This window comes from Topomyia yanbarensis, chromosome 2 (genome assembly GCF_030247195.1).
Source record: "Topomyia yanbarensis strain Yona2022 chromosome 2, ASM3024719v1, whole genome shotgun sequence".
NCBI classification, from domain to species: domain Eukaryota; kingdom Metazoa; phylum Arthropoda; class Insecta; order Diptera; family Culicidae; genus Topomyia; species Topomyia yanbarensis.
The window spans coordinates 324,997,840-325,103,915 of record NC_080671.1 but is presented as its reverse complement, the minus strand read 5'-3'; the positions used below and the strand labels follow the sequence as shown (position 1 = coordinate 325,103,915).

Genomic DNA, 106,076 nt, shown 5'->3' with positions numbered 1-106,076 from the left:
AAGTCAGCCTCGCATGGTATGTCAGAAGTGGGGCCTAAGAAAAATGTCCCACATGGGATGCCAGAGGGAGTGACAAAGGTACAATAGAGTGGCACGATTGAGAGTGAATCAGGTGATAGGGTGAGCACCCAAGTCAGCCTCACATGGATGGGTAGGGCGAGCACAAAAGTAAGCCTAGCAAGGAATGAGTAAGGTGAGCACACAAGTCAGCCTCGCATGGAACGTAAAAGGTGAGCACAAAAGTCAGCCTCATGTGGGAGTGTTTGAGAGTGAATCAAAGTGTGATTGAGAGAGCACCCAAGTAAGCCTCATACAGGATGTATGATCGCGTGAGTGAGAGTGAATGAGTACATTCAGTACAGCCATCCCCCCAGAAGTAATACCGAGAGGTAGTTCCTGGGAGGAATGATGGCGGAGCCCAATGGAGTTTAGTCGGTATTAATGGCTGGTCACCATTCGAGTCCGACACGCCCCCATTGCACCCAGTGTGGTAGATTGGACCCTACCGTTAGCACGTGTACTGGGCTAGGACATAAAGGTCTTCTCCACTGTAAAAAAAAAAAAAAAAAAAAAAAAGAACCAGAGCTACAGGTCCAAAGCTCTGGTAAAGAAGGATGGTTGTGGTGATCTGGGCCGCGGTCACCACGTAAAGCAAAAAAGGTCATAACCCCAAGTCCAAGGCGTGAAGCGATCCGTGCCGAGGGATGAGTGATCGAGGGGGTGAAAACGATGCTCGATCGTTAACGGAGCCTGTGGGGTACCTGGGCAACCCCCACAGTAAGTTTCCCTTACCACGTTACTGCGGAGCTCTGGCGTGGCGGACGTTTCTTTCTAGCGCGACTCGTGGGATCAATGAGCGACATGAAAAACAATAAAAACAAACAATCGGAGGTGCCGAACCCCTTTGCTAAAGGTGGTTTGATGAGGTCTCCCCCCAGTGGGGAGAGTAGTGGAGCGACGAGGGTTGTATCCGACAGCACCAGTGACCCTCCAGCAGTGGTAGAAAATACGCGATGCGTAAAGTGGTGGAGCAGCTCGATTCAATAATCGAATTCACTAACGCGAAGCAAAATATCAGCAAGGAGCTGAAACAGAGCCTGCTGGTGCTCCGGAAGGCTGTTCGTGTCGCTAGACAAGAACAACAGGCTTACGCCAAGAGGGTGGAATGTCGGGAGAAAAGTCCTACAGAGAAACCCAGACAGTGACCTCCAAGAGGAAGGGAAGAGAGAAGGCCGACATAAGTACCCAGACAGGGGCCTTCCCCTTCTATGGAGGAGCCAAGTCGCTCGAAGCGGCGACTGAGTTCCTCTCGAAGAGCAAGGCCAAACGCCGTTCGGTCGAGGTAAACCGGGGCGAAAATGACACCGCCGGGCAGAGAGAAGGTACCAGCAATTCGGCGCAACCGGGACAGGGGGTGCGTAAACCCCTGGACGCTGGTCACTAAGAAGAAGCCGACACCGATACCGGATGCACCGCGGCCCGCCAAGAAGGCCAAGGACAGAGGCGAGGCCTTGTGGTTAAAGACCGACAAGGACGAATATGCCGACGTCCTAAAGTCGATGAGGGCGGCCGAAAGCCTCTCGGCCCTCTGGCAAGACGTGCGCAGCGTGAGTCGCACCAATACAGGCGAAATGCTTTTAGTGTTGAAGCGAGGGGCACAATCCAGTGCAGTGTATAAGGCCTTGGGCCCAAGAAGTCCTGGGTGAAGGCACCCAGGTGAGGTCGTTAGGGGCAGAAATGACTCTCCAGTGTAAACAACTGGACGAGTTCACGACCGCAGACGATGTCGTCGCAGCCGTCAAGGAACAATGTGACGTAACAATAGAGCGTGCGCTTGAGAGGGGGACCCTCCGGCACGCAAGTAGCCTATCTCAGACTACTGAAGGCAGATGCAAATAAGGTTACCGTGATAGGTAAACTGAAGATCGGCTGGTCTGTATGCCCAGTTAGCATACCCCAGCCGCCTTCAGTGAATATGTGCTATCGGTGTCTTGAGTCCGGCCATAAGTCGTACGAATGTAAGGGTACAGACAGGAGCAAACTATGTCGTCGCTGCGGCGAGGAGGGGCATAAGGAGCGGGGCTGCACCACAGAGAACAGACGTCCATCTTCAGCATTCAACTTGTGTAAAATCTCTAACGGTTTCGAAGGTAGTTTGGATATATAAACCAGGTGCGCTACTGTCGTCATGTTTTTTTGTGGCCGAGTGCGACAAAATTTAAAGCGGTTATTCCTCTACCCAAACTAGTCCGGAACCGATTCGGACTTCCAGCATGAATTTCAGCTCAAATGCGTCAACCGATATAGTCGGAATCGGTTGTTTTCTTTGAGCTAGATTCCATGCTGAATCCAGCACTAAGGCACATAAATGCCTTATCTGCACCGCTAAGAAGCAAGCCCGTAATCATGCTATGGGCGGACCTTCGTGTCCCTTCGGTGAGGCAAATAAGAAAAAGCCGTGAACGTCACACAGCTAAATCTTAACCATTGTGCAGCAGCCCAACTGCTGTTGTGGCAGTCGGTCTCGGAGTCGAGGACAAATGTCGCCGAGTATGAGTCGTTGAAACGTCAGCGAACAGGACGTCACGCTCCATCCGGAATCGCCAGGCCACCCACGGCACCCCACCGGTTGTTTCGATAGGAAAATAGCGAAAACCAAAGAAGAATCGGTATTGGGAGAACTTTTTTTGCCAGGGAACTCTCCGTCAGCGCAAGTTAGATTCACCGCTGGGGACTAGACTGAGCAGACCGCGACGAGTCGCGGGTCATTAGAGCACTAGTGAACTGGACGCCCTGCTTTACCGGAATCGCCGAACTGACCTCGGCACCTAGCGGATTGGCTCGGTTTCGGGAGAACTCCTCTCGCCGGGGAACTCTGTCGGAGTAGGTCAGGTGCATCGCCGGGGACTAGACCGAGTAGTTAGTGAACAAGTCGAGGTGCTGAATGGCTCATCAAGGAAGTAGTGCTTAATGGCCCAAGACGAGAACTAAAGGAGTTGCGGTGCTAAATGGCACCGGTGACGGAGCCAAAGGGCTCAAGAAGTTGTGGTATTGAAACCAAATAAGAATCGGTATCTTTCGGCGGGGAACTCTCCGTTAGCGTAGTCAGATTCACCGCCGGGAACTAAACTGCGTAGACCGCGACGAGAAACCACCAGTCGCGCCGGGGCACCAGCAAACCGGACGCCCTACTCTACCGGAATCGCCGAACTGACCTCGGCACCTAGCGGATTGGCTCAGTTTCGGGAGAACTCCTCTCGCCGGGGAACTCTGTCGGAGTAGGTCAGGTGCATCGCCGGGGACTAGACCGAGTAGTTAGCGAACAAGTCGAGGAGCTGAATGGCTCATCAAGGAAGTAGTGCTTAATGGCCCAAGACGAGAACTAAAGGACTTAAAGGAGTTGCGGTGCTAAATGGCACCGGTCACGGAGCCAAAGGGCTCAAGAAGTTGTGGTATTGAAACCAAATAAGAATCGGTATCTTTCGGCGGGGAACTCTCCGTTAGCGTAGTCAGATTCACCGCCGGGAACTAAACTGCGTAGACCGCGACGAGAAACCACCAGTCGCGCCGGGGCACCAGCAAACCGGACGCCCTACTCTACCGGAATCGCCGAACTGACCTCGGCACCAAGCTAGTTTGCTCGCTTTCGAACTTCTCTCACCGGGGAACTTCGTAGAAGTAGGCTAGATCCATCGTCGGGGACTAGACCGCCTACTTCACGATCCAGTCGGAAGCTCAACGAGGAAGTGGTACTAAATGGCACAAGGGAACTGAAGGGCTCAGTAAATTAGACAGTCTGAAGTTTGCCTGCCGCCCAGATTGTCCTCGTAGGGGAAGAGCACTAATACTAGACCCACAGCTAGCTTTCCTACTACCATACAGAAATTGCCACGTTTTTTTCCTACACATACTTAATGTATGAAATCGTCCAACATTTGTACAAGCTGGCAGAGAAGAAGTGTTAGATGAATTGTCAAACTGGCTCGCATCGTATATAAAACATACTCACTCATACCAAGCAGCATACTAAGAGGCTTGTCCGCTTCGAGTTATGCGTGCTTCTAGAGAGAACACCTTGGTGAAATACCGATCTTGTTCGACTCTAAAATCTATGTAGAAGAGCTTGCAATCGCAGACGCAGGGATGGGTCGGAAGCATTTAAGTTGGTTCGCAAAGCATACAGAAATGCCCTTCGATCCTCTGAGCGAAGTGGTTGGAAAATCCTCTGCACAAATATCTCATATCTCGACGAGTATAGTAGATTAATGGTAAATACTCGTTTGATGAAGATGTAGTGCTCAATTGTCTTTTTGACACATACATACCAGGCTGTACGGAGCCATTACTGACGACTGCTCCTGAGTTTTTTTTGCAAGTATTTCTGATTCTTGGGCATTTGATCGTAGAACGGTGACAACCGAATCGATCAAATGGGCGATTGAAAGGTTTGCTCCGTATTAGTCTTCGGGAAAAGATGGAATCATTCCAGTGCTACTGCAAAGAGGATATGATCATTTCATGCATAGTCTTACATCAAGATGCATTCCATTAGTGTGGCGGGAAATATCTGTAAAATTCATTCCCAAAGGTTGCCGCGTCACTTATGAGAAGGCAAAAAGTTTGAGATCGATCAGTCTGACCTTCCTTCTCAAATCGGATGTCAGCTTTGGCGAGCCCTCGCTACATGCAACGCTACATGCATATCAGCGGGGGAACTTTGCTATCATCCTGTTGCACAATGCTGTCTACAACATTGAAAACCCTTTTCGCAAAAGCAATTAAGTTTAGGAGTTTTTCTTGATATTGAAGGTGCTTTTGACAACGGCTCTTTCGAATCCATTTTGGAAGCAGCACGATGCCATGGAGTAGCTTCATATATCACGAACTGAATACACGCAACGCTTAGCAACCGAAAGCTGTGCTCATCGTTTTTTCTTCCGCAACTCGCTTTTGGATAGACCTTAATATGAAGAACATTTCCATCCCTGTTAGCATACGACTATGGATCTCTGCAGGGTGGGTTATTCGATCTTCATATGACGCCACGGATATGTGAGAGATGGGAGATCTGGTATCAGAGGTGAATGACTAGTGAGCCGTCATAAGGGAATTCTAGTAAAAATGCCAACAGGGGGTTTGAGCTTGATATATGTTAGTATATAAAATCAATAGGTAGCTTTTACATGACCATCTTAAACACGGGAGAAATGACGCGGATTCCTACACTACCAGCACGCGCAAGCGCGTTGGATTTATCGCTTTGGTCGACATCGCTACAGTTAGATTGCATGTGGAAGGTGATCCCTGATCCCCACGGTAGCGATCATTTGCCTATCGTGATTTCAATTGCTAACGGTTCAAGACCATCGAAAACAATCAATGCCTCGTATGACCTCACACGGAACATTGATTGGAAGAGTTACGCGACCGCGATATCCGTTAAAATCGAATCCACTCAAGAGCTTCCTCCGGAGGAAGAGTACAGGTTTTTGGCTGGCTTGATTCTCGACAGTGCGAATCAAGCTCAGACTAAACCAGTACCCAGCGCGAATACCCATGGACGGTCTCCCACCCTGTGGTGGGATAAAGAGTGCTCAGAGCTGTACGCGGAGAAGTTTACTGCATATAAGGCCTTCCGGGAAGACGGGTTACCCGCTAGCTATCAACAGTACGCGTCGTTAGAAAAGCGAATGAAGAGTCTAATGAAAGCCAAAAAACGCAGTTATTGGCGCCGGTTCGTCGACGGGTTAACGAGAGAAACAGCGACGAGCACTCTTTGGGGTACGGCTCGACGTATGCGTAACCGTAATAGTACCAACGAGAACGTGGAATATTCAAACCGTTGGATATTCGCTTTCGCCAAGAAGATCTGTCCGGACTCTGTCCCGGTACAGAAAACGTACCGCGCCGCGTCTCCTCCCGATACCGCGAACGAAACACCGTTTTCGATGGTGGAGTTTTCACTTGCTCTCTTATCATGCAACAATAACGCCCCAGGGTTAGACAGAATCAAATTCAACTTGCTGAAGAATCTGCCTGACACTGCAAAAAGGCGCTTGCTGAACTTATTTAACAAGTTTCTTGAGGGTAACATTGTCCATCATGACTGGAGGCAAGTGAAGGTCATCGCCATCCAAAAACCAGGAAAACCAGCCTCCGACCACAACTCGTATCGGCCGATTGCAATGCTGTCCTGTATTCGGAAGTTGTTCGAGAAAATGATCTTGTTTTGCCTCGACAATTGGGTTGAAGCAAATGGCTTACTGTCAGATACACAATTTGGCTTCCGCAAAGGCAAAGGGACGAACGATTGCCTTGCGTTGCTTTCTACAGAAATCCAAATGGCCTATGCTAACAAAGAGCAGATGGCATCAGTCTTCTTGGATATTAAGGGGGCTTTTGACTCAGTTTCTATCAACATTCTGTCAGAGAAGCTGCACCAGCATGGTCTTTCACCAATTTTAAATAACTTTTTGCTAAACCTGTTGTCTGAAAAGCACATGCACTTTTCGCATGGCGATTTAACAACATCGCGATTTAGCTACATGGGTCTTCCCCAGGGCTCATGTCTAAGTCCCCTGCTCTACAATTTTTACGTGAATGACATTGACGATTGTCTTGCCAATTCATGCACGCTAAGGCAACTTGCAGACGACGGAGTCGTCTCTGTTACAGGGCCCAAAGCTGCCGACTTGCAAGGACCATTACAAAATACCTTGGACAATATGTCTGCTTGGGCTCTTCAACTGGGTATTGAGTTCTCCACGGAGAAAACTGAGTTGGTTGTTTTTTCTAGGAAGCGTGAGCCGGCGCAACTCCAGCTTCTATTAATGGGTGCAACGATCAACCAGATTTTCACATTTAAATATCTCGGGGTCTGGTTCGACTCTAAAGGTACCTGGGGATGTCACATTAGGTATCTGAAACAGAAATGCCAACAAAGGATCAATTTTCTCCGAACAATAACTGGAGCATGGTGGGGTGCTCACCCAGGAGACCTGATCAGGTTGTACAAAACAACGATATTGTCGGTGATGGAGTACGGGTGTTTCTGTTTCCGCTCCGCTGCGAACATACACTTCAACAAACTGGAGAGAATCCAGTATCGTTGCTTGCGCATTGCCTTGGGTTACATGCATTCGACCCATACGATGAGTCTCGAAGTGCTGGCGGGCGTTCTTCCGCTAAAAAATCGATTTTGGGAACTCTCATATCGATTGCTCATCCGATGCGACATTCTGAACCCGTTAGTGATTGAAAACTTCGAGAGGCTCGTCGAGCTTAATTCTCAAACCCGATTTATGTCCTTGTACTTCGACTACATGGCACAGAGCATTAATCCTTCTACGTATACTCCCAACCGTGTTCGTTTCCTAGATACTTCTGATTCTACTGTATTCTTCGACACATCCATGAAGGAAGAGATTCGTGGAATCCCGGACTATATACGCCCTCAAGTGATCCCCAATATATTTTATAATAAATTCCGAGAAGTCGACTGTGACAAAATGTTCTACACTGACGGATCAAATCTCGATGGGTCCACTGGCTTCGGTATCTTCAACAATACTATCACCGCTTCATTCAAGCTCAATGATCCCGCTTCAGTTTACGTCGCAGAGTTAGCTGCAATTCAGTACACCCTTGGGATCATCGACACTCTGCCCACAGATCACTACTTCATCATTTCGGACAGCCTCAGCTCTATCGGGGCTCTTCGTGCGGTGAAGCCTAAAAAGCAATTCCCGTATTTTCTGGGGAAGATACAGGAGTCCTTGTGTACGTTATCTGAAAAATCTTATCAGATTACCTTTGTTTGGGTCCCCTCTCATTGTTCTATCCCGGGCAATGAAAAGGCCGACTCATTAGCAAAGGTGGGCGCATTAAATGGTGACATATACGAAAAACCAATCTGCTTCAACGAATTTTTTAGTATTTGTCGTCAGAGGACACTCAACAGTTGGCAAACCTCGTGGAGCAATGGTGAACTTGGACGATGGCTACATTCGATTATCCCAAAGGTATCAACGAAGCCTTGGTTCAGGGGGATGGATGTGGGTCGGGATTTTATTCGTGTAATGTCCCGATTTATGTCCAACCACTACACCTTAGATGCACATTTGCGGCGTATTGGGCTTGCGGAGAGTAGTCTGTGCGCTTGTGACGAGGGCTATCATGACATCGAGCACGTTGTCTGAGTAAGCGCCGGGTATTTGGACGCCAGGTCTCAGTTAAAGGATTCCCTTCGCCCCGAGGTAGACCACCCAATGTCCCAGTCCGAGATATGCTGGCAAATCGTGATTTCCCCTATATGTCCCTTATTTATACCTTGATATAAACGATAAATATCCCAATTTAGCCCCTCTCTTTTATTTCTCGTTTTTAGAAGTTTCCTCTTGCCGTGTGGAACCGATACGCTGCAGACTGCCACTATGTAACCGCCGTCGCCCTTATCACTACGGAATCTGAAGCGAGATCGACTCGAGGTCCGAAGGATTCCCTTTGAAGGATTCCCCGCGGGTCCGAAGAATACCATCCGCCAATCCGACCTACTAGACTGAGGCGCAAATTTGTTTCGCTGATCTCCCGTTTGCCTGAAAGTTGCAAGTTTTGCTCTTCTCTACCGGTCACCATCTACGCCTTCTCTCCCCTGTCCTTGATACAACTACTTCTACACCGATTTTGGAAATGACCAAGCATAAGTATCCGATAAAAAAATCAAATTTGTATTCCGTATTCCTAGTTTTAAGATAGTTGTAATTTCTACTCTTTGTTAAAACTATTGTCCCCCGTCTTGTAGATAGAATTGTATCCCTAGTTTTAAAACATCTGTGAAATTTTTCATAAATATTTGTTCCCCCTTTTGTGTACCAAACTATATTGTTAGTTTTAAGATAACTGTAAATATTTCCTAAAAAACTATTACTATTGAATTCCTTGTTTAAAATTTTTCATAAAAAAAAATCTTTTGCCCCCTCTCTTATATATAGAATTTTTTTTCTAGTCTTAAGATAGCTGTAATTTTTTTCTCTTTTATAAAAAAATATTTCAACATTGTAACCTCCTAGTTTTAAGATATTCAAAATGTAAAAACAAAAGAATTCGGCACCGCCAAGCTAACGCATTTGTGCCTATCAAATAAACGAAATGAATAAAAAAAAAATAGGTAGCTTTACACTTCTTCGGCAGCAGAACGGCTTAGATAAACAGCAATTGCATCACGTCTATTTCGTCCACGAATTTTTACATCGCCAATTTCATTTGTATCAGTAACACTCGCTTCATTGTTGTTGTCTTCATCGCTATAGAAATCTTCATCTTTGAGGTGTTTTGCAACATTATGCAGCACAAAGCATGCAAGAATCATTGATGGCACTCGATACGTAGCCATGCGCACTGCGTTTTGCAAAAATGGGAAACGTCTTTTAACCTGTCCGAAAACCCTTTCGATAACAACGCGTTCTCGGCAAAAAATTTTATTATAGTGCATTCTAACTTGAGTATCAGGATTTCTATACGGTGTCATGATCCACGGAGCAATAGCGTAACCTTCATCGCCCAGAAGAAGAGCTCCTGCAGTATTCTCAAACATAATTCTATGAATATCCGAATTCTTCCAGATCCTAGAATCGTGAACGGAACCAGGCCAAGAACAATCGATACTGGTGAAAATATCATTAGCGTCGCAGGTTGCTTGGACATTAAATGATGCGAATCCTTTTCTGTTGATGAATTCATCGGGATGATTATGCGGTCGTACGATGTGCACGTGGGTACAATCGATGGCTCCAATTGCATTTGGAATTTTTCCCCTGCGGCTCCAGGCATTTTTGGCCTTACGAAACTGTTCTTCGGTCGACGGAAATTGAATCCAGTAGTTTGATTTATCAATTATTTGTTGACAAACGTGCCAGATAATTTTGCAAACTGTCGTTTGATGGATCCCGATATCCTCTCCAACACCAACCTGATAGAAATATTAATTAAACGTGTCATTAGAATACGCAATCATGGTTGCTCACCTGAAATCCTGGATCACCCACATATCGCAAAAAAGTTTTCATTTTTTGAAAATTACTGAGACCTCCTCCTCTAGTGTCCTCTTGATCACAAAGAAAATGATCTGTCAACCAATGTACGTTTTCGTTTGTGAATCGGTAAAGCGCTTTAAAATTTTCACAATCTGCTCGACGAGCGCAAAATGTTTTCTCTTTTCTAGTATTAACATTCATCAACAAAGCTGCATTAAGATTCATTTCGGATATTTAAACTTAATCAAATTTAACCTCACATATTTGTTTCAAGTTACCGGTGAGCTCACTACGTAGCTACCTACCAGAAAACTGTAGGTAAAAACTAGTTTTATTCATGCGAAATTAGCTGTTTGTAGGATGTTCGAAACATGTAGTGTAGTAAAGTAACGTTTATTCATACGAGAATATCCCACATATAGTATTTACTACCAAAAATGTAGCAAACTTAAAGTTACTACTTTTTATTCATACGGCCCATAGTCTCTTTTCGCCTGACGCAGCACAAAAGGTTGAACAGAGAAAGCGCAAAAATCGAAAACGAAAAAAGCAGTTTTTTCCACACCGTGTGTTAGATCTTCATAAAAATCAATCAGCAGTACTGTAATAACATTCTACATAAGCTGATTGATTTTTATGAAGATTTAAGACACGATGTGGAAGAAAACTGCTTTTTTCGTTTTCGATCTTGGCCCATTCTCTGTTCAACTATAATTGAGAGTGTGGTTCTCTCGCACCAAACCACCCTCTCGCAAGCGCTCACTTGAAATCCGTTTATTTAGCTCCGAAAGAAAGAGCTTAAAAAATTCGTTAATGTTAAGATACTTTTTTACTGTAAAAGTCTATTTTACATTGAAATTTACTGTAGAAACGTTAAAGCTTATTATTTTTGTATAGTAGCAAAACACTAGAATTTACGGCAAATTATTGTAAAATTACTGTTCTGTCACAGTGATAATCATGGTTTTATTAATTTACATTTCTATCCACACTGACTCCATTCGGGAGTCGATCGGGACTAGCTGAAGTTGCACAGGGAATAAATAGATAATAGGCCCGAACGTAGATCGCGGAAGGAAAGGGAAGGAATGGTTAGTCCGATACTTGCTTTTGCTAGAGGCCGTATATACTACTGCGCACTCCACAAGTATCACGGAAGGAGGATATTTTTGTTAGTAAGAATATAGAAGTTGGGTCACTTCTTCTTTACCGACGTCAGAGAGGTGACTCCAACTACCTGTACTAAATATCGATCCACCAATTTCATGGACTGGGGACCAACAGCTTTACTTCCCTTTCGAAGGAAGACGTGACCACAGATTTTTTCAGAAAAATCTCAACGGCCTCGGCTGTAAATTGAACCCAGACCAACTAAAATGAGTTGCGGTCATGCTTACCACTCAACCACCGGCGCCGTCAATCATTGCGCAGATAATTATTGCTTTCACAAAATTCATTATTTCCGTTATTGAATATTCTCTACGGAATTAGTTACAAAATTGCTGTACACATTTCCAATCAGATAGCGCAAAAATCTTTTTTTAACCTGTGCAAAGGCAGATATGCACGTTGAAAAATGGGGTAAAATTCCGGCCGAAAATTTTGAAGCGATATTTTTTTTTCGCGGAGGCTTGCGGTGAACGCTCTTCTTCTATATTGAAATTATACTGAATACTGACTTCATTGCTTACAGGAGTGTCTGCTCCAAATATAAACCAAATCGAACAAGTTTACACGGAGAAAACACACTTACTCACATTTTCGCCGCTAGATGACACTGTATACACTAGATTGCAATCAAAATTTAAAGAAGATAATTCTTTTATCTACAACTTTGTCGAAGATTGCACAGCGATCCGACTCGGACAGGAAAAGTTATTAAACTTTTAACAAAGTGATTAATGATGGTGGTGGTTTCAAAAGTCGATATTAACGAACTTATTTGATTTGCGAAAAAAATGGAACATACCATTCAGCTAATCCCAACAATTTCTTCGCAGAACAATAAGTTCGTTAAGGTTCAACTGAGAAAGCTTGGAAAACAAAAAAAGCAGTTTTCTCTCACACCATTGGAAAAATTTTCATAAAAGTCAATCAATAGTACTCAACCAAGGCATTACATTGACTCATTTTCATGAAGATTTTTCTAACGACGTGAGAAAAAAAACTGCTTTTTTCGTTTTCCAAGATGGTTGCTTATTGCGGCGTTCTCAGTTGAAGCTTAATATCGACTTTTGAACCACCTCCATCATGTTCATCAAGTACTGTTAGGCCCCGTGTAAAACTAACTGAGCCATCGCTTCGTTAAAAGTTTAATAACTTTTCCCCTTGAAGTCGGATCGCTTTGCGGTCTTCGACAAAGTTGTAAATAATATAATTATTGTCTTAAGTTTCACTTTTGGTGATAATCTGATGTATACCGTACCAGCTAGCGGCGAAATGTGAGCAAGTGGGTTTTCCCCATATAAATTTTCGATAAATCCCATACAAACCTCAAGCACGTTAGTCCGGTAGCCAAACTTGTTCGATGCAAAGGCGTTGTTCATGTTAAAGGCTCGCACAGAGTGAAGCCAAATCTACCTATCAAACAGTCAGATGGCTACCTATCGTGCAAAGTAAACAAACATTCTTCTTTCGGAGAACATGTAAGAAAAGTATTAGAGTTGATAAACTTAATATCATGGCGAAATATTTCAATCGACTAAACAAGATTACATGAAAAATAAATTACATGGAAGAGTAGTATGAACACCGACAAACTGACATGACACTGTATTTTCAAATTTGGCAAGATATTATTAGAGAGTCAACGCAAAATTTTGTAACTCGTACTGTCAAACGGACGTTCGTTTGACAGTACAAGTTACGAAATTTTCATTCAACCCTCTAATAATCATCGAAGCTACTCTATGTAACTAGAGTTCCTCCAGTAGAAGTTTGGACAAGAGAAAGTAGACAACCATAGTTTCAAGGCACTTGGCTCAAAGAAGTTGGGCTATACTTGAAATAGTTAAAGAAAACTATAACCTTAGAAATATATGTTCTAGTTTTGTTGAACATTTGATAAACAGCTGAAAAAATTTTGTAAACATATATATAAACAATATTTGACAAAATATGAGGTAAATCAGGGCAAATGGCATACACTGCATTTTCGGCGAAAAATCTACGGTCCGATCGTAAATCGTTTCATTCTCGGAAATGTAATAGTTTATTAATCAATGTGATAATAAATCACGAAGTTGTTGTAACGGCATTTAATTAGCAAGGCACTGAAAGGTGAAGTATATTTTTCAATATTATGAGCCATACTACTCAAGGGAGAGCAACGAGTTGAAGGAAGAAAGTTTAGAAAAGCGTGGAATAGGGTCATTTGAGCAAGCTTAGAGTTTCCCGGCGACTTAACCTTTTGCATGCTACCGCACGAGTTAGGATCTTTTGGCATTAGAATGCAAATCACCTGAGTCTGCGGCATGTCCGGACGAGCGTAAAGTAACTTGTTACTTCATGCTGTCGGAACCGACTTGAAGTTGATTCAATTTTTTCGATTCACTTTTAATGGAGTCAACCAGAGAACAAAGCCAGTCAATACCGCAATATTGTCCGTGCTTTTCCAAAGGAGACACGATGATTATTATTCGTCGCAGCAAGATTCGCAGCGCTATTCGGCGCACGATTCGGCGCAATGTATTTCTTATGGAATGACACTTTAATAAAAGGTGGTGCAATTTTGTGTAAAAACCTTATTGTAAACAAAACATACGAAAACCTGAAACTTTAGAAGCACAGTTTTAGTCAGTTTTATTGAGAAATTCAGTTAAAGTAAATAATTAGCGCACATTAAACTTGGGTAATACATATTTTTTGACGTTCTTCAGCATTTATTATCAAATGCGCCAATTCAATTCGTTGCTAAAATGATTAAACGATTCGTTTCCAATGAAACGTACAATACTTTCTACTTAAAACGTTAATATATGATGCTCCGCTCATTCGAATTCATAAAACTTCTGCTCGTTTGAATATGTCTTGTCCAGACTTTTACTAGAGGACATTAGTGTTCTTTTACAAAAGACATGTTAAGTAATGATGTGTAACTCATTATAAAGATGGAGCTACTGTTCCGAGTTTAAATTAGGTTTGTTCCAGTACACGGAAGTCACTCCGGAGTAAACAGGAGCAAAAAATCTTTGCTCCTTTTTACTCCGGTTTGCTACCTGAAGAAGAAAAAGGAGAAGAAGAGAGTGCAGGAACGAATTTCTCCGGAGTACTTCCAGTTTCTTCTGGTACTGGAACAGACCTATTATTTGCCAAAAATTTTCACTGAAATCGTTCTAGTTGTCATGTCAGTTTGTCGGTGCTGAAACTGCACCGTTTTTGCACTTTCTAGCAGAAGTACAGAAAATTATTATTATATAATACCACAGACTCTAGTTCGATGTAGCTCAAATTTGGAGCAGACATTCCTGGTAGGCCTAGGAATCGACTCAGGGGTGGGCCGATTGGGGTCATTTTTTCTGTCACTCTACTACGGCACAGTTACTCTGACTGTCGGTAACGTAGACAAAAAGTATAAGGGAACCCAGGGCTATTTGGACCTACTTAAGCAAATCGCCCTTTTAGGTGGATAGATGTTAAAAAAAATTACCGGTCAAAGGTCCTAATTGTTAGTTTGAAACCTCAGCTACATTTTGGTGCCATAAAAGGGTTATTTGCACTACTCAATGGCAGCGCTAGGTGACGATTTGGAAGCCTCTACGTTTTTCCATACTTTTACGATGTAGGGGCAATTCGGACCTCCCTCCGGAGCAATTCAGACCGTCATTTTTCTTTAATTTTTTTTACAATGGAATTATCTTTACTAATGAAATATTTATAAGAGACATTTCTTAAGAAGCAACAAAAATTAAATTTCTTTACAAAAACTTAATCTGGTAAGTCACAGCTGTCGATTGGCGGCCCATGTATTTTCTTTGCTGTGGCGTGCGCAATGCTGTGCGTAGCCGCAAGCCGCTGAACGTTGGTTGACGAAATATGGGATCCGAATAGTCCCGTACGCTCATTTCGCACAGAAGTGGAGAGCATCTCGAAAATATCTGTGTTTTCACCGAAACAAAAATTATTCCATTAAATAGAAGCCTCAACCTTTCCAAAACACATTATTTTTTTCACTTTTAATTACTGCTTTAATCACGGTTTTACTATCATAATGATTTTTGTTTTGAGGATGGCAAAAAAATGAAACGCGTTGTACCTCCTTTCTACAAAGAACAAAGAATCAAATTTAGCTCTCAAAATTAATGTTTCAGAATGGCGGTTCCATGAATATGTGCGATAGTCAGAAAGTCTTGCTATTTTCTGAGAAATCGAGGGGGTCCGAATTACCCCACTGTCTTAATAGAACCGGGTTCCCCTACATATTGTTCAACATATATACCGCATAATGAGCGGTCATCTTTTGATGATTTCAAAAGCGTTGTATCATATTGTAGCAGAAATGGTCTTCCGCTCATTAACGGCAGTCTAAACTAGAGGAGTACAAAAGTAGTAGAAATCTCCATATTCTGAATTTAGGAAACCGACCAAATTTTGCGAGGTCTGGGAAAGAGAAGGTGTTAGACATAATGCTTTGCTGTGAAAGAGTTTTGCATGAGCTGGGAAATAGACAGGTTTCAAATGAAACTGAACCGTCTCTATCCGATCATAAATATATATTCTTCGATCATATTGATATCACCCTTATATGTGGTAACATATTGTAATCCTATATCAACAAACTGAGGCTGGGACTTCATTTTGGAAAACTTAGCGACTAAATTTCATGGATATTTAACAACAATTAGTCAACTAGTCGACTTGGATGACATCGTGGATACTACAAACTATAGGTCAAAACTATAAAAAATGAGAACTTGAAACCGGTGTTAGCGTGATGACTTTCAGGTCAGCTCGTAGTGCACATAAGAAATGTTTTAGATCTCCAGAGTGGGCTGGCTGGCAAAACCTATGCACTAATGTCTCTTGTCTGAACGAGGCTGGTAAATTAAATAGAATTCTCTGAAAATCGAAAGATTTCAGATGAAAACCAGTTGATGGTGTTTATGTGACGGACGAAAAATATGTTCTTAATTGTCTCTTCGACACACACTTTCCAAGTTGTATCGATCCGGAGCTGAACAATGTTCACAGATCTCATTATGGTGATTCGGACATGTGGACGTTAGCACACAGATTGGTTTCCATTGAATCGGTCAAGTGGTCAGTTGACAGTTTTACTCTATACAAATAGCATAGCATAGCTTAGCACTCATCATGGGTGGCTGATACAGTGAAATCTTTTTATACGACAGTATAGTTCACTGCACACCTGACCATGTCCTTACGATCGTCAAAGGGAAGGGAATGTTAGTTGAATACCTACTTAAGAAGATACTGGGAACCCACGCAATCTCCATAGGTATTGCGGATGTTAGATTTTGTTAGTAGGGAAGGAAATGGGATGTGGGTTTGGAGTGATTTTATATATTCAACAAAATGGATAATGAAAATTATTATAAATCGGATTGATCTCACCAGATTTATTTGGGTGATGACACCACCAACAGACTTTCTCCGAGCATTCCACTTAACTGGGTTACCACAGGAATGAAGAACTTGAGATGTAGTTGACGAAGAAGGCATCGATACCGATACTGATGTTTTCACTAAACTGAGCTTTGCAGTTTTGAACGGTTCATCTCTTCAGTATAAAAAGTCTAAACTTTCATTATCAAGAACTATTTTTCAATCGGTGACACATTAAAAATTTGCGCCCAACTTTGCTCAAAGCCTACCTCGATCTCTCGACAGTTTTGCTCTATACAAATCGCCCGAAAAAGATGGAATATTTTCCGTGCTACTGCAAAAGGGATTTGATATTCTCAAACATGCCTTGAGAAAGATTATGCTTTCCAGTCTTGCTACCGGCTATATCCCGAAAGTATGGTGAGAAATAACTGTTTGATTTATTCTCAAAGGGGGAGGGGGCGCTAAAGCTATGAAAAAGCCAAAAGTTTTGGGCCTATCAGCTTAAGTTCTTTTATTCTAGAAGCGGATAATCGATCATCACTTCAGGAACGTTAGTTTAGTTGAATATCTACTGCACCAAATGCATAATAGTGTGGGAAATGCATATCAGTACGGGAAATCCACGATCACTGCTTCAACATTGAAAAGACCTTCTCAGCAATCTAGTTTGTGTATTCCTAGATATTGAGGGTGCCTTTGACAATGGGTCCTTCCAGTCTAGAAGCGACGCGCGGTCATAGAGTATCTGCATGTGTCTAGGGTTGGATACACGCAATGCTTAGTAACAGAATACTTTGCTAGTCACTGAGACAGGCAGAGATAAGGAAATTGAGGATTTGCGGTTATCCTCAGGGTGGCATTCTGTCACCATTACTATGGAATCTGGTTGCCGATGGCTTGTTGAGGAAACTCAATGAACTTGGATTTCCAACCTTCGGGTTTGTTGACGATTATCAAATACTAACTACTGGAGTTTGCATCGGAACAATCTTTAACTTAATGCAATAAGAGTTGTCGAATAGTGGTGTCGGCAAGTTAAATTATCAGTTAATCCAAACAAAACTTCAATGATTCTTTTCACGAAGAAGCGAATAACAACCGGGATTTGTCCCTTGTAGTTCTTTGATTCTGAGTTACTGTGTGCAGATCAAGTCAAATGAGTTGGAATTATATTGGATTCCAAACTGAATTGGTCTGTTCCCAGTGATTTAGAAAAATATCCGCCATTTTGAGAAACTCCACTGCGGAATGCCGACCAGCGCATCAATCGGCCACTGCAAACTCAACTATCACATGGCAACTATTCAGTGCGCTGAGCATTTTTACGTGAACTTTTTGAATCCGACTACGGAGCCTCATAACATCTGATATGCAACTGCATAGCAGTAACGCAATTGCCATTTCGAGTTTTCGGCCATCCTTACATAGACGACACCGTGTCTGGACGACTGATACTCAGAGACATACTATAGTTTATTATCCAATGTGGTAAAGAGCTTTATGATTACTCGCAGGCGATTGGAAATACTTGTGAGTTTAACTTACCTGATGTTTGTTTTTGCGCTGTTTTTTCCAACCCTTCTACTTCCTCCCTCCTTCTCCTTCTCTTCCGCTCAGAAAATGATTATAAGACCCGTGTCGTGGCCTACAATCCCGACTACATACGAGGGACGTCCCACCAAAGCCTTATCCAGGTCGTGCAGCTTGATTACGTTTGAATCTCGAGAAAGCGCCATGACATTTTGGAACATGGCTTTGAGCTTCGGCCATGCTGTATAGTCCCCGTCGAGTGTTTGAATAGTAGTAGTTGGTGCACTACTGCTTGTGGTGTCGGTTAGCTTGATCGTGCAGCATAATGCGAGTTTCCTTTTCTGCTGATGTCGCGTTGTGCAGCTACTCGAATTGTACGTAACACATTTTCGTGTAGGGGCATTGAGTTATCTGGGATAATAGCCACAATTTGATTGTGGAAACTGGAGAACTCGGTATAAACTGCACGAAGATTGTTCAAAAGCACTTTCAAATGCGGGATTATTGCCATACCCATTCTGTTGTTAGTTGTCGTAGCCAGGAAACTCATCGTCGGATAGTGGCAGGAAATGGTCGGTCGACATTTCACTTACATTTCACTCACCTCTTGACTTCTTTTACGGAATAACTTTGCTACCTTTCGCTAGTTGGTTACGTTCCTTCCTGTCGTTTGTCTTTATAACACTAGGGAACCGTTAAATGAAATGAATAGAGACCCGTCTACCCTTTTGCGCTCTTGTACGAGGCGATGTTTTCCAGGTAACTTTTTAAGCCTTAACCCTCTGGCAGGCGACTGCTTGCATCTCTAAGGGCCAATTTCTTCACCCTCGCTTAACTTTTAAACCAGGTTCACCAAACTGGCGTAAGCGCTATGCGAAGGTCAAGAAATCGACCCTAAGGCGATTTTGGCCAAATTTCATAAAGATGTGGACTACACGTAATCGCAGAGGGTTACACCTTTCACCTATTTTTACACTATAAAAATAATTAATGAAACTAAAATTCTAGCAAATTCATAAATAACTCATAATCATATTATAAAGAAATATCGCAGAAATGCTGTTATAACAGAAAAATCGCACCTACACAATGTGGACTTTTTTCGTATTTTCTATCGCTGTTGCTTATGATTTTATGGGAAATATACTGCTCCAACCGAATTTAGGTTATACATTTTGACAGTGGTTGGGGTTGGGGCCTGACTCAGTTTTGCTTCTAGTGGACCTTGGTGAATATCGGGTTATATATGTAGTCGTATCCTGGTAGGGAAGGGGAACAAATGACGCCCGCGTTTAATTGCTAGTGTATCCCTCCCACAAAGTGAAACTTTTGGTACAGTTAATGCTTATTATAGGCCGCTCAAAATTATTTCATATCATCTTTACTATCGCTTTTAGTGTTTCATCTGTAGCTTCAGTTTTTTATTACCCTTGATTAATTTTTCGAGATTATACTGACTATAATTACAAATCATCATCAGGATTATCTACATGTGACTGACTATCGATTATAGTCAGTGGGCCCTATTCTCACAGTCACGTCACCTAGTGACTAGAAGGAAATTTTGTTCTAGTCACCAAGTGACGTGACTGTGAGAATAGGCCCCAGTATATCGTTCTTTTTTGTTAGTTTTCCTTATGCAAAAAATATTTGAAAAATTCATTAAATTTAGTTTTTATAATTGTTTTACTATTTATCGTGACGATATTCCTAAAACGTAAACGGCCTCCTGGTAACCGGACGCCTAGAGTTAGAAGTCTCTCTTGTATTATTTTTTAATCAAATGCCTACCCCTACTATCAATCGAATGTCTATCCCTACTCACACTTTCCCTCCTCCCGTGACACTTACTGAGTGCGCTGTAGTATATACGGCCTGTAGCAATAACAAGAGTCGGGCTAACAATTCTTCCCTTTCCCGCTGCGATTCAAATTTGAACCTGGCCAGTGCCGGTATTAATAAATAAACAACTTGGGATTACCAGGAGTTGTAAATTGAAGAATGATTTATTACACCCAGACATTGTCATTTGTTGATTATCTTCGTATTTTCAACTAGTCCAAAATTCTAATTAAAACTACATAGTCTAGTACCTTCAACACTATTATTGTCATGATATGATTATATTTATTACATTTTTATATACATTATATTCGGAAACTTATTATATAACAATGAAATACTATTGGGCTGGGAGGGAGCACCAGGGTATCATTCAAATTACAACTTGGACTAGATGTCATGGGTCGCCAGCTTTTAGTTACAAGGTAGGAATACTCTCACTGATCACATAATTCTTCGGGATTATGCTGTTGTTGATAACGTTCCTATCTGGCAAGCGGTAATATGATTGACGCACCTTTCTTACACAAACCATCAGGCAGTGCCTTAACAGATATTGGAAAATGCGTTATTAAAATGGCTAGATCACACTGTTGGAAGGCGATTCTCTGCCCCTTCGGATTGCGCATAGATGTCTCTGTTTACGGATCCGCTTGGCCCTTCATACAGCGATAATGTGAACGTCATTTGATAACATATTTTTACCTTTATTGTTAAAAGCATCTGCAGCCACCGAAGTATTCCATGCACTGATGGTGGGTTCTTATATCATCATCATCATCATCTTCGTAATTTAAGAATGAATTAAGGGTCTTTATAACGACGCTTTTTGTAACCATAAGATAAGGTAGAAATCGGACTTAGTGTTTATCGAAACTCTTCTGTTTTATATAAAAGAGTGAATATATCATCAGAGTGTTGCATTTTATTTGCGAAACATTATTACATATATGCTATAAAATATACATTATTCTAGTGTGAAGGTTACACACGGATTCAATAAATTAATCGTACCGCTGTGTGAGAGGTCATCCATCTACTACAGTTGAATCTTCCTTTATTAGCAGTTATTTCATGCATCCTCATCGTCCAGTGATGTAGAAATCGAATCTCTTCTCATTCTTGGCGGTCCGAAACACGCAAAGATTCTGACTGTTTCCCCTACATTGACGAAACTACTTAAATACTATAACACCGATATATATCCTACCAACATATGGATATTGTTTTTCATCATATCTAATCAAAACCAATAGAATTTAAGGGTTATTGTTTATTTCAAATCATTTCATGTAATGTTTTTTTATTTAGCTTTTAAAGTACAATTTTTTATATTAATATGGTTAAGCTGCGTTGCTGTTCGCAAAGCATTCGTCCAAATGCTGCATTTCCAACCTCCAATAGTGGCTTCCAGGTGCAAGATCGCGTCTCCAGGTGTAGGCGTCGACCGGTAGTCCTGTTGGCTTCGGCGTTTTCAATCATATCTAGGATCGGCAGGATAAAATTAAAACCAAACAAATAAAGTTTCTATGAATAATCTTTATTTAACCATGTATAACTAAAATTGCAGAATGCAACTATTCTATATAGGTCAATAATAATGAAAAACGCTTACAGCTAATTCATTCTGTTGATATGGGCAAATCCTCTCGTCTTCAACATTCCTCCACGACCACGTTGCTTAAAATTACTGCGACCTGGTTCCATGAATCTTCCATCACCTGAACCGAAGGGTTGATCACTAATTGCACTACCGGTGTTCATCAGATTATTGTCGAAGTCAAAAGATCTTCGAGCTTGCATTCTTCGCTCGAACACTGGACCCAAATCATCTTGGATGTCATCATAAATTTCTCGCGTGAAGTTATCTTGGTTTTGTTCTTCAAACATGTCAGTATCCTGATCGCCTCCGCAAAAATTTCGGTGATACTCTTCATACTCGTCAATTGGACCATGATTATCGTCATAATGAACGACATCTTCAAAATCGTCTGTTTCATGATCGATCACTGGATCCAGCTCTTCTAGAATTTCTTGTGGTTGTTCAATTGGATTTTTATGTTCGACCATGGCATTAAAAAATGTATAAGCTGTACGAAGGTCGCCATTAAGATTGTACACCTGATCATTTTGCATACTATCTCGCATTTCTATCAATGATCCACTAGTAGCAGTCAACTTAATGTATTTAATTAGCTCACTGACGGCACGCACTTGATTCGGTGTGAGTTCCGTTATTGAACCAAACTCACTCTGTGTTTGTGCAGGCATGGGGTTTGTCTGCGCAACAGAGTCAACGGTGGGTACTGTGGCAGTTTGAGTTTGACCATTTACTTTAACTTTGACCATTCGCAGCAGACATTCAGTGCATACGGTTGGATCGGTCTGGGTGTTCTTCTGTAGTGTTACCTTTGGGAGCAGACGCTGTTGTCGTTCTTCAAATTCCAATTTCTCTCGATGACGGTTTGTAGCTTGCAAAAGTTTCTGCTGGCGTTGGAATATTTTATTTGAAATTCTTCCCTCATCTAGACGAAGAAGCTCAATGATTGGTTTAAGTTTACGAGGAATATTCCCGAATGGATCACTGGTTTCGCCCGTATGACTGCTGAACGCAAACCGTGGATTCGTCGGGGTTTGTACCACCGGTGATCGGTTTTCGTTCACATTGTTCTCGTAAAAAGTGGGCGTACGATACATGAACTTTGTGGTGCTACTGATTTCAGAACCTAAATTGTCCAATAACTCTACCGCTTGAATCACGCACCTTTTTACTAGAAAACAAAATCGAAAAACATTGCTGTAATTTTCATGTGTCACTGGCATTCGGTATTGGATTACCTTTAGCTCTAGTATACTTTTCTGGCGGTTGAGATCCTGCCAATATGAAGAAAAATCGTTATACGTTGTTTGTAGTATTAAGGGAATAATGATTAAAAACATCGATCTGAAGGTATTAGTGTTCGTATGATTACTTCATCTTATTATTATTTTAAATCGACAACAAATTCCGTATATACGCGTTCTGCTGAATGTAAGGGTCGACGAAAATGTAGGGTAGACACTCCTCATACATCTTGTTAGTAGCATTTGGGGGAAAAGTGTAAATATTCTGCTATATACTTAACAACTAATGAAAGTGTTCAGCAAGCATAGCTGGCTACGCATAGACAATCGATCTACCAAACTTAAAAATTAAAACTTCTGTATTAAATATGCTAAAGACTTTATAAGTTAGGACTCGTGCCCTTGAGGTGACATTTGGCATATCGAAGCGAAAGGTTTTTTGGAGGGGAACCCGGGGCTATTCGGACCTACCTAAGCAAATCGCACTTTTAGGTGGATAGATGTGAAAAAATTAACGGTCAAGAGTCCTGTTAGTTTGAAACCTCAGCTACATTTTGGTAGCATAAAGGTTCATTTGCGCCACTCTATGGCAGCGCTAGGCCACAATTTGCAAAACTTTGTTTTTCCATCCTTTTACAATGTAGGGGAAATTCAGATCTCCCTGCGGGGCAATTCAGACCATTATTTTCTTGATTTTTTTTTGCAATGGAATTATGTTTACCTATGAAATATTCATTAGAGAAACTCCTTAACAAGCAAAAAAATTGCGTTGCAAAAACTTAATCTGGTTAGTCACAGCTGTCGATTGACGCATCATGTATTTTATTTGATGCGGCGTGTGCAATCGTGGGCGTTGCCGCAAACCGCGGAACAGTGGTTCATGGAATAGAGGGTCCGAATAACCCCGTACGCTCATTTCGCACAAAAGTGGTGCGCGTCTTGAAAATATCTGGCTTTTCACTCAAACAAAAATCATTCCATAGAATAAGAGCCTCAAACCTTTCAAAACACTTATCTGCTATTTTTTCACTTTTATTTGTTGCTTAAATCACATTATAATGATTTTTGTTCTGAGGATGGCAAAAAAATGAAACACATTATATCACCTTTCTAAAAAAACCAAAGAATTAAGTTCAGCTGTTAAAATTATTGTTTTAGAATAGCGGTTCCACGAATATGTAGGACAGTCAAAAAGTTTTACGATTTTCTGAGAAATCAGGGGGGTCCGAATTACCACCACTGTCTTAATAGCCCCGGTCCCCCTATATAACTGTGTATGAAAAAGGCGTTTCGAAGTGGTTGCATAATGTGGCCTTAGACGATATTTTTGCAGTTCTCATATTCGGCCTAGTAAAGATAAAAAAATGGGTAGGTAATGTCAGAGACATAACTGAAGTGAAGTAGAATACACTTAGGCTGTTAATTCGAATGTGCAATTTTTGCTATCTTCTGCATTAAAAGCCAGCTATCTCGATATTTGTTATGATGTATTGTGCCCCGCTGTTGTAGTGCATTTTACCCCTGTACAGGTGCGTTTTGCCCTGCCCATTTTTCAAAGAGCAGTTTATAATGATTTTGAAAAATTGAATATTTTTCATGTCCCTGAATATTTTACACAGCGATTGTGATTTCAGAGTAAAATGTTGGCTAAATGATATCATTAATTAAATTCTCCCAATTGATGGTCTATAGCTAAGTTATGATTATATTTTCTCAGGGGTGTATTTTACCCCATCTACCTCTACATACGCTTGCATTATGTAGCGGGGTCTTTCGCACTCAACCACCCCTTCGCACGCGCACACTTGCAATCCGCGTATTGAACTCCAAAAAAAGAGCATTCTGCTTTTTCTGCGATGTGTACTGATCATTGTATGCACGTCACGATTGTGCATCATTGGATGGAATGATGGCTGGTGACAGTCATTGAATATATTCCAACCGGAGTTTGAGCTGACACAAAACGTAGCAGCTGCTACGAGGTCAGAAAGCAAACTGATGAATTTTCGCATATGTGCCGTTTTTATACCTGACGAAGTTCATTGGATAAAAAAGAGGCAGTCCTAGCAACGCTCGCTGCTTGGTTGAATTGTACGGACCAATCAGCGCAGATAATTACCACCATTACAAAATACATTATTTTCGCTATCTATAATGAACGTACATTTTACGGGATCAAATACAATATACATGCACATATTTCCGATCAGATAGTGCAAAAATATAGCGATTTCGATCAGTACAACGGAAGTTAGTCGCGTTTGAACACTGGGAAAATATCTCAGCAGAAATTTTTGAAAAGGGACCCCCATATTGAAACGTTAGAAGTATTCTACTTCAAAATAATAAAAGTCCCAGTCAAATAAACAACAAAAAATACCCGTAATATGCATCCGGAATTTGATCTGTAACTTTAAATTTCGATAAAATTCTGGCTCAAATGAAACAACCGATTCCAGGTCGGGATCGGTAGTATCGTTTGAGCCGGTTTTTGAAAGAAATCAGCCAATGACATTCCGGCTAATTTAAATGGGGCAGTCACATCTCAGAATATTGTCAGATTGAGTAAATTTTTTCTAGTTGGGCTTCCGCTAATTGGATCAGCGCAACTAAAAACAATTCGAACGCCAAAATCTCATATCAAATTTATTTTTACTTGCGATCTGACAATAATTTAAGATGTAAACAGATGCATCTTCATTATACGTCTCCTTTGGAGAGTTTTTGACATTTGTCAGTCGGTCGAGCCACAGTTTATAGAGAACAGTTACACAACGAGAGAAGACAAAAAAAAGTCTACCGCGATTGGAATCCGTTTTGATACCTCTGTACAAGGATGTAATGCACCTCAGAGCAAATAAAGAGAATAAAAAACGCTCTTTGCACTCTTCAAGCGAACCACCGTTCTTCTCTTTCACAATAAACCTCTTCACTCCGATGTGTGGTGCTTCCATACGTGAATTTCACTCCATGGCTGCACACCTCAAAGAGTAGAAATAAAGAGGCTCTTTAGTGTGAATCTTGGTCCCACGCTAACGGATGCAGAGAAGCCAACCAAAAAAACATTTTGAAAATTTTCTTTCGATCAATCTTTATCTGAATTGTAATTTGATTCGCCTTCTCTCCTGCTTGCCAGTGGGGGGAGGCATAAAAAGTGGCTCTTCAAGGTGACGCTTTGCGCGAAATTGTGCAGCTCTTGGTGCATAGATCTTTCTCTTCTTCGTTTTCAAGTTTCTCTTTGTGCGGTCATTCTGCACATCGCAGTGTTTTTGTGCTGCTCTATTTTCCATCGGTGCATTTCGCTCTTTGTGCACATTGTGTGAGCAAATAACAAGCCTGCCTCTGTAGCATAGCTGGATTCTAATTTAGCTCGATAGGTGGACTTTTTGGCTTCACTCTCTGCACACTCTTTGCGTACCTTTATAGTAAGACCTTTGGGTCCAACTAGCGAAGCGAGTCAAATTCGTTTACTGGACAGAGGCTGCGGTCCAACCAGCGAATCACGACTGTAGTTAAAACTAATCGGGTTATTCTTGTGTAGGAATGGAAAATACTGAGCAATTGAGCAGCCCTTACACGTACAATATTTTTGTCAATACTAGCGAGTATTGACGATATTATTGAACGTGTAATGGAAAAAAGTTGTGTATTGACAAAAGTATTGAACGTGTAAGGACCGATTTATGATTTACACATGCGGTTCTTTCTCTACCAATCAACAAAAATTGGATACTAATGTTTATAAACTTCAATTCAACGAATCAGTTGAAATATCTTGCGACCATCCGCGAAAGACAGTCGTGAAGTCTTTAGCACTCCATGTACATCATTGAAGTACAGCAGCAACATCAACGGTACCAGGTGCCATCTTTGGGGTATTTGTTAACTTTGAAATAAATGTAGGTAAGGTGGATGTACCAATAGTCGCATACTTAAGGAAAACTTTTGATAAAAAAATCGATGAATAGACCTATGGGCAATGCTAATACATTAAACGAAAGCTTTCAGTCCCTACTTCATAGGAAACATATAAACATGGTTTAATAACCAATTTATGTATTCAAAACCGCTTGTACCACTATAGGAACACATGTACCAATAGTGGTGCAATCGCTAATTTCGGTTCCTATTGTTGCAAATCCCATTGCTTTCTTATGAGACTTGCAACTATACACACTAAAAAAATCTGAATATTAAAGATGACTCAATTGAGAAATCTGACGCAACTTTAAACGTGATCTATTTTTATGTCATAATCGACGCACTCATAATACTCCTTTTAATAAACTCAATATTCCGTCATTATAAACACACACACACTATTTTTAAGCGCAAGAAATAAAATTTGGACTCAATGACTATGTTTTCAGTGTAAGATGCCAGAAAATTACACGTCCCGCATCATAAACGCATCAAACGAAGCGAAGCGCGTATTTATCTCAAAAGTTCTTCAAGGTCCATCGGCTGTGCAAGATGATTTTTCGTACGATGATAAAAATGCAATTATATTGCTAGTTCTGCGAATTATCCGCTGAAAACGTCGAGTTTTTTTATCAAACATGTTCGGTTACATAAAAGGGAAAAGAAGTTCGATTGCCCTTTCCACCACTGTCAGGTCATTTTTAAATCATTCAACTCGTTTGTGCAGCATATTCGGCAACGGCATATTAGCAGAAATAATGAAAAATAAATGATCTTTAAATTAGAATACATGTATACGCCTATACGTATATAATTTTCGAAAGAAAGGTAAATCTGCTTGACTCATAATTTCACAAAGTTTCGACCCAGTAAATGGTGGAACTATTCTGAATTTTGGTGAAAATTTGATTGATTTAATTTCATTTGTATCTTCCTTTTTCACGAAAATAGATAATGGGTCGATTATTTGTTGGTAAGAAGCTGCGTGACGAACTGCAGTAAGGATATTTTAATTTTCGGATTGAAGATGCGTCTTACTTGAATTTTACTAGACAAATGTAATTTCTCAGCGTTCTTGTAAATTTACATGTCCCACGTAATTTTACCGTTGGCATAATGTAAAATTACGTTTTTGAAAAAATGGCGTCTTGTAAAAATAAGAATGAGCATAATAATCGGTCATTTTGTTCGCTGGCATATGTCGGCGTAAGATGACGTAAAATTACAAGAGTTTTTCGAAGTGTGTAGGCACACTATATCAACTATAGGTGCAAGGGAGCTCAAAACTCTAAGAAAAATCATTTTTTTCAATAGTTATTTCAGCAAATTTCAAGGATAACAGTTTTATTGTCGCATAATTTTAGTGCGATGAATCGATAAAAAAATATTTGTTGATGGTTGGTACCTTAGTTAGGCGTATAACCCACTACTGCAACTATTGGTACACCTCAACTATAGGAGCACCCACCCTACCTGGCAATCTCTATCTCTCGATCAATGAGGAAGGATCGAAGCAACCACAGCAATTATTATTGATTCTTATGCTGTTTTCAGTTTTAGAATCGAGTCACCCTAGGTTCGCTCTAATGTTTACAGTTTCCATACAAAAGTGACAGCTCCGAGCGAACCTAGAACAACTCTGATCTAAAAACGAAATCAGCATTAATACTTGTATTTTTATATCGTAATTTAATTTATCAAAAGCGGTAGATTGGTTGGTATAAATAAAACCAAAATAATCGCGACATTCCATACTCTCTATTGTGTAGGATATTATAGGATGGTAGACACAGAAGCCGTGTTGATCATCACCAAAGTATTGCTGGCAGTGAGCCTGAAGATGTTTAATAAAGACCAGCTCGAAAAATTTCGCATCTGCGCTCAATGAAGTTATTTAACAATAATGATTGACGTCATACTTATTTCCTTTTATGCGACCAGAATGAATCAACCAAATACTCAACGAAAAAAATATTTTTTGGGTTGGAGGAGAAAAACCAGGACAAATTAAGCACTTTGCACGAAGTCACAGGACACAAGGAAGCCTAGTTAGTTGAAAACCAGTACATGTCCTGGGAAACCAGGATGTGTAACCACCCTATATTAAGAAAAGCGTACATCATTTTAATGACTGTCATGTAGCTCTGTTATATCACTGAAAACTGATATACAGGTAAAGTTTTCAAAGTGTATAAGAAATAAAAATGCCGTTTGGAAATGTCATCAACAAGTAGCAACTTGCCGCTAGTCGACACACAGTGGCACCTGTTCATACAAAGTTGTGACAAAATTATAAAAATTGGTCTATGTGGCTAAAACTTAGGGTTTTAACTAATTTTGGGTCGCTGAATCCATTTCTGCTATCAGTTTTGATATTCCATATTTCATTTTTTCAACTACTTTTATTTAAACCCATTTGAATGCGTTGGTTGTTAAAGGGTTAATATAAACATTAATCATAGTAGCCAATCTCATCGGATAGCAGAAATGGTTGACAAAACTAGTAAAAATCACTAATTTCTCAGTAATATGATGTTGTTTAGGCAATTAATTTGTAAGGAGATTTATGGGCTACAGGGCGTCTACATATGGATATTTTCAAAAATATAGATATACCAACTTCGGCGCAAAAATGCGCAAGATGAGCCATATATATTGTCATTGTCATTTCTCAGCCCACACCCTGGCAGACGTTCATCCGCCCATCTAGACTCTGTCAAGATGAGGACCTACAAAGCCTAACTGTTCGTATGTGCTAGTCCGTATAGCACACCAGTTTCTTCCACAAGCAGGCGCCGGCTGTTAACCAGTCCCACAAGTTTCAGATACATTACATAGAGGATAGTTGGAGACAGAAAATGAAGAGATAGTAAAGAGATTTTGGTTTGCTGAAACGAGACAAGAAAAGCAAAATAATTGATTAGTTTTTTTTTTATCGGGCAGATGGGACTGCAGCTTAACGTAACGTCAAGTTCTCTATTTTGTCTGGTCCAATGTATCCTGCTCCTAACAACGCGTGCTAAGTCGTCAGTGATGCAATTAAAACTTCGCATTGATTCCGCTTCTATTTTCTTCCTGATCTCCTCATTGGTCCCCTAGGTCAGAAGCGGATCAATCGACTGTTAAGTAAATTAGAGATCGCAGTCAGCCGTGATGTCCGCGAATTTCATACATACATACAAACTATTTGGCGCAAGTTCAGAGCGTGTAACGTCGTGTCATCTAGTCTGTCATCCTATGGAAAATCATCCTACCATCGCCTTGGGGTCAACGTCATATTGGCAAATTTCGCATTGAATCCGCTTCTGTCTCTTCCTAATCTCCTTTTTGTCTGCTAGGTCCGAAGCAGAGCAATCGACTATTAATTGAAACGGTAAACGCGAATACTTTTCCTTCGACTGTGCTGTTTCTTCTCTATCTTATAACATAACTCGATTATCCCTGTTCTAGTCAATATACATATTCATTACATTATGGACCAGGCAAACCCTTAATTTTTCTATTATTATTATCCTGAGTAGCTATACCAGTGAAGGTATTTTAGGATTTCGCAAAAGAATCTCTGCCAATAAAGGCGTAAGCAATATTTATCCACATAAAGTTTGCTCAAACCTAATGTCCGCCTAGTTCGACTCGAATAGACCACACCGACCCGAAAGGGTTGCTCATCATTTGTGAGAGCCGGTGTGCTTGGTCGAGTTTAATAATCATAAGAACAAATACTGAATAATTAACTATCTCTTAGGTGCCAGTCCTGCACTCCTTTCCTGAACTAGCCTCATACTCACGATCAAAAGAGTCGACAACTAGTAGGATCCACATGTCCCCTACCCAAGCGAATTGATCAACTTGTAAGTAGGAGCACATATCTACCAACCAGCCAAGAAGACTTCCGAATCAATGAGAATGGACCATGCCAGTCGAAGGCCACAGGCCCAGCGCCACCTCGTACAGTGTCATTGTCATTTCTCAAGATGAGAACCTACAAAGCCTAACTGTTCGTATGTGCTATTCCGTATAGATTTTGGTTTGCTGAAACGAAACAAGAAAAGCAAAACAATTGTGATTAGTATCGTAGCTATAATAAATAAATAAACGATTTCTCCTCTGTTGTCGGTTTCCCTGTTCGCAGTCCTCCCTCCTGTTCCTGATCTGTTTGGGCCACTGGCTTTCCGTTTCCTTGGCCGTCCCGCTCTCCCGCACACATCGTAGCAGGAGAAACAAATGAAAAGACAAAACAAAACATAATGAAAATAAATGGAAGTCTGCTATCTGTGCCTAAATTGATGTTGCTTCTCAGTTTTGCACGACCCAGGGGGGACTTGGCCTTGATCCCAATGCTCTGTCACCGATGTTACGTGATATTCGTTATGGAATATTCTTTGTTTGGGGGCCATTCATAAACAATGTTGTACGTTTTTTTATCCCTGATCCGCTGATACGTCTAAAATTCATTTTTAGTTTTTTTATCTCGTTACGTGACGCTCTTCCCTATTGTCAATATCCAACATCATTTATGAATGATCCCCTGGTGATATATTTAGAGCAGACAATCCAATGAGAAATAGGATTGACAGGATTTTAGTGCGCTCTTGGCACCTTGTGTCACATCTTCATGTTTGTTATACATACTAAGTATACCAAAGCATGCGATGTGATGACCGGAAGATTAGAGAAGCAACTCCTCCCCTTCCCCCCCCAAGATGAGCCATATATATCTTGAAACTATACTAAATTTTGAGTCAGATTCATGATAAGTGACCCATGGGAGACCACCTCAAAAGTTGGAAGGCGTATAAAGATAAATTACTGATATGATATGAAACTTTTTAATTGGATTTTTTGATTCAGAACAAACGTAAATCAGTTTTGCACAAAAATCTCCAATCTATAGTTTAGCATATTCATTCTTCTTTTCAATGAACTTAAAATTGCTCCAAAATTGCTCCAATCGGCTGTGTAGTTCTTGAAATATCGCCATTTAAAACTCTAAGGTACTAAAAATTCTAATTAACCCACTAGTTCCCAACACCGCCTCTAGGCGGTCTCTATAAAAATCTAAATAAAACTACTAAAACATGATTGAATGTTGTCATCCGCACTAGCATTTCTTCCCAACGCTCACACCCTTCATACACACACATTATTTTAATATTCGTAGTTTTCTGTCAAAGGCATTTGAAGCTTAAAGTTGAAAATTCGAGGAAAACGTGGAAAAAAACTATTTTGTGTTTAGTGGTAATCTTCATTAAACAAATTTTAACTGTTTTTGGAAATTTCAGTAACTAAAAAAAATATTTTTGAGTAGCCTGTTACTAGCATTTCACTGTAGATGTGAATTGGTTTAGCGGAATAATTCGGAAGTTTAGGTTTTTTGGTAAAATACTTTGCCCGCCTAGAGGCGGTGTTGGGCACCTGAGCGAAATTTTTTTTTAGTCTTTAGTGATTACTTATCGTACCGAAACTAGTATTATGTGCAATTTTACCTGAAAAAACTTATGTTTTAAAACTTTGGGTGAATGTTGCAGTTAGACTATGGATATTCTTATCATTTAATAATATTTAGGGGAGTCTGGGGCTAGTTGGCTGAATCTTTTTTTCTCCTTTAGTATTAGACATATGGCGCTGTCTCTAGTTCTGCACTTCAAGTACTGTTTAATCCATTCTCCAATGTGTTTATGTTGCATTAAATTCTGTTTCGTACACGTTGTAAGTGATATTGAGTTTTCGAGCGTATTAGAGTGAAGAGCCTACTTTAGTCGTATTATGAAGGGTGCCTCACAATTTCATTAATTACTCGGAATACAATTGATGCAATGCGTATGAATTGGCATCAATATCTTTGCTTTCTTCTTATGAACCATTATGATATCAAAAATCGCCATTTGAACCAATACGTTGAACAAAGATGGCTAACGCTGCTCTAACCAACGGTTTTACGTGGTTATGACGAAAATAGGCTCATTACCCTAGGTAACGTTTTTAAATTTCAGCATTTTTGTTATTTAGGGCGAGTTCAAAGCTATTCCACGAATGACTAGATTTTTCGATAGCGCGCGAAAAGAACTTTCCTTGGCCGTATATGTAATATACGTAACCTCAAGTAAAATTTGTTTTTTTTGTTTGTTTACTTCGGAATTTCTTAAAATTAAAAAAAATTGAAAATTTAGCTTTTAAATACAAATCGTGCGCCGAAATTAAAATTCAGGAGCATTGAGGCTGAAAAATAATAACAAGTATCATTGATTTGCAGTTCACGCGATCCATACTTTATCATCAAAAGTAGCCAGGTGGCATCATTGTGCGTATAGTCGTAAATTGGCGAGATTTTCGCGTCACATATTTAAAATTCTGTAATGCAGACAATAGTCCGCTCTTTTATGCAACGCATTCACTTTTACACGATCTTCTTAAATTAAAAACATAAAACATGATAAGTGAAACCATCGCCAGCAGACCCTGGTCTCCCCTACTATAAATTAGAAGTCAATAATTAAACAACCAAAGCACTAGAGAAATACTCCTTACAGCTTAGGTATTTTGCGTTCTGATGGAGTCCAAAATATAAGAAACCATCTGTATTCGCTTATGTTGAAGTAACTAGAAGAAAGAAAAGTTTTTGTTTTTTATTCGCCCAGGTGCCCAACACCGCCTCTAGGCGGCTTACTTATTTTAAGGCCTTAATGAAAAATTCATTACTTCCAAGAATTTTCAACATTATTTTAGTTTTTCTCATCACGAGGCCCACCTCCAAAAGTTTTTTCAAGCCAAAAAAAATTTGGGCACTGGAGGGTTAATTGAATTGAACAGAAATCCTCGACATCACTTGCTTCAACGACATGTTAAAAATTCATTTTTCATTCGATTATAGCAAAATTTTGAGATACCTTTATTCAAACTGAGAGAAAAATAAAATAAATATCTACAAAAGTACAACAAGACATTGATTTTTGGGGTTTTGTCACTCGTCGTGCCACTGTGCGACGCTACGATCGATTAGCAATCAGTATACGGGTCTTGCGTGTAAACTTGAATGCAATGGTGGTTCACGCTTGCAAACCTGTGTGCGATAGTGATTTTCACCGTATTTATATTGAAATGTTTACACAAGCTTTTCGAGAAAGTTTGTTCTAGCCTGCAGTTAACGAAGTTTGTTCTAGTTGAATTAATGCAGATTTTTGAATAAACGTGGGTTTTACGCAGTTTTCGAAAACCGCGTAAAACCGCTGTAATTAAAAAATCCGCGTAAAAAATCATGTAATTGGTATTACTGTGTATAGAAATAATTATAGGATAATGAATTAATGATATTAAATTGTTTATATCGTAATGGATTACGTAAAATGCAGTTTATGTTTAAAGGGTAGATCGACAATTATATCGTCACTTTTGAGTGATTGGTGAATCGGCTATAGTTAACGGAATGAAACCAAAGGTTTACAGTAGTTCAGTATATATATATATATATATATATATATATATATATATATATATATATATATATATATATATATATATATATATATATATATATATATATATATATATATATATATATATATATATATATATATATATATATATATATATATATATATATATATATATATATATATATATATATAATATATATATATATATATATATATATATATATATATATATATATATATATATATATATATATATATATATATATATATATATATATATATATATATATATATATATATATATATATATATATATATATATATATATATATATATATATATATATATATATATAATATATATATATATATATATATATATATATTATATTATATATATATATATATATATATATATATATATATATATATATAATATATATATATATATATATATATATATATATATATATATATATATATATATATATATATATATATATATATATATATATATATATATATTATATATATATATATATATATATATATATATATATATATATATATATATATATATATATATATATATATATATATATATATATATATATATATATAATATATATATATATATATATATATATATATATATATATATATATATATATATATATATATATATATATATTTCAGCTACATCTATAGGTTAAATTTCAGGATGGGTTTGAGTAAATTGTTCGACATTTGTGATTGGCGTCCTCCATTAGAGCTTGTACAATCGTTTGCGGTACGTTTTTTTGGTTTTTTCCAACTCCTAATCCTTTCATTTTCGTGCTTTGGTCTTCCCAAGATTGCGCTTCATAACGGTCCAATAGGTTTTGATCGGGCGGAGTTGAAAACAGTTTTGTGTGGTTTATGTCTTTCGGCACAAAATCCACTAAATTAGCCGCAGTCTCACGAATGGTTCACTATGTTTGCCACATGTGCATATGGCCTGCCAAATCAGGTACTTCGAAGCGAATTACGCGGTAGCTTCTTCCGTTGGAAACGGTCATAAACAATAATTGTCCTTTACACGAGATGCTAGTAAAGTCATTACTGAGCAGTAATGTCACTTTTAATGATCGTATATAAAGTGAGTATAGACGGAATTTCCATACAATTCCAGACATGTCATTTGTTAATGGCACTTTTATTGCGCGTGTAAGAGCCCCTATAAACGTGTTTGTATCCGTGAATTATTCCTGTCCCGGCAACTGTTTAAAATCTGCTTTGCTGTAGGTCTCATCAATGACACAGCTTTGGTATTTCGTTATCAGCGTCGTGTAGTTTCCGGGTGCGCATTTTGGCAACACTTTGCTGTTTAATTTAGATTTGTTCCAGTACCAGGACAAACTGGAAGTACTCTGGAGAAAATCGTTCCTGTACTCTCTTCTTTTTTTCTTCTTCGGGTAGCAAAGTAAAGTAAAAAGTAGCAAGCATGTTTTGCTCCTGTTTACTCCGGAGTGACAACCGTATACTGGAACAAACATTGTATTCGATTTTTTCCTTCTCATCGGAGAAGGTGACAATATTTTATTTTCGTGGTAATCAATAAAAGTGGCTAAATATACACTTCATTTCCAAGAAAAGCGACAAAGAAATACGATTGACTTTCCGTGTTCTACGCCAGCAGGGCAGCGAGCACAAAAAGAATACCGTGATAAGCTCATCTTCTCATTCTCCGGTGGATTTATTTATCCGGATAAATAATGCGTTCTATTTATCCGGAGAACTACCAATAGCTTTTCCTGTGAAAATGTGATTTTTTTTATTCTTGAAGCGGTAAATCCGGTCTCATTTACTCATATGAGTGATAAATGCAATGCCTGCTCTGCTGGCATTCGTCCCGACTTGAGAATTTCAACACCTTGTACGTTTTCAATCCGCACCGTTTCTTGGTCCTCTGGATGAAACTTTGCGAAACAGCCTAGTCCCGCGTTGAATTTTTTGGATTCCTCTTGAAACAAGCAATCAGTTGTCTCCCGGTTTGTTTATGCATTATTGCCCGCAGTTTTTATTCAGCTGTGGTGTGTGGTTGTAAGTTCATTGTAATTCATGATGTATATTCATTAGTTTTCCCAAGGTTCGAGGGATGATCCATAAATGACGTAGCATTTTTTGAGTGATTTTTAACACCCCCCTCCCCCATCGTAGCATTTCGTCGCAAAATTCCATATACCCCCCTGATAATTACGTAGCTTGACGGTAACCCTCACCCCCCTCGTTGTCCCCGTAAAAGATTTAAAAAAAATCAAAAACGACGTTAGTTAGATGAAACGGGTAAGATTGTCGTGACATCAGGTCAACCCCTATTCCCCTTTAAAAAAGCTACGTAGCATGACATGACCCCCTACTCCCCCTGTCGTCACACATCATCACAAAATACAAAACTCCCCCCTCCCCCATATAATGCTACGTCATTTATGGATGGTCCCCGATGAAACAAACAATCCAGGATTTTGCATGTGGGTGTTCATTCTCTTCCATCTCAACCTGAATCTCACAACTTCTTCTTCTTCATATCCTAGTTATTTTTCGTTGGCTGATTTTCGCTATGAGGCGTAACATCGACAATAGAGAGGTTGCTCCTCTATCTTGATTAGACATGGACCCTTTCAAAGAAAGGCATGCCCACAGTTTTTTTCTCACCTCAGAAAAATCTCAAGCACCTCGGCTGGGATTGAACCCAGATAAACTAGGGTGGGTGGCGGTCACGCTTACTACTCAACCACCGGCGCACAACCCAAACTCAAAAAAAGGACGGTTAAAAGAATTTTTACTGACCTTAAATGGCATTTTTATGCTTATGTATCTTCAGCAGTTTTATGAAATGTAATAACGCTACTAGGTATACTAGCGCCACTATCGAATCAGTGGTGCATATCTCAAACGAGTACTATCTGTCAAATTGTTCCCTGGGTTTGTTGTGGCTACACCAGGAGGGTGTCACTCCTGTCATCCGCTATGGAGATTTACGGACTTTGACAGTAGTCAACATATGATGGGCCTAGCTGCATCTAGGCCCACGTCGCCCGTGCAATAGCATTGGGTTGTTTTGATTTTAACAAAGGCAGATGTTGGCTAGGACAAAATGGCTGCCTAGGAGGCTGGGCTACACACACTTTATTCACAGACTTGCGGAAACACAAACAGTAAAACTAGCAACCATGAACATTTTCAGGCATCACGGAAGATCCCATACGCTTTGCATGGGCTTCGCCCCTTTACTTCTCCTCTCAATACCATCATGCTCGTTTGGCTGCACTTTTTAACACCTTGCTAGTATGTGTATAAAGTGTCTGTAGTTGGGACATGCTTCGTCACCCTTTGCCCGGAGTGCATGAACGGGCAAGAGACACCGAAATATGGGGTCTTCGAATGCCCTCCCGAATAGAAATGTACAGTAACAAAACCATGATTTTCACTGTGACAGTACAGTAATTTTACAATAATTTACAGTAAGTTTTAGTGTTATACTACAATACAAAAACAATAAACTAACGTTTTTACAGTAAATTTCAATGTAAAATAGACTTTTACAGTGATTATGTATCTTAACATTAAAAAAATTATGGTTATTGGTTATGTATCTTAACATTAAAAAATCAATTTTTCTTCATGCATTTTTTTTCTCGAAAACAGTAAAATTTAATGTGAATGCACTGTATCAGTTTTTTGCTGAACAGTGAAATTTATTGTTACATAAAATTTTATTGTAAATCTACTGTGAGAACTTGGCATCGAACAATGTTGAAACAGTAATAACTATAATATTTATTGTTTTATGATTGTTTGCAGGGTAAATGCTATTGTAAAATTCTATCCGGGCTAGGTTCGAAGACGTTAACTGAGATGCTGTCAACAGTTATTATGGAACATTCACACATTACGTATTATTTTTAGGGGGAGGGAGGGAGATACGACAAGTTGTGACATATGGAGGTGGGGGAGTAAGGTAGAGCGTTACGTATCATGTTTCGATTTCAATGCACGAAAAATGTAATAAGGGAGGAGGATAAAGAAATTTGTCATAATTTGTTACGTAATAAGGGAGGAGGATAGAGACATTTGTGACATTTTGTTACATGTGGAGAGGGGGAGTCAATTTTGAGCAATTTTTGCGTTACGTAATTTTGTGAATGTCTTTTTTTTATTTTTTATTTCTTGTTGATTTGACACGGCTCTATGCGCTAGGCTTAGCTGAACCGTGGGTCTTTTTAAGATTTTTACATCGTATAAACATTAAAATTAACTTTTAACTGTCCATCGGGTTTTGTTGACGCAGCTTACTGCTGCGTGTTGAGATCCTCTTCCTTGGTGGTGAAAAATTAGATGCGTTGCCTTCCGCACCTTGGGAGTCATTCGGTCTGTCTTCTCTCGTGTTTTCGTTCACGTACATGATGTCATCGGTACTGCATTCATGACTCTCAGGGTCAGATTGTTTGTTTTTTGTACTTACGGGTCGCTGTTGAAAATGCTTCTTCATCCGTATTTAATTCCTTATTGGTGCTGTTGGTTTGGAGCCATTTGGTGTATTCGTTGTTGCTTCGATGTTGGTAATGGCAGTTGGTTTAGCAGTACTTGGGTCCGATCGTTGTTGAGTGTTTGTTGCTGTCCGGCTCGCAGTCGTTGGTTCACTAACCGGTTGTGGGTTAGCGTAAGACGACTGCATACCGGCTTTGTTCGTAACAGATGGAATTTCGCGGTGTAGCGGCTGATGGCAGTTTTGCATTTAGATAACTGCCCTGGGTACGTGAACAGTGTTCGTTGAGAATATATAACACCTTGAGGTGACTTTTTGTTCAACTTGAATTTTTATTTATTCAGTTTTAGGTTTACATTTTTGTATAATATCACAGATTAAGTGATTTAGTATGTGCTTTTCATCTTTGATGAGCTTCGTTGGTGGATGGTTTCATTTCTGTTTGTGGCTGATAGTGGATGAACTTTTTTAATAGTTCTTACCTTGAGGTGATCTGCTTGGGAATGTCAAGTAAGAGAAAATAGGTTTTGTCGAACGCATTCTCACCACACGAACGCCGTTGCGAAGTCCTTGGAAGTTCATTCATCTTCTTTAACACTACCCACCTCTCTCCGTATTTTGACATGAGTTGTTTGATAGCGGCGGTACTAGTACGTGGTGCCAAGTCATGTAGTTTTATTTCAATACTGTTATTATTTATATATGTTCGGATGCTGTTTTAATTTGTTCTACGACGTAAATGATTCTGCTTGACAAATGTTTTTGAACATAATCAGCACCGACGTAAATGGTGGAATTGCACAGCATTAGCTTCTGCTACGTTGAGCTTCATTCATGCTCACCTTCAACATTAGCTCCACCTTACGAATCAATTGACGTTTAAAATACGCACACTAAGATCTCGCATTGTTATACTACCGCCCTCCTCTTAAGCCAAGAAGCGGCTTGTTTTCCTCCCAATTCTCCGCATAAAAGATATGTTTTCCTCCCAATTCAAACGTCAAAATACCAACGCAGCTGGATAAGTCAATAGGGCCCCTTACACGAGGCGCTAGTAATGTCATTACTGAGCAGTAATGTCACTTTTAATGATCGTGTAAGGTGAGTAATGACGGAATTCCCATACAATTCTAGTAATGACACTACTTAGTAATGACACTTTTATTGCGCGTGTAAGGGCCCCTAATGGTCTTACCGGACATTTCGAGATGTCCACTGCAACACAGTTTACCTGCAACGGGTTTTACTGTTGCTTTGCATTGTCACTCATTGTTTGTTCACGTTTCACACATTAGTTAGAAGAAATCAATTTTTGCAAAGCGGCGCTCGGGTAAGTTTGGATACATGCCATGCTATAGCGGTAGAGCGAGTCTTTGAACCTAGCAAGATCAGAAAACGAACTGATTTTGTGAATGGTTTCTTACGAGTATACTCTCTAAACTGCAGAGAAAGTGGCGAAGGAACCAACAAAGTAGCGCCGTGGGCTAGAAAGCCACCATTTACGTTGGGTTTCAGGGTCAATTTCACCGCCGGGGAACTCTTCGCCGGCGTAGACTAGGTCCACCACCGCGGAGCAGTTGAGTAGTACGCGACGTAGTAAAGGATTCGGGTCGTCGGGGCACCAGTGAACCGGACATCATGTTTCACCGGAATCGCCGAACCGACTTCGACACTCCACCGGGTAGCCCATAGACTTTTCTACGGCTCATGTACGTACACGTCACATGACACAAACACTACGTCACTAGCTGGTGGAAAACAATAAACAAAGACGGCAAAATATAGTGGGATTGTTTTCAACCAAGAAGCTGCAGAAGTGTTCGTGAGACCGAGCGACAAGAACTCAATGAGTAGACTAAATCTACCGCCGAGTATTGGAGCGAGTAGATCGCATCAAGTTGTTAGCAGTGGAGCTACATGGCTCACGAAAACGAACATCGGTATCAGAAGAAATCCACCGTCGGAGAATTCGCTGTAGGGTAGATTCTCCGCCGTGGACAATCCGACTATATCGTGAGGAATTCGAAACGCTAAAAAACTTACAACAAATTGGCAGATCTAAAAAAATGTTTGCATGGTGCCAGGCATTTGGATCTTAAAGCAAATCAGCTTCGGGTTCCATTTTCTCATCAACAAACCAGAACTTCGGTGCTAGCCTATTATGGAAAATGATCCTTGTAGCTACCAAATACAGTAAATACAATCGTATAAAAAATCTACGATGCGGTTAAGTCACTGAACCGTGTTAAATAAACCAAATTATGAAAAAAAAAAACAAAAAACGCAACTCCTGACATAAACTTTCAGCAATAAAGTCGTAATGTCGACAAACTTATAAATACCGCGTAAAAGCCTAAGGCGTTCGGTCAATAACGGTTTATCCAGAGGTTTATACTTGTAATCATATGTTTGTCGAGAAATGCTCAAATTGTAGAGTCGCACAACAGAACATTTTCTTGGACTTATTCTACTGCTTATAATCGCAAGTCAGTCCCATGTATATAGGGAATCCCATAGAACATGGGACTGACCTGCGATTATGGGCAGTCTAAACATTATTCAAAATAGCTTCTCTCTGCCTACAGGCAAAACACCAAACATAGTTCAGAGCCGGTATGCCAATTGAATACCAATAGGATAGGCAACACAGTCACGACAATTGAATCTGTTAGTAGATGATTATAGTAATTTTATTCATTTTATATATGAAAATTACTGTCGTTATACGCATAATTGCCCCATGTGTATAGGAAATCCCTTCGAACATGGGACAAATTAGAGTGTACCGGCAGAATAGCTTTCCATATTCAAAGAGACCCATTTCCATAAGATTTTTCTTTTTCGTACTTGGGCAGAACGTAATATTTTCGTGTAAATCAAATAAATCATACTATATAACAAAATGAACTTACCTAGGAATTGGGAGAAGGACGAGTCGTCGACAAGCACTTTGTTTTTTGAAGAATCCTTTGTCTGCTATAATGTTTATTAGGAAACAAATTTTAAATTCGTCATTTCCGTCTTTGTATATCCGTAATAAAATCGGCGGTATCAGTTCTATTAGAATAATACTTACGGAATTTATTATTTCCTGTGGATTGCCACCAACTTCAGAAAAGCTAGGTGAATCCAGCAAAGATGGCATTCCAGAGATTGGGTAAGAAATAAGTGGAGGAACCTCAATGACTGGACGAAGGTCCATGAGAGCAGGAATGCCCATATTCGCGACAGGCGGTACGTCAATAATCGGCTCAGGAAATGCATCGGATGAGTAATCGTATGGATTAGGATTGAATGGATTTGCGTACATCATAGGAGATTCACCCATCTGTGCTCCTACATTCGTAGGGTACATGGGCCTTCCGAAGGTTCTAGAACCATGTTCTTGGGCAATTTGAGAATAACTCTCAATTGGATACGATACAAATTGACTGTTAGTTGCACACCGGTACTGCTCTAGCTCGGGGAATTCTTTCCCTTCCAGCGCAAACCTAACCGCAAGATCATCGAGAAAACTTTTTTTTGCCATTAGTGCTTTATCCGGAGATCGGCTTCTATTATAACGTGATCGGCTTCGAGATCTTCGGGTAGGGCTGCGAGAATGTCGTCGTGGACTCCATCGCCGTGAGTCGCGGTATCCTAACGGTGAACGAGATCGTCCTCGTGATGGCGATCTTCTTCGTGGTGGTGATCTACCACTTCGTGCGGATGGTCGGTGCCTCGAATATCTGCTGGCAGAGGATCCATATCTTTCTATATTACTGCGATTTCTTGGGCTCTTGGATCTATCGCGTTTTGTTTTGCTCGTTGAGCGCGAGCGATTTTTAGCTTGGTCCTTATGTCCAGCCTCTTCTGTATCGGTAATCTTTGTTGATTTTTCGGGACATTTTTTATCATTTGTCACATCTTTACTATTATTTTTCGATTCATCATTAGCTAAATTCTTTTTTAATGACTTTTTAGCTTCATCCGATTTTGAATCCTTACAAGAGGACGTCTTACCAGAATCTTTACTGTTGCTGGTTTTTGATGAAGTCTTATTCGCAGAAGAGTTTGCGTTAGTTTTGCTATTTGCGTTTTTGTTACTATTATCTTTATTGGTTGGAACCTTACTAGATACGTTGTTTTTATTGCTCGTGCCGGACGAAGTTTTCTGATTTTTGTTAGCTTCGTTATTTTTACTTAAGGGTGCTTTTTTGTCGTTTGTATTTGTAGTTGAACTTTTATTCGCAGAATTGCTAGATGAATTACTGGCATGTTTTGTAGTACTATTTGAATCATTTTTAGTTGAAGTAGAATTCTTATTACTTGCTGGTTTTCCCGATGAGTTTTTGTTAGCATCCGTTGAGCTTTGTGAAGGCTTACTTACACTCGATGTTTTGTCATTGGACTTCACAGAATCTTGCGCTGAAGATCTCCCTTTATCGGAAGTGTTTCCCGAGTTCTTACATGAATCAGATTGAGCTTTCTCAGTCGAAGAATTCTTTTTCTTGTCAGTACCATTCGAATTCGTATTACTGATTTGGTTATCTTTCGAGCTGTTTCCTGGTTTCCTACTTGAATCAGACAGCTTTTTCTCGTTTGTAGTGTCCTTTTTTTTGTCTGTACCATTTGAGTCCTTAGTACTGGTTTGGTTATCTTTCGAGTTTTTAGAATCCTTTCGTTCAACTTCCGAAGTATTCTTTGAATCAACTTTTTCACCGATTTTTTTGCTTTCACTGCATTTGCGAGCCTCCGCTAATTTCTGTTCAACAATTTTCTCTAATTCACTCATTTTGAAAATTGCGGATAGCTTTAATTCCTCTTCACTACCAATGCGCACTTATTATCTCATTCGATCAATAGTTGTGCGAAGGTTGAACTATTATAATTACTACAGCAATAAACATCAGCCGATAGTATGTTTGATGAAATAACTTGCTTATTAACTGAAATTTTTGTGTAAATTTAATATTTACATTTGTAACAATGGCGGAGGCGTGATGAAATGAAAAGGAAAACTGATTTTATGGGAAATCTTTATAGCACTCAACTTCGCTATAAGAAAATTTGACATTTTAAGCAGCGTTGCCAGATGCTGGCCACACCGAGAAATAAGCAGGTATCTGCTACGCCAAAATAGATTAAAACTACTAGAGGGAGCAAAGCGCTACTGTCTCCATGTATTCACGGACTGAAACATACTGTCTCGCTCTAGCATATTGTATCCCATTACTTTGACATGTATGTACCCGGGGCAATACCCGGATAGAATTTTACAATAGCATTTACGCTACAAACAATCATAAAATAATAAATATTATACACGCAAAAGAATTATCCATGTTTGATTCTACAAATTATTTCTTCACTTTTAATCAAGAAAAAAATTTCATTTTAAATCAAGGAATTTATAAAACTAAAATGGATTTTTGGGTTGGATCAACCAAAATATCTATTACATTAATCTTACAGGTTTTGTTATCTGTGTTTTTCGAAGATCAACCAAATTATTATTTCAAATAAATCAGTGATTGAAGCATAAACATGCGTCTGATTGATTCCAAAAGTCTTCCTGTATTAGTTCGACAATCCTTGCTGGATTGAAACAAAGAGATAAAAGTTTATTCTAACTAATAAGAACGTTGTTTACACGTGCGACAAACTATCGAATTCTGAAGCGAAAGTAATTTGTTTTTGATGCGCTACATCGAAAACAAAATCCCAAAGAAAATATACTCTCCAGCGATTTGTTGGATTCAATAGCAACAAAGGTCAAGTTGGCATTACTGCCGGATTCGTTGAGTCGTTCGAAGTCGATATCAAGCGAGCATTTGACCGAGGAACTAACTGAGCAAAAGCGTCACGCGGAAGTAATGGTCTTACGCGAGTAGGCCGTCGCTATAGACTTTTCTACGGCTCATGTACGTACACGTCACAAGACACAAATACTACATCACTAGCTGGTGGAAAATAATAAACAAAGCCGGCAAAAGCAAAGGGGATTGTTTTCAACCAGGAAGCTGCAGAAGTGTTAGTGAGACCGGGCGACAAGAACTCAATGCCGAAGGTTCTAAACATAACAAAATTCTTCAGTCACTTATCATTTAGTCTTGCGCAATAAGTTGAGAACAATTTATTCATTTGAAGGTACAACGAATGCTACAAAAAATCGGCTGTTGGACTTTTCGACGCGTCAAAGAATAGAACAGAGACGATCGCATCCATAGAGTCTTGCTTGCTTTCAACTTCATTTTATAGAATAACTGCAGAAGACACAGTTCTAGTAGTACGAGATATTCGTCAGGCTACAGCGACAGTAGCGATGTTTTTTCACGCTTAAATAGTCCTTGTTTATAAATCTTACCAGGACCGTTGGCGAATTGATGTGTAATTAAAGTTTTATAACTAAAAAGTTCAACAACACTATGTCACAGTTGAGCACCCGTGGCTAACTGTACAGACCGGGATTGTTCGGTTTATCTATTCACGCATGACACATTCAATTATCCGGAGAAAACTACACTTTATTTGATTTAGCAAAGTTAATTATAATTGCTGCTCTACTGTTTATTCGAAATAGATACGTATGATGCACAGCGTGGTTTATTAGGTACTGAAACTGCCCTCGTATTCATTGCGATACGATGGGTCAGTGGTGAATATCGATCACGATCAATCCCGAGCGATGGGTGATCGTGCCTAATGGTATTTTATATATACTACCTACTAGTGATAAGAGTAATGAAAGGCATATATAATATAATTGTGGATCATGTTTAGTGTTGCCAGACGGAGCCATTTTTCTTGGCTTTAACATGCCGCCGGCCTTGAAATCACTAGGATTTCAAACCTATCTAAAGCAAGTAATACTGTATACTAGCTAACTACCTTCTATACATTTCATTTCTGTTTGCACACTATTGTAAGAACTTTCATTTGCCATTGGGCTACTGGATCCAAATGTTGTGCTGTTATGGTGTCGCATTGATCGACATTCGGTCATCTCGACAAACTGCAGTCTGCGCTGCATCTGAACGTTGATGATTGTTGACGACGTGGGTGTTACTGCGACAAACTGGAACTGGAACGCTTCTTCAAGCAAATGGAGATTGCCTTCGCTGCGGCCTTGCACGATCGTTTCGGATTTCCGTCGGGTATACTGCTACTTTCGGATTGACGGATGAACGTTGCTTGATGAAAGTTGGACGATTGGGTTGCTGATACTGCACTTCGGTGTGCCTCTACTTCGACGGATGTTCTTCCACGGATGCCGTTGATGGTGAGTCTTTGCTGTAAAACATAGGGGGCTTTTTAAATGGAAATGATGAACATTTACAGGACTTGCCAGGAACGGAGGCCTCCAGGCCTCCGCTGGTGCTCTGGGCACCGATGTCGCCGACTGGTATGCCGGGCGGATGGGGATGACGATGTTCACATGCTGCTTGAGATTGCTACTATGCTGCGTCTGCGTAGACGTTGGCCTTCAAGAACGGGTGATCAATCCATCTGACGACCTGTCGTTGCGTTGACAGCGAACCGAGAAACGGGCCCATTGCTCGGAGTACGAAATTTGATGAACTTGCAGCGTTGCTGTGACGATAATGAAGCTGTGTAACTAAAAGATAAGCAAGACCATGCACCGAAACCGTAGATAGAACATGCTTGACATCACAAAGGCAACTCTTCCAGGGTGATTGACGGTGTGGACTGGTGTGAACCGACGAACCAAAAATGATGACGACTGCCCCGGAAACCGGGACAGAGATGCAGGGGTGGCTATGGGGGATGAACATTCCTTAAGTTTTTTGCAATAAATTGATGAAAAAATACTTAACTGGGATGCGGAGGACCTCCCTTGAGAGACCTCCGCGGTGCCGCAGCACCATCGTTGGGAGGGATTCAGTTCGCCTCCGTGGGGACTTCTCGTCGTTGTCCCGTATTGGAAGGACGCAAATTTTTGAGATGCTCCTTCTGAAGGTACCATCCCTAGTCCGGACAGCTACAACTCGAATGTTTCCATCTTCGCCCGTAAACAGTTCTGCAACTCGGCCTAACCGCCACTTCTGAGGAGGCAAGTTTTCCTCCTTTACTAGGACCATCGTTCCAACTGTGATGTTGTTGCGTTGTCGAGTCCACTTTGTCCTGTTATGCAAATCTGACAGATATTGCGTCTTCCATTTCCGCCATAGTTGTTGTACGAATCCTTGCGTACGTTGCCACTGAGAGAGTCGATTTTCGGGGATCTCTTGCAAATCTGGTTCAGGAATCGCCGTGAGTGGTCGTCCCACCAGAAAATGTCCTGGGGTCAGTACAGTGTAATCATTAGGATCGTTACTCAAGGGTGTCAATGGACGAGAGTTTAGAATCGCTGCGACTTGTTGAACAATGGTGTGTAGTTCATCGTATGTCAACGGTCTGCTTCCTATGGTCTTGCGAAAATGTCCTTTGAAGGACTTAACCGCCGCTTCCCACAATCCGCCGAAATTCGGAGAGCGCGGTGGGATGAATTTGAAATATATTCCTTCTTCTTCCGATACCTTGATCATTTCGTACTGAAACTGCTGGTTATACAGTTGCAGCCGTAGTTCCTCGAGCTCCCGATTTGCCCCAACGAAATTGGTCGCATTGTCACACATGACTAGTTGCGGTTTGCCACGGACTGCTACGAAGCGTTTGAATGCCGCCAGAAATGCTTGCGTTGACAGATCTGCTACGACTTCCATGTGGACTGCCTTGGTCGCTAGGCAAACGAAAATGCATACGAAGGACTTCACCGGCGTACTCCGACGAACTGGATAGCGAATGTAGAACGGTCCGCAAAAATCGATTCCAACTTTCAAGAATGCCGCTGCAGGAGTGACACGAACGGATGGTAAATCAGCCATTAGCTGCTCGTGGACTTTGGGTTTGTTGCGAAAACATTGAACACATCGATGGATGGTCCAACGTGCTAAATCGCGAATGCGAGTTGGCCAGAACCTTTCTCTGACCGAAGCTATGAGAAGTTGCTGACCGGCGTGAAACAGTTTACGATGATAATGCTCCATGACCAGCTTTGCCAGTGGGTGTTGATGGTGAAGAATCATTGGATGCTTACGATATTCTGACACTGGTTCATGAGCTAATCGACCGCCGACGCGGAGAATACCATCAACTAAACGAGGATTTGACGAGAGCAATTTAGATGATGACTTTATTGGTTCACCTTTCGATAAAGCTGCTATTTCTTCAGGAAAGCTCTCGTGTTGAGCAACTCGAACCAAAATCGTTACAGCATCATTATATTCCGTCGATGACAAGTGTTCTAGACGCCTGCTACTGCGGTTGCGAGGCAATGCATTGTAAGCGAAGCGACGAATCCATGCTACTATCCGAACGAGATCCGGGAACGAGGATCTCAGCAAAAATATGTCACTTTGAGGCTTTGTTTGAACCGGAAGTGACGCAGATGGTTTTTCTTCTAAAAGAGAACTATCCAGCTCTGACTGGATGACTGCTGACTCTGGCCATGTAGAATGTGCTCGACATACCCACAGAGGGCCTTCAAACCACAGAGGTTGATACTGTAGTTGTGTGGGTGTCATTCCCCGCGAAATGATATCTGCCGGATTGTCTGCACCGGCGATGTGGTTCCACACTCCCTTCTTAGTGATATGCTGTATCTCTGATACACGATTGGCAACGAATGCTTGCCACCGGGAAGGTAACGATGATAGCCAGCACTTCACTATCATGGAATCTGTCCAAAAATATACCTTGCCGGGTGGTTCGAAACTACTGCATAGCTTTTCATAGAGATGACTAAGCAGTAATGCTGAGGAAAGCTCCAATCTGGGGATGGATTGTTTCTTTTTCTTCCGAGTGAGATCTTCTAGTGGCGCAACTCGAGATTTGGATGTAATCAACCGAACAGTGACTGACCCGTCGACTGACTTACACCTAAGGTACAAACATGCGCCGTATGCTACCTCTGAAGCGTCACAAAATCCGTGGATTTCCGTTGAAGCTAGGTTACTTCTGAAGCCCGTCCATCTCGGAACTGAGAGTGTGTCGAGAGCGGATAGATTCAATCGATACTCAATCCAGTAATTCTGCAGCTCTTTTGGCAACGGATCGTCCCAATCCGATTTAAGCTTCCAAAGCTCCTGGAGGAAAATTTTTGCCTGTACGATGACTGGACCGATGAGACCGAGAGGGTCGAAGATACGAGCTGTGTCGGCCAGTACTATACGTTTGGTGATGATTGGCTCAGTGCTCCAGTGCGGTACAGCAAATCTAAAACAGTCTTTGCCTGGCTCCCATATTAACCCTAGCGTTTTGACTGTGGATTTGGACGAATCGAGTTCCAGTATGGTACGATCGTCTCGGAGATGAGGTGGAATAGACGAAAGAAGTTCAAAGCTATTGGAACTCCACTTGCGCAACTCAAACCCTGCCGAACTCGTAAGATCAATGAGTTCTGATGTGAGAACGGTTCCTTCTTCCAAGCTGTCCGTGCCCGTCAACAGGTCGTCGACGTAAAAATCCTTCTCAATGACCTTCGCTGCTGCTTTATGCGAGGTTGCACCATCACTTGCAAGACGTTGAAGGCACTTGGTTGCGAGATAAGGCGCGGAAGCGGTGCCATATGTGACTGTGGTCAATTGGAAAATTCTCACTGACTCGTTCGGTGAATTTCTCCACAAGATCCGCTGAAGTGATTGATCTGCATCTGCTACTCTTACCATACGGTACATTTTAGCTATGTCCGCTACTAACACAAATCTCCAAAAACGAAAACGCAATATGATGGACAGCAAGTCCTCCTGTACGACGGGTCCTACCATCAGTCCATCATTCAAGGATACTCCCGTCGACGAACGGCAAGAGCCGTCGAATACCACCCTTAGCTTTGTGGTTGTGCTATCGGGCTTCAATACCGCATGGTGAGGCATGTAATAGGACTGTGCATCGCAATATTCTTGGTCAATTTCTCGCATATGACCCATGGACAGGTATTCCTGAATGAACTCGCCATACAATCTTTTCAACGTGTCGTTTGCTTCCAATCGCCTTTCCAATCCGTGGAATCGTTTCAATGCTATGGCCTTTGAATCTCCCAGTTGCTCGATGATGTACTCCTTCTTGGGAAGCGTGACGACGAATCTTCCATCTGCATCGCGAACGGTCGTTCGTTCGAAAATCTCTTCACACGTCGTCTCTTCCACAGAATAGGTACTTCTACTGCTACAGGACTCTAGTTCCCAAAACTTCGCGAGGAGATCACGAAGATCGACAGAGGAACACGTGTGGGAAATAGTTTTGGGGATTCCAAGAATGCTACCGGGTATGCGTCCTGACACAACAAATCCGAAGACAGTTTTTTGCAATGTGGGTCCGTCTTCTGATAACTTCATCTTTTCCTTCAGCAGCAGATCGTAGTAGTACTCAGCACCAATGATGAGGTCAATTGGTCCGGGGTCACAGAAATTTGGATCTGCCAACGTAACACCTTCCGGAATGGCGAGAGTCCTAATATTGACCGCCTGCATAGGCAGTTTGGAGGTGAGCTTCGGCAAGACGTGCAGCTGCACCTTCTCGGAATAGGAAGAAATGTGCAATGACCGAGGCGATACTGTAGCCTCTACGCTCTTTGTAGATTTGACTACAGAACCACCGTTCCCTGCTACGGACAAATAGCTGGCAGTCTCAGCCAACTTTAACTTTTGAAAAAGAGTCGTGGTGATGAAACAGTACTCTGAGCAAGAGTCCAAGAGCGCTCTAGCTAATTGAGCGTTTCCATAAATGTCCGACACGCGCACTAACGCGGTGGATAATAAAACTTGACGTTTTGGTGTGTAGATGTTGGCGGGTAAAGAGTTTGTAATGGGAGTACGATCTGTGGTGGGTGGTGGGTGTGATTGCGAATGCGAATTTGTATTTGCAGTAGGAAATGAGCTTGTGGATGGTCCAGTGTACTGAGTGAGTGTGGCTTGGTTCTGGGCTTGTGGCTGTGTTTGTTGAGTGTTCGTTGTCTGTGGTCGATTCTGTACTCGTGGGACGGAGGAGTCATTCTGCGGGATTGACGCTGATAATCTTCCGCCGTTGGTTACTCCAGAATGTAGAAGAGTATGATGTTTCTGATGACAATGCTGACAACACCCCTTCGTACAGGATCGAACTAGATGCGCAGGAGATAGGCAGTTCAAACACAACCGAGAGCGTTTCACCATATCATACCGCTCAGACACCTTCATTTTGATGAACTTCTGACACTTGAATGCTGAATGTTGACCTTCGCCGCAGAATGGGCACCGATTAGAAGATTGCACGGATGTGTGAGTGACAGTAAACTTGGGCTTCTTCATCTCACAATGCACAGGCTTTGCTGGTGCTATAGATTGAAGAACGGAACACTGATTCCGAAGAAACGTCATCAAAGCATCGTATGTGGGGACTTCCTTCGAACTATAATGTGCCTCCCAATGGCGCAAGGTTGATTGATCTAATCTGGAGCACATCATGTGAACTAAAATTGTGCTCCACTGGGACGGATCTTCTCCAACTTTCTCCAACATCTGAAGGTTACGATCAAATTCACTAATAAGTTGACTCAATGCATCGTAATGCTCACGCTTTATTGGTTCAATGGCAAACAAGGCATCGAGATGGGCTTTAACTATCAACTTACGGTTTTCATAACGCTTCTTGAGCAAATCCCATGCGATCGAGTAGTTGGCTACAGATATATCTATCGTGCCAATCTCTTGCAATGCTTCACCAACCAGCGACGATCGCAGGTACGAAAATTTATCGATTGCACTCAATTGATCGTTGCGATGAATAAGGCTCAGAAACATGTCACGGAAGGTGACCCAGTCGCTAGTTTTGCCTCCGAAACTAGGTAAGCGAATTTCGGGCAACTTTACTCGCGACAACGAACAAGAAGGAGCCTGTGCTGGAGCTGGCAAAACGTCAGCTGGGACCGGTATTGATGTTCCTGGTCTCAGGGACTGCAGCTATGACTTCAGCTCACAGTAAAGGTCTTCAGCGCTCTGAAGGATCTGAAAATTGTCGGCCTCGCGCCTTTCAGCAAGAGCTTCAACACGAGCAGCACGATCTCCTGGTGTTTCCTTGGTATCGAATGCTTCCTTATCATCGTCTTCGTCAGCTAACAACTCGATTTTTCTCCGCACCGAGTAAAATTTCTTAATCGCGGCTTCCAGCAGCTCTAATCGACTATCAACGTGACCGGCATGCCTTTCCGGTTTGAATTTTAGCAAAAACTGCTTTGCGCCGTTGAATGTGCTTTGTAACTGTCGCTCCTGCCGTTTCAAATCTTTTAGTTCACTGGACATTTTTATTTCATTCACTCTCGTACTATTTTCAATTAATATCACTTCTACACTGCACTCCAAAGTTTATTAATGTCATTCACTTCTTACACTTCACCTTTTCACTCGAACACCGCGAACCGCGACTCTACTCGACGTCCCCGAGGTGACAGAAGACTGAACAACCCAATAAAATTGACTGCAGCGAGGGGAACTAACCAGATGAGTAACAAGCCAAAAATAATGCCAGCAGAACCAAGACCAACCGTCAATCTCAAACTCAGGGATCACAAAATTCGCATGCAAAGGAAAAATCAATTTATCTCCACCATTTTATTTTTTCGAACCACCCTACTCATCGGTGCACGTCTCATGCATGACGCCACCACAGATCACATGCAACAGTACTTCCCTTTTTCTTGGTTCAGATGTTGATCCTGGTTCCTCCGTGTGTCGAAGTGAGCCTTCCAAGCGCTCCGAAGCCCTGTGCACTTAGCTCTCCGTTGCTCTCCGCCGTCCCGTTCCGTTTGGTACAATGGCGGTTTTCAGCCAAGTGCGTTGAAACCACAATTGCGATGGCGGATTAACTGACGCCACTATTGTTCCAGACCGGCACTATTGTCTCACTTCCACGCGGTCACAATGTCTATTGTACCACTAAAAACTGTCGCCCAACGGTCCTCTGGATCAAAGGATCCGGTTCGAAGGACCAAAAAATGTTTATAAATCTTACCAGGACCGTTGGCGAATTGATGTGTAATTAAAGTTCTATAACTAAAAAGTTCTACAACACTATGTCACAGTTGAGCACCCGTGGCTAACTGTACAGACCGGGATTGTTCGGTTTATCTATTCACGCATGACACATTCAATTATCCGGAGAAAACTACACTTTATTTGATTTAGCAAAGTTAATTATAATTGCTGCTCTACTGTTTATTCGAAATAGATACGTATGATGCACAGCGTGGTTTATTAGGTACTGAAACTGCCCTCGTATTCATTGCGATACGATGGGTCAGTGGTGAATATCGATCACGATCAATCCCGAGCGATGGGTGATCGTGCCTAATGGTATTTTATATATACTACCTACTAGTGATAAGAGTAATGAAAGGCATATATAATATAATTGTGATGAAACGAGATCAAGTGATCCTCGTCTTGTGGATCATGTTTAGTGTTGCCAGACGGAGCCATTTTTCTTGGCTTTAACAGTCCTTATAGATGATACTGAAATTGGCCCTGAATTATGCAGATGAACAGGAAACGCTCGATAATGTCACGGAAAATATACCGATTATTACTACTGAAGTCGATGCGAATGTGCCACCCAGTGAGCAAATTTTCTGGCAGAGACCGCTCTGCTAGATTTCTGTAAGTCTTGGTTTAGCAGCCCTATTAGATTTCTGCGCGTATCCTCTCGGATGAGTTGAGCTAGGGCGAACTCGATTTCGCTCGTGTTTTCTGGCAAATTTTGACAGGAACCGAGCTAAACCCTGGCATAACTCAGACATAAACTGTGCAAAGATCCTGGCAATTCCTACCTGGTAGAATTTAGCACAAATCGAGCAAAACATCTGACAAAGATGTGGCAGGAAGCGTGCAGAGATCTTAGCCGTACATTTCTGGCTCGATTCTGGATAAAAGTGAGCAGCATCGGTTGGTTTAACCGCTTCTGTCAGAAACGGTTGTTGCATTTGAGCGAATTCGTTGCTCGGTTCCTCGGTTGCTCGGTTCCTGTCAAAATTTGTCAGAAAACGCGAGCGAAACCGAGTTCGCCCTAGCTCAACTAACCCGACAGGATACGCGCAGAAATCTGACAGGGCTGCCAAACCAAGCCTTACAGAAATCTAGCAGAGCGGTCTCCGCCAGAAAATTTGCTCACTGGGAAGGAGCGATGATTGAAATTATATGCCCTGCAAAAATGTAATTACATTTTGCAACAAAATTGGTGTTGACTCAACATTTCAAAACCATTATTTTGAACGTTTCTTATATTTAAAACAACGAAATGTATAAGTTGAATTGAAAAAATAATTTTTTTTCATTGCAATGTTTGATATGTATTGATTCAAATATTCACGCAGAAAAAAGATTTTCAGGTTCAATAAAATTATGGATTAAATTCAATAAATAAAATGCGGGAGACAATAAATTTATTTATTGAATTCAATAAAATTTATTTATTGTTTCAATAAAAAAAATTATTGTTCCATTTTTTAATAAAAATTTTATTGAAATTAAGACAAAATTATTGAAATTAAAACAAAAAAAATATTGTTACTCCAATAAAAAAAAAGGTTTTGAGACCAATAAGTTTGTTGTTTGAAGTAATAAACAATTAATGATTGGATTCAATAACACATATTTTTGGTTTAAATATGCTTAATTCTTCTGCGTGTTTGTATTGTTTAAAGCAACCAAACGGACTTATTAAAACAACAAATTTGTATTTTTGTTTCGATTGTTGTTATGATGAGATCAACAAAACATTTTTTTGATTCAACTTTTTTCATGTTTGACCCAATAAATTATTCAGAGTTATTTCAACAATTGTTTTATTTATATTAAAAAACATTTTTTATTGAACACAGAACATTGATAAATTTGTTGTTTTAGCCCTCATTTTATTTGACTTTAATATTTATTTTTCTGCGTGTAGTTATTACTGTTTCAACATTGTTCGATGCCAAGTTCTCACAGTAGATTTACAATAAAATTTCATGTAACAATAAATTTCACTGTTCAACAAAAAACTGATACAGTGCATTCACATTAAATTTTACTGTTTTCGAGAAAAAAATGTATGGAGAAAAACTGATTTTTTTTAATGTTAAGATACATAACCACCCCCCTTTTTCACTGTAAAAGTCTATTTTACATTGAAATTTACTATAAAAACGTTAAAGTTTATTGTTTTTGTATTGTAGCATAACACTAAAACTTACTGTAAATTATTGTAAAAATACTATACTGTCACAGTGAAAATCAAGGTTTTGTTACTGTACATTTCTATTTGGTTATGTATCAAAAAAATGGGCCTAGCTAGAAAAACTCTAGAAAGAGAACTGCGGAGACTCCATTTTGGGTCGATTGGATTCGCGTTTAGCTGTCAAAAAACGAATCCAATCGAACATTGCCTATCCTTATAACATTGGACGTGTTGCCATACAATGCCGGGGCATACGTTGCCAAAAATGCTGTTTTTTTCTCCGCAGTTCTCTTACTATGAGTTTTTCTAGGCCTAGCATATGTAAGAGCGATAATAAATTATCAGTGTTAGCAGCGACATCCGACATAGTAGTTATAATCTCTTTTGCTACACACAGAAAAAAATGTTGGTGAAAATAAAAGTTTTTCACTCTTAGCAAAAAACAATCAACACATACTCTTAGTTTGAAAATAAAACTTTTATTTTGATTACTATTCTTCATCAGTTTAAAAGAAAAACTTTTATTTTGTTTGGTATTCTTGATTAATTTAAAAGTTTTACTTTCAACCTAATAGTAGGCGTTGGTTGGTTTTTGCTAAGAGCGGAACACTCTTACTTTTACCAATCGACACAGAGCTTTCATTAGGGCTTAAGTCGCAATGTACTCAAATGGAGAAAAATCAGTTTCAATATTCGGCGATGCTTTTCTAAATGTAGTTTTTATTGTAGGTATAAATTACTTTATGACCATGTTTTTCCGGAAGCATCTTTGGTTAAACCTTATGACAATATAATAAAGAATTTAATTCCTATGTGCTTTTAGTGGGTAGAAACTAAAAAAATGCTTACGCCCAATTTGCATCCCAGTCGTGATTTCGCCCTTCAGCAACCACCATTTGCGGAAGGGCTAAACCGTGTACATAATTTTCAGAAGGGCGCGGTAAATGGGCTAAACTGACTCTGTCTTGCTGGGTAGGACTGGGTAAATGGGCGAGCTTGACAGTATACTTTTTAATAGGGCTCAGCAAATGGGCGCATAGAAACCCAATTGTTACCCGACTCTACTCGGCTAGCGCACCTTGATATTCCAACACATTGGTCCTCGCACACTAACTCAGTCAACGACGGAGCTCACCTGGAGGTGACAGGTAACATCTTGGGTACGACTGTCAAACTGTCATCGCGGTGAGTAAGCAAAAAGATTCTATTCGTCCCAGTGTAGGAAGCCAATTGCTAAAAGTATATTCATCTAAGTTAATTATATTAAATTAATTGAATTTAAAATTAATCTAAACTAGTGCCTAAAAGTGCCTTAAAATCTACCTTATTTCTACATATAAAAACGGTAAGAATTTAATCTGAAGTTACTTTAAAATTACTACTTACATTACTCTTAAAATTAGGTTAACATAATAGCCAGCTCACTAGCAGAATTCTCCATTCGCTCCTTGCTACGATTCGGTAAGAAATATGAACAGAACTAAGGCAGGATATTATAAATTGAATTTATTCGAACAGCTTATCGACCAAAAACCTGTCAGAATTCCCTGATCGTATTCGAATAGACGAGAGGCAGAAAAGGACTAAACGTGAGTAATTTAAATATGAAATTATAATGCGCATACCATACAATATTTATACTTACACATATGAGTTATATATGTATATTTAGTTACGGTCTACTTATCTAAACTTATAACTATGCGAAAATGCGAGATAAAATTACAGTAGAACTTATTGTTTTCTCGATAGGAAAATTATAATCTCCCGTTACAAAACCCGAGCGTTTTATTGGGGATTACGATTCCGGAAACTACCTTCTGTCAAACGGTTGACCAAAGTCAACAAATTATAATTTTCGTTTACGCGAATATCTACGTTTAATTCTCGGGTATGTCGAACCGAAATAGAGCCAAACAGAGTGGAAAAAGCACTTCAGAGGGTGCCAAAGATAATGCTACTGGGGCGTGGCTAAAACCTGTAGGAAGGGGTGTGTCGGACAGTGGAAAAGTGTGTGGTAGTGGTAAAATTGGACAGGTGGCCTTGAAAGTTCCAAGGGATAAGCAGTTCGATGATACTGTACCCGGCTGGGCGTGTAAAATCTGCCAGGGAGCGGATACCGAAGATATGGTACAATGCGATGTTTGCGATAAGTGGCATCATTATGAGTGTGTTGGAGTAGCAGATGATATTGCGAACGTGAGCTGGAGGTGTCCCAACTGCGTAGCTGAAAGGGAGTACCAGCGTAAGCTGCAGCCGATCCCAAAATATGCAGGTGGTCTAGAGAAATCGTCTAAACAAAATCAAACCGGTGGTGATTCGGTTATGCCTGCGGTCCCGAAGATTAATGCGCCGATTGGATTACCCATCGCAGTAGGTGTGGCGGGCCTCTCGATTTCGTCTGGACGAAATCCAATAGTTTCCAAAATGGTTGCGGCATTGGAGGTCAAGCAGTTTAAACACAGTCAATCTGTTACGTTGCCGGTGCATCCCAATTCGGACACGAAGGCGACTATATTGGCGAATAGAGCACGGTCAGCAACTTCACAATCGTGCTCGATAAAGTCGCTCTTGAAGCTAGAACTTCAAAAATTAGAAGAGGAGCGGGCTTTCGAACAACAGGAGGCGGAGAGGCGTAGAATGCTGGAGCAGGAGGAAGCAAAAAGACGACGAGATTTTGAGCTGCGTGAAGCGGAGAAGTATCGTGAATACATCAAGAAGAAGTATGCTCTACTTGAAGAAATGTCGAACCGGTCTGATTCAAGTCGCAGCGAGGCGGCGAGCAGAGTTGATGATTGGGTAAACAGCGTAAATATTCTGCAACAAAGAGGGAGGAAAGTTACTCAGACCGCTGGCGGCTTCAATCCACAGCGACACTCTACTCAGCATCAATTCACGTTTCCGGACCATGATGATATTCCCCGAAGTAATGCACCAGCCGTAGGTTCCATTATTGGAAGCGCATGTAACGTTCGAAATGATTCAATGGTGCCGGCCGACCGAACCCGTTCCCGTTCCGATTCTACAATACACGGTAGCGAACATCCGCTCACGCGATCCGTACAAATGACGCAACAAGTTAGTCGGTTGCCAGTAGACGAAGAAGACGACACGGACTTTTGCCAGCTCAGCAAGAAACAGTTGGCCGCACGTCAAGCGATTTCAAAGGACCTGCCTGTCTTTTCGGGTAAACCAGAAGAGTGGCCCATTTTTATTTCAGTCTACAATAGTACTACGGCTATGTGTGGATTCTCAGACGAAGAGAACATCATCCGGCTTCAAAGGTGCCTGAAGGGGAAAGCTTACGAGGCGGTACAAAGTCGACTGTTGTATCCATCCAACGCTTCCGGTGTGATTGCAACATTGCGAATGCTTTATGGACAACCAGAGGCTATCGTCAACTCGTTGATAGGGAAAATCAACGCACTTCCCCCACTGCGGGAAGATAAGCTGGAAACAATCGTAGACTTTGCTGTGAACGTGCAGAATTTCTGTGCAACAGTTGACGCCTGCGGTATTGCAGACTATATGTATAACATTTCTCTGCTACACCAACTTGTTAGCAAGCTTCCGCCGACCATCAAGTTGGATTGGGCGCGATACCGGCTGACTCTGTCTACTGTCAATCTAGCGACGTTTGGAGATTGGGTGTACTCATTGGCGGAGGCAGCCAGTGCAATAACTATCCCATCGGTTATGATGGAGTCCAAGCCAGCACGTTTCGAGGCTAGAGCGACTAAAAGGGAAAGTGCCTACCTTAATGCCCATGCCGAAACGTCACGCCAAGCTTCTGCATCCCTGCACACACTTCAGTCCAGTGCAAATGTGAAACGATCGTTCGATAATAGTTGCCCCATCTGCAAAGGTAGCTGTAACGCAGTCGCCAAATGTAAGCGCTTTCAGGAGCTGTCCCGGGATTCACGATGGGCCGCAGTGCGAGAATTCGATTTATGTCGCAGATGTCTCCGCAAACACGTTAGGGACGGCTGCACTGCTAAACTATGCGGAAAAAACGGTTGTACGCGGATGCATCATGAACTACTGCACAACGATCAAAAGGACGATTCGCCTGCCACGATTACATCGCCGGAGTTGCCTACGGAGAAGCAGAGTGGTGAACCATCCCATGGATGTAACATACATCATTCCAACTCTAGTGCCGTGTTGTTCCGATACCTTCCGGTTGTGTTACACGGCAAACACCGGTCGATTCGTACGCATGCTTTCTTCGACGAGGGGTCAGAGTTAACACTACTCGACCAGGAACTTTCAGAAGAGTTGATGCTGGAAGGAAATGTGCAACCGTTGTGTCTGAGATGGACCGGAGGCTCCCAACGAAATGAGACGAACTCCCGAGTCGTCAGCCTGGAAGTATCAGGAATACAAAATTCTGCCAAAAAATTCAAGCTCAACAGCGTGCGCACTGTTGAAAGCCTACTTTTACCGCACCAAACGCTCGACACGGAGGAATTGGCGCAACTCTACCCGCATATCCGCGGACTGCCCATTGAATCATATAGCGACGCAAGACCACGTATACTGATCGGAATGAAGCACCTAGGAGTCAGTGTAGTGCTTAAGACCAAAGAGGGTGGATACGATGAACCAATTGCAGTAAAAACACGGCTAGGATGGACCGTTTGTGGCGGATGGAAGCTGCATGAAACCCTTGCTGCTGGACAATGTGCGTTTCATGTGTGTGTAGATGCAGAACACTCCGACGAGAACTTGCATCAAGCCGTGAAGGCTTATTTCGCAATGGATAGCCTAGGCATCACAAAATCCGACAAGGTTATTCTATCTTCCGAAGATCAACGTGCTGAGAATATCTTGAAGTCTCGTACCCAACTTGTTGGCAATCGCTATGAAACTGGTCTACTTTGGCGCTACGAAGATATCCGTCTACCTGATAGCCGTGAAATGGCTCTTCGTCGACACCAAAGCCTTATTACACGAATGGACAAAGACCCGTTCTTAGCGGAGGCACTCCAACAGATGATTTCCGACTACGTTGCGAAAGGGTATGCAAGGAAACTTAGCGACGACGAACTCAAACAAACGTTTCCGCGCGTCTGGTATCTTCCAGTGTTCCCGGTAACAAACCCGAATAAGCCCGGAAAAGTGCGATTGGTTTGGGACGCAGCGGCCAAAAGTTTCGGGATCTCATTGAACTCCGTTCTGCTAAAAGGACCAGATTACCTTTGCTCGTTATTTGCTATCCTGCTTCAATTTCGAGAAGGACGAATAGGTCTAGCTGGGGACGTGCGCGAGATGTTCCACCAGATACGTATCCGTGACGAAGACCAACAGTGCCAACGCTTTTTCTGGACCGACAAGGACGGCAATTTGGCGACCTACGTCATGAGCGTGATGACGTTCGGTGCCTGCTGTTCGCCTAGCAGCGCGCAGTATGCGATGACTTTAAACGCTGAACGATTTTCTCACGAGTTTCCTACAGCGGCGAAGGTTATAATAAAGCGACACTACGTTGATGACATGCTGGTTAGCACTAATTCGGAACAAGATGCCATTCGTATTGCAGAGGACGTGCACTATGTACACTCTCGAGGTGGTTTTGAAATCCGCAACTGGATCAGTAATTCCAAACGGGTCTTGGGGTGTTTAAAACAAGATAAGACCCACGAGAAAAATCTGGATCTCTCGCCCGAATTGTCCACCGAGAAAGTGCTTGGGATGTGGTGGTGTACGGAAAAGGATGTTTTCACTTACAAGGTTGGATGGAACCGTTATGACAGCGCCTTATTGTCAGGTCAACGATGCCCCACGAAACGTGAGGTCCTCCGTGTGCTTATGACGATCTTCGATCCCCTTGGTTTGATCGCTCACTACCTTATGTATCTTAAAGTTCTGCTGCAGGATATCTGGCGTTCCGGTACCCAATGGGACGAAGAAATCAATGACGATTCGTACAACAAATGGAAAATTTGGTTAGCAGTCCTTCCGCAAGTCGAGCACGTTCAGGTTTCACGTTGCTATCAACTACGTACACCTCCAGTTGATAGCGTGGAATCTTCATGTTTCAGGATTGATCACTCAACTTTAAGCTGTGCCAACCAACCTCGGAACATCAATCCATCAATCCAAAACGACAATGGACAAACACGGTCTTCGAAGGATGCCGTCGAAGTACAACTGCATACTTTCGTAGATGCTAGTGAGAATGGGATGGCGGCCGCAGTGTACCTCCGTTTCATGCATGCTGGAGAAGTTGAATGCCGCCTCGTAGCAGCCAAAACCAAAGTGGCTCCATTGAAGTACCACTCTATCCCTAGGCTGGAGCTTCAGGCGGCTGTAATTGGTGCTAGGCTTGCTCAATCAATCGAAGAGACACTTTCTATACCAATCAACAGGCGTATTTACTGGTCAGACTCCAGAGATGTGCTGTGCTGGATACGCTCAGATCATCGCAGATACTCGCAATTCGTCGCCTGCCGTGTAAGTGAGATTCTTGAAACTACCGATGAAAGGGAATGGCGATGGATCCCAACCAAGCTTAACGTTGCAGACGACGGAACTAAGTGGGCGAGACAGCCAGATCTAACTCCAGAAGCAAGGTGGTTCAATGGTACCGAGTTTCTGAAATGCCCAGAAGTCGATTGGCCACATTCAACGATTGTGACTAACGCTACCGAGACCGAGCTCCGTCACCGTTTACTATTTCACCACATTGAACCAACACCAATCATAAGCGTCGTCGATTTCTCTAGCTGGAAGCGATTAGTCCGTGTAGTTGCACTTGTCCAGCGTTTTCTGGCTAACTGCCGCCGCAAACTACAACGCGAGCGAATCCGCACAGCACCACTTTCCATGGAAGAACAACGTGGTGCCGAGGAGTATATCCTGCGTCTTACTCAGCGTGAAGCGTTTCCCGTAGAAGTGAATTTACTTAATGAGTGCCCTCAAAAACCACTTCCCAAAGTGAGCCAACTGTACCAACTGACACCATGGTTGGATGACCGCGGCATAATGCGGATGCGAAGTAGGATTGCTGCTTGCGATTTCGCTACGGAGGATGCTAAAAGTCCAATACTTCTTTCTCGTAATCACCACATAACCACTCTTATTTTGCAACACTACCACAACAAATACCACCACCAAAATCATGAAACCGTGATCAACGAGATACGGCAAAAATTCTACATTTCCCGAATCCGTGTCTGCTATCGAACAATACGCAGTAACTGTCAACGCTGTAAGAACGAAGCCTCATTGCCACGGAACCCAATCATGGCTGATCTTCCTGCAGCCAGACTAGCTGCATTTTCCCGACCCTTTACACACGTGGGCGTAGATTATTTTGGCCCAGTAGAAGTCGCCCTTGGAAGACGAGTGGAAAAACGCTGGGTTATGCTTGCCACCTGCTTGACAGTTCGCGCAATCCACCTCGAAGTAGTCCACTCACTTACCACTGATTCGTGCATCATTGCCCTTCGAAATTGCTTTGCGCGGCGTGGTTGTCCCAGGAAAATTTATAGTGATCGGGGTACAAACTTCGTTGGAGCCAGTAAGCAGCTAAAAAAGCTAGTTGAGGAGATAGATCAGGAAATGATCACAAAGGAGTTTATAAGCCCCGATACTGAGTGGGTATTTAATCCGCCGTTGGCGCCACATATGGGCGGAAGCTGGGAGCGTCTCATACGCACTGTAAAAAACAATTTAATGGCCATCTGTCCATCACGAAAGCCGACTGATGAAGTGCTCCGCAACTTGCTTACAGAAATCGAAAACACTGTAAACTCTCGTCCTTTGACACATGTTCCAATTGATGACGATTCCGCACCCGCTCTTACCCCGAACCACTTCTTGCTGGGAACCTCGAATGGTATGAAGCCACTTTGTCTGTTGGACGATAGTGGTGCTGCGCTCCGACAAAATTGGCGTACATCTCAGATTCTCGCGAACCGATTTTGGAAGAGGTGGCTATCCGACTACCTGCCAGAAATTACTAGGAGGACAAAATGGTTCGCCCATACGGAACCAATCGTTGTTGGTGACGTTGTGGTCATCACTGACAACAAACTACCCCGGAATTGCTGGCCCATCGGAAAGATTATCCAGACGCATGCTGGCAAGGATGGCCAGATACGATCGGCTACAGTGCGGACAGCTGTAGGCGTGTACGAGCGACCCACTTCGAAGTTGGCTGTGTTGGACGTTCGGCGCGAGAAGTAGTAAGCCAACCTGGAGGCTGGCGTACCCGGGGGGAGTGTTACCCGACTCTACTCGGCTAGCGCACCTTGATATTCCAACACATTGGTCCTCGCACACTAACTCAGTCAACGACGGAGCTCACCTGGAGGTGACAGGTAACATCTTGGGTACGACTGTCAAACTGTCATCGCGGTGAGTAAGCAAAAAGATTCTATTCGTCCCAGTGTAGGAAGCCAATTGCTAAAAGTATATTCATCTAAGTTAATTACATTAAATTAATTGAATTTAAAATTAATCTAAACTAGTGCCTAAAAGTGCCTTAAAATCTACCTTATTTCTACATATAAAAACGGTAAGAATTTAATCTGAAGTTACTTTAAAATTACTACTTACATTACTCTTAAAATTAGGTTAACATAATAGCCAGCTCACTAGCAGAATTCTCCATTCGCTCCTTGCTACGATTCGGTAAGAAATATGAACAGAACTAAGGCAGGATATTATAAATTGAATTTATTCGAACAGCTTATCGACCAAAAACCTGTCAGAATTCCCTGATCGTATTCGAATAGACGAGAGGCAGAAAAGGACTAAACGTGAGTAATTTAAATATGAAATTATAATGCGCATACCATACAATATTTATACTTACACATATGAGTTATATATGTATATTTAGTTACGGTCTACTTATCTAAACTTATAACTATGCGAAAATGCGAGATAAAATTACAGTAGAACTTATTGTTTTCTCGATAGGAAAATTATAATCTCCCGTTACAAAACCCGAGCGTTTTATTGGGGATTACGATTCCGGAAACTACCTTCTGTCAAACGGTTGACCAAAGTCAACACCAATGTAAATGAAAGGGCGCGTGCATCTTTTCTTCAAATTTCATGAAAATATCGAAATATTCGAATGTTTATGTGCAATAACTATCGAGTAGACATGATCATAGTAGATATTGCTTATCATTTATATTATAGAACTGCCGTTTAATGAATAATTTTGTGACTAATAATCGTACGCCCCGGTTCTGTCTAAAAATGTAAGTTTAGCCTTTATATTCCATATGAGAAGAAGGGCCTAAGTCGAAATCTCGAAGAAAATGCATGTTTCGCCGTTTTCTTTTCTTTAATTATATATCAAACTAAAAACCATTTTAACTAATTTTCACCTCAATCTTGTAGTATTTTTGTCGCATAATGTCATAATAGCGAAAACGCAGTTTGTTTACATTGGCGATTTAAGCCCTAATGAAAGATCTATGTCGCAATATTTTTTTTCTGTGTGTACGCCCGCTACACGGTAATCACAACAAACTTTATTATAACCAAATACAAATTTGTATTTGTTATAACTATATATGAAGTACGCATCTTGGTAGGAAACTGGGACTACCCATGAAATGAACATATTGTTTTTACTCTCTTTTGTATAAACAAAATGTACGTCAGAATCTGCATACTTTCTACTCCACACAACAAAGTAAAAAATGCACAGTTTTGACTCTTTCAACGAAGTATGAAATGAGTAATTTATACTCATACCGGAAAAGCAATGTAGTTTTTACTTTCTTGAAACAGTAAAAAATACCTATTTTTACTTCCTTGAAGAAGTCAGTAATGCGCAAATACTGTACAATTTTTGTTTTTCATTTTTTTCCGAGAAGTAAAAAAATACTTTAACTTTTATTTATCTAATTCATTTAAATACATATATAGGTAATGTGCCGTAATCGACTCACGCATTTTGTAGACTAGTTGATTGACTGAGAGTGGGGAGCTGTTATTTCTAAATTTGCAACATAAAACTTGATCAAAACTGGGATTGCGTTCGTATGCCTTTCGAATCTAAAAAAATAAGAAACTTGATATTTTAATGAAACTAACAAGAAGCGAGCATACGTACCATAGCATTATATGATTTATATTGAGGTTTAGATTTTTCGCCCAAATTTCTTAGCCTGTGACAAATAGTCGCGGAAGTAAAAAAGAAATGCTGTTTGCAACAGCATTGCCTCACGTCGAAGTGTAAATTTTCTTTTCTCTCTGAGGTATACTTTTTACGCATTTTTCTTCGTTGTTGACGTTCTCAAAAATGCGTAAAACATACTCTTCGTTCATAACTAAAATCTAACCACTTTTTGACGTATAAATCAACGTTGTATAAATGGTATTCTCAAAAATGTGTCAAACAAAGTTATAAAATGGATAGTCTAGATTTACCGTGTACGCCGCCTTGATTTCTATGCCAACATCTAAAACGTCGCGTTAGGGTCGATCCACAATAAACAGAATCAATTTCATTGGGCACAATTTGGGATAGTCGAGTTCGTTTAATTTGTTGGTGCACCATGGTGTAAAGTTTTTGTTATTCACTGACATGCCCAAAACAACACATTTCTTCAATTAGCTATCCAATATTTTCGCTTTTTAACAAATGTTCGGAGCATTGCCGAAATATTCCGATTCCGGCACGGTTTCGGCTACGAGCTGATCATTTCCAGGTTCCGCTACGATATCCACAGTTTACAATTTAATTCGCTTGAAATTGTTCTGAAAGGATTTTTCACCCATTATCAGGATCAATATACCCATTGGCATTATCTCCTCGAGAGGTTGTGAAATAGATAAAGAGTACCCATTGTTGGAAACAAAAAAGTACCCATTTTTTGACAGCTCGAATAACAGCAGAAAATGGGCAATTTGAATACATAAAAGGGGTAAAGTTTTTTTTGCAGTGCTCCCGCATTACCGATGATGGATCGCCAATTAGGACCATTTGAATAAGTACTCTTGATTTAGAAAATCGGGCAGCTGTCATTTTTTTGTATTTTCTGTTTTTGTATTTGTTTATTAATAACTTTGCGATAACCAGTCGGCATATGCCTTAACTTAGGTCAAGGAAGAATGACTTCAAGATTTTTTGAGAATCCATACGAAGACTACGACGAATCAAAACATGGAACGTTAGAGACAGATATCTTTAACAGAAATACTGCTATTCAACTAGTTCAAAGTTATGTTGATAAGATATTGATAGGTACAAAAAAGAGCCAGTATAAGCTCAGGGATGACTTGTACGTTGGCGAAGCCGGTAAGTTTTTTTTATGGAAATTTCATTTTATTTTCCACTTAATTTTTATTGTTTACAGGAATCGCTTTCATGTTTTGGAAATTAAGCCGATCAGATGATTTTAGGCATTTGTATCCATGCTTAGAACATGCTTCTTTTTATATCCAGAGAGCCAAGGAAATCTCTCAAGCGAAAAGAGATCCGAGTAGTGACACCGCACGAATAGCTTTTTTATGCGGGAATTCTGGAATAACCGCGATTTCGGCTGCAATTTTAAATGATATCGGAAAAGCAAATGAAGCTTCGTGCGATATTGCCTCGTTTCTTACAGGTCACACCATTTGCATTTCGAGCTATGATGCTGATGAGGTATTAGTTGGCAGAGCAGGATATTTAAGTGGTGCATATTGGTTGAACCAGGTTCTTCAGTCGAAACCGATTAAAAATAATATAATCGAAGATGTGTGTAATAAACTTATACAACGCGGCCGTGAGTATTCCCGTTCGAAGCGTAGTCCACTTCCATTGATGTACGAGTATCATGATAGCGATTACTTGGGCGCAGCGCACGGTTTATGCTCAGTTTTACATATGTTGCTGGAATCTCCGTGGTTTGTTGAAACACAAGGAACATTTAATAACATATCAGCCACAAAGCTGCATGATATACAAAATTCAATAGAATACCTTCTGACGATGCAGGATGAAGATGGCAACTTTCCGACCAGATTACTTAACTCCAACAAAAAGTTGATCCACTGGTGTCACGGTTGTGCAGGTGTGATCTATGTGTTGGCAAAGGCCTATCTTCTTTTCAAAGATGATAAATACTTAAGAGGATGTCGAAAATGCACCGAAGCTATATGGCGCCAAGGACTATTGCGTAAAGGGCCCGGTATTTGCCATGGAGTAGCAGGAAATGGGTATGCTTTTTTGCTCATGTACCGATTGACACAAGAGAAAAAATACTTGTATAGAGCTGCAAAATTTATGGAATTCCTTACGACGGACCAATTCGTAGAAGAAGCACGTTCACCGGATCGTCCATTTAGTTTATATGAAGGATTCGCGGGTACAGTTTGCTTTTTGGTAGATATAATGAATCCAAGATCCGCATATTTTCCCTTTATGGACGTTTTTGATGTAAAATTCAATTCAACTTAAAATAAAATATTTACATTACATGAGTTAGCATTTACAATTATTCCCATCTAGAGTCTGGTTTTGGTCCTATGGTATAATACTACATTCAAACTTCTTTTGATTGCGTTGCATGATAGAAATTTTTTCCGGTGTTTATAAATGTCCAATAGTGGCGCATAAAATGGAGTAAAAACTGAAACGGGACCTTGCAACATGCACTGCATCACATTCTTTACATTCAGTTGTCAAACTTGCGCAAGAATTTTTAAAACTTTTGAAGAGAATCATTGTATGTGATAACCGATTTTTGGTTTGCTATTTTGCCATGTTGGTCAGTATATTCTCATCTTGAGGGGCAAAATGATAATGGCACAACAAAATTGCATTTAATCACAAAATTAATTGCACTTATTTTACTTATCTTATTTTTCATTCAGTACAGCGGCAGATATTTACATTGAAAAATCGGGTAAAATTTCAGCCTAAAATACTGTATTAAAACGTTAGAAGTATTCTACTTCAAAATTGTATTTTGAAAATTATTCACGAAGAAGAACCATTAAAAGACGATACGGCGATTCGAAGACTGGTATAAGAGAAGATAAAAAAATACCATAAACTATACAGAAAAACCCAAATAATGAACACTTGAAAAAATATTTCGATATTTGTGAGAAACTAAATACGACCATGGATACTGCACTTGCACTTGATAACTGAACATAAAATCTAAAAAAAATATCATACATAATTAGCTTAAGCAGCATTAGTTCAAAGTTGTCTTCCTGCTAACTTATATTGGCATGAGGGGTGGGTGCGTCGGGGGTGAAAAACCCACAATCGAACCACCCCCTAGCTTTTTTAGTGTGCCTGGTGGGTGAAAGCGATGGGAATGACAGAAGAATTAGTCTTAAAGGAGGGTGATGGGGAAGAATCTTAGGGTGGTTTGAGGGGGTGGTGAGTAGCAGTTGAGGAGAGGGTGGTGCGATATGTTGAGGGGGCTAAAGCCCTTACACTCACGATTTTTAGAGTGTTGGCATAAACTTTTCATATTTTTTTTTATGATTCTTGTACATAGAATCTTATTTCAAGTCTTAAGACAGCTGTAATTTTTTTCTCTTTTATAAAAAAAAATATTTCAACATTGTAACCTCCTAGTTTTAAGATATCCAAAATGTAAAAACGGTAAAAACAAAAGAATTTGGCACCGCCAAGCTAACGCATTTCTGCCTATCAAACAAACGAAATGAATAAAAAAAAATGCGAAAGGCAAATATTGCTTTAAGATGGTTATTGCATTACGCCTCGATAATGGTGCATCGAGAAGACTGCGAAGGATTATGGGCTTTTTTGTGTTTTGAGTATTTTCATACTCTACACCAGCCCTAACTAGCGATCAACCGCCTGTGCGCGCTGGAGTGACCGATTGGCGACGCGGATTGACTTTTGCTGTGGGCCGTGTTTGCAAACATTGTTCCACAGCTTAATGACGGTTTTGGTGAACATGATTCGCAGTGGAGGTCATTGTGTGTCGATGTAGCACAAGTTAATTAAAGAAATAAAAAAGTAGAAACCTATTACTGTTTCAGTAGCAATAATTGTAGTTTTTAATACTAGTGTACAATTGTTATGTGCTAGTCGTATGTCTACCTGTGTATATGTTCGTCTGAGGATTAGTGACAGCTGGGCCAGGGAATGGATGCAGAACTGGTGTATATGATAAAATAGTGGGTAATCCTTCCTAGGATTCGTTGGTTACTTTTTGTCAGTGTGCAATTCGTGCATTCGATTGAGTTCATTCGAGAAGATCGGATTGGATAAATTGAGGTACGATTAATTTGCCGACGAACAGTCAGCATATCCAAACTCCCAGTCAGCATATCCAAACATTAAAGAAGCGTCGTGAATTTGCATTGCTTTCGTTCATTAATAGTATCATATCACATCGCACTAATTCAGCCGAAATTTTATTTTATATTTATTTTAACAATCAAGAAAAAATGTAATTATCTCTAACCATACCATACATCGATTGACGAAGTAAATAAATTAATAAATACATTAATAAATACATAAGTGCGAGTTGTGGAGATATGTACCTGTTCCCGATTGAAATAAACATTTCTCAAACTGGTGTAAGCGCATGTGGGTGTATTGATTGACAAAGCGAATATTCTGAAAAAAAAAACAAATCCGTTTTTGAGAATATTATATATTTATTCCCGAAATGTACGGAGTAACCCACGCAATTTCGTTTCTTTTAGTTGTCAATTAACCACAAAAGAAACAATTCGTTAATAATACTATTAGCACAGAGAACAGACATCCATGATCGAACGTGTGTAAACATTTGAATTAATATACGATAAACACTAGCGCCGCCACACCAGCCTATCCCAACTATCCGTCAAATCCATTCCGGAACCGGTTCGAAATCCTGAATGGATTCAATGTGGAATCTTGCTCAAAGAAAACAATCAATTCCGACTCTATCGGTTGATACATTTGGGCCATTTTACGTTGTAAAATTCTTCGAACACCTCCGAAATTGGCGGTTTCGAAATTCTTGACCTTATAAATTATTGTTTTCGAACATTTATTTTACCTATTCACGAAGACAGTTCGAGGTAAATAACATCGTTGTTTGTGTGGCTTACTCGTTTCCTAATCAGTGTTTTTTTGTGTTTGAAATCCCCGTTTTCTACATTCAACATTTAAATCCCGCTCATCGATCATCGCTTCGCTCAACATACCTGGAGTACACCTACTCCGAGCAGCAACTTTAACGATTTTAATTTCTCTGTAATTATTACAATGGATGTTGCGTCGGTTTGTTGTGCCTGCACTCGTGTAATTGAAAAAGTGGAAGAAATCGTTTGCAGTGGATTCTGTAAGTCGTCTTTCCACCTAAAGTGCGTGAAACAATCTGCCGTCATACGTGATTCGATCGCTAAATGCGCTAATCTATTCTGGATGTGTAACTCTTGTACTAAATGGATGGCTAATACTACTTTTCGTCAAACGATTTCATCCACCAACAATGCCATGGAGGCCATTGGTGCTGAACAAAACAAAGCACTAAAGGAGCTAAGACAAGAGATGGAACAAAACAGCGCAAAAATCAACAAAATTTTGCAACACATTCCAAGTGTACCTCAAGATCGAGCTGGCCGAAAGGATAGTACTTCCAGTAACACGCAAAAACGTCCCAGGATTGATGGCGATTCTGATCAGTATGTTTCAAACGTCACTGAAAGTACAAAAGATATCGATCCTAACGTAGTAATATCACTGGCTGTACGGAAAACGAACGAAAATTTATTTTGGCTTCACCTATCCGGCTTCAATCCAAATGCTACAGACATACGCGGTTTGGTGCAGCGAAACCTGAACACCAGCGAAACTTTTGACGTTCGAAAATTAGTTCCCAAGGGCAAAAATCTTGACGAACTTTCCTTCGTGTCGTTCAAAGTTGGAGTTGGTATGCCGCTAAAATCCGTATCGCTGTTAAAGTCCACCTGGCAGAAGGGGATCATCTTCCGCGAATTTGACTTCCACACCAGATCGACTTTTCAGTTTCAATCGTCGCAACTGGGATGAATCACAACCGACAACCGCGACAACAACCGCGCTCGGTTCCTGTTTGTCACCTATCATTAACACTAGTCCGACTCTAAACACCTTATTCACACCACAAAGGTCCGATCTCGGCCCGAAAACTAACAATTTACACAACGAAACTAAACGTCTATTCACGATCTTCTATCAAAACACAAGAGGGCTCCGCTCCAATACCCGGCAACTCTTTGGAGCATTTTCGATTACTGATTATGACGTTGTGGTGTTTACTGAAACATGGCTCAACGACAATATACTTAATACTGAACTGATCGATGAGTATGCAATATATCGTTGTGATCGAAATTCTTCCACAAGCCGGCACAGCCGTGGTGGTGGTGTTTTGATAGGTATAAAGAAAAACAATCGAAGCAATATTGTAGCTATCGATGGGGCTGAGTCTCTAGAGCAGATTGCCGTTCGAGTCACATGTGGGACGTTTCTATCGTTATTTGTGTGATTTAGCAATCACATTGATGATAGCACTAGGGTTGTTGTTTTCAGTGATTATAATTTACCGTTGCAACGATGGAGCTTTGACGACGAAGTCGGATGCTTTATCCCTAATAATGCATCCTCTGAGCACTAGCTGTTGTTAGTCGAAACTATGATCGCTTCTGGTTTACAAACAAGCAAACTACCTGACGAATGACAATGGGAGATTACTTGATTTAGCCTTTGTAAGTAGTGCCAGTGATTTTGAAATCCTAGAACCACCCGTACCGCTAATGAAATTGGATCGTCATCACCATCAGTTTGTTTTGACCATTGAGACTCTGTACGGTTCACCAGTGATTGACGATGTGGTATGATTTTAATCAATGCAATTACGACGAGCTAAATGCGAGAATCTCAAGCATCAATTGGATTGAAATATTATCACTGGGTACTCTCGACGAGGCTGTGGACAGGTTTTATCGTGAATTGGACTTAATTTTTCAACAACACGTGCCTCTGAGAAGGCGAAAGCGCTGTGCACAAATAAACGCCCCTGGTGGAATGATGAGCTGCGAAATCGGTTAAGGAAGGCTCGTAAACGATTTTTCCGGACAAGAGGTGAAGATGATAAATCGTTTGTGCGAGATTTAGAGCGACAATTTCAATCATTGAATGCATCTTGCTTTCGATCATACGTTTCACGACTTGAGAGTAACATGAAGGACGAGCCGAAGCAATTTTGTGCTTATTTGCGGAACAAAACATCCACCCGTGGATTTCCTGAAAACGTGAACTACCGTGACAGGACCTCAATGACACGAGCGGAGTCAGCAAATCTTTTCTCGTCTTTCTTTCAAATTGTGCTAAGTAATAACTCACCACCTTTGTCTGAATCGCACCTGAGTAGTCTGCCGACGTTCTCCTTGAATTTGCCTGTAACATCTTTCACCGAACGCGAAGTGTACACCAATCTACGTGGTGTTGACGGTTCAAAATGACCAGGATCGGACGGAATACAACCGTGTTTCGTCAAGGAATGCTCTTCATCGTTAGCTGTACCGATGTCCATGCTTTCACGCAGAAAAATTTAGCATATTTAAACCAAAAATATGTGTTATTGAATCCAATCATTTATTGTTCATCACTTTAACTAACAAACTTATTGGTTTGAAAATATTTTTTTATTAGAACAACAACAAATTTTTGCTTTCGATAAATACATTTTTAGTATCAATAATTTTCTTTTGATTTCAATAAAATAATTATTGAAAAACGGAACGATAATTTTTTTTATTGAAACAATAAATAAATTTTATTGAATTCAATAAATAATTTTATTGTCTCCCGACCAATAATTTAATTTATTGAATTTAATGCATAATTTTATTGAACCTGTTTCAATCGCTCTCTCGTCGAAAGTATTTTTCCCGCCTAGTGGAAGAAGGCTTTAATAACACCAATTCATAAAGCCGGTAATGTCCATGACGTCATAAATTACAGGGGAATTTCAATCCTGAGCTACCTTCCAAAAGTTTTTGAAAGTATGCTGTTAGATATTCTCTACCCTGCAGTAAAACACATCATCACTACAGATCAGCATGGGTTTGTTAGAAAGCGCTGAACAACAACGAACCTAATGAGCTATATGTCAACGCTGATTGATAAATTAGAGAAACAACAACAAATTGATGCAGTGTATGTAGATTTCTCCAAAGCCTTCGATCGCCTTCCTCATCAGCTAGCTGTTGAAAAGTTGAGGCGAATCGGATTTCCGGACTGGCTGACCAATTGGATCTTCTCGTACCTATCTGTGCGACTTGGAAATATACTTTCAGACCCATTCGACATCACATCGGGTGTACCTCAAGGGAGTCACCTTGGACCTCTTCTCTTCGTGCTCTTTGTGAATGACATTTGCAGCGAATTGACATCGTGTAATGTGATGTACGCAGATGATCTGAAAATTTATCGCATCATAACAACTCTGGTAGATTGTTGTGCACCTCAGATGGACATAGATAGGATCATGATTTGGTGTGATAGAAACGGAATGACTATAAACATTCAGAAATGCAACATAATCACATTCACACGAATACTCTCGCCAATTACGTTTGAGTATGCAGTGAGCGCAGCCCCAGTAGAACGAGTTTCATCAATCAAGGACCTTGATGTTATACTTGACCATAAGCTACGTTTCATAGAACACTTCAATGCAGTAACTGCTAAAGCCTATGCAGTACTAGGACTCATCAAACGAAACACCCAAGATTTCAACGACGTCTACTGCCTGAAGGCACTGTGCATCAGTCTGGTACGCAGCATTCTAGAGTATGGAGTTATCGTTTGGGCCCCGTATCACACCGTACACATTAATCGCATCGAACGGGTGCAAAAGAGCTTCGTCCGGTATGCCCTTCGGCGGCTTTCCTGGCGAAATCGATTTGAACTACCACCGTATGAGCATCGTTGTGCTCTTATCAACTTGCCTACGCTACGAAACAGGAGAGTTTTTCTGCAGCTACTTTTTGTGTTCGATCTTCTTGCTGACAACATTGACTGCCCTCTGCTTCTCGCTAAGCTGGACTTCAACGTTCCTGGTAGGTCTCTGTGGAGAATGGACTTCTTTCGGCGCACTACTCATCGCACGCAGTACGGCCAGAATAACCCGGTAGATGTTTGCTGTCAGCTCTTCAAAAGCGTTTTTTATCATTTTGACTTTAATTTAAGAAGAGAAATGTTCAAATTGAAAATAGGTTTATGTTAGTATAGTATTTCAGTCTGTACGAAAATTATTAATTCGAAGACAATATATATCAAATATTCATATAATTGGTAATATAACAAAAATCAAACGCTAACAAAAATCGATCAGGACCTGCTAGAGTCGAACGGAAAACGCCATTTTTCATAAATTTTATTTTCGGAAAATGTTATTCTCGCTATTATTCATGTATGAAGCTAAAGTCCTAAGTGGACGCATTCCCAAAACAAAAATATTTTCAGCAAATGTCGAAATGTATATGCAATGTTCGATGCGCAATTCTATGTTTCACAGGCATTCAACGTATTCCAACTTCACTTTCCATTCGAAAACTTAACCCTATTTCGCTACATCCTTTGAAAGTGAGCTCAATATATGTGGAAATTCCAGGATTATAATTACTTTCAAAACTCCGGGATGAGTTTCTATTAGAGTGTTTTCATGTGGATATTGATAACAATGGTATTCCGACTAATAGATCAGTTACAGATCAGAGTCCCATTCACACAATTTTCCAAAGGTCCTCATGATACTTAAAACAATGGGTTCTCAATGTACCGATCAGACAATAATGATTGTAGTCCTAAATCAAATCATTCAGCATCAATAATTTCGTCAATCCAATTACTTTTGGTTTTGAAGGGCGACCCCCTCTCCCCGGGGTACACCAGTGCATCATGTTTCTTATTTCGCGTCTTTTTTCCGAAATATATTTATGCTCGATCCGATGATTATAAGTTGGAAAATTAGCTGTCGGAAGGTTCGCGCAAATAAAATTGTTTGCACTGAGAAGTTACCAAGGTGCATCCAGACAACTTGGAGTTAACCGGTGCTTATTTCTAGCGATAGTAGACAGAAAAATGAAATACAAAAAATGTTCTGATATCATCATTTTCCCTTCTATCGAAAAAAAATCTTATTTAAACGAATCATTGCAATATTGAATAAAAAATAGGTAACAAAGAGTACACTGAGAAACAAAAATATGCATAGTTAGCATAGTTTCTATTCCCGTTTCTTGTCTTCTGCTGTGATTTTTATACATTTTCATGCATATACTTCTAGCACTCCGAGCCGCGGAAATAATATTGATACCTGGAGCGAATTCTATACATTTCTTTTATAGGAAATGTAAAAAGATATAGCAAAATGCAACTATAGCTGTAACCATACCAGTCTACATCGATTGACGAAGTAAATAAATCAATAAATGCTTATTTTGAAGATACCTGCTCCCAAGGCTCCCAAGTAGAATAAATGTTTCTCAAATTGGTTTAAGCGCATGTAAGTTTTTGAAGAAAAATATTTTGAAAGACAATAAACCCATTTTTGATATTATCATATATTTTCCCGAAATATATGGTGCAACCAATGCATTCCGTTTCTATTAGTTGTCAATTAGCCACAAAAAAGCGATTCGTTAAAAACAGCATTACAGAAATCACACCATAATAAAAAGTATATAAATTATAATAAGAGTATGTTAGGATTGGATCGTAAGTGTGCAATTTTTAGTTAGAAACAAGCATCCTTAAAGGCTAAACTCCAACTCAACGACTCGTTGTTTCAAACAGGATCAATGTTTTTGTATCTACCTTTTCCACATTTTTGAGTGATCTATAATCTACATCTCAGGTGCCTACCATTGTAGAACCAGCCAGCTTTTTAAACAAATGCATATTTCAGTCTGAATTTCGGTTAAAATTGCATCGATAATCCTCTAATACGCTTTATATCATCGATCAAAGTTACCTGCGATGCCAATTCCCCAAATAAATGTAAGAAGTACTGTACTGTCGTTCGTTAGCTGCTTAGACCGGTACAGTGCTGCAGTATGTGTAATGTATGCATATGTAATGATTCATCCTACAATAAAGGTGTGTACACGATTTGTTAGTAAACAAACGTTACACATTGTACCGTTAGGTAGGAAAGGGCGCGAGCACCGCCGCAGACAACGCGCTGCATGTTCTATTCTGGTACGCCTGGCGCAGCCTCGCTTGCACCGCAGCAGACCAACTTTTAAAATAAAAAAATGAATGAATGTGGAAACGGAACTGTAATGACAAGTGCAAAACACTTGAGACGATCAATAAACCATTCGGTTTTCGTTGTATGTGTAGATTGACTGCAGTTGCAATGGAAATGCAATGTTATATAAGTATTTTAATTAGAAAGTAAAGTGCTGGTGCTGTTGCATAGTATAATCTAAGGTTGTAAAATGAATTACTTGACGAAATTTGCCTATCAAAAAGCAATTCGCTGGAAGCCATACAGCACCGGAAGTGAACATATAACCCATCATGCTCGCGTTGTTATTGCCGGAGCTGGATTGCTTGGTAATTCTGTGGCCTATCATCTCACTGAAAACGGATGGAGCAACGTTGTAGTACTAGATCAGCACACAATTGGAAGCGGAACGTCAGACTTTGGTTCCGGCACAATCGGGCTGTTCAAACCTACCCCTGAGCGAAACATTATCATGGAAAGTTTGAAACTTTACGAGCGGTTGCAACGTGCTGGTCACAATGTGGGGTTGCAAAAGTGCGGTAGCCTTAATTTAGCACAAACGCACGATAGGGTCATAGCAATAAAACGAAGGATAGCATACAATGTACCTACCGGTCTGTTTTGTGAGTTTATAGATGCTGAAACGGCGAAGCAGCTGCATCCGCTATTGAATGTGGATGATATCCAAGGAGCAGTACATGTTCCTGATGATTGCATTGCAGACCCTGCACTGGTTCTGCAAGTGTTAGCAAAGTTGGCGAAACAAAAAGGAGTGAAATATTTCGAGGGATGTGCGGTCAAATGTGTAAGTTGAAATATAACGTTCATAACAAATATTACGCTTTACTGGGGATGGTTTCTATTTTGTGCAGGTCAATACTAAAGCTGGACACGTTGAGAGTGTGGAAACGGATATCGGAACAATAAAATGTGAATACTTTATCAACTGTAGTGGTATGTGGGCAAGAGAACTTGGGTTAAAGAGTAAAATACCAGTTTGTATACCTGCATATCCAGCACAGCACTTCTACGCTCTATCGACCAAGCTGAACTTGCCAAATAATACTTTGCTTCCGTGCATTAGGGACTATGATTCAAACCTGTATGCCAGACAATTTGGCGGAGAAATGTTAGTTGGCTGGTTTGAAAAGAATGCGATACCTGCCTTCGAGAATACGAAGGATATTCCCAAGGATTGGAAATCCAATCTACAACAAACTACGACCGAGCATTGCACTCCATTATGGGAGAAGGCGGTAGACCGAATGCCTTCGCTTAGAGATACACCTCAACCAATAATTACCAACAGTCCAGATAATTTCACTCCTGATGGTCGTTGGATTTTCGGGGAAACAGCCGAAGTGAAAAATTACTATGTAGCTTGTGGTATGAATGGTAACCCATTACAAGGATCTGGTGGTGTCGGTAAGGCACTGGCCGAATGGGTAGTCGCTGGAACACCAACGATGGACATGTTACCTTTCAATGTGCAGCGTTTTCTAGATCTACACAACAATCGACAGTATTTGCAAAACCGCATAAGAGAGGTCGTTGGTCGTCAGTATGCTATTCTGTACCCGAATCAGAGCGAGTACAATTTTTCCCGAAAACTGCGGTGTTCTCCGCTGTACAGTGTGCTAGAAAACCGAGGTGCCGTGTTTGGGACTAAGATGGCCTACGAAAGGGCGTTATACTTTGATACTGACTATGAACGTGAGTATGGAACGAGGGTTTACGTTATCATGCAGTGTCAATAAGCCGAGTTTATGATATAGCTTTCATTTTTTCTTTTTGATTGTCTTCGGTTGTGTCATTATAGAGAATAAAAAGAAGTAGGTGATTGGTGAACTTCATGAATTGACCGCTTTCTAACACACTTAACCTTCTTTAGGTGTTGGGGTCAAAATGACTCGAAGAGAACATTCAAAACATTTCAAGTTTTCTATTGAAAGCTTGGGAGTTTTCTGGTTTTTCCTCTTTCATGTGGAACAACGAATCCAATAATTTCGGATATTCCGGAAGGGCAGTATTATACCACAATAGATCTAAATACTGGTCGCAGTGGTTCGTCTCATACAAAAAAGGGCAGTATTAAAAAATGATTGATATTTTGACTCAAATATTGACCCTGGAGTATACATATCAATCTTTCGGGACGTTCGTACAACTGGTCAATTCATGAACCTAGTCCAAGAACTCTGCCTTTCTTTTTGCCTTTCTCATATAAAGAAAGGCTATGCAATCACTGTAAAAATCGACTTTTTAACGGAGGCCCGGAGGGCCGAGTGTCATACACCATTCGATTCAGTTCGTCGAGATTGGCAAATGTCTGTGTGTGTATGTATGTGTGTGTGTATGTGTGTGTGTCATTTAAACTCACACAATTTTCTCAGAGATGGCTGAACCGATTTTTGCAAACTTAGTTTCATATGAAAGGTATAACGCTCCCATAACCTGCTATTCAATTTTTAGTTGATCGGACTTCCGGTTCCGGAGTTACGGGTTGAAGAGTGCGGTCACACAGCAAATTCCCATATAAACTGGTACCACCATGATGTTCAAATGACGTAAAACATATTAAAATGGGTTCAACATTACTCTAGTTTGCGGGTCCAGATCACTAATGATCAATCAAAGCAGCTTTGACCACATTGGCCACCTATGACAGTTCTTGACGCTCCCGGGGAACCCGCCAAGTTCCTAAGCTAATATCACACCCATTCCCAAACGAATTCTCTACCGCTTTTACAAACTTGATTTCAAATGAAAGATACAGTAATACATTGACTGCTGCTGAATTTTATTCTGTTCTGACTCTTGCTTCCGGAGTTACAGGGGTGTTAGTAAGGATACACTGGAATTTCCCATATACATCGGTACAATCGTAATACCTCAGAGGCTGCAAACTATTGAAATGGTCACCAAATTACTTCTAATCGCAGATCTAGATCACTGATTGCCAATCAAACATTCTTTGAATATATTGTCCACTATCGACGATTCCGGAAGTCCGGAATTCCGGGCATATTCCACAAATAAAGTCACATCGGTTCTTCGGTGATGACTGAACCGATTTTCTCAAACCAAGTCTCAAATGGAAGGCAAAATATGCAGCTGAGTATTGCATCAGAGCCCCTCCGCCCCCCCCCCCCCCCCCGCCTTGCCCTTACATCTCCTTCCTTCATCACTACCGTCCCCTTGGACCACCCTCACACCCGCATTTCCTTCATCCACCCCGTATACCAAAATAAGGTGAAGGATTTCTGACGCATCCTCCACTCCCACTCTACTAACCCCCCATTCCCTCCACTTTTAAACCCATTCCACCAACCAACCGTCCGGAAGTGCCCGGGAAAAGCGGCCATCTTTCAAAATTTACGAACTCACATCAGTTTCCCGGAAATGGTTGGGTCGATTTTCACAAACTTAGTCCCAAATGATAGCTATAATATCCCAACAGATGTTTATAAAATTTCGTACGGATCGCTTATATGGAGCCGGAAATATAGACTAAATCGTCCGGTCACATATGAAATTCCCATATAAGCCGGAACTCAAACTTTTTTCAAAGGGGGGACCCCATGAAATTTCAGAAATCGAATTCGTATTTTTGATGCCAAACATCTTTAAAACGCATGAAACGTCGAGATTTTATGTTATCTAGAAAAATTTTTTTTTTGTAAAAATCGACTTTTTGGGACTTTGCCGATTTCGCACCTTTTTGCCTTTCTCAATATTGCCTTTCTCAATAGAAAGGTATTGCAATTGCTCTGAAAACCGACTTTTTAACGGAGGCCCGGAGGGCCGAGTGACATATACCATTCGATTCAGTTCGTCGAGTTCGGCAAATGTCTGTGTGTGTGTATGTATGTGTGTGTGTATGTATGTGTGTGTATGTGCGTCTGTGTGTGTGTACGCGAACACAATCTCACTCGCTTTTCTCAGAGATGGATGAACCGATTTTTACAAACTTAGTCCCAAATGAAAGGTGCAACGTTCCCATAGGCTGCTATTGAATTTCTAATGGATCCGACTTCCGGTTCCGGAATTACAGGGTGATGAGTACGATCACGCAGAAAACGTCGATTTTAAGAAATTCTGCAATGAATGTATAATGGTGAAAATTTTTCCAAAATGTGACCACAACTGCTTCGATTTGTAGTACTAGGTCATTAACAGCCATTCAAAGTCTCTTTGGTCACATTGGCCACCATCATCGGTTCCGGAAGCCCCGGCGGAAGTATCCAAATTCAGAGTAACAGTCACATCGGTTTCTCGGAGATGGCTAGACCGATTCGACTAAACTTGACCTCAAATGAAAGGTATTGCGTCCCCGTAAGTGGCTATTAAATTTTATCTCCAACCGACTTCCGGTTCCGGAGTTACGGGTTGTGGCGTGCGATCACATAGCAAATTGTGATTCAAACCGATACCCAGATGGAAGCAAAAAAGGTAAAAATTTCGCTAAAATGTCTCTCAAATAACTTAACTTTGCAGTTCTAGGTCACCGACGGCCAAACAAACTTTCGTTGACTACATTGACCACCATAGACGGTTCCAGAAGTGCCCGGGAAAAGCGGCCATCTTTCATAACTAGCAAACTCATATCAGTTTCTCGAAAATGGTTGGGCCGATTTTCACAAACTTAGTCCCAAATGATAGCTATATTATCCCCACAGATGTCTGTAAAATTTCGCACGGATCGCTTGTATGGTTCCGGAAATATAGACTGAACGGTCCGGTCACACATGAAATTCCCATATAAGCCGGAACTCAAAATTTTTTTTCAAAGGGGGGACCCCATGAAATTTCAGAAATCGAATTCGTATTTTTGATGCCAAACATCTTTAAAATGCATGAAACGTCGAGATTTAATGTTATCTCGAAAAAAATTTTTTTATAAGAATCGACTTTTTGGGACTTTGCCGATTTCGCACCTTTTTGCCTTTCTCAATAGAAAGGTATTGCAATTGCTCTGAAAACCGACTTTTTAACGGAGGCCCGGAGGGCCGTGTGACATATACCATTCGATTCAGTTCGTCGAGTTCGGCAAATGTCTGTGTGTGTATGTATGTGTGTGTGTATGTATGTGTGTGTGTATGTGCGTCTGTGTGTGTGTACGCGAACACAATCTCACTCACTTTTCTCAGAGATGGATGAACCTATTTTTACAAACTTAGTCCCAAATGAAAGGTGCAACGTTCCCATAGGCTGCTATTGAATTTCTAATGGATCCGACTTCCGGTTCCGGAATTACAGGGTGATGAGTACGATCACGCAGAAAACGTCGATTTTAAGAAATTCTGCAATGAATGTATAATGGTGAAAATTTTTCCAAAATGTGACCACACCTGATTCGATTTGTAGTACTAGGTCATTAACAGCCATTCAAAGTCTCTTTGGTCACATTGGCCACCATCATCGGTTCCGGAAGCCCCGGCGGAAGTATCCAAATTCAGAGTAACAGTCACATCGGTTTCTCGGAGATGGCTAGACCGATTCGACTAAACTTGACCTCAAATGAAAGGTATTGCGTCCCCGTAAATGGCTATTAAATTTTATCCCCAACCGACTTCCGGTTCCGGAGTTACGGGTTGTGGCGTGCGATCACATAGCAAATTGTGATTCAAATCGATACCCCGATGGAAGCAAAAAAGGTAAAAATTTCGCTAAAATGTCTCTCAAATAACTTAACTTTGCAGTTCTAGGTCACCGACGGCCAAACAAACTTTCGTTGACTACATTGACCACCATAGACGGTTCCAGAAGTTCCCGGGAAAAGCGGCCATCTTTCATAACTAGCAACCTCATATCAGTTTCTCGAAAATGGTTGGGCCGATTTTCACAAACTTAGTCCCAAATGATAGCTATATTATCCCCACAGATGTCTGTAAAATTTCGCACGGATCGCTTGTATGGTTCCGGAAATATAGACTGAACGGTCCGGTCACACATGAAATTCCCATATAAGCCGGAACTCAAAATTTTTTTTCATGAAATTTCAGAAATCGAATTCGTATTTTTGATGCCAAACATCTTTAAAATGCATGAAACGTCGAGATTTAATGTTATCTCGAAAAATTTTTTTTTATAAAAATCGACTTTTTGGGACTTTGCCGATTTCGCACCTTTTTGCCTTTCTCAATAGAAAGGTATTGCAATTGCTCTGAAAACCGACTTTTTAACGGAGGCCCGGAGGGCCGAGTGACATATACCATTCGATTCAGTTCGTCGAGTTCGGCAAATGTCTGTGTGTGTATGTATGTGTGTGTGTGTGTATGTGTGTGTGTATGTGCGTCTGTGTGTGTGTACGCGAACACAATCTCACTCACTTTTCTCAGAGATGGATGAACCGATTTTTACAAACTTAGTCCCAAATGAAAGGTGCAACGTTCCCATAGGCTGCTATTGAATTTCTAATGGACCGACTTCCGGTTCCGGAATTACAGGGTGATGAGTACGATCACGCAGAAAACGTCAATTTTAAGAAATTCTGCAATGAATGTATAATGGTGAAAATTTTTCCAAAATGTGACCATAACTGCTTCGATTTGTAGTACTAGGTCATTAACAGCCATTCAAAGTCTCTTTGGTCACATTGGCCACCATCATCGGTTCCGGAAGCCCCGGCGGAAGTATCCAAATTCAGAGTAACAGTCACATCGGTTTCTCGGAGATGGCTAGACCGATTCGACTAAACTTGACCTCAAATGAAAGGTATTGCGTCCCCGTAAATGGCTATTAAATTTTATCCCCAACCGACTTCCGGTTCCGGAGTTACGGGTTGTGGCGTGCGATCACATAGCAAATTGTGATTCAAATCGATACCCCGATGGAAGCAAAAAAGGTAAAAATTTCGCTAAAATGTCTCTCAAATAACTTAACTTTGCAGTTCTAGGTCACCGACAGCCAAACAAACTTTCGTTGAATACATTGACCACCATAGACGGTTCCGGAAGTGCCCGGGAAAAGCGGCCATTTTTCAAAATTTACGAACTCACATCAGTTTCTCTGAAATGATTGGGTCGATTTTCACAAACTTAGTCCCAAATGATAGCTATAATATCCCCATAGATGTCTATAAAATTTCGTACGGATCGCTTATATGGTTCCGGAAATATAGACTAAATCGTCCGGTCACATATGAAATTCCCATATAAGCTAGAACTCAAAAAAATTTTCAAAGGGGGGACCCCATGAAATTTCAGAAATCGAATTCGTATTTTAGATGCAAAACATCTTTAAAATACATGAAACGTCGAGATTTTATGTTATCTCGAAAAAAATTTTTTTTATAAAAATCGACTTTTTGGGACTTTGCTGATTTCGCACCTTTTTGCCTTTCTCAATAGAAAGGTATTGCAATTGCTCTGAAAACCGACTTTTTAACGGAGGCCCGGAGGGCCGAGTGACATATACCATTCGATTCAGTTCGTCGAGTTCGGCAAATGTCTGTGTGTGTGTATGTATGTGTGTGTATGTATGTGTGTGTATGTGCGTCTGTGTGTGTGTACGCGAACACAATCTCACTCACTTTTCTCAGAGATGGATGAACCGATTTTTACAAACTTAGTCCCAAATGAAAGGTGCAACGTTCCCATAGGCTGCTATTGAATTTCTAATGGATCCGACTTCCGGTTCCGGAATTACAGGGTGATGAGTACGATCACGCAGAAAACGTCGATTTTAAGAAATTCTGCAATGAATGTATAATGGTGAAAATTTTTCCAAAATGTGACCACAACTGCTTCGATTTGTAGTACTAGGTCATTAACAGCCATTCAAAGTCTCTTTGGTCACATTGGCCACCATCATCGGTTCCGGAAGCCCCGGCGGAAGTATCCAAATTCAGAGTAACAGTCACATCGGTTTCTCGGAGATGGCTAGACCGATTCGACTAAACTTGACCTCAAATGAAAGGTATTGCGTCCCCGTAAATGGCTATTAAATTTTATCCCCAACCGACTTCCGGTTCCGGAGTTACGGGTTGTGGCGTGCGATCACATAGCAAATTGTGATTCAAACCGATACCCCGATGGAAGCAAAAAAGGTAAAAATTTCGCTAAAATGTCTCTCAAATAACTTAACTTTGCAGTTCTAGGTCACCGACGGCCAAACAAACTTTCGTTGACTACATTGACCACCATAGACGGTTCCGGAAGTGCCCGGGAAAAGCGGCCATCTTTCATAACTAGCAAACTCATATCAGTTTCTCGGAAATGGTTGGGCCGATTTTCACAAACTTAGTCCCAAATGATAGCTCTATTATCCCCAACGATGTCTGTAAAATTTCGCACGGATCGCTTGTATGGTTCCGGAAATATAGACTGAACGGTCCGGTCACACATGAAATTCCCATATAAGCCGGAACTCTAATTTTTTTTTTCAAAGGGGGGACCCCATGAAATTTCAAAAATCGAATTCGTATTTTTGATGCCAAACATCTTTAAAATGCATGAAACGTCGAGATTTTATGTTATCTCGAAAAAAATTTATTTTATAAAAATCGACTTTTTGGGACTTTGCCGATTTCGCACCTTTTTGCCTTTCTCAATAGAAAGGTATTGCAATTGCTCTGAAAACCGACTTTTTAACGGAGGCCCGGAGGGCCGAGTGACATATACCATTCGATTCAGTTCGTCGAGTTCGGCAAATGTCTGTGTGTGTGTGTATATATGTGTGTATGTGTGTATGTATGTGTGTGTATGTGCGTCTGTGTGTGTGTGTACGCGAACACAATCTCACTTTTCTCAGAGATGGATGAACCGATTTTTACAAACTTAGTCCCAAATGAAAGGTGCAACGTTCCCATAGGATCCGACTTCCGGTTCCGGAATTACAGTGTGATGAGTACGATCACGCACAAAACGTCGATTTTAAGAAATTCTGCAATGAATGTATAATGGTGAAAATTTTTCCAAAATGTGACCACAACTGCTTCGATTTGTAGTACTAGGTCATTAACAGCCATTCAAAGTCTCTTTGGTCACATTGGCCACCATCATCGGTTCCGGAAGCCCCGGCGGAAGTATCCAAATTCAGAGTAACAGCCACATCGGTTTCTCGGAGATGGCTAGACCGATTCGACTAAACTTGACCTCAAATGAAAGGTATTGCGTCCCCGTAAATGGCTATTAAATTTTATCCCCAACCGACTTCCGGTTCCGGAGTTACGGGTTGTGGCGTGCGATCACATAGCAAATTGTGATTCAAACCGATACCCCGATGGAAGCAAAAAAGGTAAAAATTTCGCTAAAATGTCTCTCAAATAACTTAACTTTGCAGTTCTAGGTCACCGACGGCCAAACAAACTTTCGTTGACTACATTGACCACCATAGACGGTTCCGGAAGTGCCCGGGAAAAGCGGCCATCTTTCATAACTAGCAAACTCATATCAGTTTCTCGGAAATGGTTGGGCCGATTTTCACAAACTTAGTCCCAAATGATAGCTATATTATCTCCACAGATGTCTGTAAAATTTTGCACGGATCGCTTGTATGGTTCCGGAAATATAGACTGAACGGTCCGGTCACACATGAAATTCCCATATAAGCCGGAACTCAAAATTTTTTTTCAAAGGGGGGACCCCATGAAATTTCAGAAATCGAATTCGTATTTTTGATGCCAAACATCTTTAAAATGCATGAAACGTCGAGATTTAATGTTATCTCGAAAAAATTTTTTTTATAAAAATCGACTTTTTGGGACTTTGCCGATTTCGCACCTTTTTGCCTTTCTCAATAGAAAGGTATTGCAATTGCTCTGAAAACCGACTTTTTAACGGAGGCCCGGAGGGCCGTGTGACATATACCATTCGATTCAGTTCGTCGAGTTCGGCAAATGTCTGTGTGTGTGTATGTATGTGTGTGTGTATGTATGTGTGTGTGTATGTATGTGTGTGTGTATGTGCGTCTGTGTGTGTGTACGCGAACACAATCTCACTCACTTTTCTCAGAGATGGATGAACCGATTTTTACAAACTTAGTCCCAAATGAAAGGTGCAACGTTCCCATAGGCTGCTATTGAATTTCTAATGGATCCGACTTCCGGTTCCGGAATTACAGGGTGATGAGTACGATCACGCAGAAAACGTCGATTTTAAGAAATTCTGCAATGAATGTATAATGGTGAAAATTTTTCCAAAATGTGACCACAACTGCTTCGATTTGTAGTACTAGGTCATTAACAGCCATTCAAAGTCTCTTTGGTCACATTGGCCACCATCATCGGTTCCGGAAGCCCCGGCGGAAGTATCCAAATTCAGAGTAACAGTCACATCGGTTTCTCGGAGATGGCTAGACCGATTCGACTAAACTTGACCTCAAATGAAAGGTATTGCGTCCCCGTAAATGGCTATTAAATTTTATCTCCAACCGACTTCCGGTTCCGGAGTTACGGGTTGTGGCGTGCGATCACATAGCAAATTGTGATTCAAACCGATACCCCGATGGAAGCAAAAAAGGTAAAAATTTCGCTAAAATGTCTCTCAAATAACTTAACTTTGCAGTTCTAGGTCACCGACGGCCAAACAAACTTTCGTTGACTACATTGACCACCATAGACGGTTCCGGAAGTGCCCGGGAAAAGCGGCCATCTTTCATAACTAGCAAACTCATATCAGTTTCTCGGAAATGGTTGGGCCGATTTTCACAAACTTAGTCCCAAATGATAGCTATATTATCCCCACAGATGTCTGTAACATTTCGCACGGACCGCTTGTATGGTTCCGGAAATATAGACTGAACGGTCCGGTCACACATGAAATTCCCATATAAGCCGGAACTCAAAATTTTTTTCAAAGGGGGGACCCCATGAAATTTCAGAAATCGAATTCGTATTTTTGATGCCAAACATCTTTAAAATGTTTAAAATGCATGAAACGTCGAGATTTTATGTTATCACGAAATTTTTTTTTTTTTTGGAAATCGACTTTTTGGGACTTTGCCGATTTTGCACCTTTTTGCCTTTCTCAATAGAAAGGTATTGCAATTGCTCTGAAAACCGACTTTTTAACGGAGGCCCGGAGGGCCGAGTGACATATACCATTCGATTCAGTTCGTCGAGTTCGGCAAATGTCTGTGTGTGTGTGTGTATGTATGTGTGTGTATGTGCGTCTGTGTGTGTGTACGCGAACACAATCTCACTCACTTTTCTCAGAGATGGATGAACCGATTTTTACAAACTTAGTCCCAAATGAAAGGTGCAACGTTCCCATAGGCTGCTATTGAATTTCTAATGGATCCGACTTCCGGTTCCGGAATTACAGGGTGATGAGTACGATCACGCAGAAAATGTCGATTTTAAGAAATTCTGCAATGAATGTATAATGGTGAAAATTTTTCAAAAATGTGACCACAACTGATTCGATTTGTAGTACTAGGTCATTAACAGCCATTCAAAGTCTCTTTGGTCACATTGGCCACCATCATCGGTTCCGGAAGCCCCGGCGGAAGTATCCAAATTCAGAGTAACAGTCACATCGGTTTCTCGGAGGAGGCTAGACCGAATCAACCAAACTTAGTCTCAAATGAAAGATGTTGCGTCCCCGAAAATGGCTATTAAATTTTATCTCCAACCGACTTCCGGTTCCGGAGTTACGGGTTGTGGCGTGCGATCACATAGCAAATTGTGATTCAAACCGATACCCCGATGGAAGCAAAAAAGGTAAAAATTTCGCTAAAATGTCTCTCAAATAACTTAACTTTGCAGTTCTAGGTCACCGACGGCCAAACAAACTTTCGTTGACTACATTGACCACCATAGACGGTTCCGGAAGTGCCCGGGAAAAGCGGCCATCTTTCATAACTAGCAAACTCATATCAGTTTCTCGGAAATGGTTGGGCCGATTTTCACAAACTTAGTCCCAAATGATAGCTATATTATCTCCACAGATGTCTGTAAAATTTTGCACGGATCGCTTGTATGGTTCCGGAAATATAGACTGAACGGTCCGGTCACACATGAAATTCCCATATAAGCCGGAACTCAAAATTTTTTTTCAAAGGGGGGACCCCATGAAATTTCAGAAATCGAATTCGTATTTTTGATGCCAAACATCTTTAAAATGCATGAAACGTCGAGATTTAATGTTATCTCGAAAATTTTTTTTTTATAAAAATCGACTTTTTGGGACTTTGCCGATTTCGCACCTTTTTGCCTTTCTCAATAGAAAGGTATTGCAATTGCTCTGAAAACCGACTTTTTAACGGAGGCCCGGAGGGCCGTGTGACATATACCATTCGATTCAGTTCGTCGAGTTCGGCAAATGTCTGTGTGTGTATGTATGTGTGTGTATGTATGTGTGTGTGTATGTGCGTCTGTGTGTGTGTACGCGAACACAATCTCACTCACTTTTCTCAGAGATGGATGAACCGATTTTTACAAACTTAGTCCCAAATGAAAGGTGCAACGTTCCCATAGGCTGCTATTGAATTTCTAATGGATCCGACTTCCGGTTCCGGAATTACAGGGTGATGAGTACGATCACGCAGAAAACGTCGATTTTAAGAAATTCTGCAATGAATGTATAATGGTGAAAATTTTTCCAAAATGTGACCACAACTGATTCGATTTGTAGTACTAGGTCATTAACAGCCATTCAAAGTCTCTTTGGTCACATTGGCCACCATCATCGGTTCCGGAAGCCCCGGCGGAAGTATCCAAATTCAGAGTAACAGTCACATCGGTTTCTCGGAGGAGGCTAGACCGAATCAACCAAACTTAGTCTCAAATGAAAGATGTTGCGTCCCCGAAAATGGCTATTAAATTTTATCTCCAACCGACTTCCGGTTCCGGAGTTACGGGTTGTGGCGTGCGATCACATAGCAAATTGTGATTCAAACCGATACCCCGATGGAAGCAAAAAAGGTAAAAATTTCGCTAAAATGTCTCTCAAATAACTTAACTTTGCAGTTCTAGGTCACCGACGGCCAAACAAACTTTCGTTGACTACATTGACCACCATAGACGGTTCCGGAAGTGCCCGGGAAAAGCGGCCATCTTTCATAACTAGCAAACTCATATCAGTTTCTCGGAAATGGTTGGGCCGATTTTCACAAACTTAGTCCCAAATGATAGCTATATTATCCCCACAGATGTCTGTAACATTTCGCACGGACCGCTTGTATGGTTCCGGAAATATAGACTGAACGGTCCGGTCACACATGAAATTCCCATATAAGCCGGAACTCAAAATTTTTTTCAAAGGGGGGACCCCATGAAATTTCAGAAATCGAATTCGTATTTTTGATGCCAAACATCTTTAAAATGCATGAAACGTCGAGATTTTATGTTATCACGAATTTTTTTTTGCCTTTCTCAATAGAAAGGTATTGCAATTGCTCTGAAAACCGACTTTTTAATGGAGGCCCGGAGGGCCGAGTGGCATATACCATTCGATTCAGTTCGTCGAGTTCGGCAAATGTCTGTGTGTGTGTATGTATGTGTGTATGTATGTATGTGTGTGTGTATGTGTGTGTGTATGTGTGTGTGTATGTGACCAAAAATGTCACTCATTTTTCTCAGAGATGGCTGAACCGATTTTAACAAACTTAGTCCCAAATGAAAGGTGTAACGTTCCCATAGGCTGCTATTGAATTTCTAATGGATCCGATTTCCGGTTCCGGAATTACAGGGTGATGAGTACGATCACGCAGAAAACGTCGATTTTAAGAAATTCTGCAATGAATGTATAATGGTGAAAATTTTTCCAAAATGTGACCACAACTGCTTCGATTTGTAGTACTAGGTCATTAACAGCCGTTCAAAGTCTCTTTGGTCACATTGGCCACCATCATCGGTTCCGGAAGCCCCGGCGGAAGTATCCAAATTCAGAGTAACAGTCACATCGGTTTCTCGGAGATGGCTAGACCGATTCGACTAAACTTGACCTCAAATGAAAGGTATTGCGTCCCCGTAAATGGCTATTAAATTTTATCCCCAACCGACTTCCGGTTCCGGAGTTACGGGTTGTGGCGTGCGATCACATAGCAAATTGTGATTCAAACCGATACCCCGATGGAAGCAAAAAAGGTAAAAATTTCGCTAAAATGTCTCTCAAATAACTTAACTTTGCAGTTCTAGGTCACCGACGGCCAAACAAACTTTCGTTGACTACATTGACCACCATAGACGGTTCCGGAAGTGCCCGGAAAAAGCGGCCATCTTTCATAACTAGCAAACTCATATCAGTTTCTCGGAAATGGTTGGGCCGATTTTCACAAACTTAGTCCCAAATGATAGCTATATTATCCCCACAGATGTCTGTAACATTTCGCACGGACCGCTTGTATGGTTCCGGAAATATAGACTGAACGGTCCGGTCACACATGAAATTCCCATATAAGCCGGAACTCAAAATTTTTTTCAAAGGGGGGACCCCATGAAATTTCAGAAATCGAATTCGTATTTTTGATGCCAAACATCTTTAAAATGCATGAAACGTCGAGATTTAATGTTATCTCGAAAAAAATTTTTTTATAAAAATCGACTTTTTGGGACTTTGCCGATTTCGCACCTTTTTGCCTTTCTCAATAGAAAGGTATTGCAATTGCTCTGAAAACCGACTTTTTAACGGAGGCCCGGAGGGCCGAGTGACATATACCATTCGATTCAGTTAGTCGAGTTCGGCAAATGTCTGTGTGTGTGTGTATGTATGCGTGTATGTATGTATGTGTGTGTGTGTATGTGTGTGTGTATGTGACCAAAAATGTCACTCATTTTTCTCAGAGATGGCTGAACCGATTTTGACAAACTTAGTCTCAAATGAAAGGTGCAACGTTCCCATAGGCTGCTATTGCATTTCTAATGGATCCGACTTCCGGTTCCGGAATTACAGGGTGATAAGTACGAACACGCAGAAAATGTCGATTTTAATAAATTCTGCAATGAATGTATAATGGTGAAAAATTTTCCAAAATATGACCACAACTGCTTCGATTTGTAGTATTAGGTCACTAACATCCATTCAAAGTCTATTTGGCCACATTGGCCACCATCCTCGGTTCCGGAAGCCCCGGCGGAAGTATCTAAATTCAGAATAACAGTCACATCGGTTTGTCGGAGATGGCTAGACCGATTCGACTAAACTTGGCCTCAAATGAAAGGTATTGCGTCCCCGTAAATGGCTATTTAATTTCATCCCGATCCGACTTCCGGTTCCGGAGTTACAGGTTGTGGCGTGCGATCACATAGCAAATTGTGATTCAAACCGATACTCCGATGAAAGCAAAAAAGGTAAAAATTTCGCTAAAATGTCTCTCAAACAACTTAAATTTGCTGTTCTAGGTCACCGACGGCCAACCAAACTTTCGTTGACTACATTGACCACCATAGACGGTTCCGGAAGTGCCCGGGAAAAGCGGCCATCTTTCAAAATTTACGAACTCACATCAGTTTCCCTGAAATGGTTGGGCCGATTTTCACAAACTTAGTTCCAAATGATAGCTCTATTATCCCCACAGATATCTATAAAATTTCGTACGGATCGCTTATATGGGTCCGGAAATATAGACTAAATCGTCCGGTCACATATGAAATTCCCATATAAGCCAGAACTCAATTTTTTTTTTCAAAGGGGGGACCCCATGAAATTTCAGAAATCGAATTCGTATTTTTCATGCCAAACATCGTTAAAATGCATGAAACGTCGAGATTTTATGTTATCTCGAAATTTTTTTTTTTTTGTATAAATCGACTTTTTGGGACTTTGCCGATTTCGCACCTTTTTGCCTTTCTCAATAGAAAGGTATTGCAATTGCTCTGAAAACCGACTTTTTAACGGAGGCCCGGAGGGCCGAGTGACATATACCATTCGATTCAGTTCGTCGAGTTCGGCAAATGTCTGTGTGTGTGTATGTATGTGTGTGTGTATGTGCGTCTGTGTGTGTGTACGCGAACACAATCTCACTCACTTTTCTCAGAGATGGATGAACCGATTTTTACAAACTTAGTCCCAAATGAAAGGTGCAACGTTCCCATAGGCTGCTATTGAATTTCTAATGGATCCGACTTCCGGTTCCGGAATTACAGGGTGATGAGTACGATCACGCAGAAAACGTCGATTTTAAGAAATTCTGCAATGAATGTATAATGGTGAAAATTTTTCCAAAATGTGACCACAACTGCTTCGATTTGTAGTACTAGGTCATTAACAGCCATTCAAAGTCTCTTTGGTCACATTGGCCACCATCATCGGTTCCGGAAGCCCCGGCGGAAGTATCCAAATTCAGAGTAACAGTCACATCGGTTTCTCGGAGATGGCTAGACCGATTCGACTAAACTTGACCTCAAATGAAAGGTATTGCGTCCCCGTAAATGGCTATTAAATTTTATCCCCAACCGACTTCCGGTTCCGGAGTTACGGGTTGTGGCGTGCGATCACATAGCAAATTGTGATTCAAACCGATACCCCGATGGAAGCAAAAAAGGTAAAAATTTCGCTAAAATGTCTCTCAAATAACTTAACTTTGCAGTTCTAGGTCACCGACGGCCAAACAAACTTTCGTTGACTACATTGACCACCATAGACGGTTCCGGAAGTGCCCGGGAAAAGCGGCCATCTTTCATAACTAGCAAACTCATATCAGTTTCTCGGAAATGGTTGGGCCGATTTTCACAAACTTAGTCCCAAATGATAGCTATATTATCCCCACAGATGTCTGTAACATTTCGCACGGACCGCTTGTATGGTTCCGGAAATATAGACTGAACGGTCCGGTCACACATGAAATTCCCATATAAGCCGGAACTCAAAATTTTTTTCAAAGGGGGGACCCCATGAAATTTCAGAAATCGAATTCGTATTTTTGATGCCAAACATCTTTAAAATGCATGAAACGTCGAGATTTTATGTTATCACGAATTTTTTTTTTTTTGGAAATCGACTTTTTGGGACTTTGCCGATTTTGCACCTTTTTGCCTTTCTCAATAGAAAGGTATTGCAATTGCTCTGAAAACCGACTTTCTAACGGAGGCCCGGAGGGCCGAGTGACATATACCATTCGATTCAGTTCGTCGAGTTCGGCAAATGTCTGTGTGTGTGTGTATGTATGTGTGTGTATGTGTGTGTGTATGTGCGTCTGTGTGTGTGTACGCGAACACAATCTCACTCACTTTTCTCAGAGATGGATGAACCGATTTTTACAAACTTAGTCCCAAATGAAAGGTGCAACGTTCCCATAGGCTGCTATTGAATTTCTAATGAATCCGACTTCCGGTTCCGGAATTACAGGGTGATGAGTACGATTACGCAGAAAACGTCGATTTTAAGAAATTCTGCAATGAATGTATAATGGTGAAAATTTTTCCAAAATGTGACCACAACTGCTTCGATTTGTAGTACTAGGTCATTAACAGCCATTCAAAGTCTCTTTGGTCACATTGGCCACCATCATCGGTTCCGGAAGCCCCGGCGGAAGTATCCAAATTCAGAGTAACAGTCACATCGGTTTCTCGGAGATGGCTAGACCGATTCGACTAAACTTGACCTCAAATGAAAGGTATTGCGTCCCCGTAAATGGCTATTAAATTTTATCCCCAACCGACTTCCGGTTCCGGAGTTACGGGTTGTGGCGTGCGATCACATAGCAAATTGTGATTCAAACCGATACCCCGATGGAAGCAAAAAAGGTAAAAATTTCGCTAAAATGTCTCTCAAATAACTTAACTTTGCAGTTCTAGGTCACCGACGGCCAAACAAACTTTCGTTGACTACATTGACCACCATAGACGGTTCCAGAAGTGCCCGGGAAAAGCGGCCATCTTTCATAACTAGCAAACTCATATCAGTTTCTCGAAAATGGTTGGGCCGATTTTCACAAACTTAGTCCCAAATGATAGCTATATTATCCCCACAGATGTCTGTAAAATTTCGCACGGATCGCTTGTATGGTTCCGGAAATATAGACTGAACGGTCCGGTCACACATGAAATTCCCATATAAGCCGGAACTCAAAATTTTTTTTCAAAGGGGGGTCCCCATGAAATTTCAGAAATCGAATTCGTATTTTTGATGCCAAACATCTTTAAAATGCATGAAACGTCGAGATTTAATGTTATCTCGAAAAATTTTTTTTTATAAAAATCGACTTTTTGGGACTGCCGATTTCGCACCTTTTTTTCAGTTCAATATTACCGTGGCTGTTTTTTCTTTTTCAAAATTTTAGAACTCGAATAATGATTTATTTTCCTGTATATAGTTGTCATGTGATGTATGATAATAAAATGTAATATATGCATTTAAAAGTTTTTAATGAGTGTAAACAACGCACACATTCTCGTGATTCATGATTGAGAAAGGCACAATTGCACCGCTAGGTGGATTAAAATAGGTTTTTCAGTTCAATATTACCGTGGCTGTTTTTTTCAAAATTTTAGAACTCGAACTCTTTTAATGAATATAAACAACGCACACATTCTCGTGATTCATGATTGAGAAAGGCACAATTGCACCGCTAGGTGGATTAAAATAGGTTTTTCAGTTCAATATTACCGTGGCTGTTTTTTCTTCTTCAAAATTTTAGAACTCGAATAATGATTTATTTTCCTGTATATAGTTGTCATGTGATGTACAATAATAAAATGTAATATATGCATTTAAAAGCTTTTAATGAATATAAACAACGCACACATTCTCATGATTCATGATTGAGAAAGGCACAATTGCACCGCTAGGTGGATTAAAATAGGTTTTTGAATGGATTACAGAAGAATACTTGGCAGAAATTTGCACTTTTGATTGAGGTATGCACTTTATTTGGCAACTTAAGGACCTTCTGGAGTGATCCGGTGGCGAATTCAAAAACTTGATAATCAAACGTTTTCTTGTTCTATGCTAAGTTTTGGCTTCACTGTCGGCCCTATTCTGCGCCGCGTGTGACGTGAGACGACTAATTTCACCTCACTCTAAGTGACTTTTCTCATCAAATTCTGAAGAGTCACCTCGGGTGACGTGAGACACACATTTAACCGCAATGGGGAATCTCACCTCACCCGAGTCGACTCCCAGAATCGGGTGAGAAAAGTCACGTAGACTGAGGTGAGATTAGTCGTCACACGCCGCGCAGGATATGGCCGTGTGTATTATCGGCATAAACAGAACTTCTGCTCGGACGGGACATCACGTTTGACCAGTCGTTCGATTGCGTTGCGTTGCGTTGTGACGATGATTTTGGCGGATTGCACACTGTCTTCAGCATGTTTGATTATCTTGATTTGCTGATTATCTAATAAGAGTTGTTTAGGAAGTGGTAAATAGGAATTCATACCAATCTGACCCCTATTGAAAACTCAACAGCATGTTAGCCATCATTGCCGGCCGCCCCCATCTCCATCCTTCACGGGGAAGGATAAAGTATACGGTAGACGGGAAGTGTTGATGCTCCACCTACTTAACGGAAAATAGACTACTCATCAGACTCTCCCATAAGTGTCGCGGAGTTGGTGGTTTGGAACGGTATAAGGTCTAGGATTCGCTTCAAGCAAGCGATGCGACCTATAAAGCATGGTTTATTAGGTAGTAGTTTTGTTGGTTTTCGAGTACACGATCACTCGAAAAAGAAAACATCTTATTTAGTTTTTGGTTCTTTTTAAACTCTGGGTAGCCGGCTACCGAGAGCATCGTATGTTTTCTAAACAAAAGCAATTTGAACTCCACACAGCCAACCGTGGGAGTATTGCCTAGAAAAGCTAATCTTATCTACGTAATGGGCCGGATCACTATTTATTGCGACAGTATTCAGAAAAATTTCGCTATTCCTTATCTACGATATATTTATTGGGTTGAAAACTACCGAGTGACACGTTGTACAGACAAAGAGTTATGATAGCTCGAGATGTTATAAATCAACGAAAGTATTTCATATTTTCCAAATCAGATTGTTTGTGAAATACTCTTATACGAACGATAATATCGAACGTTGAAGGGAAATACAAAGGATCGTTAACCTGATGCACGGGCTTGTAAGCGATAACGGAACTTGAAATTAGATTCGTAAAAACAGACGCGGCGAATTTTCAGTACATATTGACCCGTGATCATCGATACTAGTCAGATTGAAGTCTTATTGGGGTTGATTTCCGAACTATTTATTGAGAAAAAATATTATACAAACCGAACCTACAGAAGAAAACCAAGAAATAGTTTTTAGCTGCCCAAAATAACCATTAACTATACCAAAAGATTCACTCTGCAAGACGGATGAACTACCAGTTTCACGCGCGCGTCGTTTGTCCCCCTTCCCTGTCAGCATACGACCACAGATCCTAGCCGATCTTCACTAATGCCACTCCCGCTCGAAACGTAACCTAGACATGCTTCAATCCGTCAACCTGTCGAAGTGAACGAATTGACAGCGGTTGGGGAAAGAATATGACCCAGTCCCGAGTCCAAGCAAAAACGGCAAAAGGTGGCCTGTACCACGTTTGGCACCGCGGGTAGGTAAGCGATGGGAGTTTTGTATCAGAGGTGAATGGCGAAATAGATTGGCCTCATGTTGCACGATAATACAGCTTTGCCAACCATCACGTTTGACCAGTAGTTCGATTGAAACACAAAATGTGTTTTAGTTTCAGGGATTTAGCGTCAAGCCGGCGCTAAGCTATTCCGACAAAAAGTTGGTGTCGTTTTCTGATGAGACGAAGTCGAAACGCACCCATGACTAATAAAATGTTTTCTTGTTATTGTTGGCACGACGTAGACTGTCCCTAAGACGATTCCGCAAGAATTTCAGAACGGTGTGCACTGAGAGAACTTGCGCGAGTAACGGAACGTTAAACATAGTATACTGTAATGAATCATGTGATGCTTTACCGCTTTCATCGGATATAGCTAAATCTTTGCACAATTATACTGCCTATAATCGCAAGTTAGTCCCATGTTCTATGGGATTTCCTATCTACATGGGACTGACTTGCGATTATAGGTAGTATAGGTGCCCTCAGTTTAATGGTGCCCTGGGGTCCCGAGTGGTCTCAATTATAGGGGCCCGCTCAATTTAATGGTTCTCAGGCGTCCCGAGTGGTCTCAAAGACGGTTCTTATCAAGAGACTCTGGAAGTGTGGAAGTACTTCGGAGCACACAAGGAGAAAATCTTTATTCGTATTCATATTACATGTCATAGCACATCGCGTGATTTGTGTATGATTTCTGCGAGCAGAGTAAACAAATCCTATCTAATGTCTATAAAGCCTGACGAAAGCAAAGGTTATAACACCATTTATCCTAAAGATCCTCTGAGTTCATGAACAATGTTTAATATTTTCCGTTTTTTCAGGAGGAAAGCCACTTCCTACATTGCCACCCGGAAGTTTCTACAAGCCAAAGTTTTTCAAGTTCATGCAAAAGGAATACTTTGCTTGTGCACAACATGTCGGTATTATTGATATATCTTCATTCTCTAAAATTGAGATCGAGGTAACACCGAAAACATAGTAGTGAAATGCAAAAGGATTGACGATATATTCATATTTTGTCAGCCCGGCGTACTGAGTAGTTCACAGAAGAACAGCGTGCTAGACTACCTTCAAACCATGTGTGCCAACGACGTCAACATCGAAATCGGTCATATCTTACACACTGGAATGCTTAACGAACGTGGTGGGTATGAAAACGATTGTATGCTCATACGACAAACAGATGATCGATTCTTCATGATATCGCCGTCATCACAACAAACACGAATTTATGAATGGATGTCTCGGAATCTGCCCCAGGATGCCAGCGTTAAGCTGAACGATGTCACATCAATGTACACAGTGCTCAATGTGGTGGGGCCGAAATCAACCCAACTGATGAGTGAACTATCCAATTCGAACGTAAAGTTGCAACCATTCACCTATAGAAAATTGAATATTGGCTACGCAAGCGATGTGATGATTATGACTTTTACACATACAGGGATGCCCGGTTACTGTTTATATGTTCCTTCCGAGTATGCGTTACATGTTTACGATCGACTGATGACCGTCGGGCGTGACTATGGAGCACGTGATGTAGGTACACTAACGCAACGGTTTCTGAGAATCGATAAATTTATTCCTTTCTGGGGGGATGAGCTAACCAGCATGACGACCCCTTTCGAAGCAGGTGTGTTTTACTCGGTACGACTTGAAGTAAGTAGAAAGCGTGACATTTGTTTCTCTGAGCGCTAAGTCATTTACAGATTTCACAATTGAAGAAAAAAGAGAACTTCATAGGACGTGTGGCACTCGAGAAACAAAAACAAGAAGGACTCACAAAACGATTAGTTCTGTTTCATCTGGAGGATATTGATATCGACAAAGATGTGTGGCCATGGGGAGGCGAGCCTATTTATCGTAATGGCGAGTTTTGTGGCACAGTGACCTCAGCCGGGTAATGCATTTTTTTAAATATCACATCGAATGCATGTAATGTGGTTCGAATTGTTTCCAGGTACGGGTTTGCTTCGGAAAAACTAGTATGTCTTGGCTACATTAGCCGTACACAACGAGATATGTCCAAAGTGATAACTACAGAATTTGTAATGGATAAAAATGCAGTCTATCACATTGATATTGCTGGACGCTTATTTCGTTTAACGCAACACATCCATCCGAAAGCGGCCTTGGCCAAAGCAATAGCGGAACGTGAGCAACGCAAAACTTATCGACCCACTGTTCTGAAATTTAAGAAGCAATTTCAAGCTTAAAGAGAGGAGTATTTAACGGGTTTGTGATATTTAGAATATAGATACCTAATAAATATGGACAGTCATTAGCAATAAGGCTCATGATTAACTACATTGTTTTATTTATAATGTTATCTACGTTTCACGCCTTAATTGACTCGTGATTTCCCCGAATCCGGTCATATTTCAACAATTTTTCAATATTCACGGATGGATACTTTTCAGCAATCATCGTACGATCCATATTCGGGAACCGTTTAAGCAAATGTATAACTTCATTCCGATCACGATTTCTATGTTTTCTTTTAACATTATATAGTTTTTCACGGTAAAGTCGCAGAAATTTCGTCACCGCTGCACCGCGATAACTAAATTTATGAGTTTCATTCCACTTTTTATTTGCATACTTGGGAATGACGTGCTCAAACATGCGATAATAAAATTTAAGACCCAATTGGTTGTGCTCCAGTTTTCCTGGGCGTTCTCCGGTTTCACCTGTCTCCAGTTCATAGTAAGCGCGATTCCTTTCTCGCACAACATCCTCGAGATTTTTCATCGATATATTAACCTAAACAACCAAATTACATAAAATAATTTCAAAGTTTGAATCGTTTTTCCTACCTTATCCAATCTCTCAGGACTTGGGAAAAGTTCCATCTTTTCATTACATTCATGCTCCATAGTGAGTAGCATATTTCGCTCCTTTAACAATACGAACCACAGCTTATGCAAGTCGGAATTGGATTTAATTCGTAGCTCGTCCTTGTTCCAAGCACGCCCATGCTTTACCTCATTTTCGCCCAGGTTTTTCTTGTCGTCAAAAAATTCCGCCAAATCAAATCGCTGAACAGTAAGCGAGAAGTGCCTTGCCGGGATCGGTATTAAATTTGATGGCCCTCTATCAAAAAGATAGTCTCAGTGATGTAATCAAACTAACATTGCAAAGAAATAACTCACTTGAATCTTGCGGGGATCTGTACACTGGCCAACGTTACATTTCTTACATTGCAGAAACTTTTAGACGATTGAAGAAACCTTTTGAAAACATTCATTTTCTGTACAATTTTGTGAACTTTCAACAAACTGATCACGCTTATTGAACAATCGCATCGGTATAACTATTTAAAACAAAACAAAAATATGTCAAATCGATCAAGGAATTTAATACACGCTCAACAAATTCTACTCAATGTTGAATGAATGGGGGGTTACCCAGTCAAGAAGGGCAGGTTGCTGTCTAACGGGAAGGCTATTTGCCAAATCTAAAGTGCTAATTACCTTTCAAATAGTTGGCAAATGGAAAGCTATTTCAAATGCAACATTTTGGCGATTTGTCGCTGTCATTTTTTAGCTGTTAATGTCGTTTTTGCTTGAGGCAGAAACTAACTCAGTTTCGGACCTAACTGCTGTCATTGAATAAATACGGGACAGATGTTTAAATAGACATATATTCGGTAGATAAACGCAACGGCGTAGAATTAACAAACATTCGGTATGTACAAGCCAACAATGATATACATTATCAAATAACTCTTACTATATTTCAACATTTCAAGAATATAGAACGAACATTGTGAGGGTCGTCACGGAGGAGACATTTTCTGTACGGAATTCATCCGGATTATTAGCACCTAATTTGGACAAGTGCGAAAACATCGGTTTAATGCAAAGCAAGTCCACTTCGTGTCAACCATGTGCAGCAATTACAGCTGCAGTTCAAAGTGGTTTGTCGTTTAGAAATTTAAGCGGTACAATCACATGACTTCACTACATCCCATTGTGTCTGGTCTTCCGATGTGTCCTAACCCTTAAATGCGCAATGTTGTTTTAAAACAACATTGCGAAAACCATCTCAAAATTATCATAGTGGTGTATTAAAGCTTTGTGACAATTTTCAGAAACTTTGAAAAAAATTGGTTTGCGCCTTTAAGGGCTAAAGAAGCTCCGGTTCAACAAATGGTTACATATGGAACTTCTAGTTATAAGGATAGCGTGAGCGATGTAGATTTTCAACCGACTATTCCCATTGTCATTTCGGTTTCAAGTGACATATTCAAAATAAAATGTTTGTCGATGTATTATTTTTGCATTCAATTATAACATAAGTACACTTCTTTTCGTTTGTTCTATTTGATTCTCTATTTTCACAGTCGTGTCAACTAGAAGAAAATTTCTTCTAGTCACTAGGAAACGTGACTGAGAATTCACTAGTGAATAAGATCTGTAGGAGTGAACAGAGCGTTTGAAAGAGTTGGAAAATGTTTTATTTCAAACATTTTACGATTGCAACTTTTTATTTGATACAAAATAGCGTAATGCCCAGCATTCCTTTTGTTACGCGAATTGAAAATTACTGGTCCAAACTAATCCGCTTTTGAATTGTTTGTCTTGAAGCTGGCCGGCATTTCAGGTTTTTTGTACATCGGCTCCATCTTCCAATTTCATATATGACGTTCTGATGAAAATTCGCGTTTTCCTGGAAAAGACTTGGAAGTGATCAGGCGTATAAACACCACAACTTAATTCGAATATCTTAACTCGTTGAATAGATTATGCAGTTTGTTACCCCATAGACCAGTTGCAAAAAACGAGAGCAAAACGCGAGCAAGAGAGTTTGCCATACTGCTGTTCGACACGAACGTAGGCGTAGTAATAGATACGCTATAATACTGCGTATAACAGTTAGGAGGCTTAACCATACTCTCAAATATGTGTCTTGGATAATGAAAGTATATAACGTTTATTTTGTATATGAATATTCAATGTAATAAAGAAAATACTTAGGAGGAAATTATAAGGAAAGCACACGTAAATTATATTCAAACGGTCTAAATAAATATTAAGCTTTAATATGTAACACACGAACACAAAACATCAAATTACACCCACGTTGGGAAAACAGGAAACGCTCGGGACTGGGAAACTATGGGAAAGCTTGAAGTAAAACCAAACGGGAGAGGAAAATTGCGAATGAGAGGGAAGCTACTGGGTTAGGATAGAAAGAATATGCGAATCACTTTTGCTGTAGACTTCAAGAAAGGCAGACATCAAAGTTAAAAGTTTGAGTAGATAGACAGCTAGAAATATTTGAACGTAAAATACATAGTGAAGCAATTAGGGGAGTGATAGAAAGTGAATTAACTAAATACCGAGAAGGAATCAGGTATGAAACGCAAATAAAAACATTCTCAGTAGCAAACCCATAAGATTTCCCTCCCTCGTCAACATTATCCGCTTGCAGGACCCATTAAATTAGATCCTAAAGCCATCGGAGTGGCGTATTGTCCGAGGCGTGGTGTCCTTTGAACAGCCCGTCATTGATAGTGGCACCACCCTCGCTAAAAGCCCGTCAAAAGTGCCCGTGAGCACACTGAACCAGCCACGAGGTTCCACCGAGACCTCCGAGTCACCAGCAGGTAGCTTAGTCCAGCCACGAGGTGCCAGAGTGCCCTTGAATCGCCGGCCTGTCGCCGAAGATCAACCGCAGTGATCGCTATTGACGCGCCCGCCATAAAGTGGCATCGCTGGTCGCATCGGACCCAGCCACCCAACAGCCCACGTGTAGCATCGCCACACCAACAGCAGGCCATCGCAGCAGCATCCCGTCGCCGTAGCCATCGCCACAGTAGCCGACCGTTTCCCGCTTCGTCCCAGCGTTCGCCGGCCGGCCTTGTATACACCTACACTCACACACAAAAATTGTAAGTTACAATAAATAATTTAAAAAGTGAAAAGACCGTGTTTGTCTTCCGATTGGGATAGAGTGACATTGAGCCGACCCTGAAGCCTCCGTGCCTCAAGCTCGAGCTAGCTAAGAAAAGAGGCCTTCGGAGCCCACCCCAAACGGTCCCCGTGGCTTGACCAGGGATTAGGGGCAATATAAGCCGCGACCCCTCTGGTCCGGCAAGTAACAAGTTCGTACAGCACTCGAGTCGTATCATAATATTCCACTTAACCTTGATGATATCTTACGTAAATGTGTCCTAGAAATCCTCAGCCAAACAATGTGGAAGTCCGGCCCCCATTAGTCGGTATGCCGAATTGTCCGGTACTTTGTTGACAAATTTTTCACATTAGAAATGAAATATGTGAACGTGAACTATTCTGTACTGAGACTGAAAATTGGTTACCGTTTGGTTTGGTTTTGATGTGTCCTATCTTCATTGTTTTGATTAACACGCGGTATCCATAGAACTGGTGCCGCGAAACCTTTTTAAATAGCGTCACGCCCTCGCCTGCGTTGATGTTTGACTGTTTTTAGGCGCCATCATGCGGTGAGTGTGGTCAAATCTGAAGGGACCGTTGTCACTCATTCTAAAATTGTTAAAAGAGCCACAAATTTTTAATACTTTCTTCGAACGATTCACGTCTTTATTATTTGTCTTTGGTAATACTGTTGTGCATTTCTATTCGGGTAGGTTCTCAATCGAAAATGACATTAGTCATTAAGCAATATGGTGTTTTTGTTGTCAGATACAATTGACCAGCCCACACCGTATGATACGCGTTGAGATCACCCGTATGCATTTTTCCCGGCTTTGTTGTGAGGTCGGAACATTGACCTCCTGAACACTATCACTGAGGGGCGTGTCCCTCGACTTCAGTATGTTCGGGGTGGCAGTGATCCCAGTCAGAGCCTCTTCACTATCCTGAGCCAGTTGGTGCGGTGCCCACAGTGAAAATGGTTTCGTACTGTACGCTTGTTTCGTCCATTAGTGGTGTGTTGAGGTTACTTTGGCCCGTTGTGACATTGGAACTTAGTCGGAAGTGGTCCCAGCCCTGTGTGTTGGAAGCCGGGTTCGACACGGTTTTGTTCGATGGGTAGATTGTGCCTCTTGTCGGATTGGGCACATAATGTTGTTCCGATCTGTTTTGTATAGGTGAGTGTCAATATTGTTGATGGATCATTTAAATACCAATCGATCCAGAAACGTCCAAATTAAAAATTGATTGCATTTTTAAATTGGTATTTCAACTGCACACTTCGTGTTATTGGGAAACAAACATTGTGAAAATGTAAGAAAACAGACAAAGTTTGCGCTTATGTTTTGTCAATTGTTGATGGATTTTCATAATTCAAACACCAATCGATTCAGAAAATTGTTATTATCTGTGTATTTTATAAGCACACTATTGAAAAATTCGTAAATCTGAAAAAATGGGGAAAACATATACAACTTTCACAAATTTGCGCCAGACTTCCCCTGAAACAGACCTCAACTCGACATTAATAAGCGTCCTACACATTTCATCACTTGATATAAAAGGAATGTTTCTGACCGAATTTCTTCATTGCCATGTCCATTCTGCTGGCAGAACGAGTTAGAAGTTAGGGAAAACATACAATTTACAAGACTTCTCCTGACACAGACCTCATCTCGACACTCATAAGCGTCCTCAACATTTCATCACTTGATTAGGATTAGGACAAATGCATAATGGAAAAAGAATTGAATTAGAAAATTCCTTTTATTAAGTTGTATTAAGGGGTTATATGCTAGGGGCAGATCACTTGTGATGCATTTTTAAAAATCAGCTAAATTAAATGCATTTCTTTCCATCAAAATAGAAATTCATAATGTATTTTGCGTTGCGTGCAATGTATTTTGCGTTGTGTGTAAGACGTCAAAACCCTACAAAAAACTAGTCCTACATTCAACAAAACGCCGAACAAAGTGAATCAGCGTAGGACGTTTGTTAAACAAACTTTTCTGCGAGGGAGTGCAAAGTTGATGCAAAAATGGAAATTAAATGCATTTTTTCTAATTTGATGCAAATTTGTTATACATTTCTAGAGTGATCTGCCCCTAGGTTATATGCCAAGTTGAAGCTAAAAATCGAAAAAATGCATATTCTGAAAGTAGAATGGGATGAAATAGGTCAGTTTTTTGTGAACTCATGCGATGGTGTTTTGGCACTGATTTTGACAAACAAGCATTCGTTGGAAAGGTTATACATCTGGCAGCGTTTTGACAATGATTTTATGCCTGGCTAAATATTTTGCAAGCTAAATCCAATAAGGCGAAGGTACTCTTTTTATGTTTTCAAAATCTGGGGGCACGATATTCGAGGTTAAATAAAACATGTACACGCCTAGAAAATCAGCTGTCCATCTTTTATTTGAAGAGTATGAATACTGCAGATCATTTAAAAATTAATAATACAAATACTACATGCAATCCATTGACGTCATTCAGATAAGAAAATGAGGAAGGGGTAAATGATGTTAAAATTCATGAAACCGTGAAAGGAAATGTTGAAAACATGTTTTTCCAGCAGCTGCGTCTGGCTTTGTACTTGCAAATGACTTCTTCGGTGTCCTCGTCATCGCCAGAGTGTGGAATTTGTAAGTAGGGGTTTGCCCACTACTCGGGTTCTTGTTTGCCCGGCGGACCCTTCTTTTCAGGGCGGCCTAGGTGCCTCTACACAATTTCGGATTTTCGTAACAACAAAAAAAAGGTAAACAAAACAAATAAATTTAATTTTACCGTGTTTATTTCCTCCAACTCTCTCCACTGCTGATCTGCTACTGCTGGGCGGAAAGGCGGGTGGTCTCGTCCGATCGGCTGGGACAGCAACGGCCGAGTTCTCCCGATTTGGGTTGACTGCTCCGGCAGTGGTCCTTGATAATTAGCTAGGGAGGTGAGCTTAGCTCCTTTGTTGGAACCTCCCTAGCGACGATGGTGACGAATCACCGGATTCTTTGCTCCCCGCAAAGAATCCCGGAAGACACCGCAGTGTTCTTCACAGGGGGAGCCGTTGTCCACCCTGCTTCGCCCTCCTTGGCTATTAGCTGGGAAGGAGAGCACAGCTCGTTCGGCTTATCCTTCCCAGGATTGGTGCGTCTGGATCCTTTGCGGTTAGCCGGGGAAGCGAAAACTCCTTGTTGATTAGCTTCCCCCGACGGCGATCCAGCACCAGAAACGCTATGAGTGCCCAAACCACGGGCTGGCACTTTCCGACGGATATCCTTCCGTCACTTCACTCAATTGTCGTGGCGGTCAACTGTCCCAAAACAGCGTATCGGGGACGTCTTTTCTAAACCGTGGTCTGTCACTATCTACTATTACGATGGCCGCCTTTTTTACTCCACCAAACAACCACCAAAAAACACACCGCCGCATAGCTGTCATTGCCATGGTACAGCATAGTTAGCAATCACTTTCACAGCGAGAGGAGAGCTGAGACCTACCTAAACCCTATGTTTCTAATATACAAATGTTCAACAAAAATTACTACACCTATCTGCACAAATAAAACCGTTCACAAACGAGAAAATG

The 106,076-nt window shown here is 40.8% G+C and overlaps 8 protein-coding genes and 1 long non-coding RNA gene across 12 annotated transcripts; 4 read left to right on the top strand and 5 right to left on the bottom strand.

Moving 5' to 3' along the window:
- Positions 1–7,185: 7,185 nt before the first annotated feature.
- On the bottom strand, positions 7,186–10,491 carry LOC131681270 (putative nuclease HARBI1). Of its 2 annotated transcripts, none has more exons than XM_058961984.1 (2): positions 10,023–10,491; positions 7,186–9,967 (listed from the first exon to the last, which is right to left on the bottom strand). In XM_058961984.1, the coding sequence occupies exons 1-2, from the start codon at positions 10,254–10,256 to the stop codon at positions 9,173–9,175; spliced, it is 1,029 nt and encodes a 342-aa protein (XP_058817967.1). In that variant the 5' UTR covers positions 10,257–10,491; the 3' UTR covers positions 7,186–9,172. The 2 variants fall into 2 exon arrangements, with proteins under 2 accessions (XP_058817967.1, XP_058817968.1); XM_058961985.1 differs by having other exon boundaries at positions 10,044–10,491.
- Positions 10,492–21,228: 10,737 nt separating this feature from the next.
- On the bottom strand, positions 21,229–43,683 carry LOC131683803 (protein SON-like). 2 transcript variants are annotated; one of them, XM_058966123.1, is made up of 5 exons: positions 41,772–43,683; positions 41,608–41,671; positions 22,809–22,844; positions 21,586–22,741; positions 21,229–21,454 (listed from the first exon to the last, which is right to left on the bottom strand). In XM_058966123.1, exons 1-4 carry the CDS (start codon positions 43,467–43,469, stop codon positions 21,588–21,590), a joined length of 2,952 nt encoding a protein of 983 aa, XP_058822106.1. In that variant the 5' UTR covers positions 43,470–43,683; the 3' UTR covers positions 21,229–21,454; positions 21,586–21,587. The 2 variants fall into 2 exon arrangements, with proteins under 2 accessions (XP_058822106.1, XP_058822107.1); XM_058966124.1 differs by having other exon boundaries at positions 41,608–41,668.
- Positions 23,521–31,665, bottom strand: LOC131683804 (uncharacterized). The gene is made up of 2 exons (XR_009304565.1): positions 29,912–31,665; positions 23,521–29,854 (listed from the first exon to the last, which is right to left on the bottom strand). It is a non-coding gene; the product is annotated as an uncharacterized LOC131683804 (long non-coding RNA).
- A 2,056-nt stretch (positions 43,684–45,739) lies between the features above and the next one.
- LOC131680576 (uncharacterized) lies at positions 45,740–51,516 on the bottom strand. Its single transcript, XM_058961289.1, has 3 exons — positions 46,681–51,516; positions 46,014–46,142; positions 45,740–45,967 (listed from the first exon to the last, which is right to left on the bottom strand). The coding sequence occupies exons 1-3, from the start codon at positions 51,514–51,516 to the stop codon at positions 45,740–45,742; spliced, it is 5,193 nt and encodes a 1,730-aa protein (XP_058817272.1).
- A 4,813-nt stretch (positions 51,517–56,329) lies between these two features.
- LOC131680575 (uncharacterized) lies at positions 56,330–60,720 on the top strand. Its single transcript, XM_058961288.1, has 3 exons — positions 56,330–56,386; positions 56,444–60,621; positions 60,696–60,720. Exons 2-3 carry the CDS (start codon positions 56,819–56,821, stop codon positions 60,718–60,720), a joined length of 3,828 nt encoding a protein of 1,275 aa, XP_058817271.1. The 5' UTR covers positions 56,330–56,386; positions 56,444–56,818.
- Positions 60,721–60,727: 7 nt separating this feature from the next.
- On the top strand, positions 60,728–63,882 carry LOC131683802 (uncharacterized). Its single transcript, XM_058966122.1, has 2 exons — positions 60,728–63,565; positions 63,623–63,882. The coding sequence occupies exon 1, from the start codon at positions 60,737–60,739 to the stop codon at positions 63,116–63,118; it is 2,382 nt and encodes a 793-aa protein (XP_058822105.1). The 5' UTR covers positions 60,728–60,736; the 3' UTR covers positions 63,119–63,565; positions 63,623–63,882.
- Positions 63,883–65,936: 2,054 nt separating this feature from the next.
- On the top strand, positions 65,937–67,363 carry LOC131683801 (lanC-like protein 3 homolog). The gene is made up of 2 exons (XM_058966120.1): positions 65,937–66,197; positions 66,256–67,363. Exons 1-2 carry the CDS (start codon positions 66,011–66,013, stop codon positions 67,338–67,340), a joined length of 1,272 nt encoding a protein of 423 aa, XP_058822103.1. The 5' UTR covers positions 65,937–66,010; the 3' UTR covers positions 67,341–67,363.
- An 8,829-nt stretch (positions 67,364–76,192) lies between these two features.
- LOC131683798 (pyruvate dehydrogenase phosphatase regulatory subunit, mitochondrial-like) lies at positions 76,193–98,905 on the top strand. Of its 2 annotated transcripts, none has more exons than XM_058966118.1 (6): positions 76,193–76,954; positions 77,022–77,862; positions 97,423–97,562; positions 97,625–98,260; positions 98,326–98,501; positions 98,562–98,905. In XM_058966118.1, the coding sequence occupies exons 1-6, from the start codon at positions 76,361–76,363 to the stop codon at positions 98,815–98,817; spliced, it is 2,643 nt and encodes an 880-aa protein (XP_058822101.1). In that variant the 5' UTR covers positions 76,193–76,360; the 3' UTR covers positions 98,818–98,905. The 2 variants fall into 2 exon arrangements, with proteins under 2 accessions (XP_058822101.1, XP_058822100.1); XM_058966117.1 differs by having other exon boundaries at positions 76,195–76,954; positions 97,625–98,248; positions 98,311–98,501.
- On the bottom strand, positions 98,871–99,938 carry LOC131683800 (large ribosomal subunit protein uL29m). The gene is made up of 3 exons (XM_058966119.1): positions 99,754–99,938; positions 99,418–99,694; positions 98,871–99,364 (listed from the first exon to the last, which is right to left on the bottom strand). The coding sequence occupies exons 1-3, from the start codon at positions 99,846–99,848 to the stop codon at positions 98,939–98,941; spliced, it is 798 nt and encodes a 265-aa protein (XP_058822102.1). The 5' UTR covers positions 99,849–99,938; the 3' UTR covers positions 98,871–98,938.
- Between the last annotated feature and the right edge of the window lie 6,138 nt (positions 99,939–106,076).

What these genes read in the sequence shown, in the direction of transcription:
- LOC131683798 (XM_058966117.1), top strand. Translation starts at nt 76,361, where the DNA reads ATGAATTACTTGACGAAATTTGCCTATCAAAAAGCAATTCGCTGGAAG. An exon ending in AGGGATGTGCGGTCAAATGT is followed by an intron (nt 76,955 to 77,021) that starts GTAAGTTGAAAT and finishes TATTTTGTGCAG; the next exon opens with GTCAATACTAAAGCTGGACA. An exon ending in GGCACAGTGACCTCAGCCGG is followed by an intron (nt 98,502 to 98,561) that starts GTAATGCATTTT and finishes AATTGTTTCCAG; the next exon opens with GTACGGGTTTGCTTCGGAAA.
- LOC131680576 (XM_058961289.1), bottom strand. Translation starts at nt 51,516, where the DNA reads ATGTTTCTGAGCCTTATTCATCGCAACGATCAATTGAGTGCAATCGAT. An exon ending in AAGATGGAAACATTCGAGTT is followed by an intron (nt 46,143 to 46,680) that starts GTAGCTGTCCGG and finishes ACGTCTACGCAG; the next exon opens with ACGCAGCATAGTAGCAATCT. An exon ending in CTCCGTTCCTGGCAAGTCCT is followed by an intron (nt 45,968 to 46,013) that starts GTAAATGTTCAT and finishes TATGTTTTACAG; the next exon opens with CAAAGACTCACCATCAACGG.
- LOC131681270 (XM_058961984.1), bottom strand. Translation starts at nt 10,256, where the DNA reads ATGAATCTTAATGCAGCTTTGTTGATGAATGTTAATACTAGAAAAGAG. An exon ending in TGGGTGATCCAGGATTTCAG is followed by an intron (nt 9,968 to 10,022) that starts GTGAGCAACCAT and finishes TATTTCTATCAG; the next exon opens with GTTGGTGTTGGAGAGGATAT.
- LOC131680575 (XM_058961288.1), top strand. Translation starts at nt 56,819, where the DNA reads ATGTCGAACCGAAATAGAGCCAAACAGAGTGGAAAAAGCACTTCAGAG. An exon ending in ACCGAGAAAGTGCTTGGGAT is followed by an intron (nt 60,622 to 60,695) that starts GTGGTGGTGTAC and finishes CCTTATTGTCAG; the next exon opens with GTCAACGATGCCCCACGAAA.
- LOC131683801 (XM_058966120.1), top strand. Translation starts at nt 66,011, where the DNA reads ATGACTTCAAGATTTTTTGAGAATCCATACGAAGACTACGACGAATCA. An exon ending in CTTGTACGTTGGCGAAGCCG is followed by an intron (nt 66,198 to 66,255) that starts GTAAGTTTTTTT and finishes TATTGTTTACAG; the next exon opens with GAATCGCTTTCATGTTTTGG.
- LOC131683802 (XM_058966122.1), top strand. Translation starts at nt 60,737, where the DNA reads ATGACGATCTTCGATCCCCTTGGTTTGATCGCTCACTACCTTATGTAT.
- LOC131683803 (XM_058966123.1), bottom strand. Translation starts at nt 43,469, where the DNA reads ATGAGTGAATTAGAGAAAATTGTTGAACAGAAATTAGCGGAGGCTCGC. An exon ending in CACAGGAAATAATAAATTCC is followed by an intron (nt 41,672 to 41,771) that starts GTAAGTATTATT and finishes TAAACATTATAG; the next exon opens with CAGACAAAGGATTCTTCAAA. An exon ending in AAAGTATACTAGAGCTAAAG is followed by an intron (nt 22,742 to 22,808) that starts GTAATCCAATAC and finishes TTTGTTTTCTAG; the next exon opens with TAAAAAGGTGCGTGATTCAA.
- LOC131683800 (XM_058966119.1), bottom strand. Translation starts at nt 99,848, where the DNA reads ATGAATGTTTTCAAAAGGTTTCTTCAATCGTCTAAAAGTTTCTGCAAT. An exon ending in CAGATCCCCGCAAGATTCAA is followed by an intron (nt 99,695 to 99,753) that starts GTGAGTTATTTC and finishes TCTTTTTGATAG; the next exon opens with AGGGCCATCAAATTTAATAC. An exon ending in GTCCTGAGAGATTGGATAAG is followed by an intron (nt 99,365 to 99,417) that starts GTAGGAAAAACG and finishes TTGGTTGTTTAG; the next exon opens with GTTAATATATCGATGAAAAA.